At 39.9% G+C, this 144,179-nt stretch overlaps 1 protein-coding gene and 1 long non-coding RNA gene across 9 annotated transcripts; both read left to right on the forward strand.

The window, feature by feature from the left end:
* The first annotated feature begins 4,034 nt into the window (after positions 1 to 4,034).
* LOC146436323 (uncharacterized) lies at positions 4,035 to 6,098 on the forward strand. The gene is made up of 2 exons (XR_014852631.1): positions 4,035 to 4,466; positions 5,891 to 6,098. It is a non-coding gene; the product is annotated as an uncharacterized LOC146436323 (long non-coding RNA).
* Positions 6,099 to 7,337: 1,239 nt separating this feature from the next.
* PCNX1 (pecanex 1) lies at positions 7,338 to 97,059 on the forward strand. 8 transcript variants are annotated; one of them, XM_085062206.1, is made up of 36 exons: positions 7,338 to 7,670; positions 15,462 to 15,670; positions 21,586 to 21,691; positions 24,318 to 24,363; positions 25,200 to 25,289; positions 26,942 to 28,642; positions 39,234 to 39,366; positions 43,903 to 44,087; positions 51,168 to 51,258; positions 52,887 to 52,944; positions 55,086 to 55,303; positions 56,378 to 56,531; positions 57,296 to 57,328; positions 58,392 to 58,563; positions 62,102 to 62,212; positions 62,708 to 62,799; positions 64,061 to 64,170; positions 65,766 to 65,871; positions 67,684 to 67,776; positions 69,312 to 69,462; positions 71,306 to 71,447; positions 72,830 to 73,007; positions 73,397 to 73,505; positions 74,124 to 74,253; positions 75,321 to 75,379; positions 76,153 to 76,368; positions 76,759 to 77,012; positions 77,962 to 78,192; positions 79,572 to 79,672; positions 80,908 to 81,058; positions 82,736 to 82,966; positions 83,378 to 83,652; positions 85,260 to 85,501; positions 86,554 to 86,990; positions 88,397 to 88,537; positions 91,439 to 97,059. In XM_085062206.1, exons 1-36 carry the CDS (start codon positions 7,518 to 7,520, stop codon positions 91,577 to 91,579), a joined length of 7,050 nt encoding a protein of 2,349 aa, XP_084918332.1. In that variant the 5' UTR covers positions 7,338 to 7,517; the 3' UTR covers positions 91,580 to 97,059. The 8 variants fall into 8 exon arrangements, with proteins under 8 accessions (XP_084918332.1, XP_084918335.1, XP_084918333.1 ...); XM_085062209.1 differs by having other exon boundaries at positions 55,101 to 55,303; XM_085062207.1 differs by having other exon boundaries at positions 39,237 to 39,366.
* Positions 97,060 to 144,179: the final 47,120 nt, after the last annotated feature.

The following is a 144,179-nucleotide window of genomic DNA, read 5'->3' on the forward strand; positions in this document are numbered from 1 at the left end:
TGGATGGCTGTAACAAATCTATTCAGCCAGCACGGGAAGCAGAAGACCTTTGTTGTTGCTGTTGTTTCCTTGATGAATACTTATGCCACCTCCAGCTGGCTGCCAAAGACCCTTTCTTTAAAAGCCATATGTCTTCTCCAAGAAAGCTCTCATCACACCTCCTCCAGGCCTCCATCATTCTGCTGTACTTATGCTTGATTTCATTTAGTTCATAAAGTGATGCAATTGTAGGATGATGGCTTTCTTCAGCTCATGCTTAGAGAAAACATGGCCTAGAGAACAAGAAATTATTGTTTAGGACAGCAAATATTGCTCATTGGGTAGCTCATATGGGTTTTCTTTCTAAAGAGTTCTTTAAAGGGCTGCTGAAACCCAAATTTACTTTAGATCTGCCATAAAGTGGCAGTGTTTCAGGGCACTCCCCCCAGATTAATAATTTTCACATTCTGAAATCTGTCAACTATACCTCCAGCCACTGCCAATTCAAGCAAACACAAAAAAGGGTATTTGCAACACCTTCAGGGCATGACTTCATCTGATCTTCGACACTAAGCAGGTCTGACCTGCTCAATATTTATCTGGGAGACCTCCAGAGAACAGAAAGAAGAGTACAGGAATGGGCAGATCTTGTGAGGCAGCTGAGATTTCTTGCCAATATAAATCATGCAACATCTCTGGGAATTGAAACCTTGGTTGTTTAAAAAATAGCACTGCTTCTTCTGTGACTGACCTATATTGGCATTGAAGCACTGTATGACTAGAGATGCTACCTTCCAAAAGGGATTTAAAACTGAGATTCTGCAGTTCTTTTCTCAAATTCAGGTTGTTAACTATGGCCACATTCCATCTCAAGGCAATGAATTACATACTGTTTCCAATAGTCTTGAATGTCAAAATTATTCTTCACACCTCCTACTAAAGCACATAGTCACTGCCATGTTCCACTTCAGACAAGGCTGTATTCAGTGAGGAGTCTTACATACACATTTAGCAAAGGAGTTGAAATCAGACAGAAATATAAAGTTGCTTTTCTAATTATTCAGAATGAAGTTAAAATCCAAGAAAGTTTTAGGGAAATTGCTAAGACTCGCAGGACCTCTTAACTAATTTGCTCAAGAAAATCCTTGTAAAAAATGCAATTTCATGAAATTGTGACTCATATTCACTACAACACTCTCATAATTGCAATGCCACTAGTTATTCCACAGATATCCACAGTTCCATGTTGATCAGACAGGTGTCTCAACGCTATTGTCCAAATTCTGCCCACATTTCCTCCTCGGAATTCCTAATTTTTGCCTCTTTTCATTACCCTGAAATTGATAGGCACTTAATATATGTTGTAATTCTGCCTCTGGCAATGTACTTTAAGCCAGAACCATTTCCTAGGCAGGGACTGACCAATTCAAAAGGCTAAGCTTTCTTAGAAAAATGGCTAAAAAGAGCCATAAGAGAGGAAATCCTTCAAGATTGAGAAGATGCTCTTGGGGACTCCTAGGGGAGCCTTGTACTTCAGACAGAGAGTTTTAACTGCAAACAAAGAAATTGCAATGTATCCCAGTGACATCATGAATCATTGTTTGGTAGAAATCTCTTACAGTGAGGCACCACTGTGCTGTGCTTTAAAGAATGTGACATAAATGCTGCTAAAATACTGTCAGCTGAGTGTTTGGATATTCTAATTTTAGCCTTGTTTATTATGTTTCATCTCCATGGCATTTTTAGGCAATTCATATACCAGCAATGCTAGCAAATTCCTCTTTTTCAGAGAGACCTCACGGTCACTGGGACATTGATGATGTTTCTCGTGATTTCTGCATGGACATGTTCACACAATTAGGTCCTGTAATGTGATAGTGCATGATGCTCTTACAATTTTCTTGCAAGAACCACTAACAGAGCTATTTTTAGGAGGAAAATCCATGTTAAAACTCCACTCTTGCTCCAGCAATGGGACTATTAAGCCATTCTGATTGATTTTTCAGCCATGCTGAAGCAGCTGCAAGAGGGTAGGACAGGGAGACTGTGGCCTACATAGCTGCTAAAAGTGTACAGCAGAAAGATGCATAGAGACCAATTCTAACATGAAAAAAAAGGAGTGGAATTGAAGGTACTATTCTTTGAGTGGCATCTTACAGACAGCTGCAATCAACAAATTGGTAAGAATTTGTTTTTATTAGCTGTCATGAGACTTTTTTGTTTGTGTGGATCTATTTTAAACAGCTTTCCCCTTTCAGCACTCTGTGATAATAAGAAACTTATGTAAGTGCTCTTATTCGGAGAGAATCTTGCTTTGGTCTTCTTATTTTGTCTTGAGAAAACCACAGAGCTCAGGCAGTGTATGAATAGAGTTTACATACTCAAAAGGTGCAGCAGGCAGCTGAGACAATCTGCAAGGGCAGGATTAGTGGGACGGTGGACTCCACAGTTCAGCTGTTTGCAGATGAGTAATTAGCATCCTCCACCCAGTGAATTATCTCCTCCTCAGTAGCACTGTGTGGCAATATGGAGACCTATATTAGTCATAGCAAGAACTGAAAAAATTTTAAAAAACCTAAACCTAAACCAAACCCAAACCTTTCTTCCCCTTTCTCATTTTGTGAGAGTAAGAACTATGTTCTCCCACACTGAGAGGGGATAGTTTGGCCTTTCCCACAAGGTGCTGGGCAGGGTGTATCCTGAAAGCACAGGTGGGTCTGGGAATGTGATTGGTGGTGTGGCTCTCTGCAATAAAGGTGAGTGCAGGCAGTAGCCTGGTATGTAGCTGGGGCTGCTTCATGTGATGTGAGTGGCAAGTCTGTCAGCACAGCATGGAGAGGATGTTTCCAGCCATGGTACCTTCTTGCTGGCAAACTCCTTTCTAGTCTGTACTGAAACATGAATGAATAGGCACATTTTTCTTGTTGTTTCTAAAGGCTGTTTTCTAGTTGGGAGTTGGAGTAATATAAAGGGCTAGATTTTGTGGAGCAATTTCATTGCACTCCCTTAATGTGCAAGGCTGAATCTGGTGTGACTTCTAGAAATGAAGTGGTGTCTGTGACAAGATCTGGTTCTCGCTTAGAAGTTTGTTTAAAACCTGTGTGAATAGCAGGTAGACTGCTGTCAGACGCTGACATCATGGTAACATATTAATTAGAGGCCTGTAGTTGCTAAAACCCACTCTACTGTAATTAAAAGTTAACCTAGAAGAACTTCCTGAAAGGCTTTATAAGAAAATTAGTTATCTTCCAGTGAAACTAGGCTAGCAAATATTACCGTAGAATGCCTTTCTGCTTTCTATCACCCTTAAAAATAAGTCTACTTCTTAATTTTCATATAAGATGAAAGAATCAAACACATCATCACTATTTATGACAATGCTCCAAACATTTTTTAACTTGGTTGCAATTACAGGGAATGGGGGGGAAGGTCAAGATATAAAATTATGAGGAGGTTCAATGCTTTAGTAGCAAGTATATATTTTACTATTGTCTCTTCAGAAAAGTGAGAAGTAAGTGTACTTTTCTCCTAGGCTGATCAATAACATACACAATTGACTTTTGTCTTTTTCTTGGTTTTTTTTGTTTTTCTTTTTTTTAACCAAAATTGTTGCTTTGGATACTGTATGAAAAGCAGTATGTACCAACAGGATGCCAAAATTGGTGTTGAAATGGTGTAGTCTAACTATAGATCCCAAGTGAAGGGATCAATAAGAACATGTATATAAAAGTTGGTAGTGAGCCACCAAGGCCTAGTTTTTCAGTCCTCATGTGAGAAGAAATACTTTATCTAGTACAGAGAAAGAAGTGCTAATCCTCCTAACTCCAAAGTGAGTAAACTGGTGCTTTTCTTGTTTTCTGCTGCCTGTTTTATTAGCCATTCCCAGGTTGGTATCATAGTGTGGTGATTTACTGTAACAAAAATTTCCAAGTGATAAGTTTTTTTCCTGGATATAAGTTTTGTACAATTTAGGCAAAATATCCCTTTTTACTTTGTTTCACCTCTTGTCCCAATTGTAAATTGTGTTCTCATAAAACTTAAAATTATCTTGATAATTAATTTAAAAATTATAATTTTTTGTATCCCATGAAAGATGTCTGGAGGGATAGTGTAGAACCTCATCCCTCTGAATGAGAAGATGAGAGACTAATGTACTTCTAATGTTGCAAAGCATGCTGCTGTATTATTCTTTGAAAGAGCAATGTGTTGAAGCATTTTTGTGACACGTTTCACTGTTTTATCACTGTTTTGTTTAACTTTCTTTTCTTGTAATAGCATGCATTGGTTTGTCTCCAATCACTTGATTTAATGCCCACTCTCATAAATATTTTATCTAATAAATTGTCAGTCTCTGTTTTTTCTAGAGTAAACTATTTTCCTGTACCCGTCTTAAAGAAATACTGTAAGGCTACAGTACAGTGCAGACAGTAAGCTCCTTATTCACTGGCATGCACAGATTTAATCCACTGCTGTTACTTGCTATCCAGGTATCAATTGTTTGTTTCCCCTTGAAAGCTAATAATGATTTCTTTTTTCTTGCTTTGTCTACAACTAACTTATCAATTTTACCTTTGGGCATGGATAGAGTCCAATAATATTGTTTCTGCACCTTGTGTCCTAATGTTTTCAATCTGTCTGCATTTAAATATCTAAACAATGAAATTTAATTGTCCTCCCAAGAACATGATATTCTCTTTGTTTTTTTACTGGATGCAGACTACATCCTCCCATTCTGAAATGCACTTGAACAGGGTATCTGTGTGGAACTAGGTTATGTTGTTTTGTATTAGGGTTGAGTCTGTAATTTTACTTGCGTTTTACGTAAAAAATATTTGTATATATACATGTATAATTGTGTTCTGTTTCCACTGGTTTTTTTATTCAAACTCCCCACCCCCTCCCATGCTCCCAAACCTTTATGACAAGGCTCATCCAATGGTCCAAGAACTTCTAGGAGTGTGGCTGGAGAAATAGCCAGACTCTGCCACGGCATCCAGGCTCTCACACAGGGGCACTGTTTAATATTAATCATTACTAGGATGCTGAGCCTAATCTGTCCAGATTTAATCAAAGGCTCCTAAACAGGAGCATAAAGGTTTCTAAAGCATTTACTGCAGCATTCAGACATGTTATTAATGAATGTTATCCCTCTTGCCTCCCTTTGTGGAGAAGGTGAACAGCTCTTATGTAACATTGATAAAACAGCTGCTGAAAGAACTAACACCTCATAATCCTGATCATTACAGTATCTAAGTATATTAATGGAAAACACAACCCAACAAGTTCATCTTTTAACAGCTGTATTCATCATTTTAGTTTTTAATGGTATTTTGGCAAATGGAGTTAAAACAGTGGGTTGTTTTTTTTCCTGAGCATACTATAACTGGTGAGGCTTGTCATGCTTGGCTTTAATGCAAAAGGATAAAGGGAATTGCCCCTCCTCATCCATGATAATCCTCTGTAGTTTTTCACTGTTGGTTTTTTCCCTTCCCCCTATCTTCATTCCCTTTAATATCTCAATCCTGTTTCACAGAGTGAAAAAATGCTCTTTTGTAAAATACTGCTCCCAGTTTTTCATTTGAAAATGCACTCTCTGAAAAAGGGTTTGTTTTTTTTTTTTTTGTAATACTGGGGAGAGGGACATTGTAGTTGATGTTTTGTGTCCATCCCTTCTCCCTCCTTTCTCACTGGGAAACAAAAAATATATGAAATAAATTTGCTTTGAGTCAGTAACTTCTGTCTTCTGATTTTCCAAGAATAGCCAAATGCTGCCATTGGCTCACTAACTGTCAGGGAGACAGTGGAGACTGAGGAATTAATGCAGCCTCTTGAAAATACCAGCCCAAATGCATGCTCATCATGAGTCATGGCTGAGTGCTCGGGTTATTTCATTCCTGCCATTTTTCTGCAGCAGAGACACAGAGTGACAGAATGGGCCAGGTTGGAAGAGACCCCACAGAGTCCACCTTCCCGCTCAAGCAGAGACCTCCTAGAGCACATGGCACAGGATTGCACCCAGACAGTTCTTGGATATCTCCAGTGAGGGAGATTCCACAACTTCTGTGGACAATGTGTTCCAGTGTGTGGTGACCTGCACAATAAAGAAGTTCTTCCTCATATTCCACTGGAATTTCCTGTGCATTTCTTTCTGCCTGCTGCCTCTTGTCATATTGCTTGGCATCCCAGAGAAGAGCCTGGCACCATTCTCTGGCACCTTCCCTTCAGGATGATGATGAGTCCTCTCTGTCATCTCTTCTTGAGGCTGAACAGGCCCAGCTCCCTCAGCCTCTCCTTGTAAGAGAGATGCTCCAGTCTCCTCATCATTTTTGGAGCCCATAGTGTTTGTAGGAAAAGGACCCCTCTTGCCCCTTCTTGAGAGCAATGTCTGAACTACTACCCTAGTCTGTCCCTTTCTTAATGACATCTGACTTTTGGGGTGTGCATGTCTAAGTGGAAAGCTTGAAAAGCCAGCTTTTGATAAGAACAGGTGGTCTATGATGACAGATGAATGTGGAAGCTGAAACTTGAATCTGTGAGAGACTTGTATTGCACCCATGGCCTGCTGTGTTGTGTTCTCTCTGTAAACCCTAAAGATTCTGCCTTTTTAGCTGTGGCAACCTACAACAAACCCTATGGTGGGGACAGGCATGCCAAGGTTTTGGCAACACTATGTATTGAGAGTAAACGGGGGAGCTCCAAAAATGATGAAGCTAGTATCCTGCTGTAAGTTTAGAGACTTAAAAGTGTGTGCTGGACAAATGTCTTTCTGCCCTGCTACAAGGAGAGGATGCAGCACTTTGCTAGGAGCCAGGCCCTGGGCGAGGTAAAGAGTTGAAGGGAAAGGTGTTAGATCAGGCTCCTTAGAGGTGAGCCTGGAGGTGGCAGACCTCAGCTAGGGGCAATGGCTGTAGCCCAGCTGAAGTGCATCTACACCAATGCCTACAGTATTTAGGTTGGACAGTAGGAAGAATTTCTTCACAGAACACGCGATTCGACATTGGAATGGGGAGCCCAGAGAGGTGGTGGAGTCACCATGCTTGGAGGCCTCCAAGGAAAGGCTGGAGGTGCCATGGTCTGGCTGATATGATGGTCTTTAGTCATAACTTGGACTCGATTATCTCAGATGCGTTTTCTAACCTAACTGATTTTGCAATTCTTGGATTGAAACAGCCCTTTCCGAGGGGTGCTTCTCCTCCCACGCTCCCCTCAGCGCGCGCCGCTGGGGCGGGAGGCAGGCGGAACCGGGGCCGCCAGGGGGCGCTGTGCCGGGCAGGCGGGGGCGGCGCTGCGGGCAGGCCGCGCGCAGGCGCAGCGCTGCCCCCCGGCGGCGACGGCGCGCGTCCCCTGCCGCAAGGGCCGCCGGTCCGTCGGCGGCGCGGGGGCGGGCGGGCGGCCCGGGCCCGGACATAAGATGGCGGCGGCGTTGCTGGGGCGGCGGCGGCGGCGGTTGCGGCTGTCGCGGAGCGCGGGCGGTGCGCGGCTCTGCCCGGGCTCGCAGGGCGGATAGAGCGGGGCCGGCGCGGCGGAGCGGGGCCGCCATGGGCTCCCAGGTGCTGCAGATCCTGCGCCAGGGCGTGTGGGCGGCGCTGAGCGGCGGCTGGTACCAGGACCCGCACCAGGGCGCGGGGGTCAACGCGCTGCACCTTTACCTGTGGCTCTTCCTGCTCGGCTTCCCCTTCACCCTGTACATGGTGAGCGCAGCGCCGGCCTGTGCCGGGGGTCGGCCGGGCCTCGCGGGGCCCGAAGGTGGGGGGCGGGGGGAGGCCGGGAGGGGCCGCGGGGCCGCCGCTCGTGCGCCCCCTGCCCGCGGCACGGCCCCGAACGGCCCCGAACGGCCCCGAACGGCCGGGCAGCCCAGCGCTGCCAGTGGGCCCGGCAGCCGTGCTCGGGGCTGCGGCCTTTCGGGAGCACCGACCCGTTACTGGGAATCTCTGGGTGGGCGCTATCGGGGCGCGGCGGGGCTATAGGCGCTGGCACTTTGCCTTCGTCTTTCTGTTTACTTGCCTTCAAAATTGGAAATACCTCCGGCAGCTTCCGCTGCCGATCTCCTGCTATGTCAGTAAAAAGCAGTTTCTACAGAAGCTGTCAGGGTTTCTGGCAGCAGTATCACTTTCTGACTTTTGAGTCTGGTGGAGGATGTGGGTCCATAACCAAGAAGTTTTATTTTAACGTAGTGTGGTGTGCTGGCAGGCGCTATATCGAGATTGTGTGTTATCGACAAGTTAATCCGGCTTTTATGTTTGCGTCCAGATTTTAGTGTACTCGGTTGTGAGAATTTCTGTCTTATATATTTTTGTAACTGGCACTTCAATCAAAGTTGTTAAGATACTAACCTTTAAACCTAGAAACTTTCTTGACATTTGGACTTGGGAACGAATAGAGGAGAGATGTGATCAGTTACAAGAAAAGGGGGTGGTTTCCTGTTGGCCAGGAGGTTTTTTCCCTGTGTAAGTTGTGTTTAACTTATGAAATGCTACTAGTTTACTTTGGATTTTCCAATGGAAAAGTCTGATCGTAATAGGTGTGTTTTGACCAGTTTTGGGCATATGGGGTAGAACATCATTTGCAAGACTGCCAGATTCCGATGCTGTGACAACCTAAAGTTGCCTTGTGAAAATTTAATTAGTGAATAAAACATTGGAGATAAAAATCATACGCAAGTCCAGAAATTGAGAGCTCTGAGGTCAGGCATTTGCTTTTTTCAAAAGAAATTGGTAAGGTTGCAGTATGAGGCACTTAATACTAAGAAATAGCTAATGTGGAAAAGGAGGTTACAGCTCTGTATGGTTAGTTTTTAAATTCGTATTACATTGTCTTGGAAAAGGCAGCTCTGAGGCTTTTTATTTGAAGACTTCTAGGCTGCTGGCAGGGAAACTACAGGCTGAGACAAATTGCTTTTAAAACTGAAGTTACGTGAGAACAGCTAGGTAGAACTTTAACTAAGCAGATACTTTGTATAAGAACTATGAATCTGTCTATTCAAAGTTCTGCAGAATATGAGGAGACACCTTTTTGGTTTCAAATATAGTTTTACAATTTTTTTTTCAATAAAAGTACTGCTGTTCTGTTTTGACAGCACAGTCTATTTAATTAGTAGTGCCTTGCTGAGAGAGCTCACCACACCTTTATGAACAACTATATCCTGCATGCAGAGGAGACTTTTGAAAGTGGACCGATCTATATTGCACATAGGTCTTTTGACAAATGGTAAATCTGGGCCAGCATTTGAATCTCCTGCTGCTCTTAAAGCAGTAGATAAGCTTCAGTTACCTGTACAATGGGGTAAACTTCAGTGTTGCTTAAGCACTTTTTCCTGCACAAAGGGAAAAGACAGGCAACATCAAGCTGCCTTGGGTGTTGTTGAGGTCAGAGAAATTCTCTTGCTTCATAGCTCTGGACAAGCTAAGGATGCAACAAGTGCCAACTTCCCTGAGAATAAGTAGGGAGATTAGTCACAAGTTAAAGGAGATTGAATCATGTTTGGCCGTTTTCCCTGTTTCCACCCTCTGCAGTTTAAGTGTTGTCTAGACATAAACTAAACAGGCAGAACTGTGTTGGTCATCTTAGCTCTTTAGCATCTCTTAAGCTCTTTTTCAGAATAAAAAGCAGTAAGTGTTGCATTGCTGTAGGACATAAATAAGCAGAACTTGCTTGAAAAGTCTTAGGTAATCATAATCTGAATTCTGAGCATGGCTCACTGGTGTGTAGGAGGGAGTTTCTAAGCTAGCTTCGAGTGACTTGTTGCTGGCAGACAACCCTGTGTGTTTAAAAAATCAAGGTATATAGGAAGACTGCTGACAGGTTTTATATTGCTTATAAAACTTCCTCATGTAAAGAATTACACGATCATAGCATTGCTTTTATGCATTGGATCAGCAATAACTGCAGTTATTTCCAAGTTGTTTTGTAGCAATACGACAAAAGTATCCCCTAAGAACTTGGCTTGTAGCTGTCTCTCAAGGCTGAATGCGTTTAACAGGAAGCTAATCACTTTTTTTCCCCGAATGTTATTTAACCCCCAACAGGAATAGCACTCTTTGGGCTATGGAAATTTAGATGCACTTACTGTTTAAATACTTGGTTTAGTGCATCCAACACTGGTAATCATTTTTCTGTGCACTTGGTCTGTTGATCTGATATTTTCAGAATGAAATCTGGTAATGGTTGTGGTCAGCAAGTAATGCCATAAATCTGAGTGTTTCTTTGTATGTGTATGCCAGTGCTGTTAGTGTTGATGGATTTAATGTGTGGTGCAAACCTATGAAAAAATTATCAGTAGAATTCAATAACCAACATTTCTTCCTTGGTCCCTCATCCGCCTTCTGAGCTTAAGCACGTGCAAGTGAGGGTTGTATCCTGTATGAAGATGACAGATGTATGCATAAATGTACCTATTTTACCCATCTGGACACTTTTTCTTATGTATTTATGCACTTTACCTGTGTTTGTTGGAAGTGTGGCAAAAATAAAAGTGTAGATAATCAAGGAATTGGGGTCTAGAGTGAGAAATGCCTGCTTTAAGGAACGTACTTGAGTCTGTTTTCTTGGATTTGTGGCTTGGCAGTATGCATACAAAAATTCTGCTTTCTAGACTAGTTATATCTATCCTGTTTGCATATTTGTATTCAGTAGCAGACTCAACTGTGCTTGTTGATGTGCCTATCTGTTGTAAGAGCTGATCCCTGTTTGTACTCTAATGCAAAATTGAAATTGAGAGAAGAAAATGTGCTTTCTATATGGGGAAGCTGTCCAATCACTTTGTAAAATCTAGTGGTAGACTTGAAAAAATACCCTGAATGCAGAGGCCAATGTTATGCATCAGTGTTGCAGGGGGGAGGGGAAAGAGAGGAGGCTGCCAAAGCACTTCCCCTAGTCGGAATGCTGTTTCAGCCCCACCACGTGCGCATGAGGGGGTGAAATCTTGGCTCTGGCACTTGTGGAATTTTGCCAGTGACTGAAGAGGAGCCAGGACTGTACCTTGCTTGGGGTGATGGGCTCATATGTACCTACAGAACTTGTCTGTCAAAGTCAAGCACGTTTAGACAACAGTTCACTTAATTTCCTGACTTGTGTACATAGTTATAGAAGTAGGTCATATAAATGTAGCTTCGTGTGGAAGTTTTTTCCACTGAAGTTTCTGAAATATGTCCTGTTTCTTAAACTAAGATTTTAAATAACTGGAATTCAGTCTGTGATAACAGTCCCTCGTATGCCATATTGTTCTAAGACACTTCTAGTTTCTTGGCTGCTTGAGCTTCGGTTGTATGGTTTGAGGTTTCGGTCAAAAACTAGATAACTTGCAACTGAACTCTCTTCCACATAGCAGCAGTTCTTAAGGGCTCTGATTGTCCATAAACAGTAATTTGGGATAAAACTGTATCTCTTTCCTGATATTTCCTCTTTTCCACGAAGAATAGCTCTATAAAATACCGCACTGAAAATGCTTGTGTTTTTGATTCTTCTTACAAGATGACTGTAACTTCTTAATGAATATTTAGTTGGTATCACCTTTATGTATGGTTTGCAAACGGATTTGGTTTTAAAAACTTTGCTGTGAGTGTTTTTAACAGGTAACAGCTATGCATTTCTTTTTTGAAAATGGTCTGGAACTTTCATTGCATCTGTGGTGTCTAGCTAAAGGTAGGTAATTAGGTAATCAGATTAGGTATGATCCATATAGTGTTTGTTTCTTCATAAGGATATTATATAGCCTGTGATCAATGAAATTTCCTTTGATTCCTGGCACACGTGTGTTCAAAACGTTCAACTGAGATACAGTGACCTTTTGCAGTTTGAATAGGAGTTTTTTAGTGCTGTAACTAGTGGTGGGAGCTTTCTTTTCTATTTTGACCACTGGCATCTGGGAGTGCTTAAAGTTTTTTCTACCTGCTCTTTTAGAAAAGGCGTGTTGTGATACAAGTGAGCTAACTTAACAGCCAGGAGGTTTCAGAAGAGATAGTCCTCCTTAACTATGCGTTCCTGCATCTTATGTTTGTCCATATGCATAGTTTGGATTTGATAAGTTGACTTGAAAGATTTAAATTTGGAAAGTTACTCTTGTGGGAAAGGTGGTAGAAAATCAGTGTCCTTCCTGCAGCCCCCCCATATTTGAGAGTACTACTTAACTTCCCTTTAGGATTCAGGGTAATAATTTCAGGTAGGAGTTTATCTAATAGTTGGGTTTGTTCAGTCATTAGATGACTGAAGTTTTCAACAGAGCATAATTAAAAGCACACAGTTTTTATATGATTCTGTGTACCTCCTTATATTGTACAAGAGCTTCATTTGTGATGACTGCTTTGGAATGTATGTTTTCTTTTGGTGCTAATGCAAGTGACCAGGAATGTGCAGTAAAAAGGGGTGTTCTCTGAAGTGCTGTTACAGCTGTAGACATGTAGCCAAAAGGTGTCTACTAAGAAGCTCTAACCTGAGGGTTTTAGTGTGCTGTGCTCAATAAAAATGCTTTAGTATTTGAAACTATTTTGATATTATTGAGACATAATCTAGTGGGAAATTTGTATGACTTAGATTTGTATTCCAGTCTTGAAGGTGGTATCACATAGGATGCTGGTGAGAAACCTGTCTCTCCTCAAATGTGGTAAAATGCTAAGCATGGTTTAAAATGGTAATCTCACTTTAACTTGCTTTGGTTTGTGGAGAGAAGAGTCTCAATGGATGCTGAGTGCTTCTAAGTTTGGCTAAGAAAAATAGAGAAGGGGCAAGTAGTTTAGATTAGGCTGCAGTAAGTCTCTTGAGGTTGTAGTGCAGACAAATTGTTGGTACCATGGGTGGCAGTGCTGTACCACAGCACGGTACTTGATGTCAAGTATGTTCATATGGCAGACTAAGCTAGCTAAAATGCCTTCTATTCCCAGAGTATATTCCCTATTGTGAGATGAGCAGCTACTAATGAATATGAAGAAGGAAAAGTAGTTAGTTACCTTAGCTTTTTAAAAAATTTTTCTGCAATCCTGTGAAAACAGGATGTGAGGAAAAATTTTGAATTCTTGAATAGGTTTGCCACAAGTTACATGTGGTGTTTTGCTTTTTTTCTCGCATTTGTTCTTAAAGCTTTCCTTTGAAAAACCGGATGTGTAGATTTTGCAAGATAAACTGGATTTACTGTGACCTCACTGCTTACAGAGTCAAGGGGAGAAATTAAAGATCTATCTAGACAGAAAAGTGTAGGCATGTCTCTTGTGGAGTAACTCTAGCTTTTGTTACCTAGTGTTAGTCTGACTCTTCTGGTAATGACTTCTTAACACCAGGTATCATAAAGGAGGGGAAAGTTGAAGCTGTATGTGTGATGGAGTAACAGACTGCTTAGCAGGAACAGGAAGCTCATGCTCTTTGCCACAGTTAATGGGCTGGCCCTTGCCAGTAGGGAACCGATTCTGAAGTTTGTCGAAGTTAGAAACACCACATTTCTTGAGGAGACCATTTGAGCATGGCTTCTAGGGATGCTGTGTCATTGTGGATCCTGTTAGCTTATTGATGCTGTTTTTAAGTAGCTTGGTTTCCTCTTTTTCTTCCTTAGCTGGTGCTTGGTAAGTGAATCCCTCTATTCATGGTGATGTTGTCCAGCTCAGCATGCAAAATGAAACTCAGCAAACTTCAGCTTAGTTTGCCTGTCTGACTTCAAATGTTATATTCAGTGTTAACTTGTTTTGGAGGAAAAGGTGGGTGTTGATTATGGTTGTCAGACTTGACTTGTTCCGGAGGAATACCATGCTAGGTTATGAAGACTTATTGTGGTGATCAGTGTTCCAGGGACATCTTGAAGAGTCAGAAGGGGAAAATGAGTAAAGAAAAAGAAAAGGAGGCCTCTCTATTCAGCACATATGACCAGGTTGAGTCATTTAAAATTGATTGGCTGACAGTGGTGGTTAGGTTATGGCGCTTAATATCCTTTTAAGATTCAGGGCAATAATTTCAGGTAGGAGGTTGCGCTACATTGTGTAATGTTACGTTACATTGTCAGCCAATCAATTTTAAATTACTTGAAGTGTTTATATGTACTGATTACAGAGGCATCGCTGTCTTCTACTCTGATTGTTTTGTGGTTTTGACTCTGCAAGATGTTCCTGGGACTTTTTTATCAACGATGACTCTTCTCTTCCCCTGGTCTCTTAGGGAGGTACAGGAACGAGCTGGAATTTTCCTTCAGCCGTGAGCTCTAAAAAGACAGTTCATTTGTTCTACTCATGTACTACTTTAATGTTCAAGATGGATATCAGATGTTTCATTCTGATTGTTGGACGTCTGTCTGTGTGTATTTTTATATTTTGGAGGTATATCTCAAACTACACTGTGAGCGGGGTAAAGGGTAGTGGTGCAGTGTAATAAACTTTTGTCACTTTTGTAAGGGAAGTGGTCTATTAGTGGATGAGTACTGAGACTTAATATCTCATTTTGTTTAGTTACTGCCTAGGGAAATGACGGATTTTAAAAATATGAATAAAAGTGTGTTTTGAAGGCATTGAAGCGAAATCTCAAGTTTAACCAATCCTTTGAACACTTCTCCTAAATGGCTGTCAGGCTGTACTTCATCAATACCTATTGTTGATGTGATTGGCCTGTAAAAGCCTTATTTACCTCTGCAAAAGTTGCATGATGACTCTTAACTGAGTGGAATTTCAAACGTTGAATTCAAGACTGAGGGTTTTTTTAAATACGGCTTTTGGCTACCTTTCATATAGATGAAAAATTTTCTTCAGAACATGTGTTGGCTACCTTTCTGTGGGCATACAACGATCTGGCGCAAATCTTTGCTGCCCATGGTCTTGCAGGTTATTGTGTTCTGCTGTGCAGTGTATGAGTCACACATGAAACAGCTTCTTTATGTATGCAAGTAGGAAACATTTGGCTTTTGTGACTGATCAGTATCTTGTCATGAAGCTGTAGCTGTTGGGAGCTGACAAGCAAAGTCAAAACATCAATGTTTGGTATCTAAGTGGGTTTTCTCCCATCCAGCCATGCTGTCAAACTTGGATGACAAACTTGGCTGGAGTTTTTCCGAAATGGACTTGGTGCTGTGCACTAGCCCTGAAATAAGATCTCATCCCATGCTTGGCTGATTTTTTGTGTTGCTTAAAATCTTCCCATCTTTTTTTTAACTCATAACAGTTAATCAAAAATATTGGGTGCCACACATGCTAGCTCTAAGTTTCCTAGTCTAGGTCTTGCATTTCAAAAGCATGGAAAAAGAGAATCAGAGTTGAACTTGGTTCTCTGGCTTCAGTGAGACAAGTCTGTTTAGCATGCTGCTGTGGTGATTTGGTGTCTTGTAGTCCAACTGTTTCTTCTTTCTGTGTTGCTAGACTTTTAACCTTTTTCACACAAAGGTTGACTGTAGGTGGTGTAACTTTCAATATATTCAATATTTTCTCCATGAAACAAACTGTTAAAATCTAGATAGAGTGCTTTTATGGATATTTGCCCTTGTGTTCATTCACTTTTTCTTACTTTTTTTTTTTTTAAAGGCTCTTCCTTCTTCCATGATGATAGTAGCTGTCTACTGCCCGGTGATAGCAGCTCTCTTTATCGTTTTGAAGATGGTGAATTACCGTTTGCACAGGGCACTGGATGAGGGAGAAATTGTGGAGAGGAATGCCAGTGAGCATATGGACAGAGGTGCAAAAACAGAACAAAGCAATGTTTCAGCCAAGAGGAAAGACAGCAATGGGCCCAGGTAAGTTGTCTGCTGATGTTTGAATACTGCTGTAAATGATGAACAGTCTTGTCTTCATCAGCTGTGTAACCAGAATGGTGATTGAGATAAAACACTGAGGAGTATAGCTACAGACCACTGTAGTTCTGAAAGACTGTTTTAAGTCTGGTCTTGAAAAGCGACTTATTTATGTATTAGGTTTGAAATGATGGATTCGCATTAAATTCCTAGTTTTCTCCCCCAGAGAAGTTCAAGAACAATATTGAACATACTGGAAGCACTGAAACAATAGTGTGGAAAATGTGAGCCGATTAGGTCACTAAATACTTAATGAACATAATTAGTACAAGTAATCTTATTTCAGAGGAAGATGTAGTATTAAAAATCTGGCTGTCAACGACCACATACTACATGCTAATTCTTTTATCGGGAGAAGTGTCTGATTTGGTTTCAATTTTAGTGTTGCAAAAACAGGAGTCAGATACAATGCTTTACTCCATATACAGTCTTTCTTCAGGAGAATGCTGTCCTGTGAATTTGGAAATTCTGGAATTGCTCTGCTCAGTAATGAAGATAATGATTCTGAAGTACTGTCAGTAAGAGGTGATGCTTTTCCAGAGATCTCAGCTGTAGCCAGCATAAAAGAACACCAGAGGTTTTCCTCCTCTGACCAGACAATTTGGAGGAAGAAGAGCAAAAGATGACTCATTAGCAAGGCCAGCTTAACCAGTCTGATCAGACTGTGGATGTGTTATGAGCTCTGTTATCAAAGCCTCTGCCTGCCTTTAGGTAATTGAGGCCATCTTAAAAGTTAAACTGTATGAAATATATCAACCTTGAATAGTTAGCTTTTAAAGATGACCCTTGTCTTGTCTCTGAGTTTCCGGTACTAGTGGCCATGAGTAGTTTCCACAGTGAGGTGATTTTTATGCTATCCTGACTCTTAAAATGTTGTGTGTATCTTACTGAGGAAATATAGTTGAAAGAAGCCTCTTGAGACTGTTTATTGGGATGCTTTTAAAGAAAGGAAGTGTTAAACTGCCGCTATTTAAAATGCTAAGCCTAGAAGTAAAAGGACTTTCCTGTGTATGTGTGGGGTAGCTTCTTATGAGATGAGTCTTAGGTTCTTCTGTGTCTTCTCTCAGCTCAGGTATTGTTGGCAGAAACTGTGTCTTGGATTCCTCTAAAGTTGGTATACAGTAACTTCTTGTATCAATCTTTTATAAACCTGACCCTTTTACCATGATGTGTTTGGCAACTGAAGCTGCTGATTTTAATTGCGGCTCTGTTTAGATTACCCTATACCTTACTAAAACTGTACTGAGGTATTTTGGCGGACTGTTTCCCTAATTGTATCTTAATGCTTACTCTGCTTAATAAAATTCGTGGAAGTAAACTAGTGGTCTGTTCTTTTTCAATACAACCTTGGTAATGCGTGTTTTAGGTGTGACCTTTAGGTGTTTTGTCTCTGAGTGGTTTTTGGTGGGGCTTTTCTTTGTTTGGTGTTTTTGCCATGTAGCTTTTGCTTCCAAAACAGTGGCCCAGACTTGGCAAGGGAATTTCTACTAGTGTTGTGAATGACTTGTGGATGTTTCAGTTCTGTTTTGCTTAGGGAGCAGTTGACATGGGACAAGATACTACATTATAAGCAGTGTGAGCTCAGAAGTAGAGGTTAGTTTGATGCTGTGTGTCCTGCTTGCCAACTGAAGTTTCATTAACTTTTGTATGATCCTTGTTCCCACTTTCAGGTCTCTTAACTAGAACTGGGAACAAGGTCAATGCAGAAATTACGGAGTTACTTTTTGGTAAGTGGGATGTACAGTGTATACTAATCTTTGCCTGGAAGCTTACAAGAACTTTGGGGTAACATTCAAACCAGTAGAAGGGATGGAGAATGAGTGTTTAATATTGAGCTGTAACCTTCTTAATAAGTTAAATTGGAACACTAATAAAAACCCAAATGTGTCTGGGAAGAGAATGTGTATGTAGGGTTTTCTTCTCTTTAAACTCTGTTCCCCTAATATAAGGTGGATATAGGGGAGATGTGAGCAAAGATACTATCTTAAATATTTACACAATCAGAATATTAGTTTTGATGGCTCAGGCTACAGCATATGATACCAAATAAATATACATATAGTGTAGTTAGCAAAGCATCCTACAGTTTTCACACTGCCATACATACCCTCACGGAGACCACTTTGGATACAAATCTTAGTGTATTTGCAGGATTAAGCAGTAGTCACATTCGGGGTTCTGTTTAGCTTCTGAAAACTGTTGTTACTGTTTTCTGAAGAAGTTTATCCTCAAAATGGTGCTAACAGGTATCTTAATGAATTATGTACTGTCATTTGTAGGCATGTTCGAACTGCTCATTTATCTTCAGTCAACACTGGCTTGTGGATGGGGGTTTTTAATCTTCATGACATTTTGGCACGTTTAAGCAAAGAACAGCTTACTGTTCATTTAGAAATGCCTTGTTTATTTTTTTGCTGTCCTCTTTCTGAAGCTGAAATTCTCTAGTTAATGTTTTTGAAAGAAGCTAGTCTTAATTTAGAGATAGGAATGTGAGTTGCTGATTTCATACTTCAGGGGTTAGTATAGTAATATTTCTGTGAAGTTTCATGAAAGCAAGTAGAGGGCATACAGGCTCCTGGTCTTGGAGAAATGTAGAAGTAGCAGTGCAAGCATAATCTTTGTTGGGTATCAGTGGACCCACATAAATAATTAAAAGACTTAAATCAGTCTTTTTTTGAATATATGAATATGGCTTCTTGTTAGTGACTATTATGGTTCAAAGTATTATAGAGCGTTCATCTCATGACACTGCTGTTCCTGATCTCCATCAGCATGGGGGAGCTGTAATAATGATGCTACATAAATTTTACATGTACTTCTACAAGTAAAGCTAGTAGCTGGAGAATGTTGCACCGTGATAGATTTACAGTCTACTTAAACAAATATGAGCAAGAGAAATAAGACATAAAAAAGGTGATCTCTAAAACTCTTGCCCTGCCTTTGCTATTTATTCTCCTTGCAGTTTTCTGTGGCTGGCAGACCTGTTCTTGAGTTTGGGGCTGGTTTGTATTTTTGACTATCACTAGTGACTCAAGCTTGAAAGAAAATTTCTCTTAATACTTGAAGCTATTGTGATCTAGCATTTGCAGAACATGCGGTGGTTCTTCTGCATTTTGAGAGCAGCCTCCTGACTAGTTACCTATTTTAGTTGGAAATTAGGGACAGCAGATGATGTTTAAAGGAAAATAATAAAACTCTTCCTCTGCTTTGTCCAGAAGTCAAAGTAACTTAATCAAAATTACCTGTTGAAGTTCTGGTCTGAATGTCAGATTTCTTTAGTCAATCAGCCGAAGTCAGAGTTTTAACTTTTGAATTCATGTAGGCTTATGGCCTCTTCAGACTTATGGTTGGTCTCTGACATGGTAATGTAATATACCTGCAGATGGTAATTTTAGTTAAGAGTTACTAATAATTAGAAATAGTGTTCTAACTTGCTTTGTCATCTTTGGATGCCTTTTTCACAGCAGTCTCCATTGCTGGACATAATTTTTTCAGTCTTCTCAATTTGTGTAGTAACTTCACTGCAGTTATTTTGTTTGCAAACTGAAAAGTGTAACACTTGCTTTAAGGAATGAAGACAGCAAACTCTAAGAAACAGATTGTAGAATTCTATATCAGAAAGGCCTGGCCACAGCACTAGCATCAAGTGGCTCCTAAAGAACTCTGTTGCTAAAGTCAGTGGTTAATCCTAGAAATTTGTATTTCCTGCTCGTTCCTGTACACTGTATTTATTGGTGTTTGTTACTAGCTTTTGTTCATCCATTGGTTTGTGTGCACTATTACAGGATATAGGAGCTGTGAGTAGAGGGGCAGTGATGGATTGTGTTACTGCTTATGCTGGTATCTGATGGTTCAGTTTTAGGCAAAAATGGTTCCTTCTTCTACCCTGGCTAGCTACCCAGTTCTGTGCATGAAAGCTTATTTTTCTACTTCATAGGATGCACTTTAATCACATGCAGTGTTTCTCAATGAATTATTCAAACAGGAAAGGAATTTCGTCTTTTTCTGAAAGGCATTCTTTGTTATATCTTCAGTTGTCATTGTAATGTGTGCTGAACTTAAACATTGTGAGAATTTTTCGGTTTAGTCTTTAATTTCATGTTATGTCCTTATGCATTCTTAAAATGCTTACAGAAAGAATACTTTGGCTGAAGCTGGTGTTGTATCTTTTTAAATTAATTTTTCTTACCTGCCTTAGCATAGTTGTTAATACCAGGTCAGTGCAGGCTCTATAAACAGCTGTCACCAAGAGGATGCCTGTCTTACTGCTGAGCTGTACCAAAATGGTGGCTTTTCACTTCTTTTTGTGATTTGCTGGAGTTGGACCATAGTTGTTCTGCTAACTAATGGCTGCTTGTCTTTTAAGTTAAACTTATTTTTACTGAAGGAATATATTCCCAACTTCAAACCATCCTTTTTTTGGTCACCTCTTTGATTTAGGTAGAATTCTGTGCTTCTTATATTATATAGAGTGATTCCCAAGGTTATGCCTTTACACCTCTCCAAGGTGACAACAGCTTGAAATGTTATGCTGCAGAATGAATCACATCTCAGGTCCTTTAGTGTACAGTTTGTTTACAATATTCTCAATTGATGACCATATGTTACAAAAATTATTAGAATCATAGAATTTGCTGAGATGGAAGAGACCCATCAGAATCATTGATTCCAACTCCTAGCCCTGCGCAGGGCACCCTGTTAAGTGCTGGTCTTACTGCAGACTTTCCTGTAAGACTAGCTGTCTGTTAAGTAAGCCCTGCAGTGCTTCTGTCCATTTCTGTCCGCCTCTTCAGAGGGTTTCATCTTCAGTGCCTTTGGTCTGGATGGAGGAGTGTTTTGTGTGTGTACTTTCTTTAGCAAAACGCTGGACTTTGATTGTTGGGAAACAGTTGTTTATGTTTGGGAACAAGCAGAGAGGGTTAGTGTCAAATTACTCTGCAGTTAACTTCTGTTTAGAAGTCTCCTGGATCAAGGTGCTTGCTATGAAGAGAACTATAATGAGAGAGGAAAAAGAGTGCCTCAACTGCTTCTTTGCAATTAACAGTCAGTGCAAAGTTGGATCCTTGTGTTCTAGTCCTCAACTTACTTCACAACCCATTGTCCTAATGGACAGATCTAACTTTCTTTCATTTTGTAAAATACCTGCCTTTGACAAGCTGAGTTCTGTTGAATTACAATTTGATGATGTCATTGTAGAAAGTACTCTCAAACCAATAGTTATTAATCCTGAAAGGCTGAAATTGCTATGACACGATGATACATGTGTTGTACCTGAAAATATTTCTTGGTAGGGACTGTAAAGTATCTGAAGGGAAGCTATATTGGGTAGAAGGATGGGGTTTGCATCCCTCGGAGAGATACCCTGGCCCCATATGTCCCCTTGCCTGTCCAAAAACTTTTACATGTGGCTTTCTTTATTAGTCATCCTTGCTTTTGCTCCTAGATTCAGTCTAAGGAAAAGACCAAGAATCCTTTCTATGCTCTGAGTTCTGTGTAGTAAATTTTCTGTTGATGGATTTTGGGGTATTATAGTTGAACAGATGATCCGAGAGCTACATGTGTGCATGTATAGACAGCATTTCAGAATGTTTTATAGTGCCTAAGTCTTTGTGGTTTGTGTTGGCTGGTGACAGTGGACTTGGGCAGCAGCTTTTATGACAGTATATAGAGTGCTCTGGCTCACACTGAACTTCCTGTATCAAACAGGCAGTGTTCTTCCAAGATATTGGGATATACTTGAGCTTGTGATTTTTGAAAAGGGAAAATTTGTTTTGAATCTGCACTCAGCATAGATAAACTTCCGTTTAACTGGTGGGCTAATGTGGGTTGTGGGTTTTTGTTTTTTGTTTTTCTCTCAGTGACCCTGGTGGAGGGATTGAGATGTCAGAGTTCATACGAGAAGCAACTCCCCCTGTTGGCTGTAGTTCACGCAATTCTTATGCTGGGATAGATCCGAACAACCAGGTAAGAATTAAAGCTACTGCAGCTGTTGCTTTAGTATTGCTGGCTTTGGAATCTGTAGATAACCTTTTCCTATTATTTAGTGGGGCTCTTTTGTAATTTGTATTAGATTAAATAATTTACGTTTCTGTATGTAACTCTTTTATTATGAAGACTTTGCATTCTCCCAGCAGCACAGCTCTCTCTTGTCCATTCTTGTACTTAAATTAGAAGTGGCTAGATTTTGTAAGAGAACCCTACTGTCCCATCAGAAAGGGATGCTCAGTTAGCTTTCTTCTGATTTAATGAATCAAAATGGCTCAGAGTATGGTGAACTAAGGACTAAGAACCCACTATGGTAGGATTCCCTTGTCCCTTGAGGTATCAGTGAGCCATTAGATAGCTCAAGCTTCTAACTTTGTCATCCTCCCTTACTTTGGATGTTCTGCCATTTAAAGCTTAATTGGCAAATTTAAATGCTGTATTTGAGGAGCCTTCTGTTGTCTTAGAATGTGTCCACTGCTAATTATCTCTTGCAATTGTAAATGGCTTTGTGAAAGTTACTATTCCTGATTGTTCAAATTTGCAGTCAAAAAAGTTAGTGTGCTAAAGCATAAAGAAAGACAAACTGCTAGAAGTGGAAAGACTAAAACTGTTTATTTTTTTTATATCTGCAAAATCTTCACTTTCTTGATTCTTTAGCAGGGTTGGGAAGAAAGCAATAAATAGGGACTCCTGCCAGATGGAAGTGCTGAAGAACACAGCTTTATTACATTTTAATGTAACTCCATTATGCTCTAGTTGCCTTTAATTTCACTGGGGAAGTTGTTCTGTTCCATATTATGTCTACTAGGTTTATGTGTTCAGATTCCATAGTGTTGGATGCGCTGTTCCTTTTTTTTGGCTTATGATGTTTAGCTACTTGTGGTTGGCTTTTTATCAACCCTTCATGGGGACAAGTACATTGACTGGCCAGGCTGCACAGTTATGTTGACAATGAGCAATGCATCATCATAGTAAAGACAAAGAACGTGCTTTTAAATGACATGGAAATCCTTGGTGTGGTATTACAGTATCATGTTCTTCTAATTAGCTATCTGAGCAAGCAGTAGATAACGAAGTGCAGTGGTATGCTAATGTTGGTGTTTTATCTGAATAATGCTCAGTTATGCAGCATAGATATTCTTAAGAGATTTTCCTTCCTTTAAGAAAGAGGACATTTGCTGGTGCTCAAGGGAACAGGAAGCGATGGTCCATGTAGAAAGATGGAAATATGATTCCAAAACTAGTTCTTTGACTGGTCTTTGGAAAAAATATGTTCCAAACATGTTTATAACAGTTTTAATGTTAAAGCATGTGAAGAAGTTTAAGCTACTGTGTCAGAAAGTATAGTGTTTAAATGTGTTTGTCCTAATAAAATTAGTATTCCCTTGTGATTCAATGTGTAGCATCAAAGGCAATGTGAGCAGTAAGCATCTGAGTTCTGTACAGTTTTTTGTGTGAAATAGTTTTCCCATGATGATGGATTTGTATTCAGTGACAGCATTCAGCAAAGCATATTACTGAAGGGAAAAATGTTGAAACATGACAAAACCAGTAACTAAAAATATGTGTGACAATGAAATGAAGAAAATGAATTAAACAAACTCTTAGCTGCTGTTTCACATTACACATAACAAAGCCATTGTTCTTCTATGGTATGGCTGAATCAAATCTGCACATTTCTTCAGGTTACCTAAAATTGCTGCACTTACAGAAAAGAATTAGTAGAATTATGTTCTTTTCCCCAGAGTAACTTGAACTAGGAATTTTTGGAAAACAGCATCCCAATAAGTATATATCTGTCAGTCAAATGGCCTTCATTTTTATGTATTATAGATTCAGATTTTGCCTTTGAATGCTCTTCTTCTGTCTTACTTCTGAGTGATTGAATTATCTGGCACATGCACTTTTGTATGCTATTTATAGTTGAGAGGTTGTATTTAAAGTATCATTGAGGGAAAGTCTAAATTCTCTTTAGCATCTCTGCCAAGTAATCTCCTATGGATTATAGGATATATGTAGAAAGGTAGATTGCAAACCTAAATGGTGAAAGTTTTTGTATGAGCAGGTATGATGCCTGCTGGTTTGCCACTGAATGTGAAACTAACTGGAAAAGTATGTATCTTTTCACATGGGAGCAGTTTTTGGATTTAGTAATCCAGTTTATCTGTGTTGAACATATAAGTTTTATACTCAGATTGTTTTCTTTAAGCATTTTAGACAACCAGTATCACTGCATTGAATATTCAGCTTTATAGCAGCAGTCATTAGGATAGCACTGCACTAGTACTTTGTTGCCTCATTGAAGGAGAATTCCTAGATTAGAAACTGTTTTTAAAATCAGCATAGTAAAGTTTCCAAGAACATTGGCTTTTGAACGGAATAGTGCTGTGATGTAGTTGGGTGCTTAATTACATGCTTTGTCATCTTTGTTAGCATGGGAAACATATTGAGTCAGACTTTTACAGCACTGTGCTACTGGATGCTTTTCTGCCGTTAAAAAACCTCTTACAGGTGTACAGGCAAATGCACGCATTGCAGTAATAGGAAATAACAGTTGTTTATTTCCTGAAAGTGTACAGCTTTTTACATAATTCCCTGTTTCTAGGTTGGATCTGGGTTATCTCGTCTGGGAACAGCAGCAACCATCAAAGGTGAGATTTCTAGCTACTTAAATTACCTAGCAGAAGCACTTCAAATCGCTATTGTTTACCGTGTTGTTTCCAAATACTATCTACCTTAGTTGTCTTGAATTTTTTTTTTTTTTTTTTTTTTGAGCGAAATACAGCATTTACTAGTTGGGGGAAATCTTCCTTGGGCATGCAAATTATGTGACTAAGTCACAAGCAGAGAATATTCTGGGGCCCCTGTTCTGTCTCCCATGTAATGACAGGTTTTCCCTGTGCCTATAAAATGCAGAGCCAAAGGGTTGGCTGAAGTAGACTTTTCCCTATTATTTTGAGTTCAGTGCAATCATTACCCTTCTGATACACAATATCAATGACTTGATTATTTCTGGTTACTTGATATATAGCCAAAGTAATTTCCATGTGAACTCCTCTAAGATGAAAAGATAACCATTTTGTATATTATTAATAATTTATTTTAAATTTATGCACCCAACGATAAGGCAAAAGAAAATTTGATGTGAGTTTTTGTCACCTTGATTCCAGCCCCCGTTGCCTTGCTGACCATTACAAGTATTCTCTTAGTCTCTTTTTTTTTTTATGGGCAACCATGCAAAAAGAAATATTCCAATAGATACACCTTTAAGGGGAAAAGAAATTGTTTTGATTGAGTTCTGTGGAAGATAAAAGAAATAGAGTAGACAATACTTGTATCAAATAGAAATCTTGTGTTAGTCAATATTACTTAATATTACTTACCTATAAATGAAGAAATAAAAGCAACAGTCTTTCATGACAGTGATAATGTAGATGTATGTGTTAATGCTTTGAGCACTAGTACTCTTATTTCTTAAAATTCACAGGTGATACTGACACTGCCAAGACCTCTGATGATATCAGTTTGAGTCTCGGCCAGAGTTCTAGCCTATGTAAAGAAGGGAGTGAAGAACAAGGTACAATTTCTTCTTCTCCATATTTAAACATGGTATTTTGTTACCAAAGACCCTTTGCTTAATATGCTAAATAAATTCATGCAGTTTCTTGATATCCTTTCTTAGAGTCGATCTTGAGGTTCTCTGTTTCCTTTCTTAATTACTTAAGCTTCTGGAAAGCATAATTTGAATGCTTATAACTTTATTCTTTGACTGTGTGTTTCATGTTCTGACATCTTCCAGCAGGTAATAAATATTTACTGTCACCTTACTGCTGAAAGGTAGCTAACTTACATGTCTTTAGACAGTATCTCTTAGACTACAGGTGGCCTGGGATTAATGAACTTCATTGTAGACTAATTTGCTTTGGTTATGAGTACAGACAAATATAAATGTGGCAGGCTTTTCTACAAAGTAAATAACTGCATACAGAGCTCTATGTTCCTAGAGCTATAAGCTGCTTCCAATATGCAAGTTATCAGAGCTTGGTGATTTTTTTTTTTTTTTTTTTAAATTTTCCTAGTATGTAAGGAAACTGCTATGTTGTGTTCTAAAACAAAAGTGGACAATTTTTCATTCAGCTTCATTGCCAGGAAAAGATCTGCTCAGACTAAAACAGAGCATAAAACTGAAGGGAAATCTATTGTTTGCTGATTTTTCAAGTACCTGTTGATTAGGTGGAAGTTGACTCTGGGAATATTACCTTTCATTTTTGCCTGTCTAATTTCTAATGGGTGATTAGAGCCATTAGATGGATGATTCAGTCATTACTGTGTGATTCAGTGCAGAAAGTATGTTTAAACTAGAGCATCATAGGTGGCCAGGCTATTGTAATAGGCAGCAGGGTTCTGCTGCTTTCAGCTGAGTAATGTAACTGAAGTCTCTTAAGTTGCATGTGTTCAAATACACTCTACAGAAATTTAGCAACTGTAGAAACTTAATTTGGCCCTCCAGATCTTCTGGTTTTGTGACATTGCCAAAAGGGAAAGTAGCCTGACTTTTAGTACTGCTTGCGGGTGGCTACTTTTCACAGGGGACTGCTTGCAATGAGTAACAGGAACGATTGTTCTAATCAAGAGCTAACAGTAAATCCTCATTATTTGCTTTAACAGCAAAATCCACCTTTTTTTTAGAGGTAGTAAAACTTCATAGGGGGTTTCATTATAGTACAAACAGACCTGTGACAGTGACTGCATCCTTGCTAACTGTAATCTTACTTGGTATCTGGTAGGAAAGGTGATTTTTGTTGGGTTTTTGGTGACTTCAGAATTGAGGAGGTTTATTCTGTTTTCATTAATATTTTTAGAGTTTGTTTACTGCATGTAGGAACCAAAACAAAAGGCAGGGTACTCTTTTATAATTAAGAAACTTCAGGATATGTAAAAACGTTTTCTGAGACACATAAGCAATAGAGGAGGTTGGGGGCTTGTCAGAATTGTGTTGGCTTAATATCTGCTAAGGGTAAGGTAAGGGTTTCTTTTTTTATTAAAAAATATCAGGTTTGCCCAGATGTTATAAAATATTTTTAAATGATAATGTGATGCAGTCATAGTACTTGCAATTGGATCTGTCAGTTCATTTACTTTGTCTGATATAAGCAAGCAGTTTTAAAGCAGGTTGTATAACTTACATGACCATCCTACATGAATATTTTTAAATATGTGCTTAAACAGATTTGGCAACTGATCGGAAGCTTTTTCGTCTGGTGTCGAACGACTCGTTTGTCTCCATCCAACCGTCATTGTCCTCTGGACAGGATTTGCTGAGGGACAACAGTGACAAAGTGTGCCTCTCGAACAACCAACTTGTGGACCAGTCTAAAAACAGTGCATGTGACACAGAAGTAGCTTCACTTGTAACTCTGCATTCTCACTCCTATAGGAAGGATCATAGACCACGAGGTGTACCAAGGACTTCTAGCTCTGCTGTTGCTTTTCCAGATGCTTCACTAAATGACTTCCCCCTCTATCAGCAAAAACGGGGGCTAGATCCTGTCAGTGAGTTAGAAGCTTCCAAGCCCCCTTCTGGATCCCGAGAGTCTTTGGGTGAGAACTCTTGCATTTCAGGAGTTTTTCAATTAGACGACATTCTGAAAAGTAGCAGCCCTCAACCATTGACTAAGAGTGGGAAGAGCAAATCGTTGAAAGCAGACAAAAGTATGGACAGTCTGAGAAGCCTGAGTACTAGAAGCAGTGGTTCAACAGAAAGCTACTGCAGTGGGACTGATCGTGACACCAACAGCACCATCAGTAGCTACAAAAGTGAACACACTAGCTCAACGCATATAGAAAGTGTTTTGTCAGAGCATGAGGAGGAGTCTCCTAGAGAAGAGAAAAAGGATGGTAAGACAAAAGACTGTGGTGTCGACTCAGAGGATGACAGTAGTTCTACTACTGACAAAAGGACTAGTAGCGAAAGGACTGCTGTGGAAGTGAGCACTCTGGGTGGTGGTCAAGAGGTGAAGGGTTCTAATGCATCCGATGAGATGCACAGCCAGAAAGGTCTTGGTGCCTCTGCTTCAGAAGAGGCCAATAAGAACCCACATGCCAATGAATTGACTACACAAACTGACAGGCCTCATGGGAAGGCTGCTGAACAAAGAGATGAGCAGAGTGAGAAACTAGCTGTGTTAGTAGATTCAAGAGCTTCTAAAGAAACTAGTGGAAAACAAAAAGAAGGAGATGTTCGACCAAAATCTTCTAGTTTAATACATCGAACAGCCTCTACCCACAAGTCCAGCCGGAGAAGGACAGGAAAAAAGCGGGCTAGTAGTTTTGATTCAAGTCGGCACAGGGAATATGTTTCCTTCCGAGGTGTATCTGGTACTAAACCTCACAGTGCTGTGTTTTGTCACGATGAGGACTCCAGTGATCAAAGTGACTTGAGCAGGACATCAAGCATGCAGTCAGCTCACCAGTTCAGCAGTGATAGCTCTTCCAGCACCACCTCCCATTCATGCCAGTCTCCTGAGGGAAAATACAGTGCTTTAAAGACCAAATATGTTTCTAAAGAACGTGGGGGCACAGACTCTGAAAATGCTCACAAAACCCACGTAAGCTCTGAAGGAATTAGCAAAAAAAGATCTACACGACGGACTTCTAGCACAAACAGTGCCAAGAATCGTGCCAGAGTGTTAAGCCTGGACAGTGGTACTGTAGCTTGTTTAAATGACCCAAATAGTTTAATGGCACCAGGTAACATAAAACAGTTAACCACTTCAAAATCTGATTTGGAAGCCAAAGAAGGAGAGGTGCTAGATGAGCTATCTCTGTTGGGAAGGGCTTCACACTTAGAGTCAGTCACTCGTTCTAGGAATAGCTTACCAAGCCAGGCTACATTTCCTGAAGGGGAAGAGCAAGAATCAGCAAGTGGAGGTAAGTAAATGACCTACCAGAAGCACCTTGTCATATTTTGTTAATGAGTCTGGTATCTATGACTTAAGTTAAAACTAAACTACTCCTGTTTCTTCACTCTTGCCCAGTAAAACTGAAAAAGCATTTCCTTCATAATCTCGTGTAATATCTACAGAAATGGGTGTTGAATCCAAACAGCTTTTACAAAATGTATAAGTGGAGGTGTTAGGGGATTGTTATCTGCAGTCTTCATTAATTAGAGCTGTATCTTAAAACTATTACCTGTGATCAAATCAAACCTGCTCCATTGTATTGAGTAACACATACCATTGCAGCCTCTCTGGCATGGCTTGAGGTGGCATCAAAAATAAAACCAATCCCAAACCCTTACCATGCTGCCTTTCATTGTGGATTCTTACAATGGTCTAGTTACCAAACTGAATTCTCTGAGAGATCTGATTTTTGCTTTGCCTTGCCATTGCTGGCTAGACAGTGTTGTTTATTTTGGGTTTTAGGGGGTTTTTTTTTGTCTTGATTATGTGACCACAATAACCTTCCAGTGTTGGAGAGGAATGCAGTTTCCTCTTACTTTCCCTAACTATTGTTTTGCTTGGTGTATTGTGAATAATAAACTTACCTGCAATAGCTGTTAATATTAATACAGATTAGTAGTGACATTTAAAGCAAAATTTGGAGCTCTTAATAGTTTTTTTGGTTTTTTGCTTGTTATGATGTTTCATTTCTTTTCTTGATTAACTGTATGGACTGCCTTGTGTATCATGACACAAAGTCTTCCAGTTAAGCATATTTAAAATACATTTTCAGAGTACTATTAGGTTGCTTATTACCTCAGTCTGACTTTTGCAATTGTCAGAGCCCAATACCTACCAAGTAACTTCGATCTTTACAGCTAGATGCACAAACCCTTCATAAAATTGTATTTTAGATCAAGACAGGTATTTTTAACAAACTGCAGCAAATTTGACTTATTATATGGCCTGCTTAGATAGTGCAGTCTGCAAAATATAGTGACTCTTTCATCTTTAAGATGTTTTCTTTTTATCTCACTGAGGTAAGATATATGACCAATAGTGGGGTTTTCTTTTGGTTTTGTTTGGGTTTTTTTGTGGAGTTTTTTTGTGGCGTGTCCCCCATTTTTAACACAAGCACTGTAAAGATCAGTACAATTAATTTCTGGGGAGGAAAAAAGTATGCCACACTGAAGTTCACCTGTGTATTGATTATTGATCAAATTTGACTGTTTTACCATTAGTTCAGACCTATTTATATGCCTTTACCAATATATTCAGATTTGTTTTTTTTTTTTTTTTTACTTTCTTTCTGTTACTCCTAGTAACAGATTCCTGCAGTAGCTTTACTAAGACAGTCAAGCTCTTCTAGTACAAAGTCTACAAGCTAAACATTTAAAACACTTTCTTCCTAAGGCCTTGGTAAAGTGATGCCTCTTCGTTATGTCTGCTGAGAGTAATTTGACTAATAAAAGGTCTTCTTTATGTATTTACCATTTTGACCTAATGCTTTCATTAGCGCAAAATTTGATTTCATTTTGTTTTGTTATTACTGCTTAAAGTTGTTAATATTCTCCCTTTATGTGCAAAGGAGGATTAACAAACCTTTCAGAACATGTCAGACTTTGTATGTGCTTACTACTTGTCAGTAGTTTGAAAGAATTAATGGATGACAGATGCTGTATATTGTGAAATATTTTGATTGCTCTTTTGAAGAGTGAAATGGTGGGGAAGACAAACCTTAACACATTTCAAAGCAATCTTAAAGATACAAATCTGTAGCAGCTTAAGCAGGAAAAGCTTGCTGTCATTCTTGGTGACCTAATCAATTTCCAGTTTAAAATTTTACATGATGGTCATTTTGAAGTTAGTATTTTTAATAAGTGGCAAGTACCCAAGAAGTACTTTTCCATGGGTTGCAGGCTGTCTTTAAGAAGCAATCTGGAATCAAGTTCAGATTTGGTGACATGATATGGTTAATAGCACTTGCTATATATTGTGTTTCTTCCTACCAAGTGAAAAGGAAGTATTTCTTTTATGATTGTAAGAACTGAGTGTCATCCTGCCTTTTTTTTTTTTTTGAAAGCAGAACAAAATTATGACTTACTTTTCTTTAGCACTACTTAAATATTTATGCAGTCTTGTCTAGCACCAAGGCAGTAATTACATTGCATTTGTCTGTTCATGATCAATCCGACTAGTTCTTTCAGACTGGTCCTTTACTGGTTTTTCTTTTGTGTGTGCCTTTTGGGTTTTTTCCCCCAAAATTTATAGCTTATATTACAAGTTTTGTAACATCTGTATCTTTAATTGTGGCTTTCTTCTTTAGGCTTACCCATGACTAATAGTAATGGGAGAAAATGTTTTAACTCTTCAGAATCTAAGTTGCTTTATACCCAGTATTTCTTGCTACTGCATGTCTTCACCTTTTTGAAGACACTTTTCACTTTTTAAAAACATAGATGTGTAATACAAATGTTGTGTGTGTGTATGTATAGCATTTTTTTTAGAAAATTAAGGAATAATTTTATTGTTGCAGGGGAATTACAGAATGAACTTGGTGTGGATTTTCATATGATCAGGGGATATTGGTTGGATGTGATTTTCAGAAGTAGTCTTGTCCAGCCTCCTGCTGAAAGGATTATTTTGTAATTTTATATAAATATTTTTATATGGCTAATTACTTCTTATAAACTTCTGAAACAAATAATTACCAGATGCACACTGGATAACTAAAAGACTGATAATAATTTCACCTCTTTTCCAGTCAGCAGCTTTCAGTTCCTGTTTTTTAAATATGACTTAAATCACTAATTATAACTTCATTTTATCTTTCAGTATTTAGGGACTAAACTAAAAAGTACATTCTTGTTTGTGTAACTACTAAAATGTATTTTGTAATGGATATGGCCTTTACTAATCTTCCATTAAGCAGGATTCTAAACAAACTTGTATCTGAGGAAGTGAAATATGTACAACTTAGTTTCATTTCAATATTATTATGCCAGGAAGTGGTGAATGACTCACTTGCTGAGAGACAGTACGTGCATTTTAATAGAAATTGCAATTCGTTAAAATGCAGAGAAACAGCATCTGAAAATTCTGAAATGAAATGTATGTGGTGGATATATAACAAAAACAGTGGAAGATGTCTTACAGTAGTTATCCTTGTTTAACTATTAAGACTCCAAAAGTAGCTAGTGAATTGATGAGTCAGTGGTTAGTTGAAGTTGCTCAGATGTCTAGTGATATTTTGGAAATACCCTCTTTGCGCTGTCCTGTGCCTGGTTTCTGTCAGATATGTGCTTTTTTCTGGATTGCTGTTTGTAAAGATTTAAAGAGCCACCATAATGCTTCATTTGACACAGTGACGTTTTGTAAAACTTGAGCTGGCCTGAAAAGTCAAATGTTCTCTCCAGTTCTATATTAACTGTAAAAGATGCACCCTTTAAGTTGCTACTCTGTTTTACAGCTTGCTGTAATTTAAGGTTTATTTACTTTAAGTTCTTGAGCTAACGTACCCTTTTGTAAATAAAACTGCGTATAGTGTGATGTGTTTTTCCTTCTGTACATTGCATAGCAGTATTGAAGTAACAGCTCATGCTATTTTCTGTGTTTTGAGGGCTGCAGTATATCTCTACAGGCAGGCACAACAGGGCTTTGTGAATTTGGATGAGTCTTGTGTTTTGTATGATACATGGAAACCTGTTCATCTCTTCAGTCTGTGTGTATTTTTACACATGTGCTTAGTGTGTCTGCCTGCAATTATTACAATTAAGTTCTCTGTTCTTCAGCCAATGGTCATGTCAGCTGTTGGCAATATATTACTTTTTTCCTACTATGCCAATGTTGCACACGGTCTGTGTCATGACTCAATTTGCCTGTGTTGTAGAGCTGTTCCATGCTTCTGATGGCTTTAGTTTTTGCTATGTTTACCTGCAGAGAGAATTAATATAGTTACAGAAGATGGGGCTTCTGATCTTGTTTTCTGTGCATCTACCAATTCATGCTCAAACTACTAAACCAAACAGTTTTGTGTGAGAAATTGGAGTTTAGAAATGGTAGAAACTGAAAAATGTGTAAAGTTCTGTGATTGGGTTGCATGTATGTTCGCTATAGCTGTTCATGTGTTCAGCAGGACCCCTGCTGTAACTGGACCCAGGTAAGCAGATCAGCAGTAGAAAGGACTCTCTTCCATAGGAGGTTCTTCTTGGAACCAAAAGTTTTATTCCATTACTTGATTTTTTAAGATATTAACTAGCAGTGTTGTAATTTGGTTCAAGCATGACAGCGATTTTAATGTTAGTCCTTTCCAATATCTGACTTTGAAAGCATTATACTGTACTGTTGCAGCTTTTGTGTGTGAAGGTTGTCTTGATTTTGTCATTTTAGTAGAGGTCAGATTGTTACCTTTAAACACTTAAAGATATAGAGAGTGTTAGGAATGATGTATGAGGCTGCTGTGAATTTTCTGCAGTTTTGGAACTTACCAATGCAATAACACTTGAATGAGTCTTGCATCTATTTATTGTTAATCACTGTCTAGTAAAGCAAAACTTCAGTACACTTTATATGGGGACTTGATCCTGTGTTTTGTCCCTTTTCTGGTATTTATGGATAATACAGAGGCTTTCATTAGATGACTTTTGCTTGATTTGGGAAGAGTGGTTTGTTTTTATTGACATGCATTGTTCATGTATTTGCTAAATATTCATCTCAAACAGGAGTTGAATAGGAATTTTTGATACTAGATAAAAATGAAGCTGCATCTTTATGCTGCTTTGTAGATGCACCTGGGTTTATTCGTCTGCCTAGAGACAAGAAAGTTGTAAAAGCTCTGTAAACTGTGATGAGATTGCTCACATTGCTGCAAAATGTAGCTGTCAGATGAAATTCCAGGATGTATCAGAGTTGACCACTAATTAATGTTTGGTGTTTTTGTTAAGGCCATGTAATGCAAACATGACTTTCTGTGTATGATACACTAACATAGTATGCCACATAGGCTGGAAACGCTGTGTTCTAAAGATTTACAGCATCTTTCCTTAAGGTGAATAAATCTAAATGCAAAGTCAGAATTAAATTTATTAAAGTTTAATGTCAATTATGAACATAATACTAGCTGTTGATACCCGAATCCTGGGATATAGGGTCTGTATGGGTAGGGGATCAGATGAGGTTTAGCTTTTGTTCTTTGACCTGAAGTCCATCGATGTTATATTCAAAAGGTCTATGTGAGTAGCCTAATGTTTTTAAAAGTGGAATAATTGAAGTGGGAAATACAGCGAAGTAAAATAACTAAGACTCCTAATTTTATCTTTGGCATTAGTATAAAAATTTTACTGTCAAGCTGGTCTGTAAAAATGTTTGGTTTAGAATTCAAACCAGATGGTTTTATTGTCCTGTTTGTTCCCTCCTTGATAGTGTTTTGCATTTCCGATTGTTGTAGTGACTGTTTTGACGTAATTGTAAATATTTCTCAAAGTCTCAGACCTGTTATTTTTTTTTTCTTTTTTATAAATGCAACCACAGTGCTGAAGTCTCAGGCTTTACTTTCCTTCCTAAACTGTGTGTTGTTTTCTTCTGCTTCATTTTGTAGCAAAAATGTGTAACTTGGACATACCCCTCTGTTCTTCATCATTTCTCTTTTGCTGCCCACATATTCATTCTTCAGAAACAGTCATTAGTGATATTTTTCATTAAATATCCACAGTAAGTTATAGTACTCTAAGCTAATATTTTGATTTTTCATCAGAGAATTATAAGAAATCCCTTCAACTGGAGGTTTTATTAAGGTGCGTAATAATATGCTGATTAGTCTGCTGAGTGAAGATATGGACTGGATGGACTCCTGCTTGGGTATCTTACATGTATGGTTTTTAATACAGTGTTAGGGCATGTGAAAATAAACTATAAATGCCTCAGCCGTGAGGGGAGTGGTAGTGTTAACCCATAAATGCACGTGAAGTACATATTTTCTCAGGTTTTGAGCACAAACAAGGTATAGATGTTCAATACTGAAAAACAACATTTCAGCTGTTTGGTTTGGCAAACTATCTTCTGTTTTAGAAGACAGATTTCATTGCTTTTGTGAGTGCATGAGCCATAAATGATTCATTCCAGCTCTTTCTAAGAAAATGTAGGCTTAGTAATTAGTAATAGTTGAAACTATTGAAAATAGTTAGATCACGATTTCCCATTTGATAGGGTAAGCATGATAGGGTGGCATGTCCAAGCATTGCTCAGGTTCCGTGCACACCTTTAACCATGCTTAACCTGAGTAATGTTCAAAACTATCTAGGCTTTATGTGATGGCGGGAGGGGGGTTGGTGTGTTTTTGTGGGGGTTTTTTTGTTTGTTGTTTTTTGTGTTGTTTGGCTTGGGTTTTTGGTTTTTGCGTTTTTTTTCCTGAGAAGAGTAAGGGGCATTTTCTGCTATGGTGGGTTTTTCTGTTGCTTGCATTCTAGTTAGACTGATGTTTGCAGTTTTTATCCTGAAAACTTTACGGTTTCCCACATGGATACTTCGCCTTTGTATTACTTTCATACTATATCTTTCCAGGAATCTTCTTATGAAGAATTTATCTGTATTTCAGAATTTATCTAAGGCAGTGGATTTAGCATTTGTTTGTAGCAAAATGAAGTGGTCTTGTTGATGCAATAAAATTTGGTAGTTCTGCTTTTTCATGTTGTGCTTCTTAAGCTTCTGTCATGTAAGTTTTGGTTACAAACAGTGGTAATTAGGTTCAGGGAGATGTTGCAATTGCTTTGGCTTATTTTTGTATGAATGTTCCCATTTGAAAGAAAATATTAGTGTCTTGTTTCTTAAAGCTAGGTGTCATACAACAGTTGAATAGTTGTAGTGTAAAACTATAGATTTTCAGTTCTGTTAAAAACTTTGAGAAACTATAGAGGTTAATGTAAAAAGATGCAATGTAAAGTATCATTCCAAGTGTCTGATGACAAAATGATATCCTTATGACTTTTTAAATGTGTAGCTGCTAATTTGGCTCCCCAGTGTTAAACAAACACATATTCATTAATAGATACAGGTGTCATTATTTCTTCTTTGAAATCAGATGTATTATAGTTGGGAATAGGCATGTGAGGGGTTAAGTTTGCTACAAGGGTGTCACTAGGTCTCCACCTCTTATGTTATTGATCTCTGGGAAGTAGGTTTGTATTTGTACTTTGTGCACCTTGAACTTCTAACGTGATTTTTGCATTTGTGAGAATAGATAATGTTGGTGACTTGCATTCATATGAAAACATGCAGAGAAATTTTAAAAATTTCTTGAATTTAGGTGTAGTGTTTCAGCATAGACGTGTAGCATTAAAAAAGCTGTAGAGCACCTTTTAACAAACATTCTGTAAGCCTGAAAAGCTCGTCTTCCTCTACGGATTTAACTAAGCAGGAGCTTTAAAAGTATGTTTTCTGTTATCTCCTCCTCTTATATCTCGATTTTGTATGTGACTGTAGATGCTGGATCTTACATTTCTGCAGACTATGATAAGTTGTTGTAAGTAGCAGTATTGGAGAAGTGTGTGTGTGACATCATAAATATTCAAGAAAGCCTATTGATATTAAAACATGATAAAACTGCTCTCAGATTATGGTAGAGGGTAAGTTAGGAACTTTGTTGTTCTTCCTATTGGTGAACTCATAAATCAGTTGCACTTCTCCTTAAAGGCAAATAGAAAGACAAATATGAATCAACGTAAGCAGCTTTCCTTACTGGTGTATGTATTTTTTAAATTGTATGTATTCTATGAAATGACATTAAAACCAAAAACCCACCAAAAAGCTCTCCCCAAACCCAAGCAAACTAAAAAGGCTGATACAACAAAGAAAACTAGACCACAGCCCCTTTGGTTTTCCTTTTGGTTGTAAAGGATTGGCTTTTGGTTGTAAAGGAAAAGTTTGGCTTTCCACACTTCATGCTAATCTTCTCTGCTCAGCTAGCCTGTTTGTTTTTTTTTTTTTAAACCTTAGTCATGTTTTCAACATGTAGCTTCTTGCAGTGTTGCATAATGTTAGCAGATTTGGAGCTCGTTGGTCTGAAAAGCCCTGCAGTCTTTTCACAAGAGCTTGTAGACTAGTACAGTGACCCTGGATGTCAGCACCTACATTCAGGAAGACTGTTTATATAAGATGGGCATTGAACAAAAATTTCAAGATGATAATTTAAAAGACGTGTGGTAGAATAGGTAGAAAGCTAAACCAAAATCTACTTTGAATTTTAAAGTTAAAAAGAAGTAATAAAAGGTTAGAAAATGCAAAGCTGTTTGCCTGTACAGCTTTGAATTTAATCCCCAAATACATACGAGGTTTTTTAATTTTTTTTTCTTCAATCATGTTTATATCTCTGGTTTCCTCACAGAACACTAACTCTGTCAGTCCTTGAGATAGACTTGCTTTAGTAATAAATTGGAGCTATGTAGGAGGAACCTATCGTGTTTCCATAGTCTCTGCTTCAGTTATTGTGGAAGGTGATGTTTGCTAAAGCAAAACAGATGTCAGTGTTTAGTATGCTGCCTTAAAGAATTGCACTTGAATGCTTCTTTTGCTAAGTAGTTACAAATGGTAATTAAGATGCAATGCTGATGTTTACCATCTTAATGGTAATTCAGATATTTACATTTCAGTTAAGACTAGTCACTGTTCTTAATTTCGTGGTGCTTAACTATGGCCTGGTTATCAGAATTGTTTTTGCATCTGAACTTGGTGGAAGCTGTGTTGTGAATGAGTTTTTATATGCTGATGTGTATAGTAGAAAAAATGAGCTTTACAAATTGTCACCCAAAATTAATGGCCAGTTTTGACCTCGTCTGTCAGGATTCAATCTGTCTTGTTTAGTGTGTTTCACTTGATTTGTACTTCAAGTATGAGCTACAAAGAAATGTTTAAAGAAATTAGGCAATGTATATTAAAATAAAGCTGTATATTAAACCACAGGAGAAACTTACTGAATTCTTGCTGAAATACCCTGAAAAGGTAGTATAATCTACTCAATCTTAGAATTATTAAAACAGTGGTGGAGGAATGAGGAGAGAATGAGCAATCCCTCAGTTTTCCTGAAAGTGCAAAAAAGGACAGAATTGAGGATGCCCTTAACCTCTATTGTTTTGGTAATGAAATGCTTGTAACTTGAATGTTGGTATTAAAGTGTATCTCTTCATGTAGCTCTTCTATTAAAGCAAGCTGTAGATTTAAGCTTCATAGGTAGAATTCATTTGATAACCTGTGGTTTATGGGTGAATTAAACTCTTGTTTCAGCCTTTATTGCTTGAGCTATGGCAGTAGTACACAACAGTAATAGGTTGCTGTAGGTTGCTGTTCCCTGCAGACCAGCATTAGAATCTTTGCTGGTAAGTGTTGATAGCATAATGACAGTAGTGTTGTAACTTGAAATGCGCTGAAGTGCTTAGGGCTACTCTGCCTGTAGTATTTCTGCCATTGCTCACTGTGGTGGGTTTTTTGGGGGGGTGGAGGGGGAAAGTGGCTGGGTTTTTTTGTTAGTCTGACACAATTCTTGGTTTTCTTCCTCTAGTAACTCTAGGCTTCTTGGCTACCAAGTTGTGACTTCCCTGTCAAGATTGTGATTCTCCTCTTAAACTGACTTCATGTTAATTTTTTTTTTCTCCTCCTTCACTTGCCTGCCAAACCTTATTTTCTCTGTGGCCCATTCAGTTGAGATCTTTAGTGCTCTGCATTCAAATTGGCAAGGAGCTTCCTTGGCTCAGGAGGAAGATTTCTCGGATTGTAGACACACCATGAAGCAGTCCAAATCTGAAACTGTTCAGACTGTAGAGTTTAAGAAGCACAGGTGGATTTTGAGGATAAATATGTGGATAAATATTTTAATCACTCGGGTACATACAAACTATTTTTTACAACGTTGTTTAATAAATGAACCAAACCTTTTGTTTGGCAAGTTAAAACAACGAAACCATCGGTCCTTACAAAGAAGTTGTAAGGACTCACTTATTCTCAACCTCCTGGCTCTGTAAATTATATTGTAACTAGTCTAGAAGGAGCAACATGTATCCCTTGTTGCTTATGGGAGAAAAAAGCAACTCTTGTTTTGTCCCCTGAGAGAGTTGTGGTGAAGTTAACTTCCACCTTACCTATTTGGAAGAAGTTATAAAATTGAGAAGATTATGGTGACAAGTGGCAGACAGCTTTGCTAGGTTGTCGTTTAGGCTTCTTCTTAATTGTGTGTTCAGTGAGATCAGTTGTAGATCAAAGGGTGAGATCAGTTGTCTCTTCCTTCCATGTGTGAATGGAAGAGATTTGGGATACCCAACATTTTTTGCAAGCTGGCTATTTGGATCTGGGGGTGAAAAGAAAAAGTAAGCTGTATATTCAAGAACACTCCCCCAGCCACACAGATTCTTGCTAATAACTGTGTTGTGATCCTGTCTTGAGGCTGCTTATTCAAGCAGTTAGGGCATGAGCTACTTTTGTTGTTGCAAGTCAAGTTCATTAACTTGGGGAGGGTCAGAGGGAAGAAAGGAGTCTTAAGTTACTGTGTACGTAACTAGGATGGGTTCTTATTTGACCTAAAGTCTGTCTTGATGCAGCAGCACAAGCCAGCGAGGAGACTGTCACATTTCGCCGTGAACGCAGCACATTTAGGCGTCAGGCAGTACGACGCCGGCACAATGCAGGGAGTAACCCTACCCCTCCTACATTGCTCATCGGATCACCCCTCAGGTAGGGTATCTAAATGTTCCACCATATTTAGCATGCATGCAGCAGACCACTTCCCCACACCCACCAGTGTTGCCAGAAAAGCACTTTTTACTTCCTTCCCCACCATAACCTCCTTGAGCTGTCACTGCATGTCACTGTGGGCTTGTTGAATTGTGCATGTATATGTGGCACTATTTTAAAAATGGTCAGGATAGTCAGTCTCTAACATGTTATAGCTGTTTTCACATTGACATAAAAATTAACTAATGCTAACAAACTTTGCCTCAGTGGTTTTCATCAAAAATTTTAGGAACTTCTATTTTCAATCAAGGAGAAAAACCCAAGAAAATAGTATCACCACTTCCCATTTTGGTTTTCTTTTCTTAAAGAAAGTAAGCATTAGGGACTAGTACTATGATAACTTTACACAGCTGCAGATTGAGAGAGATAAGCATGATAGCAAAATGACAGAACACTATAAAGAGCTAAGTAGTACATACAGAGGCTCCAAAACTGAAATACGGTTAAACCTTTATGAATATCCTGCAGCTCTTTACACCAGAAGAGAAATAATGAAATGAATAGAATGCCCAGTATTGCTTAGTATTAAATCTAATTGTGTGGCACTTTGCATGCCTTAGCGATGTTCAAAATGTACTCTGTACATGTTTCTGAGGAGTCCCCCAACCTTTACTGGCCCTTTTGTTTACAACACTGAGCCAATTTGTTACATGCAGCAGCTCTGTTTGGTCTGTCAGCCTGAACTGCAGAAACAGCAACTATAATAAGTTTTTAAACTTGTGATTTAAGTCTTTGAATTTCTTGGTTGCTTACGGTATTGGAGAATCTGGTGAGGAGAACATGGCCTGTAGAAGATGGAACACTCCCCTATAAATATTGAATTAACTCTTCCTTCGCTTACATGATAAATATGTAGGAGTAATTGCATATGTTGTATATTCTTAATGATTTTCCTTTGTATGCCAAATTGTCTTTTGACAATAGAAGCAGTCTGCTTTTGTGTTTTGGGAATATTTATGTGGGTTTTTTTCACTAGGAAAAGCTGTAGAAACTGAGCAAATAAAACAAAAATCATTTGCAATGGAAGATGGCAGAGGAACTGTGCCATCTTTGTAACACCACTAAAATATTTGAGGACTATGTTTGCAAATTTTCTTCAGGCAGGGGGATTGCAAGAATGGTACTTAGAAATCTAACAGATGAAAGATTGACTTCTGTCATATCAAGGACTGAAACTAGTTAGGTGTGTTTTTAGTGGCTAGTCCAGCATGAAGCAATAATCATGTAATTTCAGATATTTCTTCTGGTAAAGTTTTTGGTCTTGTTGAGTGTAGTGTGTTCAAGCTGCTGAAGGATGATAAAGCATTGTATTCTTTCAGATCACTTTTGGCATACGTAGTTGCCTTAACTTGCCTCTAATTTTTTTTGTTTTGTTTTGTTTTCCTTTTTTTTTATAAAGGAGGGTAGTATAGTTTTGTGTATGGCTGCATAACAGGCTGTGCAGACTGATCAAAGCTTCTTAACTCTGTATTAGTCAGGAAACAGTGTTTTCTTTCTTGTAGGTATAAAGTAGGGAAAATAAAGGATGTTGTTTTAAACTGTGGTTTTGTTTAGCCTCATTTTCACATGCTAGTGCAGTCACTAAAGTTCCCATGGCTTAAGCTTGACTTCGGTGAGAGACTATCAAGTAACTTTGTGAACTTTGAATCATGAATTTCACTTCTTGAAGTGGGAGTAACATTTTAATCAGACAAGCTATTCAAGGGTAGAAAAGCAGGTTAAATATTCTAGCCTTGTATTTCCTTTAAGCATCTTTCAGTTCCATTTTAAATTTAAAAAAGGCAGCCAGTACTGCTTACTGTACTTTCTCTAACATAATGACATACGTTATCAAAAATACTTGTATTGTAAACATTCAGAATTGAATACTAGTGAGGTTTGTTTGCTCAAAGCACTGTATATGATGCTAAATGACTGTTCCTTGGAAAGGAGTTAAAATGCCTTAGTCCAACCAAATACCAAAGTGCTTTTGGATTTGTTTGACACAAATCCCATTTGAGCTATCAAGTGTGGAATGTATCTGAAAAAATATGTTTATTACTGTTCTGATTTCTGGATGAACAGTGTGAAAAAAACTTTTCCTTTATATGGGTAGCTTAATTTTAGTGTAAATTTTGTGTTACTGGAAGAAGGAAACCCTTAAGAAAGATTCTAAAGAAATCATGCCTAAGGAACAGATTTGAAGAAATACAGAGAAACTTTTGGCCAGTTACTACTAAAATTTTTTCAAAATATCCCTGCAATTGTACTGACATCGCTCCTATATGCTGTTGGTGAGCTGCCTCAGTCTAGTTGCTGATATTGCTAATCCAGACTTCAGAACTTCTAAAAGTACTAGATTTACTAATCTTTAGTTGCCATGATGTTATGTCTTTCTTATTCTTGCCAGTAAAGCTTTAATCTTCTAAGTCTCTCATAAAATTGGATGTTGGGGAAATTTTCCCTAGAACCTGTCTATGATTACAATTAGTTTTCACTTCCTCTGTGAAATATTTAGTAAAAGAGACAGTGGCATTATATATGTGTGTCTTTGGCAATGGTAGATGGGTAAAACCTGGTCTAATAAATTCTGCTGGTTTGATGCTAAATTAGACACAAGATTACTTTGCCTGGTAACCTAAAAAAAGCCAAAGCAAATCTAAAATCCACCAAAAAACGCCATGCACCCCTGCTTTTGTCCTAAGTGTCAACAGTGGTTTGGGCACTTAAAAAATATATATGCAGTGGCATCCCATGTAGTCAATGGTGTATGCATGCGTGTGACTGTATGAAGCAGAATTTTATTCTTGTAATTATTCATTAGGCAGAGAACAAACAAATTTTTTGCATATCTGTGCAATTGGTTGACGTTGATATTATGGCAGGTTTTTTAATTGTGACAGATGTGGATAACTATTCTAAGGGCAGCTGTGTATATACACCTTTGGATATGTACCTGCTGTTTGTGGGAAGGCAGTATTTTTGAGCATTGTTGTGGTGTTGCTGATAATACTTAAGGGAGACAACGAAGGTTGGAACATCTGTGAACTTCCCTAGGGCATTTTTTGCTGGATAGCTCACTGAAAGCCTTGTGTACAGCAGCAAAACACTGAATTTAAATTTGAGATTAAAGTATGTTAGAATACGATAAATAATAAGTTGCAGTTCTTTTCCTCCTGAGCTTTGTGCATGTCTGCATTATTCTGCATGAGCTTTTTTTATTATCTATTCTTATATCTATATTTTGTTTTCCAGTGATGATCTAACAAAAGAACTGAAAAGTAGATGATGTAGAAAATACTGTTAAAAGCAAGTACATCAGATATAATCCTTCAACTCTTAGTAAGAGCTTTTTTTAGTTGCCTCATTTACCAACTCTAACATCACACTGTAAACAGTGAAGTGCTAAAAGCAACAGGTGATACTGTTTTTCAAGAGTGTTTAAGCTATTTTCCAGTCTTTAAAATATACAATCTTTTATCTAATATAATGTCACAGCTAATGACTGTATTATGTAACTGCTTTGAATCCACAGAATGAAGGATAATAAAACCACTGCTCTTGCAAAGATGGTATTATAACAACTGCAAGCATCATGTAGTCTGACACTGTCATGTCTAATATTAAAAGTTTAGTATTAAACAAGCTATTAAAAAATCTAACTGGTAAATAGCTTTATAAAGTAGTTTTGCAATGGAAGGCTGTGAAGAGAAGAATTAACATTTTTAGACATTGTCTTCTCATGGCTATAAATGTACAAATTTCTCTGAAGCCCAAGTTGACTTTTAAAACTTGTGTTTTGGTGAGTAATAAAGCTTTTGCTGTACTTTCAAAATAACTTCTAAATAGACTTAAAACTTTTGCCAAATAGTAACTTCCTGTAGACCATCTTAATATGTTCAAAATAATTCTGAATCCAAACATATCACTTCAATTAACTACAAGATTGGTGGTGTGGCCATTAACAAAGCTTAAAGACATTTTCTGGTTGGAGCGTGGATTAATAATAAGAACGGTGATGTCTCTGGGATTAATAAAAACTCTAAACAGCCAACTAAACAGCTGATCAGGTCATACCTAAATAAGCAAAAAGGACCCCAGCTATAGTGTGGAGGCTGGAATAGTCAGTACTAAATATAGGTGGTACCTCAGGTTAGTCTATAGTTAAACTAACCACCAGTAATTTGCTTTTGCACTCACAAATTAAGATTTAGAAGAATATACTTTTTGGGTGATTTGGGGAGATCTTAAAAAGCAATAGTACTTCTAAGAAGTTTGCAGGAACAGTATCTCTAGATTACTGATGTAACTAGTCCCTAAATATTCTGTCACACAGTTCTTAGGGGTTACTTTAACCCTAATCATTTGATGCTTAATGCTACTATACTCTCTTAAAAACAGTTTTCCTCTTTAAACTGAAAAATCTTGTTTTGCTTCACTTCTAGCTCTTTCTCACTTCTTCCTGGTAATGTGTCCCCAATGCGTGTTTTCTCGTAGCCTTCAAGATGGTCAGCAAGGCCAGCAGTGCTCCTCCCAGGTCAGAGTGCAGTCCCGCCCCCCTTCCCAGGCAGCTGTGCCCGGCGCTAGCCCCTCCTTGCTGGTGAGAAATGGGAGTGTCCACTTAGAAGCATCACTTGCCACTGCATCTGCTGTAGGCGGTAGCAGTTTGCACGATGAACTTGGTATGCAGGCCTTATGTAACCTTGGTGACATGGAAGTTTTAATACGGCAGATTTATTGGTAATAATGCAGTGAAAATCAGCTAACTTGAGCTTTGTTTCTGAGTCTTGTAGGTGTGTTTCTAGGAAGGCCATATTGCTCATCAATTCATTGCCTTTGTCAATTGCCTTTCCAGGCACTTTCTCTAACAAATGCATGATGGGAAATAAGGATGCATAGAAACAAGTAAAGATGGTGTGAGAGCTTTCTTGATTTGAACAATGTAATAAATTTTTCTTGTGGTCTTGCAGGCAGTTGAGCAGAGATTGAGGCTTTGGGGATCTTCTGGTTCCTGAAAAGAAATACTTGTTAAGACTCCTAGGAATTCTTGATCTTACATTCTTTAGATGAGTTGCTTAGCAGCTGTTCAGAAAATAAATACTTACATAAATGAATGCTTTGCTTTTAATGTACACCTTAATTTAGGAGCTTGCTATTGGAAGGAAATCTGGACTCTTTCTTGTATCAGATGTCGTCATTTTACGGAGGTTTGTAGAGCCCCCTTAGTTCTTCATGGTCCATTTTATGTGGTATTCTTAATTGTTAACTTCTGTGGAGGAAATAAAATTGCTAGGGAGAAGATAAGATAGTCATAATAAATGACTGATCTGCTTCACAGAGTGCAGGGGTAGGCTTGGAAAAATTCCTGTCAGGGATCTTTGCAGCTGTCTGTACATGGCCTGAAATACTTATGATTTCATCATTAATATCTAACTCTTTCTTGAATTATTAAAATGGGCATATTTAGCACTGGCAATTACTATAATGGAATTTTGAGCACCTGTCAGCTGTAATAACCTAGAAGTACAGGTTTGCTCAGAACACTGACAAAACAGTTGTTTTAGACCTTTCTGTAACCCAGTACTACAAGATAAATGCGTTGTCATCTTACCTCACTAGTGGGGAAGACTCCATGAGTTGCCAGTTTGTGGTACCCCTTTAAAAGTGAGTTTGTTGGAGTCTTCATTCTTCTGCATCATCTAGCTGCAATATAAGGAAAAATATAAGAAAAACTGAAAACCGTCTTGGTCTACTCTAAGATGTTTTATAAAATTTAACTACAGATGTAATAAATACACCTGATCTAGTTATCTGATCAGTTTTGTTGTAGATTCTATTGCTTTACTGTTTTGTAGATAGAAGTGTCATTGTTTCAATCTCAGTACTTGTATGTATGTCTCAACTATGAAAGCTTGTATTACGAAACTAATTTTCTTTAATTTGGACTAATTTTTTGTTTGAAAAAAATGTACTCGTAATGTAACTGTGAAATTGTTACACTGGTTCTATCTGTCCAAGGTTAATGTTGAGATTTTTCTTGAGGCCACCATTATTTATTTGAAGGATTTGGTCCATCTTACCTAAAATAATACAGTTGAGTTCTGTAGAATTTGCCATTTAATATGCAGTCTAGGTCTACATTACTTAAGAGCTATGTTACTGTGTCCTAGCAGAAATCAAAGTGGATAATTTATGAAATTCAGCATGGCATTCAGGCTCTCTAAAAAGGCATATGCATTATATTTGTTTATACTGGAGTCTTCAGAAGTTTATGTGGCTTAATTCTTCTGAACCTTTGCCTGTACTGTGCCTACAATTGTATGGGACATCACATTGTCTTCAGGAGATGCAAAACTTCCAGGATCTGCTAGATAGAAATCTGATGTATAATAGGCATTTGTTTCCTGTTTTGAAACTGACCACCTGTTTAGAATCCTTTGAGAGAAAGCAGCTCTTATAGGCAGGATCCTTTTTTATTATTTTAGGAAAATCAAATTTTCCAGTTTGTGTAGCAGGTTTTATGTTTGGTTAAGAGTAAAATAGTTGGCAAAATGGTAGAAGCTTTCATGTGTGTGATTCCTTTATCAGGCCTGACAAAGTATCTTTCCTTATAAGTGGTATGTTGTTGCTTTGTTTGTTTGGGGCTTTTTTGTTTTTGTTGTTTATTTAAAACCCTCAGTCAGGGATGAAGTAACACTATTTTTCTATTTCCACTGAGTCTAAGGCTTTTGGTTTTTCTCTTGTTATCCAAAGATACCTTACAGCAAAAGCAGACCATGTTACTTTAGATCTTGTGTGGTTTAGGTTGGGAGAAGGTTGTAGTTTGCTTTTTCCTTGATCAGCATCAGAATAAAAATTAAAGCAATGAAGGCCATAAGACCAGTTCTTTGTCACTGTAGAAATCATTGTGACTGCCCAGGGCAAAAACATAATCCTGAAGATAGTGGCAGGGGAAATATATGGAACCAAAACCCAATTTACACCAACTGGAAATATGGTGACAAACACAGCAGATGGCGTTATGTATCTCTGTACAGTGCATACAAGAGTTTATTTTCTTAATTCAGATACTCTTGGAAAGGTGACCGGGGCATGTATTCATTTACTTTTAAAGCCCTCACATATAGGGCTTATGTTTTCCTTTAGCAATGCTGTATCTGCTTCTACATTTTTTCTGTTTATGTGTTGATGTCAAGCTGCAGCACTTAACAAGGCACACAATTTTTGGTTTTGTTTGCTTTAAAGTTTCTTGTCTGTTAATTTGATTCTGGTGGCATATTTTACCTCAGATGAGCCTCATGGTATTATGCCTATCCCACATCCAGTGTGGTGATGATACAGTTGTCTTCAACTGGTCATTGCCCTGGGAATAAGGCAAGAGATGCTTTGAGGCACTGTCTTTGGTCTTCCAGGTTCAAAGTAGGAAGATTTTTATCTCTTATGTTACCTGGAGGGTTGAGGGGGGAGGAACTTAAAAGGATGGAAAAGGAGCTTGATGTAGAGCAGTAAACACAAACTAAATCATAGAAGGAGAGCAGGACAGAAAGGAAAGGTGGCAAACCAAATGCTATGATTATAGGCAGGATTAATATAACACAAATCACAAAGCCAACAAAGCATGTGCTATGACTTAAGTGAATAACATTTAAGTTTTCAGAGCACAGTGTGGCAGTACTGATGCTTTTTGCTCTCCCTTATATCTAATTCTATGGACAGGTAAGTGTGATTTTTTTTAGTTCTTGCAGTGAAGCCTGATTCAATTCAAATTAGAATTTGTGAAGTGGTTAGGAGTCCAAGTACTAGTTAGTAGAACAGATACCCAGTGTCTGAAGCTTGGGTGAAATAATAAATAACAGACTTTTGTCCTTGGCCAGATGATTTTTTTTTTTAAAGGAAAATTGCTTTTGTCTTAAGAGAGAACTGCTCATCTAGATCTTTACAAGAGAATTGCAGCGGTGGGTTGGACTTCTGGTTGTATTGTTTATGTAACAAGCAATAATCTTTTTCAGATTTAAGTATTTTAGTTTATGAAGGGAGTTGAGTGGTCTTGAATATCTAAACTTGTCTCTAAAGATAAATGTATACACTGGTTAGTTATTTGATTAAAATCAATTTAAAAGCAGTTAGTACATTTTTATGATTAAATAGATGTAATTTATTTGGGATGGATGTGGGAGCATGTTCAAAGGTGCACGTAAAAAATAAACATTCACTTCCCATTATTCTTACGGAAAATATCCATGTTGTAGTCTGGAATTCCGTATAATAGGTAAGTTACTCTTTTGACAAATTTCATATAGGAACAAAAATTGAACTGCTTTGAAATGTCCTAACTGAAAACATGGAAGTCTTCACAGCTAACAGTAAAATTTTGGTTTTTGGAAATAAAGATTCTAGCAGTCTACCAAGTAGTCAAATTCTGATGACTTTGGCTTTGCTGACTAGGATTTAAAAAATGCTGACTGAAGCAGTAGACAACTATATCTTGATCTAATGATGATGTAGATTTCAGTATGTCAGTAAGTCTTTGCATTTGAACAAGTCTGAGAGGTTTGAGAAAAAAGAATATTTATTAGATATAAAATTGGGAAGCAAACTGAAAATAACTTAGCTAAGGAAACTGTCAGAGCACCATTTTATTTAGATCCTGAGCCACTTAAGTCTTCTAGGCTTTGTCTGTAAGCTCATCAGCCTGTTGCTTTTGTTGATGCCTTTAACTGTGGGAACATGAGTTTGGACAATGTGAACTGTTACGTGGTTGTCTCTGGATGTGGTGATGAGATATTTTGGTCTTTTGGAACAAGGAAACTTGCTTCGAAGGAAATACATTTGTCTTTTCCTCTCCATGTCAGAATGAAAGTGTTATGTTGGATTTGTGTGCTTGAGTAATATCAGTGTCTTGGGTTTTTTATTGTAACCGGATCCAAATAGAATATTTTTTGGGTGACTTTAATTTGCTAAGAACTTACAGCCCTCTGTTCTTTTTTTTTGGTGTCTGTGTGTGGAGAAGTTAGACATTTATGTTGAGTAGGCAAACATGCTGTTGATTGTATTTCTTGATTTGCAAAGTAATCTTTGGAGTCTCCCATTTGTTCACAACTCGATAAAACGACAGGCTTTAGAGAGACGATATTTTCTTAAGCTTATTCAATGTGATGCTATTAAAAGTATTTCCGAGAATACTCCTGGAGATAAAAGAATGGGAGGGGGAGAGCCACTAGAGTAAATAAAAATGCTAGATGTATCCATATGTATTGAATCTTGAGCATTGAAATTCTTTGTTAGAATTTGTGTGCTGTGAGGAAGCTGTTCCCGTCTCACACAGTTTAAAAAGCATTTATTGATAGGACTTTGGAGCTCAGACATACTATCTCCAGTCACATTTGGACATTTGTGTCATCAACAGCAATGAAAAGTCCTATCAAGTTTCCTACTGAGATGAGTTGAAGATTTTCTGAAAAATCTTTTTATTTAAGCCAACCAAACAAAAAACCTGAACAAAACAACAACAAAACCAAACCAAATCAAAAACAGCAAAACCCAAAAGAAGGAGGCAGAAAACTTTTGTTTTAATGAGAAGCTGTGCTCTGCTTGCCAGGGAGCTAACTTTCAATAGGAAGCCTATATAAATAGGTGGGTAAATTGCAAGCATGACATATCCAAGTCCATTTTGTAGTTTGTGTATAAACAATTGGAAGCAAGTCTTCTGTTTGTTTGCTATTAATCAGGTTTGTTATATCCCATGGCAACAATGCAGCACTTAGAGCAGCAATATAAATGCAGTAAATTTTGACAGATTCAAAGATAAGTTGGGTGAGAGGGAGCTGTAGATATGAGTGTGTAGTATATTCTAACTTCTGTTACTAGAATTTCATTAATTTAAAATTCAGTTTACTTTCCAGGATTTCTGTTCAGTAATGCAAAACCATGAGGAATTTAACCCAACTTCCTTGTCTCTTTTAAGGGCTGGTTGCTCAAAAGATTTTTCTGTAATAATTCATGCACATTTTTGTCCTGAGTAGAGCTTGAAGTGTATTATCCAATAGCTCCATGTTTGCTGTTGACATTTTTTTACTGATGCAGTTAAGAAGGAAATCTTTGTAACCAAGGGTTTTTATTAGTTGTGGGAAGATTCCTCATGTTTTCCACTAGTTTAAATTTTAAGCTTCAGTATCAACTGTTTACTATGCTCTGCATTGAAAACCAAAACATAATTAGCTAAAGCACTCAGTTAAAATCTTAGCTATTGAGGAAAAAGCCCTGACAAGTGAACTTTGTACTTAGGCCTGTGGCAGATGTAATTGAATATTGAGAGAGAGCTGTTGTGTGACTGAGCTCTGGCTCATGCTGTACATGACTTCTGAGCTATGTGGGGGACTGTCTTGTCAGAATGGTGGCTCTGAGCGTGGCTGTGGCATATGCCTGGTTTTGTCTGAAGTGCTTCCCCTGAGGGTAGAAAACTTTATGAAGATATTTTCAATATACCATTATTTTTTTCCTAGTTTCACTGGTTTTAATCATCTAGTTTGAGGGATTTAATCTGCTAAGATTCAAATGCTTCTAAATTGAATTTAAGTGTCTGTGGGTCTGAAGTGAAGCTGGAGCACCATCGTATTGTGTTAATAAAATATTCAAAACCCACTGTATTAGAAGCAGGTTATGTTCTCATGGAAATGGGAAAGATTGGAATCTCTGATCTTGTTAGGCATTTCTTCAGGGACTGCTTGTTATCGTGTATCAGCGGAAGGAAGAGCTGAAAGACATAGAGCTGAGAGGTGTATACAGTTTTTCTTCACATGCTCCGAAGTGGGCTTTTCCTTTTGTTTATGTCAGCTGTTCTTGGAAAATTGCATGCTTTGCATCATGGCATAAGGAGGGTTTTAAGCTAGAAGAAATGGGGTATTTGGCAGGTCATTTCATATGAGATCAGTCTCAAAATCAGGTTCTCTGCATTTGGAACTGGAATATATTGAACCTGGCCTTCAGAGGAAATTACAGTGCTTATCTCTCTGATCAGACTATTGTGAGAGGAGGGCACTGTATAAGCATCACATTGTGAATCAAGTAATTTATCATTTGAGTTATAATCTTTGGCTGCTTTTTTAATTATGTATTTTGTAAGTAAGTCCAAATGGTTTATCTGAGAAGTTAGTTTGCAGTCCTTTGTTTGTACACTGACGCATTTGTTTCTGGCTTGTAGAATAAATCTCTGCCTCACATTCCTTTTATTATTTTCCTAAGTTATAACTTTAGAAGCGTCTCTGGCCACTTCTTTCAGTCTTTGTTTTTCTTTTCAAATAGACATGGGCTTCTCAAAAGAATTTTTTTCAGGATGCTTGGATTATCTCTGTTGTAGCTAAATGTTCTTAAATGCTGATAGGGAATGATTTACTGATGGTTCTGTTTGGGATGGGGAAGAACTGAAGAAGCTGGTTGTTGCAGATTTTGCATGGTTATTCTCTAAGGCAAAAAGAAAGCTTACAGTGTGCTTCTGTTGTGTTAATGGTGGCATCTTGTAAATACAAACTCTTTAATTCAGTACTTCAGTTACAGTACTGTTATGAAAAATGGTATGAGAGACAACTGCATATCTAATATCTGCACTGGTGATACATTAATGTGTAATCACATTTTATATTTTGACACGGATGTAAATTTAGGTGTCTAAATTGATCTATGTAGTAAGTTAATGAATAGAAGCTGTTGCCAATGGGATGAAACAGGAGGAAATTTTGACCTGCTTTTGACGTTTTCTTTAATAGGTAAGTTCAGTTCTACGCTCTACGAGACAGGGGGCTGCGACATGTCACTTGTGAACTTTGAGCCAGCTGCAAGAAGAGCATCCAACATCTGGTGTGTGTGAAGGCCAGTCAAGAGTGATGATTCTTGTCTTACTGCAACCAAATATTTGATGTTAATTTTAAAAGGTTATTTAGTATGGACTTCCAAAAAAATCAGTACAATATATTAACTTTTACTTTTGCAACCTAAGTGGTTTTTACTAGAAGATTGCATTAAATTAAATATTTATCTCAGAAAATGAAGCCTACTATTAGCTTAAGCAGTACACTTCCAAACTGAGAACCTGACAAATGAATTTTTTATTGGCTTATAGAAAGTCTTTGCTAAAGAATTTAACCCAAGTAGGTGGCTGTTGCCCATAATGTCTATTGAGCTTCCAATTGTGAAGCCATTGTAAACTGATAAATTCATTCTCAAGTTCATAGATGGCATCAAACAGTATGTGGAAGTGTTAACATGCTTGAGATTAAAATTTGACTTGCAGTTGAAATAGCCAGCTACGTACTGGAAAGTTCATCTGCTGTTGGAAAGATGCCCTTTCTTCCTCTGAAGGGATAAGAGGCAGAAGAAAGAAAAACAACCCAAAACCTCCTGTGTTTTCCCATATGCCCCCAATCCACATCGATATGTAGAACTGCTCTGAAGCTATTGCGTCATGCTGAATACTATCATTCCTACCATGTGTAGGTGGAATAGCTCTTGGAATTACGGAGTAATGAATATAAAACCTCCCATCTTCAAGTCTTTCTTGTGAGAGTACGCAAGTGCCTGTTGTAGAGTTGAACTTTGACAAAAAGTTCTGCATTCCTTGCACAAAGCTGCCAATTCCTGCCTCTACTGCTTGCATGTTCCAGATGCAATGGCTTTGCTGTTGGCTGCTGTTATGAAGTTGTATGTGCTAATGGAAGGAACAAACTGGCCACTTCAGATAATCAGATCTTGGCTGTAGAGAATACTTGAGTTTCAGTGAAGTAAAATGGATAACAAAGAATGTTTTTATCTTAAGGCAAGGAACTGAAGGAAAGTTGCATAAATTTGATACAAGTCTTACAACCATGTGATTTACATGGAAAACAAACATCCAAAGCTATCCAAAATTGGGGAAAAAAGCAGTGGTTGGATATGGACTCTCATACAGTAAGAGAAATTTCTCTTCATCTCTAGTGAATGGAAAATGCAAAGTCATTTTGCTCTTCTTACCAGAGGTTTAAGTTTATTTAAAGTTAAGTTTTTCAAAAGCAATTTTAGTATCTTGATAAAAACAGTATAGAATTAAGAGATACTGCATGTGAACGCCTAGCAGCCTCTGCATTTCTTTAGAGATGTGGTGTTTGCTTACAAATCAGTAACTAACAGCTTATTTAATATTTTTGTTTCTTCAAGTGGAAGAATTGCTATCATTGTAGTTCTTTTTAGACAATTTAGGGACTGGGTGTTGAGAAAATGATATTAAGGGTAAGATTAAAGAGTCTCCTGGCTTACTTATAGCTACAGAATGTACCACAATACATGAGACTATGTGGCTACTTGTATTTTTAAGTGACTGAAGGAAAAACTTCCAGATATTTAGGTAAAATTTACAAGGAATCAAAATTAATTTGGGATGCTAGAAAATTAGACTGACCTCTGTTGAAATAAAATGTAGTTTATAATCTGAAGTATTTTCCCTATTCTTATAGTGACACGGACTCTCACGTATCGAGTTCTACCTCAGTTCGCTTTTATCCACATGATCTAGTAAGTTTTTCTTACTTATTTTTAAAGCATGCAAAGAATCAGAAGACTATCCAACTCTATAGCACTCATTAATCATTCTGTGTCGTAGTTCTCTATTCTTATGAAGGAATTTTGTCTGGATTAACGAAGAGAAAGTATTTATTATTGTAGTGTCTTCATATATACATAAAATCAATCTTTTAAAACTTAGTTGTTTTCCTCTGTTCTAAAACCTAGCAATTAAAAAAAAACCTCATAGAATTGGATGTTCTAAGATACCTTGTAAAGGTTTCCAGAGATACTGTGTACGATTTGGACAGACTTTTCCTTCTGTAGGTTACTAAGGTTAGCACTCAGCAGAAAGACTAAAGATAGTGTTCTGACCAACAGAAACTTCACTTGAGTAATTTTCCTGAAAGGATTTAGAAATGTGTCATTGGAGTCTGCTGTACAAAATTTAAATTTATATGGAAGGAGTGATTGGGAAAACAAGGCAGAAGCTTACAATGTTTCATACTGCAAATAGGTTTATAATTCCTTAGTTTTGTGATCTCAAAAATTCCGTATTATTATCAAGTCCAGACATACCTTTACTCTTAATTCTGAAGTCATATATTGCTGTGTCATGAAGACAGTGCAAATGGTTGTGATTCTTAAGCTGGGGAACCAAAGAAAAGTATGTTGACGTAGCTAGTGATGTAATCAAGAGGGAAAATTAAATATAGCTTTAGGATTTGGCAGAGGAGCAAGAGACCTCCATTTGCCTGACCATGCTTTTGATCAAGAATGTGCTTTTTAAACTTGGTGTCTGCTAGAGAAACTTTCTGGGCTTTACACAGTCCCCCTTGAAAATGCAGCAGGCTGCATTTAGAAAGCAGGCTGCATTATCTCTTCTGCGCTTTTGGTTTTCCAGTATGGTCCCATTGGAGGGAATGATTCTGTGTAAGGCAAATTTGTGTCTGTAAAAGCTTAGCCCATGTGCCTAAATGGAAGTTTCCACTGGAATTTATTATTAGTGCCATGAATCTTATGCTGATTCTACCTTTTAAGGAATTAAGTTTTTTAAAATTTGTCCAGAAAGGACCTGTTTTCTGACACAGCTTACCTTAAACAGTATGGTTTGTATTTTTGAAATGGCTTTAGAAAGGGAGTGTTCCTGCTTGTTGTTTTCATTAGTGTTTTTCTATAAAGGACAAGCTTGCTAAGCATCATTAAACACTGATGATTTAAGGAGTGATGCAAAAAAATTTTATGCATTAAGAAACTGAATGTTAAACTTAGATAATTGTAGGAAAAAAGCCCCTTCAAACACTAAACCTGTAGTTTTGACGCTTGAAGATGACATGAGTTTTGAAATTTTACTCTTTGCCTTAAACATTTGTGAAGCTTTTTCATTGAATTACATTTGAACAAATATATTGTCTAAGAGTAAAGGGCAGTACATTAAGATGCTTCTTGGCCTGTTAATGAAATTTATAAAGTAGATTAGATGATACATAGATACTGTAGTAGTTTATTGGTGTTGAGTACTCTCCTTAAGTATCTTTTATGGTTGTTAGTATTACTGTGTTTTTCAGGAGAGCTCTCGGCAAACTACAAAATAATTAAGAGACATAGTTGTAAATAGTACTTGACTGGTTAGGACAGAGTTTCTTTTTGGTTCACTTCTGAGTGTATTCTGGATTCAGTGAGTTTGAATTTGACTGCTGGTGCACGCATATGTTGCTTTGTCATGCAAAAAGAACCATTCAGCATGGGTTTGCATGTAGGTTAGCTGACTATAAGAAATGTGTTGTAAATTATTTAAATTAATAATTGGGTTCTTCTTGTAGTGTATGTTGTCTATGTATCAGTTTACTTGTCTTCAAATTTGAAGTTTTCAGGGTAAATGGGATAATGTGCTTGGAAGACACATTCATTTGAAATAAGGCTTATGCTGAAATGCCAGAGAGTTGAGTTGTATGCAAACTGTTATTGCTGTTAGTCCTGTTCATGTGCCATGATAAGGACAGAAAAAGTAAGTAGAAGCCTGTGACAGTGCTTAACATATGATTCCTCAGAAATGAAACTAAAGAGTTGTAGCGATTTTCTTCAAAGCAGTTTTCAGCATAATGCAGTGATTCAATACAAACAAGCTTTTGTTAATACTAACTTTCTTTTAGCTTTCTCTTCCTCAGATCAGGTTGAACAGGCTGCTAACAATGGATACAGATCTGCTGGAGCAGCAAGATATTGACCTGAGCCCTGACCTTCAGGACCACATGCAACCTCAAGAGGAAGCAGCTCAAAAAGTCAAGCAGTACTATCGTTTTTGGATCCTGCCTAAGCTTTGGATTAGCATCAATTTTGATAGATTAACTCTTCTGGCTTTATTTGATAGGTGAGATCCTTATATGTTACCAGACCTCAGAAAGCAAAGATGAAAACAGTTACTAAATTGTGATATAGATAAAACTGTCCTTAGAGAATTGTACTTAGTATACTGTACTCTGAAAAAATGAAAGAATAATACAGAATGTAGTTCTTTCTAAGATAATGAAGGCCGCTCTGCTTTTTTTCTCCAGCAATCAAAAACGGAAAATGGAAACCAAACCTCAATTTGCCTGAGTGGAACAATAACCTATTTGAACCATCAAAAAGAAAGATTTGTTGCCTGTCTTTAAAGCTAGAGCATAGCCTTCTCCAAAAGCTAATAGAAAGGATCTACAATCTGGCATGCACTTAGTGTTTCAGCAAATAGAGAGAATTTGCCTGCTGTTTCAAAGCATTTTTTCAAAGAATCATTTTTACTGTGACTTGTCCCTGCTGCATTTACCTAGAGGAATAAAATTAAGGTGACCCTCCAGTTACCAGCTTTTGGAATACGTAGGGTATTTATATTTTGGTAATGAGCTTCCTTGAGATAAGCAATATAGTAGCGATTCTGTCCAGGGAGGAATACTTACAATCCTGTTCTGAAGCACTAGCAATATCATATGGAATTACCTGTATTCCACTTGGCCTATTTTACCCAAGTGTGAGAGTATTTTCACTTTCTTCATTATAAAATTATGAATGACAGGTTATATACACAGCTAAGTTATCATGCTTGTGTTCTTCATAGGCTTATAATCATCCTGGATAGGCTTTGAATAGGAAGTTATGTTAGGGACCATGCTTCTGGTTGAACATTTGAATTATTTCTAAAATTATCTGCTGAAGTTATCTTCTGTTTAAAATAAAATCCCGTAAGATGCTAACTGGTTTCAGCTGTCATTGATATCCTGGTAGCTCCTAGCTTTGCTAAAGGACAGTATTCTAGTGTAGACTATGGAAGTTCAAATCTCTTCTTAACTACTTTGCTACCAGCAGCATAACCCTTGTTAATTTTTGACCCTGATGGTACTTTTGCAGCATTTTTTTAAACATAGCTTTAAATTCTGTCTTTTTTTTTTTTCCTCTCCCTTTAATACAGGAATCGTGAGATCCTCGAAAACGTATTAGCTGTCATCCTAGCCATTCTAGTTGCATTTCTGGGCTCTGTACTTCTTATAGAGGGCTTTTTCAAGGATATTTGGGTCTTCCAGTTCTGCCTGGTAATAGCCAGTTGTCAGTACTCACTGTTGAAGGTATTTTAATTTCTCTCTTTACTTTCTATGACCAATAGATAAAACTCTGGTTGGGTGTTGCAGGTTAGTTAGAGCTTTAAGGAAAAACATGCATGCTTATCATTTATAAAGAAAGAGTAAACTTGGCCTCATGGAAAGTTTGGTAGATGGTAGTGCAAGGTCACTTCACTAGAATGGTTCTGCATGTGTTTGTTAAACAATCCTTCATTTATTGTTCTCATGCATTTTTTTGTTTTCATAAAGAGGAACACATTCTTACTGGTTGAAAACCAACTACAAACTGAACTTGAAGTTTTATTGGTTTGGGTTTTAATTTTTTTTTGTGTCTACACCTCAGTGCGTTCATGAGAGACAATTATACCTAAGCATATTTTAAATCAGATTATTAGCTTTTGTTAGACCATTGTTAATGGTACATTGGTAATCCAAGAACGACTGGGGTTTTTTTTATGATTTGACTATTGGGATGGAAGTTAGATTTAAAAGTAAAGTTCATACCATTGTTTAAAAAAAACAGTAGAAGTCCTAATAATGAGGGGGTTGGGGATTTTTTTTTAATATAGTTTTGGTTACAGACATATGCTCTTTAAATAGATTTTATGGTTTGCGATATTATGGTATTTAAAGGCTGTAATGTGGCTTAACAATTGTAAAATTAGTTGTAGATATTGTGAGAAGAGTTTTAACTCAAGAAAGTGTGTGTGGGAAGGTAAATGCACTTATCTGTAGATTGGGTAATTTTCTTTTTTTCATTTTGGTTTCAGAGCGTTCAGCCAGATTCTTCTTCCCCTCGACATGTAAGTCATGGGCATGTACCACTGTACTAACCCTGCAGATGCAGAGCTCCCACAGAGAATTTATCATTTTGGTTTCATCTTTTTGGCATTTCTCTTATGTTCCTTCTTATAAGGTACAAAAGGCTAATAGTTGTCTTAGTGTGTGAGAAGGGAACTGATATTTTTTACCCCTGCCATACTCTTTGTATTTAGTAAATCATGTCCTCCTGTTTTGAGCCTAGCTTTTGCTAGGGAGCCATGACATGGTAAGCTTTTTGATGAATCTTTAGTATTCAAGCAATTACATTGAGAAGTATTCTTAATGTTGTAATTTGCTCTGCTGGTATGAACTGACACAGCTTTGATCTTCTGTTCAAGTCTTGTAGATCATTCAGTTGTTCTAATGTGCACACTGCTTTATTTTTTTCACTCTAATAAGCTGCATTTGAAATGCTCTAGTGAGCATTAATATTTGAGCATGGAAATGTTAATGTGCTAGTATTGCACAATATGTTTGTATTCTGTTGTGCATCTACTAGGTTCCCAAGACAAAATATTACCTTTATGCCCTAGATAAGATGAGTAAAGCATTATTCCTCTGTCGCAAGTCATTAATTTTATTTTGCGTAAGAAGTTTGTGTTTTGATAAACACAAATAGCGATTCTGTCCCCCCTCCAGCAGAAGCAGTATCTGAGTCCTAAACTTTAATCCCTTTTTCCTTAAAATTGATTTATTCTCAATTGCTTACAAAGCCTAGTCAGCTTCTCTAGCATTTAGTACTGCAACCAACATAGCATAAAATATAGCTGAGACTCAGGGTATATATAGCTTAGTCTAACTTAATCTAACTGTTGTGTCTGTGTTATATCAAAGCTACAAAAATGACAGACTGGTATCACTGCAGGTCAATGCACTAAGGATTTTATGAAGAAAACTTTAGGATATGGTGAAGTGACAGTACATTAGATGATGACCAGTGATTCATTTTGGTTCGGAAACTATCTTTAGCAGAAGCATAAAAATGACATTTTCCATTAATAATAAACAAATGCTGGTGTTTGTGTTTTTCTTCTTTTTAAACAGGGTCACAATCGTATCATAGCCTATAGTAGGCCTGTATATTTCTGTTTGTGTTGTGGTCTTATTTGGCTCTTGGATTATGGCAGCAGAAACATATCTACAACAAGATTCAGGTTGTATGGAATGGCTTTCACCAACCCATTGCTGCTGCTGTCAGCCAGGGACTTAGTTATAGGTGAGTGGCTTTTTCATGGATTTGAATTGTTTGCTTTACAACAGTAGAATTTTATGGGAACATTTCCCCTTTCTATAGTTTTGCTGTAACAAATGGCAGAGATGCCCTCTACTATGGTTGTTCATAGTATTTTTCATTATCCAATACCTTAGCCCTCTTTTCTTGAACTTTCTTACTTAACTTGGATCTGGCTACACTACCCCATGCTTGGATCTAGCTGCTTAGTACATAAAGAAGCATTTTGGTTTGGACCCTTTTGCACTCTCTGGAGGGGCTTGTGGCAAACAAGTAGGAGTTCTCTTAAGTCAGGTTATTTGTATTTAGCAATTTGGCAGAACAGTACAGACACACTTTTAAAAAAATGTTGTAGACAGATTAAATCTTATTTAATGTGCCTCTTCTCAGAACAGGCTTATCAGCAATACCGAAAATACAATTTTGAGGTACTTCCATTGTTTTCTGAGCAGCATAGTGCATTCAGAATAATGCTGACATTTAACACCATCACCCCCCTAAAACCCAATGCAAAAAACAAGCAACATAAAGCCCAAAACAACAAGTCTTTCCCATGTGTACTTATAAAATTATGAAAACAACAGGTCTGTAAACTCGCCTATAGAAAGGGGAGAGAGAGAAGGACATAAACACTTGAAGACCATCTTATCATGGGAACTTTGTGCATTATTTTAATGGAGCAAAGTTATTTGGGTGATATGTGGATCACTCTCTGGATGGGGTGAGAAAACTTGTAAGAATTCATCTAAACTGAATGCAGTTTGTTCTTCAGCTGTGTCGAAAGACCTCTGCATGAAAGACTACAGCAGTTAAATGTTATGACTGCGTGCCTCCAGACTCTGTTCTGTCCAAGAAGAATGAAAACTTGGTCTCAGTGTGGATTTTTAAAAATATTAATTGGTTAATAAGAATTACTGACTCAGGCATTTTGGGTATTAGTTTTTATTACTTGATTTTAGGAACATCCTGAATTTTATTCCTCATACTGCTTCCCCCTTCAACTTTCTGCCAGTGAATCTGTATTTAAATTTAAATGCCCAGAGGGAAAATGTCGAAGCTGCATATTTATGAACAGAAATTGTCCAGACGTTTTCAAAGGTGCCTTTTGAATAAATTCTTTAGATCTATTCATGTGCTGGCATACTTAGTTCTGTATCAGTAATAGAAAAAGAAATTAAGAGAGAAGATACTTTTGACTCATTCACAATATAAAACTAACTTCATTTTTTGTGATTATGCTCTGTCAATTTTGGAAGTATTTTCTTCCCTTTTCTATCATCTGGAGTCATTGCCATAATGTGTACCCTTATCCCCATAAGATAATGCATAAATGTAAATGTAGGTGGTGTGTCCTACTGTCAAAATGAGCTACTTCTTTTAAAAGTACTTAAGAGTCTTTACCAGTTTTAAAAGATGTGGTAGCATTTTTGCCAGGCTACGTCCATCTTGGGATTAGCTTTTAAAAGTACTGAGTTCAAGAGTTTTAAGTGGGTTTTGATCTTTAGGTTATAGTTTTCTTCTGCGGTACAGCTTCGGCATCATATGTCGTTTATATTTCTTAGCAGTTCTGCCAATAAAAGATCAGACCAGCTCACTCATCTTACAAAAACAAAGCAGAACAAAAAACCCCCAAAAATTAAAAAAAAAAGAACCCAAACCGAACCAAAAACCAAAATGAAAAAACACCAAACAAAACAAACATCAAAAAAAATTCCCCACTAACCTGCACTGCACATCCCATCCTCACCCCATGCAATACCCTTGCCTTTGGAGCAGCTCTTAATGTTGCTGAAGCAGCATTTCAAAAAGCTTTGTGTGTATTGCAGACCAGGCTGGCTGCTGACAAACATACTTTGCTAGGTAAAAATCTCAGCTGCCCTTTTTCCCCTTCCCGGGCAAAGCTACTGGAACAGCACAGGTGCAGGGCAAGGCAAACTTTGTGTTTAGATAATGTAAATATTGTCTCCTTGCCAACAGACAAGTGAGGACTGGCATAAATGCTTTATTTTGTGTCCCACATATTGGACTTGATAAATTGCTCTACATCTACTCCACATTTATAATAATTATTTCATCTTTTCACCTAATTGGTCCCTATTAGAGGACAATGATGTTATGGACTGTAGAAGTGTCATAAATACTAGCTTTCTGCTGGACTGCCCTTTAAGAATTGTGTATTCCCAGATCTGTCTAGTAATTTTGTTTTCAATGGGCCCAAGATAGTTTGACTTACGGACTTGCAAGAAACAACTTTTTAACCTGTTAGTGACAGAACAATGTATTTGCCTCCTCTGTAGACTTCCTTGAGTAATGATTTGAGATAGAGGTTTGACTTGAAAGTTTTGAAAAAGTGTTTTCTTCAGGTATTGAGGAACTGGTCTGTGGCCCTATATTTCCTAATTTGTGTCAGGAAAAAATGCAGAATTCAGTGGTTTTTCCCAAGCTTGCAACCTGCATGCTTTTAAATTATGTTGTTGTTCAGCATTACCATGGAGTAGAGAAAAAAAATCAGATTCTCAATATCTCACTGTAGACATTTCTAATGTGTTGTCCTGCAGTGTGCAACCATTCTGAACATATAAAATTAGAAAACTAAATTTGAAACTTGTGCTCCTGTGCAAGATACTTCAAAATCTGTTTCTTCTTTTGGTCATTGAAGCTACAAGTCAATAAGATGATAGAAAATCCTCCCTAAACTGCTGGATTTTGTCTGCTAAGGTTATTTTCATTATTTGATCCTTTTGTCCCTCAGAACTTACAATTTGTAATATGCTGTTGCATATTAATTATATCTGAACTACTAAATCTGAACTTGTGTAGAAGGTTATTTCTGCATCTTTTATTCTTTAAGATTGAAAGTAAATATGTACAGGTTGAGACATACCATTTTCTGTATTAAAATTAGGTGGCATTCCTTTACCTTTGCATTCTGAAATCCTGCAATTTGCAGACGTTTTCATGATTTATACAGTTTTCTGTTTTTGTTAAAAACAAAAACAAAGCCCAAAACCACAGTCATTTAGGGTTAGAACTTTCAGAAGTGGTGTGGGAAAATGAGTAAAATTATCAGATGTTATTAGTAGTAGAAAACCCAGAGGTGGAGTGCTTGGCCTCCCTTATGTCAGAGTGGCTGCTGTTAGGTTGCTCCTGTAACTCCAGACAGGCAGTTAGGCTCGGATAAGCCTCACTTACAATGAGTGAAAACTTACCAGTCTAATCTCTAAACACTCCTGGCTGACGTTTGCTAAATAAAAATGGAAAGCCTGAATTGGCCTGTGTCCCTGTCTACAGCAATTAAAAAGAAAGTACTGTTGATTTGTATAACCTCTGTATTCAGTCAGTTCTGAGTCACTGATGTAGAACTTTACGTAATGTGTATTTTCCTTAGAAGTTACAGGAGAAATACTTCAGTGATGTTGAGTTAAATGGGGTGTGTGATACCCTAGAACGTAAACTGAAAACTATCTTACCATGCTGTTTTTTTCATATTCACCACTTGTGCAACTATTTTCTTCTTTTGTAGTGTTTACACTATGTTTCCCTATAGTATTCTTCATTGGTCTCCTGCCTCAGGTGAATACATTTGTGATGTATCTCTGTGAACAGCTGGACATTCATGTCTTTGGTGGCAATGGTGAGTGTTGTGTTCTGTGTCAGTGGTAAATGTATGAGATGTGGAGCAGCTAAAATTAGTATGTTAGTTAAAAAATTCAGTGGTTACATTATTTGTATTCCTACCCTCTAAACATAGAATAATTAATTGTGTTTTTTAAAAGTTTAAAGGTCTTCCGATTGATTGTTGAGAAATAGAATTACTGTTTTAATGTCTGTCAAAAAGTATATTTTCTTCCTCAGATGGTTTCTATTGTAGTTAACTATTCCCATGGTAAAGCTGTTGAATAAATAGGGAGGTAAAAAAAGCCACATAAAATGCTTTTTATAAAAATTACTTTTAGGGGAAAATACAAGTAGCTGCTCTATGTTGAATTATTTTGTTTGGCTATTTTTCATCAGAGAGGTGTGGCAACTAGGGGGCTGATATCTTGTTAAACAAACAGAAGTATTTTGTATTCTAACTTAAGAATATAACAATGTTTTTTTCTGTTCTTTTCATTTCTATGATATTCAGCTACCACAAGCCTGCTTGCAGCACTTTACAGTTTTATCTGTAGTATTGTGGCAGTAGCATTGTTGTATGGACTGTGCTATGGTGCCCTGAAGGTGAGAAAATTTTTGTCTACAGCATACATTAATGTTTTGGGGTTTGTTCTCTGCTTCCATCTGTTTTAAGTAACTTAAATATGCAGCTACTGAATCAGAAGTACTAGTCTGATTTAGTAGTGTTTCATACTTGCTCAGCTGTGATGTCAATAGGGGGCAAGCAATGCAGGAACAAAGCAGTTTTTTTTTCTTTTAAATGGTGTGTGATTTGGGCCTGCTCTAACAGGCTGGGGTTTTTTCGGTTGAAAATATATGATATTTTCTACCAGTTCCATTCTACATCAATTCTTGAATGAAATCATGCAAGTGGCTTGTTTCTAGCAGAGTCTGCATGTACTGGTTTGTTAATCTCTCAAAATGGCTCATGTAAGTATTTTTTTCGGGTGCTGCAAAAGTGAAATAGTGTTTTCAAATTAATATTTACTTGAAACCAAGAAGTAGTTTGTAGTGTCAAAGTGATGATGTGTGTCTATCTGAAAGGTAGAGTTAAAGAGCTGGCTGGCAAAGGGATACCCCCTGCCCCCACCCCCCACTTTCCTTGCTTGAAATGCCATTTTGTTTGAAAACAGTGTGGAGTGATGCGGTTCTGTTTGTTCATTTCAAGTGTGTGTCAATAATCAAACATGCTCAGTTTACAATTAATTGTAGCATGTCAGAGTTGACTGGCTTTTTTCTGCTTTGTCACAGAGAGTAGAAAGTTCCTAGAGGAAATACTCCCATGATGCCATCACTTGCACAACATCAGCTTTCTGTGAATTTGTACACTTGTCTCATTAGCCTTTTGTAAACAAACAAACAAGCTTTAACAAAGAATAGCTGTTTCATCTTTGCAGATCCAGTACAGATTATGAAAACAAAAATAAAGCCACTGTTTAATTTGCATTCAGCATGTTACAAAAACTAAATCTTGAATCAAAATATATATAGCTTTCAAAATTAAGAAGCGACTAAATACAAGTTTCAAGAACCTATGGTCTTAAGGAATGCAGGAAATGCTTCATAAGGGTTATAAAAAATGACCGTCTCATGATTAAGATGGTGTACAGGGAAGTGTACACTGTGTTAGAGTTCCTGATCTGTAGTTAGACATAGGTAAAAATGGAACAATATTTTTGTACAAGAAGTCCTAGTTTGTTTTTATGGAATTGTCATTAATTTTCCATGATTTTCCATTGTACTATGATTGTACGTAATTCTTGTATGCCAGGTAAGTGGTATGTACTTTGTGTCCTTTTTATTAACATTTCATTTCCATCTCCAGGATTCCTGGGATGGGCAGCATATTCCAGTTCTCTTCTCCATATTTTGTGGTTTGTTAGTGGCAATATCGTATCATCTCAGCAGACAAAGCAGTGACCCTTCTGTACTTTTGTAAGTGACTCAGTTTATATTTCTTCTCCAAGGAAGAAGCAAGTTGCAAGGAAAAACTGCTAATAATGTTACTACCTAGTACTGTATGAACTTGTAGTCATGTACATTAATCAAAAATACTATGTTTTTTGCTCAGCAGTTAGGGAGAAATTCTCACATTTTGTGTCTAGTTCTTTCTCTAACAATGACATTTTTTCTGGCTTCTGGTAAATCACTTACATGCCAAATCTGATTTAATTGCCTGCTAGTTGTCCAAAATGTCAGTCAGGTGACATCTTTCTGCTGGTTGGTCAGCTAGGAGCAGCATGTACTCTTTCTGTTTTTAAAGAGGTGCTCAAGGCACTGGTTTAAGCTGAAGTCCACAGGGGGACGTCTTGAACAGGGATCTGTTTTGGCGATGAGCATTCCCATCTAGCATGGGGAAACAGGTATTCGTGCTGTTGTTCTGAGTTGGAGCAGTGATCTGATGCTGCAAGAATTTGTTTCAGTTAATAATGATACTTGTAAAACAAAATAGTTCAGTTGGAGAAACACCTCTCCCAGAATAGCCAATGAAAGCTTAGCCACATAACTAGGTTAGGCAGAGTTTGAACTTCTGTTTAAATGTAGCCATAATGTTGGATGAACTTGATAAACAGTGGCCTGGAGTAGATAGTGAGGGACCTCCTCTGTCAATAAGAAATGTAACAATTCATGAGTGTTTACGCAGGAGGAATTTCATATCTTTGGATTGACCCCTTAACCATGTCCAGTCATTCTTAGTTCAGTTGCTATGAGGTCCATTTCCCTAGATACTTGTTCTTTAGTTCTTTCCTGAATCTAAACCCTGGGTGTTCGTTTGACCTGCAGTGTTACCTGTTTAGCCATATTGTGGCGCAGTTAAGCATTATAACACATTGCAATATGTAATTTCTTTTGAAGATCTAGGACTTGTTCTGTAGTGATCTTTCTGTCCATAAAATGAAATAGTACTCCTGTCCTATATAGGGTATTGTAAGAAAAATCACACTGAGGGGTTGTGAGACAACTGGTTATGGCTAGTAACACTGCATGTGGGCTTCTAAGAGCTTAAGTGTAAGGTTTTGAGGCTTTGTTCAGCAAGGCCTGCTAAGAATTCAGATGTTTGGTCAGCATGGCTAATTCATTAATTAATCAGGGTAGAATAGGTTTCTTCTATTGTTGCTGTTGAAGTTTGAATTAAAACAAAGAATTCATGCTTTTTTAACTGTCATTGCCAAACAGACCACTCCTAAATTTTGCGCATTTCTGTTCAGTTATTTGTGAGTTCAGTTTTTGTTTTCATGATTGCTAAATTTCGCTTAAAATTCCATTTTATTTCAATTACTCCCGTGGCTACTAGAGAAACTGCTGTTTGAACATCTGGCTGCTGCTCTTTAATAGTGGCCATTCTGTACAATAGAGACATAATTCTGTCATAAAGTTCAGATCTCTGTAAATCTGCTTAGGTGTTTAAAAGCATTAATGTGCAAAAAATCATTTTTGCAATCACTATGTAATAGAACTTCTGAATTTTTTATTATTATAAAAACACATAGAACAATCTTTTCAGTGGGGTTTTTTTTGTCTCTTTTAAGCTCTTTAGTGCAATCAAAGTTTTTTCCTAATTCTGAAGACAAAAACCCTGAGGATCCTCTGTCTGAAGTAAAAGATCCTTTACCTGAGAAGCTTAGAAATTCTGTAGTAAGTAGGCTTTTTAATTCTTACATTTAAATTTGATTTAAGCATTTGCTTTGTGTTGGTTTGTATAGCATCTCTCTGAATCTTGCTTAGCCCACATTTGTCACTTAGCATGGTACTAGTTAGAATGGATATCACAGCATTGCCTTTAAATCAGCAGGTGAACTGATGGGCTAGACTAAGAGTATAATGCTCATACTGCAATTCTAAGTTATTTAAAAGCAGAGAGATTTAGAATTCCCTGGTGTGGATTCCGTAAGTATCATTGAGGATTTTCTTTTAGCTCAATAATAATAATAAAGAATACTTGCTTTTGTGAAGAAGTTAGTGGGAAATGGTTAATCATGGCAAAACTATATTACTCAGTATTTCTTATAATTGTGAGGAAGGTCTTTGTGCTTGCTGTTCCAGAAGTGGAAAATAAAAATGGTGGAAAGTGTGGTGGGGCTTTTTCTGGTTTGTTTAGGGTGGTTTGAGTTGTTTTGTTTGCTTTCTCTGGGAGCAGATGAAACCTGTTCCATTTGCTTAAGCATATACTTTGAATTTTTGCTCTAAATATTTGAATTGACTCTAAATACTTACGGAAGTAGTAATATTTAAACAGTATTCATTTTCACACAGTGTAGCAATAAGTAAAAGACTTTAGAAGTTTAGTATGTTTAACTTTTACAAAAGAAGGTTGAATATTCATTTAATTTTGTGTACGGCTCAGCTGTAGGGGAGGAATGTATAGCTGGATGTTTCATAATACAGCAGTTACAATAAGCATGATGAGGTGCCGTGTGTGGAAACTGCAAACCAATATTTAAAGCAGAGAAACTGCAATTCTTCTAGCATTTAAAAGGAGAGAGTGACCACAGGAGCTGTAAGCTCCTCTTTAGCTCTCAAACTGTGGTGTTAGTCTCCAAGCAGGCAGAGGAACTGAGGATTTTGATAGTCTTTGTTTCAGAGGTTTTCAAGATCAAGACTAACTGATTTTTTTAAAAAGTAAGTTATAGTCCAAGAAGTTAAGGCTTTGACCAATAATTGCTGTGTGTAATTCTATGGCCAATTTTGGAGTGGATAATCCTTTAATGATTTTCTGAACTCTAAATATCCATGCTGTTTTTACAGAGCGGGAACAAATGTAAACTTGAGGCTTTGAGTTGCAACGGCCCTCAATGTGCATTGCCCCCATGTGGCTGAGTCTGGCATTACTAGTTTTGGGGGGTTTTTCCCCATTATCAGCAGCTTGTTTTCGTTTTTTAGGGGTAATGGAAAATTCATACTCATCCCTCAGGGCCATTCCAAAGCTATCCTTTACTGTTGTGCAAAGGAGGCAGAGAAGAGTTAAAGAGCCTGGTTGTTTCACCTGGTTGATAGCTGCCTAGGCAGCACTCTTCCAGAGCTCTTAATTGCCCCATAGTTTAAGCAATTCTTAGATCATAAGGGAATAATTGATTGTCCCTTCCAGCTTTTTCATCAGTGCTTTAAGGGGGTCCTTACACCCTCTGAGTCCAGCATTAGAGAGAGAATATATTGGGTATATCCTGCCCAGCTGTAGATATGTATCTTTCCACTTCACTTAGTTGAACTGATGCTCTCAGCTGTATGATTAGTCTTGTGAAGTTTCTGGTAACTTCTGGTAACTTCAATGAAAATAGTTAACACTGACATAATTTGAAAATCTTCTATCAGTTTAAAGGTCATTGCATTTGTGTATTAAGAAGGGGTTGGTAGGTTGGGCTGTATCTTGGAGATATTTTCCAACTTGATGATTCTAAGAGGTCAGTCAAAGCTGGTATTTTCTAAAATTATTTTATTTTGACTCCACAGAGTGAACGATTACAGTCTGACCTGATTGTGTGTATAGTCATTGGTGTCCTCTATTTTGCAATTCACGTCAGCACAGTATTTACAGTTTTACAGGTAAGATGTTACTTCATGTCTTCAATTAGCCTTCTATATGCAAATACTTTGATATGGTATAAAGCTTATTGTGATAGTGAACCAAGTATTCTGGCTGATTTTACAACATATAGTGTGACAGTGTACATGACTGAAGTTCTTCACTTTTATGTGCTCAAAGGGTCATCTTCCCAAGCTCTTTCCTAGTTTCTTCTTACATTCTGGGCTTTTAGTTTAGCCTCTGACAGAACATACTCTTTTGTTTCATCTATCTCAATTAAATAGGGTCAGGATCATTTTGAAATAAGGGAAAATGAAACTCAAAAAAACACGCAACATTTAAAAGGTTTAATGCTTGAAGTTTGAGGTGCTGAACCTTGACACTGCAGTTCCATGGTGGCATGGCTATTTGTAGACTATAGTATAGGGCAGTACTCCTCTATTGGAATGATTATTTACGGGATTTCAAAGATCGTTGGAGTTTCAAGTTCACTTGTCAGTCTAGTGAGTGTTACTGCTTTGGATACTTTTAATGTCTATATGTGACTCTTGATGATGGCATGGGACTGGATCCTGTGCTTGAATTTAAGGAAGCATTTACCTCAAGAGCCGCAGTTACTGAGTTTATTATTTTGGTATTCCTGTAATGGAATGATTGAGTAGCTTATGAACAGCCTTATATCAAGCAAGTGAAAACTTCTTGCATGTACTTTAGAAGGATTTTACGTTCCCACTGCTGCCTAAAGTTAAAGTAGGAAAATAATTTAAAAAAGCATATGCATGTAGGTAACTTCATGTTTTCAGGTGAAGTGCCTTACTTAAACACATGTGCTTGTGTTTTCTGAGGAAAATATCCCTTCTGTTGTATGGTTGGACTTGAGCACTCCACCTGAATGTTGCTTTCACCCATATTTGAGAAACTTGGCTGTACACTCTTCTCCAGTTGTGTAGTTCAATAGTCTTAGGCTTCACTGAATTCACAAAAAGCTTACAAAATAATGCAATCTCAGTTTTGCAATGACTTATTTAGAAATTTAGAGTAAATTTTAATGTGTAGAAAGCATTACTGTGAAATCCAACCATCACACCACGTTAATTCTGCAGTATTTTGTGACTTCAGTGAAAGGGTTTGGTCTTGTGAGGAGGCTTCTTACCCTCTCAAGAGAATGTGAAATTATTTGTTTTTGCTTATGCTTATACCTCCTTTTATCTAGCAGATGGAAATGTAAATTGGGTTCAGCCTTTAGAGAATAATACCTTTATAAAATGAAATGCATATGGGTCAGAAGCAATGGACTGTGAAAGAAGATTGGTGTACTAGTTTTACTTGAAAGTACATTTTAACTTAGTGAAAATTTGTTAGAAACAGAGGGTTTTTTCCTCATAGGGTTTCTTGTTTTATCTTAAAGTTGGCAGTACAGTTTTTCATTAAGAAATCCATTCCCAACTTAGTATTACAGGAGCACCTGTCTGGATGCTGGAAAATACACTAGCAAAATAATATTTTGTTTTGTTTATAAAACACAAACCTTAATCTCTTCAATTCTTCTTTTTAGCCTATTTTAAGTTATGTTCTCTATGCATTGGTGGGTACGGTAGGCTTTGTGACCCATTATGTTCTGCCACAACTCCGAAAGCAACTTCCTTGGCATTGCTTTTCTCACCCGCTGCTGAAAACCAAGGAATACCATCAGTTTGAAGTCCGAAGTAAGTATTGTTTGTAACACTTCCTGAAACTTGCTGTAGTTACTGACCAACTTGTGTTACCCATTGATATACTTATTCTGTTATTTTCACCCCTGGAAATTTTAATTATATGTAATCTATAAATGTATTCGTTTCTCAGTTCCTCTTGCTTTGATTCCATGACATTTTATGTATCTCTTAACTGATGATGATAATACAAACATTTGTATTATCTCAGAGCAGCTCTATTAAAACATTGTTTTGAAAATCTTAAGTGGCAAAGTTCGTGCTAAGGATTGCCTCAAGAATTTTTCTTAAAAATTGAGTATGTTTCACTATATTTCTTTAATGTAGCAAGCTTTCAAATGCTTTAGAGGAGTAGGTATGGTGAATGCTGATGGATACTTCATCCTGGCACAGATTTGGTTTTTAACAGTATTGTTGACATGTTTATTAATAGAAAATAGTGTGAGTGGCCAACAAATGGATAAAGACACCAAGGAATCAGTGTAACATGTTGATCTGCATAGGCATGTACTTGTAGCTTGTGCTAAAGCCTATGTTGTCATGAAATCTTTCCCCAGAGGCTGCAGAAAAGATGGAGTTATACTACTCCTCTGTTTTCCAGAATGGATGAATGTTGTGGTAGATAGTGGGGACTTCACTGTTGGAATGTTTTTATTGTTAACAGCAGACTGAAGTATTTCCTGTCTAAAATGCCTTGGAAACAACTGAAACTCTTTTGGTTTTTCTTTTTAAATAGTTGTCATGACAAGACAGCAATGAAAATAAACCATTCTGCTGCTTTCAGGAGCAGAGAACTATCAATTGATTTGCAAATTTCCAACCTTTGTAGCAGCCATTCAGTTTGGTCTTTTCATTGATGTCTGACTTGTGGGAAGTTTTCCCAGTGATTACATGTAAAGATGGATAGATATGAATAGCAGTTGTAGTATGATGTCAAACTTTATCAGAAACAAGTAAAGAGTGCAACTCTATGCCTTAAATCTTTTAATCTCTAAAACTAAAGAAGCTACAGTTGGTGCCCTTTTGCTGATACCCAGCTTCAGTATTTTTCTATGTAGTAGTGTTTTTGGGAAAGATGTTAGACATAGCCAATAACGTTAAATACAAGTTTGTAACATCTTCCAGTTTGATCCCTGTAACTTAGAGTTTGTGCCATGTCAACAACTAATAGTCCTTATGGCTTTTGTTGTAGACAAGGAACATCAGTTCTTGCTGGGGCTCATGTTAGACATGCAGTCACTCATAGCACCTTTTCTAGCCTCTTTCAAGTATACCTTAACACTTAATATATGCTTCAGTGTTTACCATAACTTTGGACATAAGCTCTTCTGACATAGCCTGTATTGTAGAATAAATTTTCTTAGTTTGCATTAGTTTGAAACATACCTTAAAATTCTTGTAGAAGTTTAGAAGTACTTGTTCAGGTGACAGACATTTGTGTTTACAGGTTACATAGGCTCTTCTGTATTGTAGAGTTGTAAACTAGGAGTCTTTCAGATTGAATATGGTTGGAGAACATCCTTTTGCATGAGACAAAATGCATAATTTCAAGCAGCTTTATCAATAGCAATGTTGAAATTATTGATGTGGAACCTGGTTTGTTTCCTTCTGTGTACAGTAAGCAAGTAGCTTGCCAACTGTGCTGTTGCTGTGTGAACAGTGCAAAAGCTCTACTGGGGCTACTGACAGGAGCGTCTCTTGATTTTGGTTAAATTAAACTACAGAAGTTTGTTGTGAGAAAACAGTTAATCCAAGTTATTTGGATCAAGAATCTTACTTTGTAAGCAGAGTTTGATTTGATAGTATCGCCTGATTTCTTTTCAATATATCTTGACAGATGCAGCGCACGTTATGTGGTTTGAGAAACTTCACATTTGGCTTCTTTTTGTAGAGAAGAATGTTATCTATCCACTGATAGTCCTCAATGAGCTTAGTAGCAGCGCTAAGAATATTGCTAGTCCAAAGAAACTGGATACTGAGTAAGTAGAGAAGGCTGTCAAGTAATCAAGTGTGTCTGCTGTGGTGGAAAAGTAAATAGTGACTTCTGGCCTTAATGGGAAGACAGTTAATGGTATTGTCTTAAGAGTAAGGCAAGGAATAAACAAAGCTTTTCTTTATTTGAAAGCCCTTATAAAGCTGACTTAAACCAATTGAAGTATTAATCTGTTAATATAGAAACTCACGCAAAGATAAATCATTCAACTCCTAGCACATACTGCAAAGACTGCAAGATTGCATGCTGCAGAATTATCTAGTAGTGTGATAACAGAGCTTGTTTGTTCAGCTTCAGAGTCTATAATATGATCATCCAGATGGCAAGTTCAAGGTAGTTTTGATATGTCCTGATATTTTATCAGGTGTAAGTTTATCAGACTTGTTCCCTGAGTTGGTGTGCCTGCTTGCAGCCCTTCTACAACTTTATTCTCACATCAAGGAATTCCTCAGGCCTTCTAGCCCCTAAGTATAATCGGTATCCAGATGGAATTGTACACTGCTTCTTAAATTGAGTCTCAGTTACAATCCCTTGAGCAGTGTATCTGACTGTCACAACAAATGATAACTGAATAATAGGCCCTGCATTTTTTGCCTCCAAGAAACAGTACCTAGGTTGCTTTTTTGGATTTGAAGTTCTATGCATTTAGAACAAAAGATTATAAATATTGAAACAAAATTGAAAATATATTGGGGGGACAGGATCTGTAGATTAATTTGGGGGGGTGGTATGGCTTTTTTGGCTTTCTTAATTCTAATCCTTGCATCTAGAAAATTCTTGCTTTGCGTTCATTATTACTGTCACTGAGACCTCTGGGAGGAATATTGCCATTATGTTACTTTAACTTTTTTTAATAACCCTTTGATATGTCAGTTGCTAAGTCTGAAAAAAATTGCAGTTCCCTCAGTAGAAATTAGAGCAGTGTAGTCATGCAGGAAATGATAATTCAGTGTTCATTAACATCACCTTGATTATTAATCTAGCATTTTTGCATTTCAGTATTCATAACCTAAAGACCGTGTTTCTCTTCAGAGTAGAAGGATATTTAATCTCCTAATTTTTTAAAAAAATGTTTAGTTGCACACTTAGAAATAATGCTACATTGTACAATGTTCTTGAACATTGATTGGCTTGAGAATATGGGTGAAAGACTTAGATAGTAACCTTTAAAAAAAAAAAATCTGAAGTTGTCTTTAAAAAAATCTACAAACCAATCACACACACATGCGCGCGCCCCCCCCTCCAATCCAAAAGCAAACCCAAATTGAAGTTTGAAGATCGGTATTGAATGACAGAAACAACTTGGGTGGTCTTTAAACTCCTTTCAGATGACAGGTAATAACTCTTTTGTGTGACTTCCTTACACAGGTTGGGTGCTTTAATGATCACAATAGCTGGCTTGAAGTTACTGCGTTCATCATTCAGTAGCCCAACGTGCCAGTATGTCACTGTTATTTTCACAGTGCTCTTCTTTACTTTTGATTACAAAAGTTTTACTGAGACCATGCTGCTAGATCTCTTCTTCATGTCCATACTCTTCAGCAAGGTAAGTTTTAATTCTATTTTTAGGTGTTTCAGTTCATCCAAAAGGGAAAACAGATGGATAGTCCTATCTGATAGGCAATCTTGCAGATTGTCAGTCTTTTGTACTGTAATACATAGGCTGTAAGACAGCTAAGACTTTTCCTTCCCAAACCATTTATGTTGGCTTGAGAAACCATATGTAACTTTCTAAACATCTCCTGAGACTGTGTGTAGAAAAATCAAGTGTGTATTATGTTACCTGCTTTTGTAATTATATCCTTTTTCTAAGTCTCAAAGCTTCTGGTAGACCAGTTAGAACTTTAGGATGACCAGTAAATTCTTCAGGATGTAAAACATGTTGATTCTTAGCCAAAACACTGAATTGTTTTTCTTTTTTTTTTTTCCCTGTAGCTTTGGGAACTCTTTTATAAACTGAGATTCGTATATACCTACATTGCTCCCTGGCAGATCACATGGGGATCTGCCTTCCATGCTTTTGCCCAGCCCTTTGCTGTGCCACGTATCCTTTGAAAATGCAAGCTTTCTCCTGAAGTCATGTGTTTATAACTTCTGAGTATTGCATTACAATGGGTTCTGTGTTACAGGGTAAAACTACTGAAGGAACAGGTTTGTCTAGTGAGTATTTACAAAGAAACTGTGCACGCTTTCTGCCTTTTTACAATGCTATGAATTATACAGTAGGAATACAGTAGGAATTATACAGTAGGAATAGAATCCTGACATAAAAGAAACATGGACCAGAATTAATTCTGAAAATGCCACAGATTTTCTTTTGACAGTTATCCCCTTTTACAGCAGTTACTAATTATGGTTTTAGTCCTTGAGTTTTGCATTTTAAACTTCTGTAGGCTGGTCTGAATGGAGTCTTGAGTTAGTATTCTCAATGGAATTTTTGGGAATGACTGTCATGTCTAGTGCTGGTTTTTCATCCATTTCAGTTTTTAAGAACAAGAGTTATCCACTTATTGCTGGAAATACTACAAACATACTTTGCTGCATAGAAATTCATAGATATCTTGTTTTGTTCTTCATTGGTGTTGCTGTCTGTATTGAACACTACTACAGAAGCTTAAAAAGTAGTTGTTGCTTTGCTTTCCTTAATTCTTTTATCCCACAGATTCTGCCATGTTGTTTGTCCAAGCAGCTGTGTCAGCTTTCTTCTCTACTCCACTTAATCCTTTCCTGGGAAGTGCAATATTCATCACTTCATATGCCAGGCCTGTCAAATTCTGGGAAAGAGACTACAAGTAGGTGAAATAGTAAAGTTTTGAAAACTTTGGTTTTAATAGTGTAAATACGTCTAAAATGTTGGTTTGGGGGGTTTTTTGTTTTGTTTCGTTTGTTTGGTTTTTTTTAACTTCACAATTTCTGCTATTCTTTTTCCCTCAGAGAAAACTAGTTATAGCACTGAAAGTTTTCACTGAACTTGTTTCTGAAATACTGTAGTAGCTGTTTTTTTACAGTAGGAACATTTGCTTCAGCTGCTTAAGTAATCTCTCCTTAGAGCTATGCCATCCTGGTGATTTTACACATAAAATTTATGGTATTGTCAAGTGCAATTGTAATCAAAAAATGAGTGTGTGTATAAAAAGGTTTTGGGAAACAGTTCATAGGTGTATTTTACCTGTGTTCATTTTTGCTTTGCTCACAGCAAAACTGGCTAAACTTAATATAAAAATCTTTTAATGTAAGTTGGTTTTAGTTCAAGGTGGGATCAGTAGCAAAAGAATCTTCAGGTCCGATTATGCTTCCTTTTATTTTCTCTTAAGTTCCCTATTGCTGATAGAGTATCAGACCAATAAAATACTGTATAAACAGCGTAGGGCAAGTTGAGTGGATATTTCTGGTATTTATTGTTTCCCTTCTAACATTAGAACAGTCTAAATGCAATGTTCCAAATCTTAAACTAAAGTGTTACAATTTTAATTTCAGACAATGAAATAACTGTCTAAAAATTGGGCTTTCATTAAAGTCTGCTGAAATATTAGCTGTGCTAATTTAATTGTCCTTTATTTCTTACATCTAAACCTTTATGATATCTATCTAAGAAAATATATGCACTTTAGATAAAAGTTAAAGATTATTCTATGGTGTTGTACTGTGGACAAACTTTATTAGGCATTATAATGCTATTGTAAGCAGAAAATACTTTTACATATGAGAAGAACAGCAAATACGTGCCTAAAATTATTTAAAAGTAACTTTTTGAAAGTATTTTAGTGGGAATATTTCAAACTATATTAGTAGTTTCTTTCCTTAGACGCTCTTACAGTAATACATTTGTCTGAGGTATGCTTTATTTTATTCTTTCCAGCACAAAGCGTGTGGATCATTCAAATACTAGACTGGCTTCGCAGCTTGATCGGAATCCAGGTAGCTTTCCTAGTCAAATTCTGGTGGTTGATTTGGAGTTTTTTGGGGATTGGTTTTTTTGTGGGTGAAGGGGATGTGTTTGGGAAGTGGGGTGGGAAGTTTTAGGTTTTTGTTTTTAAGGGGTGAGTTTTCTTGTGGCATTTTTTCAAATGTAAATGGCTTTTATTGAATTTTTATAGGATTCATGATCAGTTTGCCCTCTGATCTTGTCCAGCCTTGCCCAACCTTTCTGTTGCTGTGTCTACTGTTGTCTTCCATCACCTCTCTTTATTCTTTAGAGTATCCCATAAGTTTTTTGCTTTCACTCGTATGTTTGTGTTCCTGCTTTACTTTTTTATTTATAGCTGTAGTATACATTAAACTGTTTTGCTCTGTATTCTTGAGTAATTAAAAAAGTGACAAGTATTATTTGAGGGTTTCTCAGTGTCATGGTGACAAGACCAGTACAACAGACATTACTGAGATATGTCTGTGCTCATTTGCTTTTGCGCTTTATTATCATGAATAGGTTGATGGGAGATGCAAGAGTGGAACTGATGGAATAATTTGGAAAACGGAGGAGTGACTAAAAAAATTTGGTTTGAAATAGCAGTGTCACTTGGCATTCATTTGGAATAGTTATCCCTTAAGAAAGGGGTGGTGGGGAGAAGAGTGTGGCATTGAAACAGCATTGCTGTTGAGAAAAATGTAAGATTCAATATGAAGTAATAATTGACATTGAAGATTGATGTTTTTCTGCATTTTCAGATAACCTAAATCCAATCTTCCTGCAGGTTCAGATGATAACAACCTGAATTCTATCTTCTATGAACATTTAACCCGTTCCCTTCAGCACAGCTTATGTGGAGACTTGTTGTTGGGTCGCTGGGGAAACTACAGTACTGGGGACTGCTTCATCCTAGCCTCTGACTACCTCAATGCACTAGTACACCTTATAGAGATAGGAAATGGCTTGGTCACCTTCCAGCTGAGGGGGCTTGAATTCAGAGGTGAGTGTCTTAGACTTCCTTAACTGTCTGTACTAAAAAGTAGGCTTCTGCATTGGAAACTGAAGTTATTTTCGGCTCTATCCTGTTAATAAATTGCTTTGAAAATGGGCTGCAGGGCCTCTTGATGCTCCTGTCACTTGATGCTAAGTCCCTCTTTCCATTTTAGTGCAACATGGCTACCATAATTACTTGTTAGAGAAACCTAACTAAAATGTGATCCTAAAGCAATAAATTAAGGTATCCAGAACTTCTGTGATTGTTGGCAGATAGTTTACTTTGTGTTAAGTTTTAATTGGACATAGGTTACGTTTTAAACTCTTCTAAACACAGGTTCACATAAAAGCAATCATATAAAGCATCCGACTCTCTTTTCTCTTGTTTTGTCCTAAGGAACTTACTGTCAGCAACGAGAAGTAGAGGCCATCACTGAAGGCGTAGAGGAAGATGAAGGCTTCTGTTGCTGTGAACCAGGCCACCTTCCTCACATGCTTTCCTTTAATGCTGCCTTCGGGCAGCGTTGGCTGGCTTGGGAAGTTCTTGTAACCAAGTATGTTCTGGAGGGTTATAGCATCACTGACAACAGTGCAGCTTCCATGCTTCAAGTCTTTGATCTCCGGAAAATTCTCACCACTTACTATGTGAAGGTATGGTTTGGATCACTGCAATCCTTGGGGGGAGGTAGGCTGGATTACACCTGGAAACTGTTTAATGTTTTGAACTCATGATGTCTGTCATACGTGGATCATAGAGTGTGATGATAATTACAGATGTATGAACACCTTCTTCAAAAGAGGACAGAGTTGTACTGATGGTGACTCAGTACTCTGGTGCATGAGGAGGACAATGACCCTGTACTCTGAATCAGAGAGAGGACAGTTCCTAGCTGAAGCTGGACTAGAAACTTTAAAATTGCTACCCAAATAAAATAGCTGTCTTGTAAATTAAAAGTGTGTCTCTTTTAGAGAAAGCCAAACTGCTTTGATCTTTATAAGCTGTCCAAACCCATCTTTGATTCTTAAAAAAAGAACAAGCCCTCTCTTGCAGTTTTAAGAGGACTCTAGGCCTCAGATCCTTTCAGATAATCAGTCTACTAATTGAGATCTTTCATAAGCTACACTCTTTCTGAGAGCTGAAAGTTTTCAAGTTAAAATATTTCCAAGATACTTATTCACACATGCACAGAAGTTGTTGTTCCCTCGCAGAAGAGTCTTACGCTGTTGTGTATTTTAACTTTTTTAAATTCAGAATTCTTTAGAAATTCAGTATCTAAGCCTTCATGTTAAGTAGATAAAAATTTCTATATACTTGTTTTCTGCAAATATTGCAGTGAGTATCCTGTCCCATCCTTTTTCTCCTTTTTCCTTCAATGTAAGCTTCAGAAATCCTGACAGTCTTTGAAAAATACTCCTATATACCACCTGTATTGTGTTTCCTGTGCAAATCTGTTGTACATGTGAGCTATATAATTGCTACTGTGTATCAGTTTTTTTCATTGTCAGGAAAGTAATGCAAATATGTTGAAACAATTGAGATTGCGGACTGGTTTTTTTAAATTGCAATACTGACTCCTATTTTTGACTGCTATCGTTTCAGGGAATCATCTATTATGTCACAACATCCCCCAAGCTGGAGGAATGGTTAGCTAATGAGACAATGCAGGAAGGGCTGCGGTTGTGCACAGACCGCAATTATGTGGATGTAGACCCAACATTTAACCCCAATATTGATGAGGATTATGACCACCGTCTGGCAGGGATCTCAAGAGAGAGCTTCTGTATGATATATTTGAACTGGATAGAATATTGCTGCTCTCGAAGAGAAAAGGTGAGTGTGAATATGTGAGGAAAGCTATTCACTGTTCTAGGATGGTGTCACTTTTTTCCTGCTGGTTTAACTTATGGATGGGTTTAATACATAGAAGGATTTTTAAAATAAGTATGTCTAATTAAGGTATTTTGATTGAAATAGTTTTGATCTTCCTCTGTTGAGAAGCGAATTTAATACATTCTGTAAGTAGTTAGTTTCATTGTAGTTTATAGTTTAACCAGTTCATTACTGAATTTTATTTGCCAGCTCAAATCAAACAGTTGAGTCTTAGACATTTATCTACATGGAAAAGGGTATGTCTGCAGAATTGATGTTCTGTTCTTACATATCAGTGTTCACAAATCAACCCTAACTTAAAAAAGCACCAAAACAAAAACCCCTAAAACCCAAGATACCTGGTGCCAGCTTGTAAGACTTACTTCTTCTTTCTCTGTGATCACACTACACCATTCCTTTGGACCACTGGAATTGTTGGCTTGTGGAAACAATCATCCTACATTCAACCTTTTCTTTCCAAAATCCTTCCACCTTTTAAACAGGAGCATTAATATGTTTGTAGAGGAATGCCTTGACTTCTTGTTTACAAAATAACTGTGGGGTCTAGTCACATTAGTGTTGCCCTTGAGAATAAGCAGAAATTGATCACAATTAAAGGGACGGGAATATAATTGGAATTTATGTGTTTAATGAAGGATCCAAGACTTAAGAGTTCAGTTTTGCTTCAGAGATAAAGATCAGTTAGACTTAGTGTCCTGTGGTCAAATGACAAACAACAGCCAAAGAAAATTATTTCCCTCCAAGAAATGAACATGAAATATTTTGTATATGTGCTGAAAATCAGATTTAATCACTTAATTGAATGGTGCCCTTTGCTAGGGTATTATATACCTGGCTATACTACTGGCTTTGAACTGAGACCAAGTTTGCCCTAACTTAACCCATTGACTAAAGCTGTAGTCCAGGGAAGTTCTCAGGTAAATCAGGCTTAAATACTCCTACCCAGTGATAATCCACTGTATTCACTGAAAATATTTTTGTCTAAACCCCATAAACCCCAAACGTCTAATCAGCAATTTGCCTGTAAGATAAATGTATCCACAGGGGATGTTGCATGCATCTGTTCAACTTACAATTTGTCTTATTTCAGATAAGAATATATGTATGTTTACCTTTACAAGTATTCTTGGGTACTTGTAAAACTCAGACTTTCAATCAGAATTGTTTTTTTAAGAGTAACTGCTGTGATAGGTACCTACACCCCCATGAGAACTGCTACCTTTGGGTCTTTGTACTCCTTCTGGCAGAAGCTTCTTTTTCAGTGGCCATTTCTTTATTCTATTCGCCTAACTTACTATTTTTTCTTCTGTTATTACAAGCCACTGGATTCAAGTAAAGACTCACCCCTAGTGACATTGTGTTATGGACTGTGTGTTCTGGGGCGGAGAGCATTGGGAACAGCTTCACATCATATGTCTAGGTAATAAAATGTTGTTGCTGTAACCTTCCTGTCCTCAAAATCCTTCTGAGTTCCTAGATCAGGTTTTAGATAAGTACCTTTTCATAGAAGAAATAGATAATTGTCATTTTCCCTTAAACTGGACAGATCTGCAATGTAACTCGTTGTCATTACAACAGCCAATGAAATGTAACTAAAGAAAAACAAATGAGAGAGAACTTGAATTTAAGCATATTGTTTTAATGAACTAATGCAAGATGGGGATTCTGGTATGGGTAAGGACCGGTTATAACCAACGGAAAAGTAAAACAAGAACTGATTGAATTTTAAAAGTAAGCTTCATTTCCTGCACCAAGTAGATGTGTTATATGGCAATAAGGGGAAGAGGAAAGTTTGCTAAAGTGAGAAACTGACATGTCTTGGCAGACGTTAAATGAGACTGTTGTGATAAGTGTCACAGTTTAGCTGGCTCTGTGGCAAGCAGTTGTGTTTTGTGTAGATATTCAGCTCAATTCTGTGGTCATATGGCAACTTCTTTCTTGCAGACTGACAGCCTCAATTTTAGAAAGCAAATATAAAATAATAGCTATAATGTTCAGTAAACCACAAAGTGATGGCTTAAAAAGAAACATAACTGGATGTGGAAGCTACTGGTCACCTGAGTACTGAGTATAAAACTTGTTCTATATCGCTTTCAGGACAACTATTGATTAATTCTTCCAAGTACCAGCCAATTGCCTCTGAAGTGTGTGCAGATATGCAGTTGCAAGATTTGTCAGAGCATATTTGATTTTTCACTCTTAAGTTAGCTTAGTAATTGAAAACAGTGCCTTTTGAGCATGGAAAGTTGACAAGAGTTTTATTTTGTACTAAAGCATGGACAACTGAAGTTGCATACCCTCTTTAACTGGTCCGTTGTGTCACATATCCTGAAAAGTCTTCTCTTTACAAATCTTCAGAGTGAAATCAGGCACTCTTCATGGTATTTCTGTTTGCTTTAGTCCAAGTTAATAGTCTGTTGCATGTATAGTTTGGTCATTACCTGTTCAGTGCAGGTAGCAATCTAATGTACCAAATTTTGCTTACACACATGTATTTACCCTGTCTTATCCTGTAGCTTACTTTTGTAGAGAAGAATTGTGTGCCTTTCTGTGCAGCTCAGCATTTTCTGTTCTTTTCAGTGATGGTAGCTATGGATATGTTTGTATTTCAGTTAATATTTGGGCTGTTTTCTTAATTTTTTTCCCCCTCAACAGTAATCTGGAATCCTTCTTGTACGGCCTGCATGCCCTGTTTAAGGGTGATTTCCGTATATCTTCAATTAGAGATGAATGGATCTTTGCTGATATGGAATTGCTGAGGAAAGTAGTGGTTCCTGGAATACGAATGTCACTGAAGCTACATCAGGTGAGAGATTACACAGAAAGATGTGTCCAGTTTTTTATTTCTGTGCATTTGTTCTTTTAAAAATAAGTGGCTGGGAGAGACAAAAAGCAGGATGAGAATAAAAGGAGTGTGATAGAAATTGATAACTGGAAACAAGGGAGTATCATGTCTTGTCCTTTGATTTATTATAGCTTTTGTGGAAGGTGATACAGAGGAAAAGGGAATGCCATTTATGCTCAGAGCTTGAGAATTACATTAACTGTAGATCAGAGAACATGTCAAGTCCTGTTTCATACCTATCTAGAGATTTCCCATATGAACAGCTTCTCTGATATTTTCTCTCTCTCTTCCCTCCCCACACATATATAATGGCTTAAAAGGTTATGCATTCAAAGCTGCACAATCCTCTCCTCCAGTTGGAGTTGTTTTTCTAGTTCTTTTTACTTTGAAGTGTTGTAATGACAGGTTTCAGGTGAAAAATGAGAAGGTGGCTTTTCAGTAAGCAGAAATTAGAGTTTGTCTTTGTTCATCTTCACCTGCACTTCACTACAATCTCAAATTCTGTCTAGTGCATGTATTAACTCTGCAAGTAGAAGAAAACATGTATTTAGCGATAAGCACTCTGTAAAGGGGAAAAGTGTTGGTACTCTAAAAGAATAAGTTGCTTGAGAGTCATAGTAAGAAAACAAATCTTAGTTGCACTTTTAAAATAATTATTCAAGTTTCTTATTTTGCCTTCATTGCAGAGTCTGGAGTCCCCTAAAACTAGCAGTGATTGAATTAACTTCTTCATGTAGTACCAACTGTGAATTTAGCAGAATGTGTGTGTTAGGAGTACATGTAACAAAGCAGAATAATTACAAAATCATTGAACTCAGTAGAAGGACCACTTTAACAACTTGAGTGTTCTCAGAGGTTTATTGTGCAGAGTGGGCTTGATTGCAGTCAGAGAATGAAAAGTGAGAAAAGCACAGCTCACACAAACAATAAAAAACCCAGAAGTTCTGAACATTATTGTATTCATCTATGAAAGGTGATTTTATTCACTTGTGGTGCATGAACATACCCAAGCTTCAGTCAGTGTTGGAAATTTAGCTATTAACTACAATCCTTTTTTAATCACGAAATAATGTCACCCAATATTGAATTGAGCTTGCAGATTTTGTGTTTCTATTTGACTGGCAGTAATGTAAGCTGTCTTGGTAGTATCTGATGCTGAAAGACTTTGTCATCAAGTATTAATGTGAACTTTTTAATAGTAAATATTGTTTTTATTCTTCTTGTTATTTTCATATAGTGCAGTCTCAGTGAATAATCAGTGCTTTACTTAAGTGTGTTTACAGTTGGAGGCTTGTGAATAAGAAGAGAAGCTAAAACTAAAAGGCTTCTGTAAATAGTATAGATAGATATAAATCTGCACTAAAATTGACATAGAAATTTATTTGAATCAGTGATAAGCAGGTCCTTCCAATCATTTTGGTTTTACGTTAAAAGAGGCAAATACAAACCGAACTAATCTGTTATAAAAGAGTTTATCTTTAACAATGTTCTAAAGCAAGTATTTGATAATTTTGATGTCTGGCTTTGTGTAACGCACTGATCATTTTAAGAGTTTGAGGTGTGAAATGTTTGGTTTTTATATGTAGTTACACCTGAAATTTTACTCATACCCTGTTGAACATGTATTACTGGAAACAGGATCACTTCACTTCTCCAGATGAATATGATGATCCTTCTGTCCTTTATGAAGCTATAACAACCCATGAAGAAAATCTAGTTATAGCACATGAAGGGGACCCTGCTTGGCGGAGTGCAGTCCTTTCCAATTCTCCGTCCCTTCTTGCTCTGCGTCACGTGATGGATGATGGCACCAATGAATATAAAATCATTATGCTCAATAAGCGCTATCTCAGTTTCAGGGTTATTAAGGTAAGTGCGAACATTTCATGATGTGACAGCAAGTTGTGGTGTGTTTTAATAACTGTATCAAACTGATATATCAGTATATCAATAACTGTATCAAACTGTTGCTGCAACTCAAATCTTTACTGTTTTGTTATTAGTAGACCTGGTTCTTCTCATACAGTGCAAGTATTGTATCAGAAAATTAGTTCCTTTTCTCTTAAAATGTTACTTCTCATCGAATTCTTAGACTTGCTTAATCTTCACTGTTGCACCCTGCGTCCCTAAATTCAGCCTGTTGAAGAACTGCATATGAATGCTTGCAGTTCTGCAGTGCAATACTGCATATGCTCACAAAGGCTTTGGTGTAACACGGCAGTCACCACATGTTCTCATTACTTCACTTTCTCACACAGCCTCTCTGTTTGGCTTTTGCAGGTGAATAAGGAGTGTGTGCGTGGCCTGTGGGCAGGACAACAGCAGGAGCTTGTGTTCCTGCGTAATCGTAATCCAGAAAGAGGAAGTATTCAAAATGCTAAACAAGCTCTGAGGAACATGATCAACTCCTCTTGTGACCAGCCAATTGGATACCCAATCTATGTCTCACCTTTGACTACTTCCTATTCAGATAGTCATGAACAGCTAAAGGACATTCTTGGGGGAGCCATCAGCTTAGGAAACATCAGAAACTTCATAGTGTCTACATGGCACAGGTGAGCTGAGGAAAGGAGTTCTCAGTATGTGTTCATGCCTTCATATTGCATTAACTAGTCTTGTACAGGTCCAATACAGCAGAATTTATAATATTCAGTCACATAAAAGAAAATAAATCTTGACTTTTATTTTGGGCACGTCAGTAACGTATGGCAGCTGCTTTGGTACAGGATTAATCTCCAAGGCTGAGTAATACACCACAGACCATGTAAATGAGAGCTCAGAGGAAAGAGGACAAAGTCTAGATGCAGAAACTGCAACTTCAGATCTAATGTTAGGTCTGATAATAAGAGACAATGCAACTTCTGTACTGTTTTTTCAGTACCATTGCTTTTGCAACCTATAATACCATTTTTACAGATTCAGGACTATTTGGTGGGGTTCCTGTCTGGCAAATACTTAGCATCAAAGTACCTATATTAATGTTGTTAGGGCATGTTCATGTGTAGTTATGCAAGCTTTAACTACTGCTGAAAATCTCACAAGTGCTTATATGTTATATAATTCTATGTTAGCACCAGAACAATTAACTGGAATGACCATAATGTAATCTTTTCTCTATGTGACCCCTGGGTAATCCAGTACAAACTCGTGCTGTACTGTGTTTTATAGGCCATGAGAACTTTTTCTGCAGTTCTGGCCCTTTATGACTGTGGCTCCAAAGGCAACAGTAGCAGCTGTGTGTGGCATTCAGAAATGTGTGTCCCAGTTCTTACTAGCTGCAGGAGCTGATGCCATAGTCTGATCAGTTCTGAGCTGTTCCGATAGTCATATTTATCTTAGACATCCGGAGCACATCAGAACAGAACGTGCTGCTTCACCCCAGAGTGCCAAAAATGCCACATTTACCTCAGTCTGTGGTGTTTGTCTCCTGTTGCTCTCTGCTTGTCCAACTTGATAGAGTAACAGAGGAAAGTATGACACAAAATCGTGTTTGAATCCAAGTTGAATATGCTTCAGGATTCTGGATCGTGGGACAAAAAAATTGGAAAGGAGTGCTCAGTGCATTTGAGTGTGACGAAGAGCAAAAAGTGGGAATTGAAGGGAGGAGGAAATGTGCTGTGGTTTTTGCCCTGTCTGAATGTTCAGTATGTGCTTCAAACAGTTGTGAGTGCGTTACTGAAGGTAACAGAAACCAAAAACATTAAAAATCCAGTAAACATTCTTTCCTTGCTAGTCTGTATAGACAAAGATTTTGCAGTATAACAGTAATACATTACTAGTGTATTGAGTAGCATAAGTTTTACTACAAAAACTTACTGTTCCAAAATAACCAGAATGTTCTATAAGCGTTTTAGAACTGGAATTATATCACTTTATTGTATTTCAGAGGTGGCATAATTTTAAAAAAGCTACCTTATATGAGCATTTCACTTGTCACAAATAACTGTTATTGAATAGCTGTCATGAAGAAAATTGCAGTCTCTTAGAAAGCAGTGTTTATATTTGCAAAGCTTATTCTGAGAAAATGAAGTCATGTTTTAACTGATTATAGGAAATGCTGTGGAACATGCTGAGTAAAGCCTTTTGCTTGTCATGAAGCATTTCTTAGAATCCTAATGATTAGAAGTCCTGACTTAATGTATCAATTGCATTATGTTTTCAGACTAAGGAAAGGCTGTGGAGCTGGCTGCAATAGTGGTGGAAATATTGAAGATTCAGATGCTGGAGGCGGAGCTTCTTGCACAAGTAACAATGCAACTATCAATGAGTCGCAGAGCAGCATGTCCCAAGGAGGAGGGAATGCAACTACAGGGCAGGGACCTGGAGCAGTACAGCACCCTCCTGTTGCAGCTCATCCCACAACTTTTCCTGCAGCTCATCCACCAACTCATCCTTCCACTCTGGGTAAAGTTAAAGCAAAGAAACAGCTTCATACGAGTTCAATCCTATAGCCAGAACTGGCCTTTCAGCTCTTTGGCCTAAGTTAAAAGAAAAAGCAAACAAAAGTGATGTGATTTTGTGGCGTGTTAAAAGCTGCTGGATTCATCTCAAGCTACAGTACTGGTTTTTGCAATGCTAGATTGCCAAACAGATCTAATAAGTAGGGGTATAGTTGTGCTGACAAAATGGGTCAAATAACTTTTTGTAACTGGTCTGTAGACTGGGTCCTTTCGCTTCTCTTGTATTATGTGCAAATGCTGAACTCATCATTTTTTGGGAACGTTCATAGTTCTTATTTATATAGTGAAACAAATTCTCTTATTTGCATAGTATTCTAGCTGAATCTATCCAAGGGTCCATAGTAATCTGTAGTTGAGGAGGTGAAAAACACTACAGCTGAAAAAAAGTCTTTCAAACGCTGCCTTTACTCACAAAGAAAATATACATGTATGTTGTTGAATGAACATAATTAGATCTATCAGCTGAAGAGAGGTATCTGCAAATATTGAGCATAGGAAAAGCAATTATATAAATGCTCATGAACTGCAACTTCTGTTTTTAACTTTATTAAATTCTGAACTTGTTTTAAAACAGCTTTTGTTCTAACAAATTGTCTGACCCAAACTTTGAATGTGTAGTCAAACATATTAAGAAAGAATAGTCAGTGTTTTGAAATACGGGCATCTGTACCTGCCTTATTGCCTTGAGTATGGTAAACTGAAGGGTTAGTTGTTAAGGAAGAAATTATTAATGCAGAAAGTACATTAAAACAAGCATTTTTCAAGGTACTTGTTTGACAGGGTCTGCGAATTGAACAGAATATGATAAGATAAATGGAATGTATTGAAATGTTCTGCTATGCGGCAGAGATCTTGTACAGTACATCTGTTTTGGGTGATGTTGATTAGACCAATCAGTTCTGTATATTTATGCACTTAAAGCATTTGTGTTTTGGCAATCTGTTGTGTGTGGGAGGCTTTATCAAACTTTCCTGATTCTGTATCTTTTACTTTTAGGCACCAGTCACAGCTCTCACTCTGTGCAGTCCAGCCTTGTCAGACATTCCCCTGCCCGTGCCTCAGTCGCTAGCCATTCATCCTATTGCTATGGCAGTCGTCATTCATCTCTTCGCACATCCACGACAGGCTTTGTGCCTTGCCGGCGCTCTTCCACTAGTCAGATATCCCTTCGTAACCTCCCATCATCCATCCAGTCCCGCCTCTCTATGGTCAACCAAATGGAACCTACTGGCCAGACTGGGGTCAGCGTGCAGCATGGACTGCCCTCTTCTAGCAGCTCCAGCCAAAGCATCCCAGCCTGTAAACAGCATGCCCTTGTGGGCTTTCTAGGGACTGAAGGAGGGAGTAATGCTGCTGAAACTCAGTCAGGTGGCAATGCAAGCCCTGCAAATCAAATGCAAGCCAAAAAGGATGACGTTATTTACAGAATCCAGGTGAATAGCCTAGAAGAACAAGTTAACCTATGTTTCCATGTGCTTTTATTAGTTGTTCCTTTGTATGTTGTTGAAATCACTACTTATAAATACATATTCTGGAATATCTGGTATACACTTTCTGTGCAGTTATGTTTGGACAACTAATGTAAAGACAAGGTTTTTTGGAAAGCAGCCTTCCTGCATGCCCCTTGTTTACATTATTTTTATGTTTTGCTGTAGTGCCGCTCTGAGAGCGTCATTGGAACTCAGTTCCACTTCATACTTAGTTTACCTTTTATACATTACAGCAGGTAAAGCTAAACAGCTTCATTTGCAGGGTAGAAAACTTTTTTCTTTGAAGCCTGGTAGACTTTCTACAAAAGTGGGTGTGAAAATACTTGCTTTCACTTCCACATGTATTTCTTCTTTGGTTATATCCACTTCAGGGTTTACTGAACAGCAAGCAGTACATTATTGACTACGTTAATCATGGCAACCTTACTTGTTTTGTGAAAATCCAGGAATCTGTATTCTTGCTTTCTTAGTTTTTATTAGCTCTACATAAATGTCTTTGGCATTATACTAGTGGGAAACTTCAAGAATTGTATTTAAGAGGTTATATCATAATGAACATGATTTCATTGCTGATACCACGTCATTTTAGAGTAATCCTTAGTAAATTGCATCATAGTGAGCTAAGTTATTTTTTCAGGTCCGTGCTAAGTAGCTTTCGTTTGCAGGCAAGGGCCCTTTTATGAAGCTGCTTACTAATCCTCTGTGTGAGGAGGATAAAATGGACATATGCCCTTGGATAGTGAACATTATGGAGTTTTCTCTGTCCTTAAATAGGAAGAAGTTTTCAGGAGTTTTCTCCTGCTTGCCCTGTGGAAAGGCCAGTTTACTTCAAAACACGGGGTGGGTCTCAACTAACCACGCTAGTAGATAAATACTACTTCTGCCTAACAATGAATTCTCCAAGACCATGTTTCTTAAGATACTCTGTAAGAAGTAATGAGCCGATTTTAACAGCTCGTCATCACTTAACTTTTCCCTGCTACTAGACTGTGTTCTGCCAATGCTTATGTTGTGCCAGCTCCCCAGCCCTGCTATGAGCCAGTATAACTGAAAGAAGTGGAGAAGGATACCAGAGCTGTTGCTTCAGTGAGCTGACATATTGTCAGCTGTTTCTGAAACCACAGCATCATTTCCAAATTCAGTGCTGTTTGGGCTTGGAGAGCCTGGAGCTTGAGTTTCCAACCTTGAAATTGGTCAGAAATCAATTTCAGTGGGTTGTTTTTTTTAATTTTTGAAACTGAAATTTTCGGTTTCAGTCAATTATCTGGAATTATGCGAAAAGTTACAGTTTATCTGTTTCTTTTAAATTTTGGCTGAACTAACAGTCAAAACTCAATTCCTACTTTTAGTTAATGGATCCCAGTCAAGTACTGGAAGGGATCAACGTGTCAAAAAGGAAAGAGCTGCAGTGGCCAGATGAGGTGATACGGCTAAAAGCTGGAAGAAACAGCTGGAAAGACTGGAGTCCTCAGGAAGGCATGGAAGGCCATGTAAGTTTTGCGTAGAAGTTGACAAGCTAACCTTAAAAAAAGGCAGTGTCTTGATTCTGTGGCAGTCTGCCTATATGTTAATGCCAAAGATTGATGTAGTAGTTAAGTTAGATCAGCAGCTGTCCCCAAAGTCACCGTTGCTGGAAGAGCAGGTCTAGAATCCTAGTTTGAAGCAGAGGGATATTTCTGCAACTCTCCATAAAAGATGTGGGATGATGTTTCAAATGTTGTCAGCCACCTCTCCTTTCTTGCCTTCTTTCAGCTCTTGTCATTCTCTCAGCCATTGCACTCATTCATCCAGCCTTCATTTTCCTTTCTTTAAACTGTCAATCCCTGAACAAATAAGGAAGATCAATTTACTAACAAGTCCTTAATTGAAAGATTAACAGTATTTGGTTTTAAATTATTGTAATCAAAATTGAACCAAATAAGATTGTCTATAGATGTCTCTATTATATAATAGATACATGATAGGTGTTTCCTTTCTTTTAATAAGGAAGTCTGTTCTAACTAAAACTTGTGAAAGCCTGTGACTTGAAATTCGTCTTTTTTCCCTGGGGATGTTACATCTGTGTTTTACAAAAATTTGCTGTATTGGATAGAAAACTTATCTCCCAATTTAAGCTCTTTTTATGACCAAAAAAATCCAGTGTGCCCTTTGAAGTTTTTTGGTTTTTACTGAAGTGTACAGTTTTTTTTAAGATCTTGATGTCTATAGTAATGCTCCAGTATTCTTTCAGTGATAGAGGAGAGAGTCACTGACACTGTCTGCATTGGTTCATCAATACAACTGTATTTTCATTTTGAATAGATCAGTTTTTGAGAAGTTTCTTTGACTACTTACCTCAGTTGGAGTGATTACACATTGCGTTTAGGGATAGGTTTTGCCATTTGAAAGCCCACGTTACTGAGGATTTATGTGCAAACTTCAGGTAAGAAATGGAGATGCACCAGTATCCCAGTATATGCTGAATCTACGTTGCTGTTACATGTACACGAAGAAAGGGCCCTGGAAACACAATTATTAATGAAAGGAATCTGTCAGAATTGACAGTCCACTCTTAAGATAGTAGGGTTACACTGTAGGTAACACCTGTGAGTAGAATGCTGTTGTAAGCATTCAGTTATGTTGGGTTTAGATATACTGTTGCAGACCAGAAATGTTGTAAAGATGGTGAATGTAAAGGGTTATATTGAAACATGTCCTCTTGCCTGGTATCACTGGACAGTTTTTTTCAGGACTTCGTGAGTTTTTCAGTTGTAGCACACTGACATGTACAGTGATTGATGCTATAGAAAGATTAAAACAAGAGGATTTAAAGGTCAGGGTAAGCTGCTGTTCCGAATGCTTCTCATCTCTTTTTGGTACAGCATACTTTTTTTTTTTAGAAGAGCATCTTCTAACCTAACACGAAAGGGGGAAAGCACCAGATTATCCTGTGTGTGGTTAGGAGGAATGGATTTGACTTGATTACATAGTTTGTACTGCCTGCTTCTGCTGCTTGTGGTTAAACATATTAGTACCAGTAAAGCTCTTAGGACAGTCTTCCCTTTCTGATCCCATGGCTGCGGTCCTTTCTGCAAATAGGCAGAAATGATTCTTACCTGCTGACTTGATGCTCATCAAGCAGTTTACTTTATGTCTGCTCTCAGTATGAAGTTCAGCACTCAATGGTTTAAAACTTTGCTACTTTGCTACTTTGCCATGCTTCCCTGGCTAAAATGCTCTCCCTGTATCTATGCAGCATAGATCTCATGCAGTGAGCAAAGCTAAATGTCCTTCACCCAGTGTTAGAGAAGTTGTCAGCTGGGTATAGTGAAGATTAAGTGAGTCTCTTGGATTTGATATTGAAAGATACAGGTCACTTGGGGTTATGTCATTTTTTTCCCTTTATGTCTTTATGACTTTTGAAAACTTTACTATCGTGGACTTAAAATTAGTTTTATTTGCTTTTTGACTTACTTTGTCTTGAATTAAGCATTCTTTTCTCACAATTGGAAAATTTGATATAATTCTATTTCTATGAAGCTGATGATACTTAGACCCATGTTAGTGGAGCATCCTTATGGTTCCTTTGGGGCGCCCAGAAGTTAAGGGTGTATCTTTATGGAGGCAGCTGAGCAGAGATATGCAAGGTCATACAAGGGCCTGTATGGAAAGGGGACCTTCTGGCAGTTGATATCAGACTTGGAAGCAGCAGATCAAAGTATCTGATTTCTGTAGATCCAAGGGAGTGTGGTGCAGTTATTTGTAGCACTGTTTCTCAACCCCTTCTTCTTTGTAATATTTTTAATTTTAAATTATCTTTGAAGAATTTAATTTAGAAGATCAATCTTGAATTCACAGTGCATTGGGAACAAAATTAGGGCAAGGGCTTTAGCTTAGAAAATACAGTAGTTTACACCTGACTCCTGATAAACTGCAGTTCTGTGCTGCACAACACTGAGGTATTTTAAGACTATTACAATTTGAACATCAAAATATCCTGCATCTCTATGTGTGCACTTTTTTCAGCTGTTACTTGCTTTGGATGAACTGTTTGGTTCTGGTTTGGGTTGAGTTGTTTGTTCCTACTGAAATCTAAATCAGACTGGTTGCTCTCAGGTAAGGTGGCTGTTCTCTTAGTTGGACTCCATGATCTTAGAGGTCTTTTATGACCTAAATGGTTGTGAAAGATCTGAATATGATTTTAAGCTGCAGATCTTCAGCAAGAGGTCAATCTGCAGCTTATCTGTGGGTATGTTGTCACTGAAAAATGAGCAACTAAGTCAGTATAGCACCTATATTTTTGCTCCTTTGGCCCTCTAAGGGTCTTGAATTATCAGCCACAACTGTGATATGACAGCTCTCCCTATGGAGGTTACATTTTATTATACTTTGTTGTTTTTTTTTTCCCCCAGGTGATTCACCGCTGGGTGCCTTGCAGCAGAGATCCAAGTAGTCGGTCACATATAGATAAAACCATCCTCCTGGTTCAAATTGAAGATAAATATGTTGCTGTCGTTGAAACTGGAGTCCTTGAACTTGGGGCTGAAGTGTAAATCTCTTTGAGACTGAAACTTCCCCTTCTCCAATGGTTCAGAAGAGAGAAGGGTCCAGGAGAAGCAGCTCCCAGGACATGAAACTTTGGTCCGGTTGTAGGAAAGGACTTGAAACACAGATTTGTCTAAGTCCCTTCCCCCAAATAAACAAGTGTAAGAAAATTTTTTAAGTTGTTAGCTGCTGAAGAAACACTTGCATGAAGGATAGATTTGTTGAGACATATCTTTTTGTTTATAAATTTTGTTATGCATTGCATAATGCTTTAAATCAACAAACTTTTCAGTTCTAAGATCAGAGCACCTCATATTTTTCTAATTGTTTTGCCAAAAATTGCCATGTCTTGTCACAGAGTGCGTGGAATTCATCCACCTTATTTTAAGAAATTGACTACAAACCTTCAGTTTGGTGAAACAGTGTAAGGGTTTCAGGTGTGGCAAGAAGAGACTGAACAGATGTATAGATTCTTATTCCTTATGAGCTAAACATTAATGAGAACTGCACTAATTTTTTTACAGCAATGCACTAAAAACAACCCTGAGATTGCTGAGAACATTTATTTATATATAAAAATATAAGTATATAAAATACCATTATTTAAATTGCCTTTGGGATTAATCCCCTCCCTCTCCATATACATGTTGATGGTAAGGGCTGTGCCATGGGTTTGGTTCTATGTTCTGTATTTCGTACAAGTGCATTTGCTGCATCCTCTTCACAATAAATGGTAAAATAACAAATGTGTAGAAAAGCACCTGAGTATCCCTGTACTACATCAGACTTTATTGTGGTGGCAGTGGTACCTCAAGCCTGTACAACACATCTAGCTTTAAAGCGGGCCCCAGTATGACTTTCCATCTGTCCTCCCTTCACTAATCATAGCTACTTTGCTTCTTTACACCCAGAGCTGGCTGTGTTGTTTCATTGGCTCTTCTCTGGCAGACACAGTGGTTTTAGTTTTGTAGTGGGAGGTGCAGGTCCATGATTATTTCACAGATGCTTGAAGGTATTTTTTTATTCTATCCAATTTAAAAAGAAAAAACAGCAACAACAAAACTCCCCAAACAAAAGAAAGAACCCAACAAAACTTGACTTCTACTTTTAAAGATCTTTTATAGAAGGCACAGCCCAAAACTTGTATCACTTTTACCACCTTGCCTTTTCTTTCCCTTTAGTCTTCATTCTTTTCTATGACTTGAATTTTATTTTCTGTGATTATATATTCTATGTAAGTGTAATTTGAGTATTTATAACTGTGAAGTTGAATTATTCATGTGTTACATATCCTAGGTTTTATTGTATTTTTTTAAAAGTGTGTATTCAGGGAAACAAGTAACTCAGAACTATCATGGGAGTGTGAGAGGGAAACTGGTTTGTTCTTGACTTGCAGTTCCTATGACTCACTTTTCTTAATCCGTAAGAAAAAAACTGTACCTGTTGTGATTGTTTCCTGTTTCTGACCTGTAATTATATAGGACTCTGTGGGGAAATTGCATACAGTTCTAGCTTTTGGGAGCAGCCATCTTATTTCCAGTCACCTCCACTTCTTTATATGTATTATAACCAGAAGAAACTTCTGATATACCACAGAGGTTATTGTAATTAATTCTCTGACATCAGAGAAACATTGTCCATTACATACCTAATGTAAGAGTGAAATTATTATATGGGATAAGGAAAAAAAAAGGAAGAAAAAGGAAGAAACAGCTACCTAAGAAACACTGGTATTGCCGCTCAAGTCACAGTATACCATCTAGCCATGAATGGGTAAGTCTGTGTGCTTGGTAGCTACTCAATTCCAGTTACTGTTCCCAGTGAATGATACTGAGATCTTGCTTGCATCACATACTATGCAAACTTGTCCTCAAAATGCTGTGCATCTTACAGTTGCATATTACTATTCGGTTTATTTCTATGCAGGCCTATTTAACCGTTGTATAAATGCACAGTTCTGGATCTGTCACCCTTAAAGCTATGTAGAACAGCAAAATTGTTTATCATATGTACCCATTATAGAGTAGTTGAATTCATTTCCTACATATGTGAAAATATAGTACAGTACATGAAAATTCTGTAACAGTCTGGTAATGCTGCTAGGAGGAATGAAGAAAATGTGTATGTTTTGAATTGAAGGTATTTTAGTTAAGGTTTTATTCTATGTCTTTCAGGTAAATACTCCTTTAATTAATTAACCCTCTGGGTTTTCTGTATCACTAGGAACATTGCTTCATTTTGAAGGGAGAGGTTTGTTTGAAAATAAGTCCCCATTTGACAATAGCTGCACAGGGATTTGTTGGGGTTTTTTTTCCCTCGGACTGAAACCTTGAGGTAAACAAATGACTGAATACCAAAATACATAGTTAAGGGGTTTTTTTTGCTTTTGTTTTGGTTTCTTTTAAACTTGACTGAAACAACTTTCAGTATGTTAACCCTGACTCAACAATCTCTCACTCTTTTTGGGGCAATGTAAGGACAATGTCCATTGCTGGTAATAGGCATGATAGGAATTATTGGCTTGTTGACATGGAAATTATAGAGCCTATGTGTATCTGCCTGGAAGTAGATAGGCGAACAGCAGACACGGCAAAGAGAGAGACACTTTTTTTTAGGGGACAAAGAGAATTTGTGAATATTTCTATTTTTCATAAATTATAAGGCTTTTGGTGTGCTGTCTTCAGGAGATGGAGTTTAATGTGGCCAGCTAACAGGTTACCACTTCCTTTCAGATACTCAGCTAACATCTGTTGTGAAGCTATTCACACAGTGCTCATACCTATTCCAGATCTGCTCAACAGAAGTCACCTAGTTGAAATTTCACTCTTCCATGAGGCTTTAGAAAATTAACTCTAAATTTTTTCCTGAACTTATTAAGATTCATATATGATTGTATGTCGGTTTGTACTGAGTTTGTCTTTAGTTTTCAGTGTGCAGTGTGACAAAAATGTTAGTTTTCTTCTAACTCAGAATCACACAGAACTAACTAGGTTGGAAAAGACCTTTGAGATCAGAGTCTAACCTATGACCTAACACCCCCTTCTCAACTAGACCATGGTACTAAGTGCATCGTTCAGTCTTTCCTTGAGCACCCCCAGGGTTGGTGACTGCACTACTTCCCTGGGCAACCCATTCCAATGCCCAGTCACTCTATGTGAAGAACATTTTCCTAATGTCCAGCCTAAACTTCTCCTGGCACAGCTTGATGCTGTGTCTTCTCGTCCTGTCACTGGTTGCCTGGGAGAAGAGGCTGACCCCCACCTGACTACATCCTCCTTCCAGGGAATTGTGGAGAATGGTAAGGTCACCCCCGAGTATCCTTTTCTCCAGGCTAAACACCCCCAGCTCCCTCAGCCTCCTCATAGGATTTGTGCCTCAGACTCTTCACCAGCCTTGTTCCCCTTCTCTGCACATGTTCAAGCATCTCAACATCCTTCCTAAGCTAAGGGGCCCAGAACAGGACACAGCACTCAAGGTGCAGCCTCACCAGTGCTGAGTACAGGGTAAGAATCACTGCCCTGGTCCTGCTGGCTACACTGTTCTGATACAGGCCAGGATGCCATTGGCCTTCTTGGCCAAGTGTGCACACTCGCCCCAGGATAAATCTGTCTGTGGAAACCTCTGTTCTGGATGGAGATAATTTCATCTTTTATTTTCTTGGCCTATGTCTTGATGTGTAATATTTTTCTCCTGTTTTAATTATAGAAATTATGGGTATTTTCAAATTAGTCCTGTCAGTACAAATTGACCTTACCATAGAGCAGATTTTGTAGATCTTCCTAGACTTTCATGAAAACCCTTATAGATGATTGCTTGTGCTCTGTCCACTTGCTTTGTGATACTCTCTTGCGATAAGAACATTCCAGTTAAGTCCCACTGTTGCAGCTTCCAGGTGGATCCCAATCTATTTTCTTTCTCTCAGATTTCTTTGGAGGTGGTATCTATGTGCACATATGTAAGGACTTCTCCCTAAAACATTCAGTTGCAGAAAACATCTTGAAAACCCCACTAATCAGATTGTTTGTTAGTAAAAACAGCTACTACCTGATTTTTTGAAACCTCTTCCCATTTCACTTCTCTATGAAATATTTTAAAATATTTTGATTAAAACAAACAAAAGCCTAGAGCTGTGTATGTGACACCACTGATGACACCTGGACTCTGTGCTGCTTGCAGTGTATAGTACTAGTGATGGATTCTGGGGATCTCTCTCATGGTCCAGCAGATGTGAAATGGTTTCAGAGTTTAGGGAAGATGATAGTGATGATTATTTTTTGAGGTAATTCCATGTAGGCTGCATGGTCCTACAGCCGCTTTGTCTGGGACATCTGGCATATTTCTGAGTGGTGATGTCAGTTTTCTGGTCAGGAGTGCAGTTATCATTAGTCATTTATCATCCCACGTTCACCATGCCTTTGGGAATTGAAGAACTCTTTGAGAAGCCTGGATGACTGGTGAGGTGACAGATGAAGACTTGTGGCATAGGTTCATGCCTTTAGTAAGAGGCCATAAAGCTTTGTCTGGATTTGGACAAGGAGCAGGGAAGAGAGGCCTTATGATTGATTCAGCTTTCACTGATAATACACACACCACCATGCAACCTAGGAGTGTAGATAACAGACACTGCTTTAAAGATCTTTCTCAATTACAGAACTTTCCGTTCACAAAATGGAGCTGGATAAATTGCATTTCTTACCATTAACAATATTATTCAACTTGGATTTGGGGTTGTACCACCACAGGTTTTATGTACTTAATTTTATTAAGGAATTTTATACCTATTATATAGGCATCTATTCTTTTCTTGTCTGGCTTGCTATTTGATAATCTAATGCAGTACATTCAGTGGCGCTGGACTCTTTCAGAAATTATACTGGTAATTCCTGGTGCCTTAGTAAAAAAGTGGGTACATAAAACCTTGGTGGAAGGTAAAGCATGTGACTTGTTTCACCCCAGCATGATATGCATATTTCTAAAAAGGTGATTAAGATGGCTGCCCCAAAAGATTTTGGAAGTATACCTACATTGCTTGGTCACGAACATTTGAATATGAGCAATTTTTATGACTTCCGGTATGTACAGTTTGAATAGATAATCCCAGTACACTTAGGCAGCAACTTTGAAAAATGGCAATCAATAGCTGGATATGTAACTATTTACACAAAGGGCCCTCAAAGCTTGGCAATAGCTGCTGGTTAGGAAATGGAGAGAGAAGTAGAGCATAAACAAGAGAGGATGGCTTTGTTTTTTAATGGACAATGAAAATATATATTGCCTCTACCAGCAAACGGTTACCTTGCCAGGGATAGGGATATATGTACCTGCGTGTCTGTGAGTGTGTATGTGTCTGCGTGTGTTATTGGAAACAGCCTGTAAATATTGTAGCTGTTTAAAATGGAAAAGGCAGAGAGTTTTTTTGCAACATGTTGCAGCAAAAGGACAGTATTGACAGTGGAGAAACACTGAGAAATAAAAAAACCTTTTTTCACTTGTTGTCATTTATTGCACGATTACATTCTCATAAGATGTCCTCCTCACAAATTCCATGTAAGGACTTTTAAATTTACGCAAATCATCCTTTAATGAAAGATACGGTTGTTTAAAAATTCTCTTTTATAGGTATGCTAAGAATAACCTCAGCTATTCCTGTTTTCCTGCTAGCATCATCCCTGTTTTCATGCTTTTACGTAAGTGCCACATGCCCTCTCTTCTACAGTTAAAATATTTTGTCTCTGTTGAAGCATTTTCTCTATCAGTAATTTCCCTTCTCTTGAATGCTTTTCAAAGCCCAGAACACTCTTGTACTGTCTTTGTGCTCAGTAGTTTTTCATTTGTCATACTTTGCAGGGAAATACGTTACCTATTGTGGTTTAATCAGGTATTTCTGGTCATCTGCCATCTTTGATCTGATAGCCAAATGCAGCATTGGGTGAAGTCCTGATTACCACTGTGCTTACATGAAGCAGTTTTTGATACAGTGATACTAGTTTAAAAATACTCTGATGCTGTCTGTCCATTCTCTCAAATTTCTTCACACTCATACAGAGACAACATCTTGCTCCTTAGAGTTTGAAAAAATCACTTCAAACACAAACAGTGGTGATTGGACAGCTCTGGGTCTTTAAAGATTGGATGTTTGCTTTACCTAAACAAACTTCTCTTCTGTTTGCCAGTACGACTTCACCCATAGCTGCTTCAGGCCATGATTTAAGAATGAGAGGAGAACACAAATAGAGCAAGTGTTCTTAAGGAGAAACAGCTATTTTTTTTTTCCTTTCCTATTTGTTTGGTTTGGGTTTTTTTTTTTTGTTTGTTTTTTTAATGTGAGCAAGTCAGTCCCAGTGAAAAGATTAAAAGTTCTGTAACTGTAGTGCTTATACCAAGCCGCTATGCTTTGAGCTGAGAATATCAAAAAAGGATGGGCAGCGCTGCTAGACTGATTTAGCTGTGGTAAGGGATAAGATTTTTGCTGTAGTCCATTGTTTCTTGGTGTCAGCCACAGGCCTGCAATGCTTAAAAGTTGGGGGACTGGAGCACTGGTTAGTGGTTGGAGGCTATTTCTGGGTGTAGTTTGGCCTGAGAGAAATCCAGTTCACATACTCCAAGACTATCCCTGTGAGCCTGTGTAGGCGCTGGTAGCAGGGTCTTTGCTTCTGCAACACACAGCTGATGTGTCTAACACTTATGTGCAGGACTTCCTTGAGGTGCCCAAGATCCTCTGTCGTGTTTGTAACTGGCCTTCCTCTGACACCTAATTCTCGTACAGAAAGATGATGCTTGGGTTCCGGCACTTTTTAGACCTTGCTTACATCAGCTGTTAGATTTTCCTCTGTTCATCAGGAGGCGATGTGTGTTCCTTTCCGAGCTCCCGCGGCACAGCACCGTGTCCTCCTAGGCAGTGCTGCCGCGGCTCGCCGAGTTGCCGGCGCGAACCCGCAGGGCCCGAGCGCTGCTCTCCCGGCCTGGAGCTGCTCCTGCGAGCGGCGGCCGTCCCGCGTCCCGGGGCCTGTCCCGCGTCCCGGGGCCTGTCCCGCGTCCCGGGGCCTGTCCCGCGTCCCGGGGCCTGTCCCGCGTCCCGGGGCCTGTCCCGCGTCCCGGGGCCTGTCCCGCGTCCCGGGGCCTGTCCCGCGGTAAGCGGCCCGGACGGCGGCACGGCGGAGCAGACGCGGCCGGCAGAGGGCGGCACAGGCCGGCGGGGCTCGGTGTGAGGGAGCGCAGTGCGCTGCCGGGCGCTGGGGCTGTGCGTGAGGCGAGCGCCCGTGTGAGCCTCGGCTGCCTTTCCTCCCGCTCCTCTGCTCCGGCCTGGCCTTGGGGTTGTGCTTCCAATTCTGCTTCTTTAACCCCCAGCCTCTCCGCAGCATCCAGCTGTTCCCGGTAAAGCGAGCGGTGAGTCCGCGCTGCTGGGCCCCGCGGAGCTGCGCGGCCCCGCGTCCTTCTCTCTGCATAGCAGGACACGGATGGATGAATTTGACTGTTTGATTTTTTTTTAATTATATCATAATGTCTATTAAGATATCACAAAGAAAGGAAGACTCCCACCCATCTACCTAATTATTTCCTTTCACTGTCGGTCCCGTGGCCAGGGGAGTAAGAAGGAGAGGGGAACAAATAGTGAGAAAAAGGAAGACAAATATATTGGACAAAAGACACATGAAGAAGAGACCATTTTTGTCTTTCTAGAAGCTGAAAGAGATGGAGTAGGCAGCTCCAATATAATTTTTCAGCCTCTTTCTAGTAACCCCCCTATGTCAAGGTGAACCAGAAGTGAATTCCTCAAAAGTGCAAATTAATTTTGAATGCAATTCTGATTTAGCAGACATCAGTCTTGGAAACTACTAAAAAAAGTTGTAATGGACCCCTTTCTTTACTCAGTGGATTGTATATATTGTGGTGCGTTGTCACACTCAGGCAAAATTGCAAATTAAACCTTTGTTAAAGAGCACGGTGTTCTTGCACCTTTGTGACGCTGGGAATGAAATGGCTGCTGTTTCCACATGCGGTTCTTGGGAATGCATGTCTAACTCCTGTAACCCAGACACATCCATGCAGCTGCAGCAGAAATGTAGGCTGATGAGGATCTGACACCTCCTCTGCTTGTTTGGACCCCACATCCGTTCTGCTGGTGTGGCAGGCATCTCAGAGCCTGCACAGAGTTCAGTAATGTTTTTTACTTCAGCTGTGGAAAGGAATACTTGGGTCCTGTGCCCTTGTGAAATGCTCCTGCGAGCCTACCTGCGCCATCTGATGCATGTGCTAGAAAACGCAGGCAGGAGATTGTTGCCGGGAAGTCAACAGTGTCTTTGTAGAAAACAATTTTTACCTTGCTGGTGGAACACATTTTACATGTCCCAGCAGTGGCTGACAGGGACTAAGAGACCTTAGTGATGTTCCCCAGCAACAGGAACTGTTCCAGACCTCCTCCTTTTTTACCGTGGCAATATCAGATGTTTGGAACAGACCAGCCCGCCCTCCTTTGCACTGTCACTGCTATGGTACATAAACTTCTTTCTTGCACCATTTGTATTTACCAGTACCCGGAGCAGTCAGTCTTCTGTGCTCCCTGACATCATCTGAGGGAGAAAGCCAATGCCCTTTGCATCATCTGTCCTTGCTGGCACATTTGCAAGCTCTGTCCATCACTCAGAGATGCAGAAAGCAAAACCGGTGGCAGCTCGTCCCTCTGCAGGTTACAAGACGGCAGCTGTCTTGAAGAGGCGGTGCTCGGATGTATTAAGAGCAATTATATGCCACAGCTTCACATTTCTTGTCCTTCTTGTTGTTTGCTACTAACGGCAAGTTTTGGTCCATCTGTGCTGTGTACATCTACAGTGAGACTGGGCTTGTTTGCTCCCGTAGAGCTGCAAAGGCATCCCTCTCAAACTCTCTTTCCCAGCCATGGCAGTGCACAGAGCTCGTATTTCTTGCCTTCTCCGGATCTTTCCTATGAATAACAAAGTAACCTCCTTGCTGCACCCTGGTTTTAGTGCTCTTCACCTACCTTTGCCTTAGGCTTGGAAACCTCTGGGCTGTAGCTTCCTGCAGCGCTCTTGTCTTCTGTCGCAATCTATGAAAGTGATCCCTGAAAATGATTCTTGCCTCTGGCCTGGGTGATCTCCTTTCCTGGTACCTTACTTGATTAAAAAAAAAAAAAAGTTTTATTTGGAATATGCCTTCTATTTCAAAATAGATTAGTTGCTGTCAGGAAGGTACCCTGACAGCAACTGGGTAAGGTATGGCTCACTGCCAACCAGGGAGCCTGCTGCTGTCCCACCCCAGAGCTGCGCATACTGTGTCCACCTCTCCCCCCCACCCCTCTGCTTGTCCTGCCCACAGGCAGCCTCAATTACAGTGCTTGCCACCCTGTTTGCCTGCTGCCAGCTCTCAGGGAGCCATGTCTGAGGTCTGAGACATCTTTTTTTTTCAGTTTGGCGTGATGCAGAGTGCCTTAGGACTAAGGAAGCCAGCACCCGTGAGAAGAGACAGCCCTAACAACACGTGAAAGTGCCTCCATTGGTGATATTGGAGTCAAGGGGACACCCTGTGCATGGACAGGTCTTCCATCTGTGGTGTAAACCCTCCAGCCCAGGTAAGGATTAGATGCCACCTGGCAGCTTGTGACTGGATTAACTTGTGCTGGTTGGGTACCTGTGTGGGGTAGCACCACAAGATGGCTTGGATTGGAAGGGACCTTCAAAGATTATCTAGTCCAACACCCCTTCCACAAGACCAGGTTGCTCAGAGCTCCATCCAGCCTGGCACTGAACACTGCTAGGGATGGGGATTTGAATTTCTCTGGGCAACCTGTTCCAGTGCCTCACCATCCTCATAGAAAAGAATTTCTTCCTAATATATAATCTAAACCTATCCTCCTTTAACTTAAAATTGCTAGTCTTCCTCCTTTCACTAAAAGCCTTGGTAAAATGTCTCTGTCTTTCTCATATGCCCCCTTAATATACTGAAAGGTGAGGTGCCTGCTGGGTGTGAGAAATTGAGAGCTCTAGACTTCGGAAACAGCATTACCCACTGCAAAGCTGATTAACAACTAAGGCTTAAGTCAAACAACCAAGTGGGACCCACCTGAGGGACGGTTTAGTGAAAGCCCTGTACATCTCTGCCACCACTTCAACCCTGCTATTGCAGCAGGTGTTGGAGCACTTTGGAGCCCTGTGTGTGTGCTGGGAGATCCCTGTGGGCACCCAGCCGCTCCACGGCCTCACCTTGCGCTGTGCAGCCCCTCGTGCATAATGAGAGCTGGAAGTGACCCGTGTAATGAGTGATTGGCTCAGAGCGCGGTGCTGGCCGGGATTACAAGTTCATCTGTATGTGATGTTACACTGCATGGATCCCTAACTATTTTCAACACAATTGATTTTCATTATGGAAAATGCACTCTCTGAAGGAGACGGCAGCGGTGACGCGCAGTGGCATGGCAGAGCTGGGCTGCGTCTTGGGTACAAAACATATCACATAAATACATATCAGTGTCAAGTCTGGGGGAAGTGGTGCTTTTTCCACTGCTGTTCCAAGCCCAAAACCCCATGTTCACCCTTCCCTGTGGCCAAGGAACTGTCAGCACCAGGGGAGAAAGGGACGGAGGGGAACAGCTCCTTGCCTCTCTCACCCCCGGTTACTGCAGCTCCTCAGGGGTGGGAGCAGATGGACCCCTCTGAGCTCACTGTCACCCTCTTCCACCCCTGATCTCCCCCACTGCAGGAAGGGGGTGAACCCTGTGGTGCTGCCCCTGTGAGCCCTTAGCATGGGCATGTCTGGAAAACAGTACAGGCATCATCCTACTGTTGCCAGCTCAGGTTTTGGAGGCACACCATAACTTACTGCTAAGGTATTCTCTTTTCTATTAAGTAGTTAGCAGTGGCTGTTCTAGAGATTAGATGAGAATGACAGGGGGAAAAAAAACCCAAACCCTACAGATGACTTTTACAGTCAGGTTTGGTGTACCAGTACTCCTACGCCTGCATTTCTCTACCAACAGGAGCCAAATTGCACAGCTTTATGTAACCAGCTATATAAATAGTGCCTTGAAGGAAGGCGAAAACGCTGCCTACCTCCCACCCCCGGCACCCTCACCCCCAGCATCCCCTGCCCTCTTTCAGGTGTGTGGGCTGCCCATGGCCCGGCTGCCCCCCAAAAGGCACCTGTGGCCTGGGTGCTGCTGCTTAAATGCCCAAATGCCCTCTCCATGCCTGATGTGCCCCCAAATGCCCAAGGTGCATCTGTCCTTGTCTGTGCCTCAGGAAACTGCTTCTAGCTCTAATTTGTTGTTGGCTGAGGTGATTCTGTGATTAGGGGTGGGGGATATAGGATGGGGGGAGGGACTTTACACACACCACACAAAGCATAAACTGGGCAGTGTGTTCAAGTCCAGAGCCTTTGCTTGCCCAGCTGCAGAAGGCATTTGGGGCAGGGTGAGCAATCATTCAGCCCTGTGGGTTATCTCTGGGCCTTTCAGAGTAGTACAGGGGCAGTCCCAGGTTTGCTGAAGCACTCCCATGACCTCCTGTTCTGTATAAGTGTGTGCATGTATTTCTGTACAGACACGTCTGAAACGAAGGCTGCCTTACAGAGCTGTGACCTAGGATGTCTGTAGCAAACCAGGCAGCACACAGATTTAGGCACAAAGCACGTGGGTTGCATGAGCAGGAAGCTGGAAGAAAACAGTAGCTGTAGCTCAGTGTTCCTGCCTGAGCCCTGCTTGGGGATTTGCTGCAGGGTGCTCACACCTGTGCTGCAATTGCCTTTTCATTTTCATCCTGAAAATGTTTTACAAACAATGCCTGCGGACAAGCATGACTTTAGCAGGTCTCTTTCTCTCATTCATAAACATGCAGATGCTCAGTTTTCCTAAACTGTTCTCTAAATTTTTTCCTCACAGCTCTCAATAACACTTGGGAGGGTGCAAAGGGCAGCAGTAAAGGGAGCTGTGCCATCGTTGTGTGCATAATTCCAAGATAGTAATGTAAAACAATATAATTGCTTGAGCAAGAACTGCTTAAAATATGAATTCTAACTCAGCTAGCAGCTGCTGTAGCAGGGGCCAAGAATGCTGTGGGGGAAGGTGTCTGCGCAGAGGTTGAAGCTGAGCAGCAAGGCACGGGGTGCAGGATTGCTGTCAAAACTCTGCTGCTAATGTGACTTTTGGTTAATTTTAATTGTTTCCACCTCCCTTTTCATGCCTTCTCATAGATGAAAACAGTTTTATCCACCTCATGAGAGAGAAGTGTTGTGGGAGGCAATTCACATATATATGTCGAGCTATAATGGTTTTTCTAATACTGATGTAGATGGAGGATTCAGAGTTTTCTCATTTTTGGGGGGAGGCAGGATCTATGAAATAACTCAGTCAACACTGAGCTAGAAGCCAGCCAGGAAAGCAGCCCAGCTCCATGAGCGCTGCCATGCCCAAGGAAAATCCAAACTGCAGTTATAGCCCCTTTCCCTACAGTAGCAGAGCCACAGCTCTGAGGTGGAGGGCTCTCTGCAGCCCATGCACTTCACAGGAGAAAAGTCTGGAGTGATATAAATATGCTATGTGCCAGTGTAAGTCTGGTTGCCTGTGACAGGAGAAGGGTTTTCTATGAGAAATACCTGCTCAGGGGAAGGGGAGCTGCTGAGGCTGTTTCCTCCACAGGAGCACTGTGTTTCGTGAACTCTTTGCTGTGGACCTCCTTCCCTGTATCATTGCTTCTCATTTTTTCCTTCACCTTCCTTATTGTACTTTGCCATAAACTACATTCAGTGCACAGATCTGATCTTTCACATTTATACAGCTCCTTAGACAATATGGCCTTTGAACACTTATGGTAACATGATTATTTTAGGGCATTGACAGCTGTTCAGATTTCCTTTATAGTATTGTTTAGATCCTTTTTCTTCAAATGTGAAAGTATTCTATTGTAGGCTGTGCTGGTAATGCAGATTGAAGCCAGTTTATTTCAATATGTATGAGATGTCTTCCTATGCAATACGGGAACCTTTCTGAAGTTAAAATGAGTCATTACTCCCTCATAAACCTGCTGCAGACGGTCCCCTCCGCTGGCAGCAGCTCAGAGCCATCTCCGTGTTATGCCACTTGCAAAGAAATGGCTCTGTGTGTGTCTCTCTCTGTTTTTCTTCCTCTCCCCCCACTGCCCCTGGCTTTTCACAGTAATTGCTATTCTCCTCCATTCCCACAAGTACAGGGAGAGCAACAGGAAATTATATTGCTAATTAAGCTATGGAAGAGAATACAAAAGCCCTAAACTATAAATACTCCATCTGTGTTAAAAACCAGTGACATGTATTATCCTTGCTGGTTGGAAGCCAGCACAGCCAAGGAGGTAGGCAGAGATTTTGGGAGCAGGCAGCGCAAGCAGCAGGCTCTTGGAGAACCTCTGACTGCTGCCCCCAGACTCAAGTCACAGCGTCACTGCAGCAAGAAATCAGGATCACAAGCAAAGCCACGATTCCATGTTATCTAGCTGCTCTAAATACAAGCTGCACCAAAGTACAGGTGATGCCTGTCAGGATTTTTTGTAGCGTCAGGCTTAAAGCAGCAGCTTCGAGCAGCAGCATCGTCCATGGTGATGGGATGAAGGTGGAATGCTGCTCACAACCTCTGCAGCAGCATCTCCAGCAAAGGCGTGCGCTGGTGCATTAATGCACCCCAGCTCCCCCTGCACCCCTGCATGGACACTGCCTGGAGCATTGCCCAGGGAACAGCCTGCAGGTGCCTGTAGCAGCTCTCTGGTGCCCAGCTCATCCACACCCAGTGCCTGCAGGTCCTGCCTGGCTGGTGGGACTGCAGGGCCTTCCAGAAGGACGATTCCTCAGGGCAGGGGTGTGGAACAGGTGCCTTGCTGGGTGCCATTCATTCCCTCTGAACACCTACTTTCTGCCTGGCACTGTCTTGCCACGACATGCCTGTGTGAATAGGTTCTTTGTGTCATTAGCTGAGTTTCTGCCTGTAAAATCCTGGATTTTGTGCAGAGGCATTAAAACCACTTGGTGTTATTTGATACTGAGGCAAGAAGAGGTAGAGCGGGCACTGGGAGTGGTTCCTGCAGCTGAGCTGCCCTGGTGAGGTTTGCTTTCTGCTACTGCACCCACAGACTGCAGCCTGGCTATGAGTTTTTCTTTACAACCAATCCAAGTTAGGTTTGGAATAATCCGCACTTTTTTGGTTTTGATGGAATTTAAGATGTTCCTATTCTTCACAGGCAGGAGATTTAAGAAAAATACCCAATATTCAGAAAAAAAACAATAAACCTTGATACTCAGTGATACTGTGTATGCACAAAACTTATGTTTTCTAGGTCAAAGAAATAGGTTAAATAAGCACTTACAGGAGCTGAGTTTTGATCCACAAAAGTACTTACACAATACTACTGGTCACTACAAGTTCTTCAGTTTAAAATCTCAGTCCTCAAAACGTGTGCCAAGATGCTGAGTTGACACATGTGAAGAAGTTCATACCCATTAACCAGAGCTACAGGAGGTGCTGGCAACACTCCTTGGCCCTGAAATGGTGCAGGCAGCACAAGATCAATTAGCTAAAACACCCGACTGTTTTTCAGACAGGGTGCCTTGGTGATGCATCCTCATGTAAGCTTGTGCACAACTGGGCATTGGTTTGGTAAAACACTCTGTTTGAGGCAGTTTCTCAAAACCAAAATTACACTAAAAGCTACACGCAAAAGGACATATTTCCCAATGAAAATACTTCCCAATTCAAGCACTTGCAGAAATAAAAGTGTGCTTTCTTCTTTAACTTTGACAGTCAATGCCTATTTGTTATAATGGTGGTCCATTACTTAATTATATGTCTCTTTGGCCCATGTTTCTTGCCTAACATGCGTCAATGTTGTGCAGTGAATGAAACAGAGTTTTGGACAGCCCATCCTGTCTAGAGAATGAGGAAGATGCCTTGCAGGACAATAATGCCATAAGCAGCTTTATTGTTGTTTGTGTATGCCAAGAAGCCAGATCAAAATGTTTCAAGCAGGTTTCATCTCACCTCTGTTTAGCACCAAAAGGATATTTGCACCTTGGAGCTGATGTGAACCAACAGCTCTCTGCTCCCTTCCCTCTGCCATGGCTCCCAGTCAAGGGGTCCTCCTGCTCTCAGTTTCTGCTCCCCTGGGACTTAAGGAGGTTGCCTCTGCCAGCTCAGGGAGCAAAGCCAGCTCAGAGGGCTGCCAGGGCTGGTGTCAATGCAGGGAGGGAAAAGTGGGACTTCTCTTCTTGCCAGCAAGCTGTTAGATCAATGCAAGCCATAAATAATATCAACTACCCTTTCTAAGGAACAAGTGCATTGCCCCAGGAAAAGTGCTTTCAGTTCTTAATTAACTGCCCAAGCTACAACACACAAGCTCTCTTCTGCACAAAATAAAGTGCCTGCAGAATGAACTGCCCAGCTTACCATGGCCTGTTCTGGGTGAGAGAACTATTTTTCCAAAGGGCTTCTGTGTGCAGCCCTGGTGCAACACGATAGACACCAGGCACTGATGAAGAGCAGAGAAACCTGCTCACCAGGAGGTTGTTTCTCTCTGAATTCCCCCTCTCTCCTCAAGGAAGAGACAGCTACAGAAGGCTTTCAAAACCCAAACCTTTTTGAGAAAATCCTGTGACTGTGTTGAATAGTGCAGACTGTGCTTCTTCCCCAGTGACATGAGAGGGACACCTTCCCCCACACACTACAGTCACCAACACCTTTTCTCTGGGTAGCATCAGCTAGTTATCTGGATACCCAGTGAAGCTCAAAGCTCGGCATGAGCCACTCGATTGCTGCAGTGAGCAGTGATCTGTAATTCTGCAGGGTCCCTCTGCAGTCAGTGGTGGGAAATAAGCAGAGAAGAGTCTTAGAATCACAGAATAGTTTGGGTTGGAAGAGACCTTTAAAGGTCATCTAGTCCAGTCCCCTTGCAATAAGCAAAGACATCAACTAGATTAGAGTGCTTAGAGACCTGTCCAACCTGACTGAAAGTTTCCAGGGATAGAGCACCTACCATGTCTCTGGGCAGCCTCTTCCAGTGTCTTATCACCCTCATTGTAAAAAACTTCTTTGTTATATCTAGCCTAAGTCTACCCACCTTTAGTTTAAAATCATTAGTCCTTGTCCTGTTGGTACAGGCTCTAGTGTAAAGTGTGTCCCCATCATTTTTGTAAGCACCGTTTAAGTACTCAAAGGCCACAATGAGGCCTCCCTAGAGCCTCCTCCAGTCTTTCCTCAAAGGAGAAGGGCTCCATCCCTTTGATAATTTTTGTGGCCCTCTTCTGAACCTGTTCCAACAGGTCCATGTCCTTCCTGCGCTGGGGGCCCCAGAGCTGGATGCAGCACTGCAGGTGGCGTCTTCACCACTCTGCAGCACCTCAATGTCTTTCTTGTCAGGAGGGGCCTGGAACTGAACACAGGATTTGTGATGCAGCCTCACTTGTGCTGAGTACAGCAGGATGGTCACTGCCTGGTCCTGCTGGACACACTATTGTCCATTGTGTCCAGCTCTTCTTCCACCAGCACCCCAAAATCCTCCTCCACAGCATTGCTCTCAAAACCTTCACCCCCCAGCCTGTATTGATATTGAGGGTCACCCCAGTCCAAGTGCAGAACCTTGCACTTAACCTTATTCAGTCTCATTGAACCTCATGAGGTTGACATAGGCCCACCTCTTGAGCTTATTATCCATGTCCCTCTGGATGGTATCCTGCCCCTCAGGCTTCATCCTCTTTACCTTCCCACAGGTGCAATTTAGTTGGATATGCATTTGCTGAGCCCTGTGTATTTTGTTTCCATGATCCTTTAGCACTTCTGGAATATACCCAGTATTTCCTTAGTGTAGTGCTGTAACATACTTTCCCTTTTTATTTAATGGCTTGTAAATGAGTTTTAACTAAGCTGAATAGAAGGATGGGTGTTCAGTCTCATGGCAGCCTCCATGCTCAGGGTTCCTCCATTTTCAGTACAAGCCTTTCTTGTGATTTCTCTCTTTGAGAAGCTCCCAGCTGTGCCATGGAAGGATGAACAAGCCCTCATCTGCCCCATGCAATTCCACTTTGGTAGACTAAGCTTGTTAACTATTTCCCTCATTTTCTTTGCATATCTTTGAAAAATTCTGATATCCTACGAAACCAAATGTTCTTCATGAGGGTAAACATCCTCTCTAAAGCAAATGCTGTATATGGTGGAGGGAAAACTAGGGGCTTCCTAATGCAACTCTTAAAGCTTTCTCCTCTCTCTGGAGCAGCAAAAGCACCAGTAGCTCAAACCCCAACCCACCATGAGTTCAATGCTGAACAGAAAGCATATCAATGTGAGCAACTTCATCAGTCAGAGCCTTGCCCAGCAGTTCTCTGCAAGCCAGTTTGAGGGACCCACCTGCATCCTGACAGCCATCAGCAGGCAGGAAGTAAGAACTGTTCCCATGAATATCTTCCAACTCTCATTCTCTTAGAGAAGGGGCTTTTGGCTGATGGATAACACAGCTGGTCTTGCAAGGCACATGGTGTTAGTCCAGGCCGAATAGCTGTCAGGACTGGATTCTGCATGTTGTCTGTGCACTGAGACATCACATTTTTAATGATACAGTTAGAGATGTTTTGAGACTTTTTCCCCATTAGATCTCTGCTTCATTAAGAGTCCATGAGACACACACTAGGAGAAAGAATTATGGCAACACAGAAAGTTGTCAGTTCATTCCTGTGCAATTTTCAGATACATGCACCCTCTGTTAACTCACCTGTGTCAGCAACCCTGCATCTACATATACATCTGCATACATGCCTGCATGTGCATGCATATTTCATGAAGTGCTTACATCACAAGGCAAAGGTTGGAAAAATGTGCTTCTTGTGCATGAGGATGCTTATACTGTTCTGCTAATGGAGAAAGTATATTTGCATGGACATGAGCTCGGATGTGTAGTGTATCAGGATTTGTAAATCATTATATGCATTTTGTCAATTTAAACTAAATACGGTATCTAATACCTTACAGGTGAAGTCATTAGGCTTCATAAAGCTAACTCAAACGTCATGTAAGGATAATGGAAGCTATACATCAAAAAGCTATACATCAAAAGAATGACTCTTTTTCCTCAGACTGGGCTGTAAATTGGTCTTACGTGAACATGCATATGTTTCATCTGATGGGAGCATTTAAACCTATTCAAATGTCTGTGTTCCAGACATTTGAATAGGTCTAAATGTTCATTTATCCTTGTTGTCATGTTTTGTACTAAAACAAAATGCCAATGAGTAGGAAAAACAGAGGCCATTTAGACATGTCATGTATGAACACCCCTCATGAGTAAGTCTGTATGTCTGTCAGTTTGGCATGAGAGGTTTTTCTTTCCCTTGCTCCAAGGTGACAGCTTGTTTGGAAAGTTGGGCTAATGTTTTCCATGTGGATGAATGCTGAAGGTGCCGTTTCACAGCTGTGCTCTCCTGAGAGCTGAGGTTGGAAAGGCATGATTTATTTCCACCTTAAAATTCCTGGGTTTGCTAACTGAGATTGTGCTTCTGCTCACTGGTAACTGAAATACTTATGCCACTTGTGGGTGAGATAATGATGTAACCACACATACCTGTGTGATTCATATCTCAAATCATATGAAAATCCTTTCAGAAAATCCACAGAGTAACTTGTCAGACTGATATTCAGTGCAGGTCTCTTAGAGAGACACTGCTGCCAAGGGCTGGATCAAATGCTGGTGACAGTTTCTGATAAATTGATGTTTACAGTGTGTTAATACCTAGAAAAAAGGAAAGCATTTGGCAATAAATCTTTTGGAAAGGACATGGCACAACTAGACAGGAAGGAGTGGTAACATGCTGGCATAATTTATGCCACAAGGTGCAGTGAGAAGTGCAAGACTGGAGCCCATATATTCATTGCTTCACATGGGCAACTCACTGGAGCTGCAGAGGTGAGCTGGAGCTGCACTGGCACAGCCCAGCATGAGGCACCCCAAGGGCTGTGGGGCACCAGGTGAGAGCAGCAGTGTAGGGTTGTCATGTTGCAGGGCCATCTTCAGCCCATGCATTATTTTGCACAGGAATAGCAGGAAATACTCTGTTCTCATTGCAAAGAGCAATGCAGGTTGCATCTAGTGAGGTTTTATCATAAGCTTATCATCAAGCCTCCCATCTAATTTAAGGGTCTCCCACAACACGACAAATTTGTGGATGGGCAGGGATGCTATCCTAAGATTTTACAAAGCCATTAGTGAAATTAGGAAACTGTGCTCTGGATGACATTAAAATTCATTGACCTTCATGACGTCAATGTCATCATCAGTCTTGCTGATGAACTAAAAAGGGCCAGGAAGCAGGCAGAAGTGCAGCATTCCAGTTGCTGGCCAGTTTTTGTGTCAGATGTACTTCCTTTATTGCTCTAAAGTGGTACAAGGAAATGGATTTTTTTTTTTTTACTGCTTTAGATATCCATCCATCACCTGAATTTTTCTTGATATCATTGCGCTGCTCTTGGGGGGCATCTGGCATCTGTTTATTTGTGTGCTGAGAGCTTGCTTCAGTGAACTGCTGATGGAACAGTTCAGCATTTCTCTGCTCATCAGAGCTTGTTTATTTGTTTAATCAGCAACTCTGCTCTTGGTTGTCTGTACCCTGGAAAGCTGGGACTGTGCCTCCACATCAGTATTAGAGGAGGATTACATTGCAATTCAGCTTGATCTTTTCATTCAAAATGCAGCTATGCTTACTTTTTCATTTGTGTTACGCTTGACCATCACATTGCAACAGAGCTACATCAGTTTATGCTGGGTGAGGGGCTCTGCAAATGCTGTGTGCTTCAAAGTGCTGCCAAAATAAGCCCCTGATAGACTAATTTGCCACAGCACTAAGTGATAAAAGCAATCACTCTCAGGTAAGGCTGTGAAGAGAAACAGGGGCAAGCCATCCCGACCACACCATTGCTTGAAGGAATATCATGTGTGCTTCTTCCTTTGCCTCACTGATCTCTTTGGAGTAAGCACTCATTCCTGGAAACTTGTTTTTGTAATGGCAGAAAGTTGGATAGGGAGTGTAAAAAGATTTACTGCCTGCCCCCCATTGTTTGCTTCTTGTATTTTTCAGAAGTCATGGGAAGAGGTGATGGTGAAGAAGAGTGTTAAGACAGGATGAAGAAAGAGATCTGTTGTAAACATTGAGGGTGCATTTTTAATGGGTCTTGTAGCAGAGGTATTAAAATACATACATTAAAAAAGGCAGTACCTGCTGTTTTGTCTTTGTAGGAAGAATAGGAAGGAAATTACCTTCAAGAAGAACTTGAATGCAGAATGTTTAAAGGTCCAGAGAGGTTGTTTCAGACAGGACTGTTAATGCCATGCAACCATAATGAATCCACCCTTCTAGATGAAAATAAATAGGTTAGGCCACTTGGAGTGAATATAGAAATGTTGGCAGAATAAGTAGAAATAAGACAAAGAAGGCTGAGGCCCATCTGGAATTAAATGTGGCCATGGATGTCAAGGACCACAGGAAAGATACATCCATAACAAAAGGAAAACTAAAGATAACATGGGCCTGTTGGTTAATGTAGGCTGGGCCCTGATAACAGAGGCACTGACTGCCTTCTTTGCATCAGTCTTCACTGATAAGACCAGTCATCAGGAATCCTTGACCTGGGAGCCCAGGGTAAAGGAATGTTGGAAGACTTTCCCTTGGCTGAAGGGGATTGGGTTAGACAATATGCACAAGTCCATGGGCCCAGACAGGATGCATCCATGAATGCTAAGAGATACAGCAGATACTGTGCTGGGCCACTCACCATCATCTCTGAAAAGTTGTGGCAATCAGGAGAGGTGCCTGAAGGACTGGAAGAAAGTAAATGTCACATTAGTCTTCAAAAAGGGCAAGGAGAACCCAGGGAACTACTGGCTATTCAGCCTCACCTTAGTGCCTGGAAACAGAAAGAGTACTTCATTCTGGAGGCCCTCTCTATCCACATGGATGACAAGAAGAAGGCCAGAAGGTTAGTGATACTTGACCAACCTGATTGTCTTCCACAATGAAACAACTACCCGGACGGATGAGGGGACAGCAGCGGATATTGTCTACCTCAACCTGAACAAGGTTTTGACACTGTCTCTTACAGCATCTTCATAGGCAAAGTCAGGAAATATGGACTGGACATGTGGACATTGAAGTGCTTTGACACCTGACTGAACGGCAGATCCCAGGTGGTTGTAATAGTGGTACAGGGTCTGGAGGTCTGTCCCTAGTGGTGTCCTCTTGGGTTCTATACTGCACCAAATGTTGCCTAATTTGTTTATCAGTGACTTGGATGAAGGAGTAGATGCCTCCTCAGCAAGTTCACTGATGACACAAAGCTGTGAGGAGTGGCCGATACCCCAGAGGGCTGTGTTGCTCTTCAGAAGGACCTTCACAAGTTGGAAAGATGGGCAGGGAGGAACCTTCCAAAATTCAACAAAGGCAAATGCAGCGTCCTGCACGTGGAGAAGAATAACCTCAGGCACCAGTACAGGCTGGGGGCTGACCTGCTGGGAAGCAGCTCTGTGGAGAAGGACCTGGGGGTCCTGCTGGACAGCAGTCTGTCCATGAGCTAGCAGTGTCCTTGTGGCCAAGGCCAGTGCTATCCTGGGGTGCATCAGGAAGAGTATTGTCAGCAGGTCAGGGGAGGTGATCGTGCCCCTCCTCTCAGCCTGGTGAGGCCACATCTGGAGCACTCTGTCCAGTTCTGGGCTCCTCAGTACCAGAGAGACATGGAAATTCTGGAGTAGGTCCAGCAGAGGGTGACAGAGATGAAGACAGGACTGAAGCATCTCTCTTGTGAGGAAAGACTGAGGGAGCTGGGCCTGTTCAGCCTCAAGAAGAGACAACTGAGAGGATACTTCGTCAATGTCTGTAAGTATCTGAAGGTACCAAGAGGGTGGATCTGAGTATCTGAGGGTACCAAGAGGGTGAATCCAAGCTCTGTTCTGGGGTGCCAAAGCAACACGACAAGAGGCAATGGGCAGAAACTGCTGCACAGGAAGTTCCAGTGGAATAAAAGGAAAAATTTCTTCACTGTGCAGGTGAATGCACACTGGAATTCTTGCCCAGAGAGGTTGTGGAATCTCTCTCGCTGGAGATATTCAAGAACCATCTGGATGCAATCCTGTGCCATGTGCTCTAGGATGACCCTGCTGGAACCATAAGGTTGGACCAAATGATCCGCTGTAGTCCCTTCCAACCTGACCTATTCTGTCAGTCTGAAATTCTTTGTGCTTCATTAGCAATTCTCACATAGATATTTTATGTCTGATCATTTGTGCTGATACTTTACTAATTCATTTTGCTCCTAATTGAGGCTTTCTATTGTCCTAGAGGAAGGCTTGGGGACATAGTGTGAGTAACAGACTGATCCACCGGGTTTTCTGTATTCATGAGGCGCCACTTTCATGAAGAGGAACTGGAAATCCTTTTCACCAGGGGTTAATGTATGAGGCTCAGAGTGGATGAAGTTTGTATGCTCTTTTTAATAAGCATTGCTTTTCTTTGCATAGACACTCAAACTCCCTGAATTAGAGTGCTGCCTGAAGGGACAGGTATTATGAAAAGAGCTGCCAAAGCCTTTGTGTGCCAGTGGGAAGCCCCTGATTATCACAAGAGGATCTAAATGGAAAGGTGACATTCAAAAGACCATTAAGATAAAAGCCAGGATGAATTTCATTCCAACCGCATTTAATATAAACTTGTGCTTAAAATCCCCTTTCCTGAGAGAATGTGTGATTTCAAATACACAACTTTTTCCTTAATTGGGTACAGTCAGCTGCTTCAGAAAGCAATCGCTTAGCCAGGAGAGGTAATGACATTAATTGCAGAGGTAATAAGAATGCCAATATATATGACAAATATGTATTTCTAATCTTTCAACCATGAAAGCCAAGCGGAAAACACAGTACCAGCTACTTCCAGATGGTTTTCCAGAAGAGCAAGCACAGATCTGGTACGGACAAAATTACCTCTACGGCGTAAACCAGGTTTCCTTATGCATGGTTTTGTGGAACTTTAGGAAATTGAAATGGAGGGTGTTTATGGTGAATTTTTTTGTTCTGTTTGCTTGTCCTCTGAACTCCCTTCCAGACCGTTGCCTACAGTGTACTCTGCAAGGCTCTTTTTAACCTAGTTTTGAATGAAGCATGAAACTGGGATCTCTCCTTTCTGCCTGAAAACTGTCCCATAATTTCACAGTTCTTCCTGCTTGGCCAAGGCTTGTAGCTGAGAAATGTTTTGGTTTTGTCCCATTTTCCTTGTTATAACTGTGCGACTTTTTCCAGAAGAATACATAGGAGTGTGTGTGTGTGTGTGTGTGTGTGTGTGTGTGTGTGTGTGTGACTGGTTCTCCCTTCTGAGCATTAACCAGATTGCAATGGGAGCCTGAGACTTGGAAGTGTGGATTGAGGAAAAAGTGACGACAGTCACTGTTAATAGTTGCCATTGGTCAAACATAAAATATACTTCCATTTTGCCAGTCCTTTCCCTGTAAAGCCAGTGATGCTGTCAGCTTGGCTGGTCCCTGGGAGCTGCTGCTGCTGATCAAAGTTATCCTGCAGCTTTGGGATGACTCTGGCCAAGATCTCAAGACCCAGTCTAGTGTCTAAGCAATGCTCCTCCTGTGATAACAGACATTGGCAGAGGCACAAATCTAACTTGCTGTGTCTTTTCCCTCCCATCATGTACTGCCCATGTGCAAGTCTCAGTATTAGCAGAAATAGGCAGTAAATGGTTTGCCTAATTTGCTGAAGTCAGATCTCTAAGTATCACTTGGCTGTATGATGGTGTGTTGGTGCAGGACAGCTGGGCCTTGTAGTTCCCAGCTGTTGGTGAAGGAAATGCATGACATGAGTAGGTCACTTCTGTTATGTGCCAGTTCAAAGCTGCCTACTGTCTTCAGGAGTTATAGCAGGCTTTTGCAACAACAATTTCCTTTTCCCCTGAGGGTTGTCTCTCCGTCTTGCAATGCTGGATCAGGGATCCACCAAACCTGCAACAGGTACAGAGCCAGACCCACAGTGTATCACATCATGCCTTCAATCACATGCTGCAGTGCGTAAATTGCAGCGAGGTGCCCTTGACCCTGCCTCCCATCCAACTCCTCCACTCACCACCATGTTAAGGCTGCCTAAAACTCAGCACCTGGCTGAGAAGCTTTGTAAAGGAGCTGTTTTAGCCTTTGGGAGTTTAAATTCTTACATTAAATTCTCACTATAGTAGGCTTTGGTTTTGCTGACCACACTGCAGTGAAGTCCCTGTTTCTGTGCATGACTAATATTTAGCCCAGATGGATGAGGTTTGTCTTCAGAGGGATTTGAGCAAGAGGCATAAGATGAAGCAAACATGACAAACAGTCCCATCCACTGTCATGTTATCGGGGTTACTCTGGGGAAGGTAGAGGAGGTGACTTTGGGTTTGGAGGAAATCAGTGGTAGCACCCATCACAGCCCAGCTGTGATTCTCCTATTGCCACAAGAGTGCAGCTTTTTTTCATCTTCTTCTGTAATAAATTGCCTAATTTAGTCTGGCTCCAGAAAATATTGATGACACATCTCTTTTACAAGGCAAAGTAAAAAAGTATTTTTAAATTTCTCTCACACACTCTTTATTTCAGAATTTTGTTTGGTGTTTGGTTTTTCTGGATTTAGCATAGAGTTGAAAAGCAGTTTCAATTCTCATGGTTTTTCCTGTTCTTCACAGATCTGTCTGGCAAACTATCTTAAAATTGCCAGAACTGGTAGAGCAGAGGCATAGCTCTCTGCTACCTGCTATTCTGCGAAGACTTTTGGTTTCCTGCATGGAAACAATCATGATAACAGCCAGCTCCAAGGAGCTGAAGATGAAAATAGCCTGAGTCTGCCTTCCTGCTGGACCAGAACTGTTATCTCTCATTCACTCACTATTGCTTTGTCCAACTTAATTTTAAATGTACCAAGCAGTAGAGCTTTTGTCACATTGCTTTTGAGAGATAACTTTGCATGTCTCTCTGGCAAGAAGTCCATCCTTAAACTCCACATTTTCCCTTCCTATCTTTACCCTTGAATGCTAATTCTATCCTGGTGTATTTTGCTAATTGTGTCCTTGCTCTTCATAATATTTAAACGCTCTCAGGTCTTTCCTGTCATCACTTGACTGTGCTACAACCATTAACCCCTTGAACCTTAGTCTTATTCTGTTTGTAAGTTATCAGATTTTGCCAACAGCTTAGGAGACAGCACCACAAATCTTCAAACCTGCCTCATAGGCAGAGTGGTGGAAATTATTCTTTGAACCACCAATTTTAAAAAAAAGGAAAAAATTGTCAGTACATACAGAGAAATTTGCTTCCTTTTGAGACATAACATATGTAAATCAATGTTAGTTTTGGTGAGAAATTGCAAAATAAAGCTACTTTGGTTTTAGCCATCCACCTAGACCTTCTTTGCAGTCATTCATTGCATTCTGTTTAGTTTGTTCACCTACCTCCACTTACTTCCAGCTACATTAGCTAATGAAAGGGTGCTTAGCCAGGCAGATCTTTAAATGCTTGCAGCATCCAAAAATAAGAAGGCTAATAGTCCAAATGCTCTAGCATTTGAAGATGCTTACAGCATGAAAGTTTTCTTTTGCATTTTTATTGTTTTAGAAGCCACAGTTGATGATTGTAAATACTTTGAGGACATGCTTTTGGCATGTGTTGAAAGACATCTTTGCAGTGGTGCATCTGTCTTGTTTCTTGGGGCAGGGGTGAAGAGCACCACGGGTCTCAGGACCTGGGAGTTCCTATTGACCACTCCCTGCAGTAGCTGTTTGAGAGAGTTGGCCTTTACCTACGAAGCTGCTTATTCAAACAGAAGCCTCTGAATTGCTATAGGAGAAGAACAGAGGACTTGGGAGTATTTAAAATGTCATCTTCCATGACTGACTGTGGTACATCACCAGTCATTGTCTGCATGGTGACAGATTCCTTTTGTCACTGATTGTTTACCCTTACTGTGTTCAGAATCTGCGTATTTTGTGATCTGCTCTTCTCTATCAATAAAACACTTTCCGTTCTGCAACTCTCTCAGTCTATCGCTTCCCAAATAAGATACCCACATTCCTGACAAGCCATGACCTTGCACAGAGATACGTGCTTCAGGAAAATCTGCAAATGTGGATGCAAGCATGGAATAGATTACAAGGCTCAGGGATCAAACAGAATGGTGTTGATAGGGAACCTGCAAGGTGGGGGAAGTGCAAGGTAAGCAAATACCTCTCACTTTGTGGGGTGTGCAGCTGCCACTTCAACATGCATGTGGTAACAGCCAGCAGACCCTGGGCTAGGACCTGCCATGTGTTTTGGTAATGCAGCTGTTTATATAGCCAAAGTCATCCATTATTCCTGTATATTCTGGTATTTCTTTACATCTGGAGAGGTTTTTGAATTGGGCTACTCTCTGAATAACAGAGAAAAAAACAGAGGAATAAAACCAAAACAAAATCTTCAGCTAGGCTGAATAATTCTTATTTTGCACATATTTGCTGACAGTCCAAAGCTTTTTTCTAATATTTCAAGTGCTTAAAGAAAACGATACGTGACTTCTTTGGCATCAGATGAGTATGTTATGAAACCATCCATGTAAATCTGTAGCCTGGTCTTTATCCCCCAAGGCAGGTCCTCTGAATGCTGCTCATCTTCCTGACTTGAGCTCCACAGCAGTTGCCAGGGCTAGGAAGAAATCAGATATTCCTGCAGGACTCTAGTAAGGGGGATATTTGGGCTGGGAGCTTACAGTCACAATTGACTGATCACAGAAAAGGAACCGAAGACAGGAGTCTCTAACATGCCTGTGACCATCAGAAGGCAACATGAAGTCAGGGACAGAGATGAAATCACTTCTTATGAGTGAACCACTGCAATGGCTGGAGGTAAACTAAGCACTTTTGGACTTTTGTCTTAAGGCTTCCCAACAACAGAAGCTTGCCTAAAAGGCAGTTTCCTCAGAATATAGGATAAGCAGTCTAACAACTGTACATGTGCCTCAGCAAAATGAATTTTAAATGAATCTACCATGCAGAATTGCAAGCTTAGTAGATTCAAGGAGCATGTGATAAGGTGGAATATAATTTGTGTCTCAGTAAAACATTTAAAAAGAGTTCATCAAAGATGATTCAAATTGCCTTGGCTCTGACATAGGCTTTGCCATTTTTAAAACTGCCCAAGGTGCTGCTAATAAAGGATAGCTGGCAGCAAGGTATCAGTGGAGAGCACAAGGGAATCGGGAAACGATGATAAGATATGCAATGTTAAATAGTCTGCAATCTATATTCAGAAAAATCCCCATGAAGGAACCAAATGAGGGAATAGGCATTACCTGGATGCTGTTCCTGAAGAGTACTGGACAGGGAGGAGCTGTAGGCTTAGGGAAAGATGGTTAGAAACAATATGGTGAAATTTGTGAAAAATGCAAAATGATCCCAAAATATGGTGGCTTACTGGGGAAAGCCTGGGGGCAGAAACCCCAAAAGCATTTTAATCTTGGCAACAGTAAATGATACATAAAGCTGCAGTGCAGCAGGCTCACTATGATATTATTCTTCACTAATTTCCATGGTATCTAAGCACTGCAGAGATTATATAAATAGACACTTTCTGAAGAAACTCTTCTCTCTACTAGGATACATTAGGAATTTTATTTATCCCCTTTTGTATTCTACAGTGATGGGGTGGGGTATATTGAAAAGATGGGCTTGAATTCAGGCTTGGTTACAGCAAGATCATCCCATTCGTGTGAGAGAAGAAAGAAGCTGTACTTGTAATATTGCTGGCGACACTCCTCTGTCCTGAACTCCTGCAGGGTTTGCACTGATGCAGAAAGGATCACTACCCCTGATAAATGTTGCTGATGTGAGTGCCTGTCTCTGAAGCACACTCTTGCTCAGGAGTTGGAGCTTGAATCTAATCTGCTACTGAAGGAGCAGCCCAAGCACTGCCCAAAGCACTGGTATGTTACCTTCATAGCAGTGTGTGTGGGAGAACATGTGGGCTGCTGAATCTTCAGGCAGATGACATGATATTTTATTTCACTCTATTTCTAGAAACCCCAAACCTTCGTTTCTAAGTGGTGTATGGTGCATTAGTGATGGTGGGAGGTGGCAAATGCATGATTCAGCGGTGCCTGGGTCTTTATCTTTCAGTACAGGCCCATCATAAACAGTGGGAAGAGCTTCTAAGTGAGGGCTGGAATAGGCCATTTGGCTGTGAGGGCAGTCCTAAAGGATGCACCTGGGAGAGGGGCATGTGCTGCTGCACATGCTCTGTTTCTGTCTTGTAAACCTGCCCTGCTTCATAATACATCACACTCCACCAAATTTTAGGTATGTTTTAGACCTGTTTCTTACAGAACTTTCATCGGATCTTGAGGACAACCCTCTTTGTCACTTTTATGATCAAACCTCTTAGCGAAGTTCAACCAAAAAGGTTCTTAACAAATAGCGCTGGTAATCTAAGTTTCACAAAAAGAAGTTGCGTGCAGGAGAAAAGAGAAATCATTCCCAGGATTTCCTCTGAGAGTCACCAGTGCTGCAGCACATGCCAGCTTGCATGTTGTCACCAAAGTATGCTTCTGGGGAGCTCTGTAAGGCAGAAAAAGCTGAAGGGCTAGAGGGAGAAAAGAGTGAATTGTACTGTGATTCACTTAGAAAGCCAGTTGACCCCAAGGCAAAAACCCAGAGAGCATGGCTGGTCACTTCTGTTATTCACTGGGCTGCTCCATCCTTGCTCTGGACTTGGCCCAGTCCCAGGCAGCTGGACAGTGCTGGCCATGTAGGGTCAGGGACGGAGGTTAGGGACAGCTGAACAAACCCTGTGTTTCGGCACACAGAGATCTTAATGTGAGGAGCAGAAGGCATCAGCAGTGTCAAGGATGTCCCCAGACAGTACACTAATATCCATGAATCATAAATTGCTCTGCAATCAAAAGGCTGAGTCCTGTCCTTTTCCCCCCGTATAATCCTATTAAAGATCACAGGGTTACAGCTCATCGTCCAAAAAGAATTTGACCTGTGCTTCCCCCCAAGCTGCCAAATGAGGGCTAGTCCATGATGGGGGTTGTTGCTATGCTGAGGGGAAGGCAAATTAGGCAGGTGTTTGGGGAAGACATTGTGGTTTTTTAGTTTTTAACTGCTAATAAGGCGGCAGAGGAAAACAGCACATTGATTGATTCAGTGTGTCTTGGGACTGGAAACACCCTCACTTGCAGCTGCAGAAGCTGCTCAGCTCTGTTAGCTGGAAAAAACAGGACATCAGCTGGAGAAATACAGCCTCTGCATGATTCCTTTCACATAAAATTACAGTGGTGGGCTTCCTCTATGCTGCCTTAGTCTAGCTACAGCTTAAGTACTTTAGACCCCCACCCTAGAAAAGGTTGAACTGGAGCTGTGCCACAAACATTGAGTGGCACAGCACTAAAATTGCACGCTAAGGTGTGATGGCCCTTCACAGGCACAGGCTCCTCTCAGAAGCAGCACAGTCTGCAAGCCAAGATCCCAGCAGAGGGAACTGGTGCCAGAGAGGACTGAGGACTGTGCAAATCACAGCATATCAGTCCATGAACTTTAGAGGTCAGATAACACCGAGGGGCATTTTATCCCCAAAGGTCCTCAAGCTTCCAGCCTCACAGTCAGATGCCTGCAAGGGTGTCATGCTTCATGGACACTGCCATCTGTGGAACAGGGAAAAAAAAGAAATCAGCCAAATGATTTGCAACCACAATAATCTGGAGATGATAAATGATGAGCAACAGCAGTTTCATCAGCACTATCCAAACTGAGCATTAACTGTTCCTGTGAGTGTCAATAAAGGAAAAAAGATAATATTTTATACTGCCCAGGGACATTCTGCTTGCTCTTTATAAACATTGAATTTCACCTGACTTCCCTGTATAAGGCAGCTTGTGCTATTGCTAATTCACTGCCTCAGAGCCTGGCAGGCAGCGTTGTAGTGCTTTGACTAAGGCTGTGCAACAAATATCCAAAAGGAGGGTCTTCTGCACAGGGGCTGTGCCCTGGCCCAGTAATAGCCACTGGTCCCCTCCCCAACACTTGGGAAGGCCACCAGTGCATGGCATTCTAAGGGAATTTTGAACAAGTATGAAGCCCTTTGAAGCACGCCTCAATCCCTTAGAGCAGCACGACTCACTGCTGCTGGGGAAACAATACTCTGCTCATAGAAAGAGGTAGCTGAGTTAGTCCTGGCAATTTGTTTCTGGTGCATTATAAAAGTAATAAAAGATATTTTGCTTTTAGCCTTTCTGTATAGCTCCCGCACCCCTGGACAAGTGCTAGTATTTAAGATGGATTGAGAAGGTTCCCCTCCAGAAAGGCTACGCAGGGGGCATCACGCATGGCAGGGAACATGTCTATGCATGTGCAAAGGGCTGCTTGAAACTTGGGGATTACTGTTTGCATTAAGCCCTTGTACTTGGTTTTGTTCCAAGGCATAAATGAAGACACTCTTTCCAGAATTGCCTGGGAAACAGAAATCACAGGAAATGCGATGGCAGACATAGCTACTTTTTTGCATTCCCTTTGGTGAGACACAGTTCACAGACCTGGGGTAGCTGCTGCTTTGAAGTCATGTGGTCTCTGCTGTTACAGTGGAGAGGTGTGAGTGCACATATTCAGCTGCAGAGAGTGGAAGGGATGACAAGGACCATGCCAGTTTTAGTCAGCAGTTGTCAAGGGCTTCCTGAGTCTGTATCTCCCAGGAAACACTTTATCAGGGAGTGTAAAAGCCCTGCATTCCCAGCTATCACATCTCTTTCAGTGAAGGGCTGGGAAAGTGTGGTAAATTCTTGTGGGTTCCTGAGGTGCCAGGAAACTTGTGGGGAAAATCCATGTGTGGTACTGATGCAATACTGCTTGGCCAAGCACCTTTGGAAATCTTCCTTCATGTTTGAAAATCTGTGGAAAATAAGGTCTGAGAGTTATTAGCAACTTAGTATTTTTCCACTGGAAAACATTTTCTTGCAAAATTTACTGCTGTTTCTCCTCATGTCTATAGGGCCTTTATTTGGTGGAAAATGCATCTTGCCCACTGTTATTTTCAAGTGGAGACAAACAGCACACAGGTGTCTTCTTAAGATGAGCTAAGGTTGAAACCCTAGGTCCCTGTGGGTGCAGAAGATTCCTATTTAGGACAGACCCTTGCAGTATTTGCAGACATGGCAGCATTTGCAGATGAAGCAATTGCAGGCTCTTAAACCAGTCACCAGCATAGAGGTGAGGGTTGTTCTTCTGCTTTTGTACTCAACTTGCTGGCTTACTGAATAACTTGGCTGCAGTTAAACTTGGCTCTGCTATCCAGACTTCTTTTAATAAACTTAAATCTCTGTCAGAGTGCTCAGGAAAGTTTGATACGACATCACTGCTGAATCAACAGAAACCAGTGTGGAGTGGATTTGTTTGCGAATGCATTCAAGACCTCAGCTCTAATGCCACAGTTTGGAGTAATTCAAAACACCACAGATCCCTTGTGATTTATAACCATCTAATTAGTGTTTTAAAGCAGTTATGGGCAGAGAAAGCGAGGGTGACATCTACAAGTGATACTTGCCCATGAGAATAGAAAGAAAATAAAACAAGACCAATTCTGGAAGCAAATTAAAACCCTGATATGCCTCTAGATACATTCTGAAGAGATGCCCCACAGCCTCAGACTTATGGGAATATTTTTATTCATTTTGATGGAGTGGGCTGCAAAGCAATCACTCTCCTGTGTAGCCCTTACTGCAGCACTAAACCTCTGCCAGAACCAAGGCAAGTCATCTGTAATTAACTGCATCACTCCTTCTCCCTTTCACCCCTTCACTGCCACTACGTGCCCGTGAACTCTTGCCAGTCCCTACTCTTCCTCCAGCTCAGATGATGTGGGCAACACAAGGCCAGTTGTTGTTTAAATGTTTCTAGTCTTTCCACAGGCACGGGGGAAAAGGTAATTGTCATCTGAAAGAGGAAGCTGTATTTTGTGGTTGAAACAGTATTTCCCAACCTTGTGGCTACTAGAGTAGTCCCAGAGGGCCCACAGACCAGAGGAAAAATGCATGGCAAGTGAAAATGGGTAGGGGAAGCTGTGTCTGATGAATGTATGCTTCTGCTGCTAGGATGATAAAAGGATCTTTGTTCTCTCTCTGCCTCTAACACATGTAGATAGAGGGTTATCACAGCAGGCTGCTGCCAAGCACCTGCCTGGGACAGCACTGTGGGTGACTGCCTTCCAAGCTGCCTTCAAATGGGGAGTGTAGGAGAAGGTACCACTGGAGGAAATGCCAGCAATGGGGAAAGAAAAAGGAACAAGCTGAGGTAAAGAGGACCAAAATTAAGGGGGAAAATGCTGGAAGGTAAAAAAAAAAAATAGAGGGGAGGTTAGCAGGAAACTGAACAACTGAGGAAGGAGATGCCAATGAGCACAAGAGGCAGTGCAAGCAGCCAGTGGTGAGGTGCTCCAGCAGGGAGTGAAAAGGGAATGGCACTGAGGTTGATGCCTGGGAGGTGTTCCCAGCTTACATGTGGTCTCTACAGTCAGGGTGTGCTGAAGCAGCTCACAGAGAGGAGCTCTAACATGATCAGCATCACCTGGCCATATGGTCGCTGTCTGGGAAGCTCCCCCAGCAATCTGTAAAAGCAGCAGAGAGACAGGTCAGCAGATGGATGTCCAGTCCTGCTATGTCCTGCACGGACACAGCTGCCACACATGCCAGGTCAGCTGCCACACATGCCAGGTCTGCTGGCAGCTCTGACAACAGCAGGGACCTTCTTTAGCTCAGGCTCCAACCAGGTGTCCTCATCATGTTGCCTCTCCCAGTACCAGTAGCTGGTTCCAGCCCCAGAGCACCTGAACACTGTACGACTTCTTGCTCCAGTGAAGCAGAAAAGAGTTAACTCCCCCTCAGTTCTCCAGAAGAGAGGAGATGGAAATGTTTCATACTGTGCTATTTTTAAATTGTTCAAGAAACATATTACTAACAGAAGAACAGCATAACTGACATTTCCCAGAATCAGCCGATTAAAGTGCACAACACAGCTCCTCTTGGGCAGTCCAGGGAAGGTAGAGCAACTTAAAATAGCTTCCAAATAGAAGAAAAATGCAGGAAACCATTATAGAGCTCTGCAGGCAACACCCCAAAGTCCACTTTAGCTATTAGCCATTGTACTTAAGGCAATAGACAGAAATTATGCAATGAGACCACTGGAAGGTTTGTTTCCCCGTTGAATCCTAAAATAGCTTCAACTCATTGCTGTGAAAGGCATCATAGTGACAGGACCAAAGACCAGAGGCATCTACCCAGATGTTACATAAAGGTCTCCTTTAAAGGAGGGGTTCCCAGCCCTTTAGACTTTGGGATGAACTCTTGGGAGTGACCTGTGACATTGACATCTCTCCACTGTGGCCTGACCTGAGACCCGCAATTGGCCTCACATGATCTGCCAAATGACTCACATTTTCCTTATCGAAGCTCACTCAGAAACAGGGACAGGTAGGACAACTCATGACAGCTACATATGCAAGGATCTGAAATGTCCCGTGTAATCAAATAATTACTGCAATGCCTAAACAGTAGAACAGTGTCTTTCTGAAGGCTTTTTATTTCTGAGGGCAGTTAAAGTTTGCAGTGGTTAGTCCTGACTAATTTTCATGTATAATAAATCTAGATATGAAAGAACTCGAGCTCTTCTGTGGTCTGCAGGAGGCAGGAGGTCAGGCAAAGAGATTACTCTGGCCTCTTCGGAGTTTATAGTGTCAGAAGGAACACAGTTCCTTGTCAAAACACACCAGTGAGCAATAGTGGCAGCACTGCTGGGAGGTGTGCTGCAGTGAAAAGCAGGTATCCTAAAGAGCCTGTGAGGAAATGCTCTTCTTGTTGGAGTGAATAGTAAAGTGTCTACCCAGTGGCTTCCCCACTTCCTTTTTGTTTTCATTACAAGTAAAGAAAAAAAAAAAAAACATAAAAACCTCAACAAAAAACAACAACAACAAAAAAAAAACCAAACCAAGCCTTTCTTCCATTTTTAAGGAAGCAAAAATGAAATGCAGTTTCTGTGCTGCAGCTGGCTGTGCTCTCATCATGAGGAGTGAACAGACTCCAAGGTGAGTGCCTCCTGCCAGTGGAGGAGCACAATCCTTTGACAGTGCAGGATGCCCCAAAGTGCTTTTGGTGCTACCTTCAAACCTGGCAAATGCAGCAGCCTCCAGAGCAGCACTGTACTTGTAATGTCCCGAGCCCAAGCTGGTCTCACATCATCTCTGTGCTGCACTGCTGCGACAGTGGATGTTGGAGACAGCATCTCCCAGCCTTTGAACAGTTTGCAGAGGAGAGCAAGCTGACAAGCCTGGGAGCAGTACAAGCATGTCTAATGTGACTAGCTGTGCCTTCCTCACTTACATGTGTTACCATTTGTAAATATTTGTGAAGGTACCTAGCAGGAGGCAGGCAAAATTCACATGGGGAATTTTTTCCAGTCATAAAGAAGATATATTAGCAGATACCAGTGATAGCATAGACATACCCTTGGACAAAATGCTGGCACTAGGAACTGCCTGGAGACCTGGTACGGGTTATACTCTGAACAGCTACTGTGCACAAAGTCACAGTCATGTTTGATTCAATCTCTTTACTGCAGGGCACCTTTTAAATACAAGGAGCTTATCTTACTGCAGGGCAAGTGCTGCAAGTTAGTTAGAGATGGTTGTTAAAAGATCACTATCATGCTTTGTTCTACAGTAGAAAGGTTGCATTCATCTCATGAAAGAGATCCAGAAGCACAGTGGTGACATTTTCAGTCCGGCTGTGATGGTACTGCATGTGGAGCAAAAAGGTACTCCTGCAACAGGCTTTAAGATTTGATGCTCTCCTTTCAGGAGGCTTGTCTCTGTGCAAACCGCAAGTTTTCTTTCATTGTGAGATTCTCTACAGTGTCAGACAGATTTGTACAAGAGGACTGGGTCTGTTTTGCTTTGGTCTTCTGTCCTTCTAGACAGACTCTGCCGATGCAGGTCACCAGTGGCTCCCTGGTATGGTCCTGCACCTTCAGTAAGGTGGTGGGGTCATGCTGTTTCCAGTTTCCCTAAGGCAGGCATTTCAGAGCTCTTCTATCCAGGGAATAGACCAGCAGGGCTCTGGCCTGAACAAACTCTTAGTCCTTTTCTGTCTAACATCTCCTACTTAGAGTTGAGGAGGTCTAAACTGCTCTGTGAACCCTTAACCAGTGGAGAAGAGTGATGGGGTGGAAAGATACTGCTTGTGTCCTGGCCATATAGATACAGAAGTTGTTTCAAAGAGGGGTTAAGATATTTATCTGGAGCTGAAAAATAAGTAGGCAGCAGAGCTAGGAGCTGACTCTCACACATCTCTGATCCAGTCACTAGACTAATCTCCTATCCTGGTGAAGAACCCCTAGGAAGGACAGCTCAGGAGTGAGTGAGAGATTGAGCAAGTGAAACTCTTGTGTGCAGGGTAAAAATGAGCATATCCATTGTTATTCTATGTTTTGTGTGTGCAAAGGGGGAAGAGGTGATACAATTTGCCTAGAGGGTGGTTTCCACAACTGGAAATATTTAATTAAGTGAATTACTTTCCTAGTAGTACTTTAAAAGGCATTAGACCTAGCCTGAGCCCCATTTTGATATGCTCAGTGGACTGTGAGGAATTTACTGTCAGATTGAGACAAAAAAGGTAGAAGTCAAACTGGTGGCAAAAGGCAGTTTCTGGCTCCTTGTCAAAGCACCCACATGCCTCATTACCTTGGTTTAAAGCCAGCAGACTAGCTTAACAGGGCTGTTTATGACTCCCTCCCCTTCTATCTATACCAAAAATGGGGTTCCAGTTACAAATCCTCCCTTTGCTAAGTTGCACTTTGCTTTTATTTTTTTGGGTATATACCCTTTCTTAGAGCTCCTCACGGAAGCGCAGCGTTTGCATACAGCTGATAAATGCCACCTGCTGAGGACACCTCTTGGGCCATTTCAAACAATATCCCGTCTCCATACCAGCTGTTTCTGCTGGGAGCATTATTGTACCCTGCTGCCAGTCTTGGAGCCAAATGATCCCAGGGAGGAAGGGAGAGAGTGTTAATGAGATAATAAAAGTATACACTCACTGTTTTCTGCTGCAGTCAATGTGGCTTTTTCTTGACTTTAAAGCCTGTTTAGCCATTGGAACGTGGCTCTGTCAAAAAGAAATGTTGATTCCTCTTTTTATTGCAGCCCTCGCAGCACTGCACCACATGAATTGTCAGCCTTTTCTTTCCCTCTTTACCAGAAAGCATCTGTCCTGTATTCCTTCATGTCCTGTGTAGCACAGACACCCAAGTGTGGTGCTCAATTCTTTTGCACCAACCAACCTGCTATAAAGACACCCTCAGGAGATGGATATAAATGAGCGACATAAATGCCTCTGTTACAGCAGTATCCCTTTCTGCTGATGGGATGAGACCAGATGAGTGTCTCCAGAGAAAAACATAGCTTCAGGAAAGGAATTAGTAACCTGTCCTAAAATTGTCTGCCCATATTAGGTACAGTAAATGTTCAACAGGGAAAACACAATACCAAAGCACAAGTGCCACAGCTGATGCTGAAGCTGCTCAATCACAGCCCCACTCCCTTCGTTTTCTGCACTGCAAGGGCAGTTCCACAAGTGGGAAGGGGTCAGAAAATGGGTGCAAACACACAAGTGGCTTTTTTTTCCTGCTCATAACTCACTGACTGAGAGCTGGACTTGCACTTCCAAACTGCCCAGAGAGCCATTGGCCATTGACCTCTGGGTTTATATTCAGTTTCTGTGTGGTTAAGGTCCCTATGGCCAAAGCTTCTCCCTTCTCTTTCAGTAGGCTCTGCTAAGGATGATGTTACTTTGCCTTTATCTATACCCTACACAGTGTTTCATAGTGATTCAGCTCCTGTTGTGCTGAGACCACTGCCTGCTGTACTGACAGTACAGCCTCAGCAGTTCATTGTAGCCTCATTCATATCTCTGTCTTTCTCTTCTTCCTATCTTATCCCCACTGTGTCAGCTGTTTGCAGCAGGAGCCTTCCATGTAGGTGTCAGCCACCTCAATCATCAATAGCTCCTTAATCACAACATACTGAAAGTTAGCAATAACAGGCATAGTCATCTTAGGGCAGCAATGTTTAAAAAGTCAGAAGTAGAGGTGAATAAGCACATGATTTTGTATTCATTTATTCTGAACTTTAACAAAGCTTTGGTCTGAACAGTCCTACTGTTGCTACAGTCTTTCCTGTCCTGAATGATCTTCCTTCATACAAATGCAAGCAGAGCTCCCAGAGAACCAGCCTGTGAACGTAGCTAATTAGTTAGCCTGCTTGGGGGAAACACAGATTAACACCTGGCTTCATCTCTGCTGATGAGCTGTCTTCAAAAACCTGTTTAGGAGGCAGGGGAGCCCTTCAGCTGAAAGGAGGTTTTAATAAGGTCTTTCCGTGCTCACCCAGAACAGAGGTGAGGATTTTGCTCAGCGCCTGTACTGCCACTAATGTGTAAGTGGTGATGTGCAGAAGGGGATGAGGCTGCTCCAGTGTTGCCTGGTAGAGCAAGCAGCACACAGAGGTAGCTTTTCCATCTTCACCCACTTCCCTTTGGACTTAATGGGGATTTGTTGCAGCTGTAAGTACTACTCCTCTTCTTCTGAAGCATTGTGAAAGAATGTGATGATGTAGCTTTATTATTTTTAGCCTATGTTCCAAAGTGGATTGTGCTTACACAATTACGTCTCTGCAGCCCTACCCTCCCTGCCCCTCACACGCAAGCATTCGTAGCTTTTACATTCATATGCTAATTTTAAACAAATTGAGAGGGAGCAGAGGTCTCAAAGCTGTGAAGGATAGCTCCCAGCACTGGCGTGTGGGCAGGAGAGAGACACACGCATATACACACACACACGGCTCAGGAGCTTGCTGCCGGCAGATAGGCAGGCATAGCTTGGCCCCGGACTGTGTCACCCGCAGCTCCCAGCCAGCCTGACTTCACAGGCGTTAACGGGAGGGTGTAGAAAAGACCGGGAGGGGTCAGGCAGAGGACACAGGGGAAATTGCGGGCAAGGCTAAAGGATATAGGATGTAAATCTGTGGCAGGTCGGACCTCAGCGGTGCTGGCACTGAGGAGCTTCCTGCTTTGTCTGAGAGCGATTGGTGCCCTCGACAAAGGTCTAAAGAAGTTTGTCTACAGTACTCTTCAGTAGGACTAAAATCTGCTCGAATGCATTAAGGAGACGGTGGTGGAACCTGCCTCGACATGTTTGCTGATTCTGGTTCTAGTTTAGACAGGACAAAAACCAGCCTGAGCTGAGGGGAAAATGACGGGGAGGGGGAGGTGTCATTCACTCTTCCCATGAAGAGTAAGCCTGGAAATGTAAAAAGAAATCCAAAGTTTAGAGTCTCAGGTTTTATCTTCTCAGGTGAAGATCGTTCTCCCTTAATGTGCAAAGGCTGCCAAAGCTCTGAGACGTTTGTTAAAACCCATTCAAAGCCCCTTCGAGATGAGAAATAATTTGCACAGCAATTGTAAAAGGGATTGTGGGAGTGTGCATGGGAGCTGCTGATCTGCTGGGTGGGGACTCCTAAGCCCTCCACGATACTGGGTCAGCCTGGCAAAGCAGAGATGCTGCTGTATGTGAAGTACCTCCCACAGATGTCAACAACCTGGTCTCTGGTTTCTGAGGCTTCATAAGCTGGGGTGAATGGGTGATGGGACTTTCTGGGTGTAAATGCAGGGTATGTGGGTGCCTACATCACCATTCAGCACATCCTAGGCATTTGATACTCAACATCCACCTGAAAAGTGATAGTCATTAGACATAAGATTTATTGTGTACAAAGGATGAGGAGCTACCTAAATTCAAAAGGCTTATGATGAGTACAGGAGGCAGTTTGGCCCTTTATTCCTGTCTAAGCATTGTTCTCCAGCATTTCCCCAGCAGAATAGTCCTGCTGGAGAACTGGGCTCTGTCAGAGGGATATTTCTTTGATGCTGCTGGGTATAAGCTGATATTTAAAGGCAGAGCCACAGCTAACACTAAGTCTGTTTGGTGGCACTAAAGTCAGCCTGAGTATGAGCTTTTTTTTTTTCTATTTTATAATTCAGAGTCTCTAATTTTTTTTATAGTTGATATGGCCAGTAGCCAATCTTTCAACAATTAGGTCATTCCTTCGCTCTATCAAGCATAAAGCTTAGAGGAAACTCAATTCCATTTGAAGTACCACAGTGTAAGGGAAAGGACCTCTTACCTTGAAACTGGGGCGCCGCTGACTGTCAGGAGACCTGAGCTGCCTGTGGGGTCAGCCTGAGTATGCCCTGGAGAAAAGTACTGGGATCAGGCTCTTTTCTGAGGAACCTCTCATTTTGAATGTCTCACTGTTTGCCTGCCTCTCCTGCAGACTCTGATTTCTGTTGTAGCAGTTGCTGACAGTTTCAGTTTCTATTATTCGTGGTTGCTTCCAGAAATAGAACATGTGTATAATCCTTTTATTTTTTAAATTTTATTTATACTTTTGACTTCACCAGCTTTGTATGCTTCCATGACTATATTACTGTTGACTTTTATAATCACAAGAAGCTTGTAATCAAAGAGAAATGTAAAATTACTAAAATACCAGATCAGCTCTTATTTTTAAACTAAGGTAAGCACTTACATGAGACACATACGTGAAAACTTACTCTGACATTGTGATTTCACAATAGGTCAGATCCAAACCTTATTACAAATCTATAGAAGATGATGCCTTGGCCACATAAATCAGAAGTGCCATTTCACAGGAGCTAAGTGGAGTTCAAAGGCAGCTGTTTCTGAATTTGAAATGCAGAAATCTGATATGATAATATTTGGACCACTCATCAAAACAAATCCTGTTTCTCCACCATGACTGCAGGATATAAAAACTCTCTTGTATTGAGCCCATTTAGAAGGTAAACTGCCTACCACTGGACAATGCCATTCCAAGGAAGACAAAATAAAAGCTACTAAAATCAAAACAGCCAGGTCATCAGTGATTCAGGCAGCTAAAATCAAGGAATTAACTGAAAGCACAATAACTTTTAAAGCCATAAAGTACAAGGATCAGTTTTTACCTGTTGTAGAGTATGGTGAAGGTCAAGAGGGTCTTCTGCTATCATTCCTTTGTGAGAGGAGACATTCACAAAGCAGCCTAGGGAATGCTGACCCAGGTAAGTGGGACATTCAGGGATCTCTTCAGGCAGTAAGGGAAACAGTGAAAGGTGAGGGGAGCTAGTATTAGTTTGAAAACAAACCAGTGTGAGATCACAGGTCAGAATTGAAATTTAATAGGGAAAATTAAAAATAAGTGAAATGATACAAGCAAAAAACACCAACAAAGTCAGATACAACCTGACAACCTGTTATGGTGGTGGTAGCAGTCCAAATGAAGTAGTTCAGTTGAAGCAGTGATCCTGAGGAAGGTCTGGTCTCCAGCTGAAGGTCCAGTGGTAGCTTTTGTCCTCTGGTAACCCAGTAGACAGGGGCTAACTTAGGCAGTTCCAAGGCCAGGTTATATCCAGGTGGGAATGTTTGGCTCCTCCCCCCTGGGTGGAGCATCTCACAATAGGATGAGGTAAATCAATGAGTCATGTGGTTGGTTCTTGATGGCCCATCGTCTGTTATCCGGATTGGGTCATTAGCAAGTGATAACAGCTTCAGCCCACAGCTGGTGGTAATAGAATACTTAAATACATCTATATTGTAACCTAGGACAGAGCTGCAGTGGAGCAGGTGCTTGGCCAAAGCTTGATCGTGCTATGTCCTGTCCATGGTTGGACCATAAGAAGCCAGCTGTGCCAGCTGGGTATTTCCAGGCATGAATGAAAGGCAAGCTATTATTGCTGGAGTTGGAGCATTTCTGAGCTCTGTATCTAAAATCTTTGCCTTTTAATATTCATGGAAAACATAACAGAAAAAAGTGTGTTTCTCTAACCCTGATCAGTCTGCTTCTCCCATGTTTTGTTGAGGCAGCATGGCCAGATCCAGAGACATCACTTCATGTCAGTGAAACATCACCTCTGATAGTCCCTGTGGCAAGTCCTTTGAACCAGAGTTTAGCTTCCCTGTGGTGAGGAAAAGGGACATATTTCTTACTAATGGGGATAACTTTACTGTAATGATATGTACTCTGACTGTCTTTGAATGAAAATAGAGAAAACCCCCCTATGGACCTTCCTCCCTGCGACCCACATAACAAGTTTGTCTCACTGTCCCCTTGGAATTATAATCCCACCAGTAAAGGATCTCTAGGCTCATTACCTAGCTGCATAATGAAGCACATTAGCAGGACAGATGGATAGTTGGCAGTAGAGGCTGAATCAGGCTAAAATCCAAAGTGCTCTGAAATATGCCCTTGGGCTTTCTCCGAAGCCTATTTGCTTTTATAAGAGGATTTTAACATTCAGGAGTTCATAGGAAGATTGCTTGCTTCCAGAAGTCATCATTGTCCATGGCATAGAAGCCCCAACTGGTGCTCGGCTTCTGTGTTTGTGAGCTAACACTGGCAGTTATTACACTGCCCTTAAGATTTTAAAATTGAATCACCAGGGAGCAGCACTGTTAGTGCCATGGGCTGCACCTTCTGTGCCAGGAATGGTCCTGGAGAATTCCATCACAGAAACCCCACTGAAACCATCCACCGTTTGGATAGAATCTTCTGAAGATTATCCTGTGGTCCTCAGAACTCAAAGTAATATTAAAAAAAAAAATTGTCTATTCCCCACAACTATTTTGGTGGCCATACCTGTCTCTTTGTCAGGAGCAGAGGAATGTCTGCACTGACATCCCTGACAAATACTGACATACACTAACAGGTGGCACAGGACTATGTACAGACTAGCCAGGAGAGTTGAATCTTGTCATCCTATACATCCAACAGTCTCTTTGTGTAATATCTTCCTATAACCCATGCTGATATTCTTGTATATTTTTAAGGCACAGAAATTGCTCTTAGCAATTTTTCTGCTTGCTATATAGTGATATTTCATGTTGCTGGCAAAAAACCACACTGCTGTTGGACTCTGCAGCAGGTGCCTTGTTCAGAGATGTATGAGGCATCCTTCCACTGCCTACAGGGGCACGATGTGCTCCCTTGGCAGAACCAGTTTTCTGCACTGTGCGTGGCAGGCTGGTGGCTTCTGCCAGGAAGGGGTCTGGCTTGCTGCACCAGTGACCATTTCTGATGTGCATTAACTAGGAGCACAAAACTGCTCTGCTGAATCACATGAAGCTCAAGGACTACAGTTTGGCTCCCCAAGATGTGATTACAAACCCTCATGAAAATAAAAAGGCAAGTAGGAAAGACAAGATGGTAGAAAAACAAGTCTTATATAAGTGCATAAGAGAGTAAGGTAGGGATAAGCACTACCCCAGCCCCTGAGGTTGTTTGTAAAGCCAGGAAAGACCTCAGCTTCTCCTTCAAATCTCATGTGCTATTGAAAAAAGTGGTGTCCTTGGGTGTGGTTCCATCACTCAGACTCCGACTGGTTAGGCTATCAACTCCATGGCTGTGCTGGTGTGAGGGATCAGAGGCAAAGGATTGTTCATTCTCCCATGTTGGAGCCTGCCTGCTATGCTGGGATGAGTGGGCTAGGAAGAGCATTTGTGGTAGAGGTGAAGCCAGCATCCTGTACTGATGAAGTGGAACTGACATTTGTCACTGAAGAGAAACAACACTTGAGGCTACCCATGCATATGATCTGGCAATATTGAGAACAGGAAACAAACGTTATGTGTGTCAGAGTGCACCTGCCACTCAAAGGTTTCAAAAAGATTTACAAATCCTGCATTGCTGTACTAGCCTTCCGTAATCACTCTGCAAGACAAGCAAACATTACAGCACATTCTGCAGAACACTCAAGTAAGCCATGTGGATGCTCTCCTGTAACTCACCAAGCCATGCCCCACTTGGGGCTGATGATGGATAATCTAAATGCTACTACCCAGTTCCTTTGTCATCATTTAACCATATGGCTTCTCAAACTTCCTTTATTACTTTAAAAGTGTTTCTCTTTGCAATGTGAACTTGAGCTAGAGCACAGGTGTTGCCCTACTTTAGTTGCCATCTGTACACAAAACCCTGCTGTAGCTTGGATTGCTTGGCTGAGGTGGTCAAGTGGGCAGCCACATACACTGCTTTGTAGGGTAGCTGCAGGCTAATGCTTTAGACCACCTGTGGTCCTCCATGGCCTTCCCAGAATTCCCTGCCAAGCATCCAGAAAGAATACCCATGTTTTCCCACAGCTATCAAAAGCTTGCTACATGTCTGTGATTTGTGCTAGCCCTTGTATTGCATGAAAATGAGCTCAGGGCAGGGGTGGATCACACACCATTTCTATTGTCATGGAGCCAGGCCCACTCAAGGTCAGCAATATGACCATGAGTAACTCAAATTGCGGCCGCTGGGAGGATGTTACAAAAATGCAGAAGGCAAGAACAGAAATATCTTCATGAAAGGTTTGTGTTTTGTAACTTGCTTGACAAAACAAAAAAAGGAGGAAATTAAGCAAAATCGTTAACAACCAAAACACAGAGTAGATTCCTTGAAACCACAGTTCTGTAAAGTACTGTAGTTATTTAACCCAAGCCTACAAAAATACTAAATAAACTGAGGAGCTTGGTCTTGGAGTTTTAAGGAGTGTCTAGGGCATTTGTCTCTCTGCCAAGTGTTTGGGTGAAGTACTGAAATAACATATCCAGAAAAGAATGAGAAACTCTGTTTTACTTAGGGAGGAGGAGAGTCAGAATGATTAATCTGCCAGAGGCAATCCTCTTCATTACAATGAGTAAGTGTTTACTGCTCCTGATTGGGGGGTACAGGTGATGTGTACTTTACAGCAGACAAAGATGAATTATCTGGAATAGATAGCAAACATCTGAGCTTATGAAGGAGGTTGGTTGTCTATTCATTTTATCTGCAACTGATTCTCTGCTGGGCTGTGAATACACTGGCCAGCAATTCAATGTCATGCTACCTAATCCAAAAACAGATTAACTACTTTTTAGCCCTTATTAAGGCAGTAGTGTGTAACATTAGATTCAATGTTTTCAGGAAGGCAAGGGTATGACTCATGGGTTGGGTTTTTTCCCCCTGCTTTCTTTGTTTTGATGTGTTTCTGAAGGAGGTGGCCATGTTGTAATCTGCTTGTAATGAACATGGGGACAGCAAGCTAAAAATAGTTCCAGGGGAGTATTTTGCAGTGTCTGTAACAACAAAACATATAGATATGTCACAGTAAAGCTTTACTAAACATGCAGTTGTTTATGATCAAGGGAAGGGACAGGTAGCAATGAACAACTGAATAGAGTCTGTATTTTTGAAAGCAATGCTTGTTTGTAAGATAGAGGATGTACTGATTGATTCTTCTTTCAGATTTGGATCCAAGAGTTTACATTTCCCTCTGTTTCCGTTAAACCTCCCACAGAATATCACTTGGAAACAATACATATAATGTTTGTCCCTTTTTTTTTTCAATTGCTTGTTTCTAAGTTTGTTTGAATGTGGACATGAGTGAAGGCAAAGCACAATGGCTTGGACAGCAAAGAACACCCTGCCTCTTGTTCTAAGACTCTGTTAATTAAGCCATTAAAGATTGCTGGGGTTGGCAATACTATGTCTACAGGGAGCTAATTACTTTTGCAACTGGTAAAATACCATGACAACAACAAAGAATGACATTTTGTAGACAAGTAACAATGACAAGCTCCTGCCCTGCAGCATGATGTTGGTAGGGTCAGCCTGTACCCTCCCAAGTCAAAGGGGTGTCTCAAGTGAATAAGAGCATCTTAGAACCCACATTTTTGCTGAGAATGCAGTAAACTGTAATAAATATACAGACCAGAGATGTGTCAATCAGTGCAGATACACTGCACCTATACAGTGCATATGGATACTGCTTTAACAGCAGAGCAGTGGGCCCAGGGGCCTGCTGATTCACTTTTTCCTGGTTTTCATTTTACACCTTCATAGAGATTGTGGGTTTGGTTTAAAAGTCTCTCCAAGGGCATCTGCTTTGGTGTTCTTTTTTTTTACCTTTTTTCAAAAATACCCCCAAAGGACTTACAGTTATTTCCCTTTCTGTGCAGCAACAGCAGCACAGGGGCTCTAATTTGGTTGCTAGAAGCATGATTTTATGTTGAAAATTATGTGTGTTCCTCTGAGACCTTTCAAAAGAGCCCACCTTGTGTAATTGCAGGATTTCAGCTGAGGTCTGACTGTTGAAGGATCTCCTTTTACTCAGTAATCTATATCATTTACTTCTTTTCCTAACTATAAAAGCCCTGATTTTTAATTGATTTCATTTTCTCATTAAGAACAGAGACTAGTTGCGGCATCTGCTAAAATCTATTCATGTAGTATTTTATTGGAAAAGAATTCAAAGCAAATTTTTATGAGGTGGAAGCTTAAAAGCCTTAAGGTCACTGGCATTAAAACATGTACTAATACAGACTGGGAAGCGAATGGATTGAGAGCAGTCCTGAGGAGAAGGATTTGAGGGTGTTTGTTGACAAGAAGCTCAACATGAGCTGGTAATGTGCTGGCCAAGTGAAAGCCAACCATACCCTGGGCTGCATCAGAAGAAGTGTTATCAGCAGGTCAAGGGAGGTGATTCTCCCCATCTGCTCCACTCTCATGACAACACCCTTGGAGTAATGGATCCAGCTCTAGGGCCCCCAACATGAGAAGGACATGGACCTACTGGAGCAGGCCCAGAGGAGGTCCATGGAGCTGAAGCAGCTCCCCTGTGAAGACAGGCTGAGAGCTGGGGTTTTTCATCCTGGAGAAGAGAAGCCTCTGGGAAGACCTTATAGCACCTTCCACTACCTAAATGGGGCTACAAGAGAGTTGGAGACAGATTTTTTGCATGAGTCTGTTATAGGACAAGGAAATGGCTTTAAACTGAAAAAGGATAGATTTAGATTAGATATTGGTAAGAAATTCTTTACTGTGAGGGTGGTGAGACACTGGAACAGGTCACTAAGTAAAGCTGTCTACAGAGCTTTATAGACCTTGATTACATTCAACCTTGATTTTCTCTCCAGAGAGAGGAACACAAGCCTTTTTATTCTCTTTAAGGTAGCTTCTCCATCCTCTCAGCTGTTCTAGTTGCCCCTCTCTAACTCTGCTACATTATTCTTGACATCTGGGGACCTAAGCTGTACTCAGCTGCTGTGGATGCACCACATTACATGGCAGGATATTACACAGCAACAAAACTGTACCTTTTGGCCTTGATCTCAGTCCTCTTTGTGATGAGACAGAAGAATCTTCATGGTACATGGTGAGTGTCTGTATTGCTATGTATATGTCAGGACTAATAGTGCAAAACTGCAGCTGTTTGCCTGTCCTAACAGCACAAAATTCCCTGAAAAATCTATCAGAGGCTATATGGATGTTTCTAAAGACTGAATTAGCCATTTATTCTGGTGACTGCTGTTTTTCAAATGGGGTAAAGGAAAAAAAATCCCACAAAATTGAAAACCTGCCTGACACTTCTTTAGTCGTCCAGTTTTTTTCAGCATTGTGGAAAAATAACACTCAACAGGAAGGGTCCAGACTCTGAATTGATGCAAAATTGCTAGGCACAATTTGAAATGAGGAATTTTTAAGTCTCTAAGACCTGGACTTCAGCCACATTCCTGCAGCTCTCCTTCCTTTTCCTTCCCCCACTGGGCAGCATAAGACATCCAGTGAAAGAAAGAAGATGTGGTGACTGGGGACCTAACTATAGGCTCCTGTTTGTGGACACCAGCTGGGAATCTGCTTCAAATTAATACCACCTTATTTTTGCTCTTAAAATGATTCTCCAAAAAGGCAGAGGCCAGAAGCAGAACTTGTAGCAATCCCACTCCATGGAAAACCTGGCTTGTGAGCCTCAGGAGAGCAAGAATGGTTCAAAATCCTGAGGCAGAAAGCTATTGCAGAAACCACACAACTTTCCTGGCCTTCTCCAGTGGATTTTTCCACCAAAAAGAAAAAAGGATGCTTTGGCCTAGTAGCAGTAAATTGAGGTTCTGTATGCCTAGCAAAGAGTTTTCCACACCCAGCTTCCTGTAAAATCCACAGGAGAAGCTGATCTGTTCCACACAGGCACACAGAGGGAAGGCTTGCAAGGGCTGCTACAAGAAGCACCCAGGTGGGAATGCACACAGTGCCAATTTGGCACTGGATTTCAACCACATTGCTTACTAAACTTCCTGTCCCTTCACCATGAGGTGCTGTTGGTGCTGTGGAGGTCACGTGAAGAAGGATGTTTGGCTGTGAGAGTGCTGTGGTTTCCCAGCTTGCCTCTCTCTCTCTCAGTGGTGGTCAGTAGGGCTGGGTCAAGGTCAGAGAATTCCTCACTCCTCCACATGATTTGTAAAGCCTTGCTACAGAGCTAATCTGAGCACTCTTCATTTTGCAACCACCTTATATGTTACACTGCTTTTGGCTAGGGTAGAGTTAATTTTCTTCACAGTAGCTAGTATGGGTCCATGTTTTGAATTTGTCCTGGAAACAGTGTTGGTAATACAGGGATGAATTGGTCACTGCTGAGCAGTGCTCACACAAAGCCAAGGCCTTTTCTGCTTCTTGTACCACCCCGCCAGTGAGTGGCTTCAGGAGTACAAGAAGTGGGAAGGGGGCACAGCTGAGAGAGCTGACCCCAACTGACCACAGGCACAGAGGCATATCCCACAGGATATGGCACCATGCACAGCATGGAAAGCTGGAGGAAGAAGGAGGCAGGGGGTATGTTTGGAGTGATGCATTTGTCTTCCCAAGAAACCACTATACATGATGGAGCCCTGCTTTCCTGGGAATGGCTGAACCCCTGCCTGTCCATGGGACGTGGTGAAACAATTCCTTCTTCTGCTTTGCTTACACCCACAGCTTTTTCTTTCCCTATTAAACTGTCTTTATTTCTACCCATCAGTTTTCTCACTTTCACACTTCTGATTCTCTCCCCCATCCCATCAGGGGAGAGTGATAAAGTGGCTGCATGGAGCTTAGTTGCTAGCTGGGGTTAAACAACACATATATATGGACTTGTTATTACAGTCCAGGCTTTACATTCCTGTGTAAGATGTGTATAATATATGTCTTGCTGCTGCAGGTATGGAATTTACAAGTGTTCAAATGGTCTTTCTCTACATGGATGGATGGATGGAGTGAGTTCCTACTGGACTGGGCTCTGCATGGCAATCTGCTAGTGACTGGTGGACTTGATATTGCATACGTTAGTCATTTACAGTGAGAAAGTGCAATAACATCATGAAACTGCTCTGGCTTTGGAAGGTGACTTCCGTGCTACACAAGGAAAACAGGATTTTTTTGGTTGTTTTAATCTGCAGGATTACATGTGTCTCAAAGCTTCTTCTAGTTTCCTTTCCTGATAGATCCCCATTTCTAATAAAGGAATGGATACAGCTAACAGAGCAAGGATTTTTTTGTTGAGCTCTTTGTTTTTCTATTGGTCAAGAAGGATCAGCACTGTCTATTTAACCTTTGTGCTCAAAGACTATTTCCATACACAGAGCTGTCCCTTGGTGCTTTTCCACCCCTTGATGGTTGGCTGGTCAAAGGGATTCCCTTAGACATTTATAAACGTGTGCAAATACATTTTAGACCAATCTGGTCCATCTCAACCTGTCTTCTTTCTATAATTGCCCAAAGTGAATGCTGCAAGTTCCCATATTGCTTTATGAGATGCATATGAGCCTTGCACAATGCATGGGGATAGGAGAACCAGGTTCAGCAGCTTTGAAGCTTGCAGACAGCTGAAGAAAGACAGCCATATGAAAAAGAAATCATATGAAAAAGCATATAGTGCAGGAAAAAGCAACCAGTAATGTTGGAGCTAAAGACTGGAAATTAGGTTTCCAGAAAAAACAGTGAAGAGAATCAAACCGAAATTGAACTCAAACCTCTGGTTTTTTATTTAGAAACACTTTTTCAGTAGTTCCAAGATTGCTAACCCAGCACTTATCAATGGAAGAACTGTTTTGTATCCTCTTTTACTATTCAATTTGAGCACTGTGTCCTGACCACAAACTGCTAGTGTCACAGTGATTTACCCTTCTGCCAGTTGTTATGGCCTTTGCATCCATTTCCAGCTTACTAGGTGGACAGTTTAGCCCTCTGACATTTAGGGGAATAGTCCAGTGAACATAAGTTTCAGCAGAGGCGAATACAAACATTTATAACAAAAAAAGAAAAAAAGGAAGAAATGAGAGACGTTAAAAAGGGAGGAGAATCATCTGCATTTAATTTCTGTGTATGAGTTTTCAGAATTCACATTATGTAGTCTGTCCTCATGACTCTGAGGGCAAAGAATGCAGATTTTAAGTTCAATACAACTAAATCCACATGATTTCAGAATTCACCTTAAAATAACGGTGCAAACCACAACACCACTGGTTGTTCTCTCTCTGGTCCTCAGCTTCATTTCCAAAGTCTGTAACAGCATTAGTGGTTGTTTGTAGATGTCCATAACTGTTTCATCACTTAGTAACTACAACGAGCAGAGCATAGTGTCTCCTGGGAGCACTAGTGAGGCACTGCAAACAGCTCATAATCCTTTTTTTTTTGGACAAACCCTAGCACTGAAATCCTGAAAGAAGATGAACCACTGGTGAGTAATGTTCCCACAGCTAGCAGTTGCAATGAGAAAGTGGTCCAGGCATCTTAATGCCTGATTTTGCAGGGGACTGAGCAAACAGGAGAAGCTAGGTCCTTCCCAAAAGCCTTGGATGGTTGGAGATCTGCGAGAGATGCTGCCCCAGCTGCTTGCTACCAGCTCCCTATAGTGAGGGCAGTGGTAACAGCTGTGGCTAAGGCTGGGAGCTGGGTGAGCTGTGGCTCACCCTGGAGCCCCTGGGAGCCTGGATTCCACAGACACGCAGCTGGTTGGCCCTCAGGTCAACAAAGCTGTGAAAATGTTAGACTCTGGAGCCTATCCTTAGGGAGTGAGTGTATCGATTGCTGTTGCATGCAAATGTGTAATTGCACTCTAGTGGCCTGTGGACAGCAATAAAACCAGGACTGTGCAGATGTGATTACAAATATTGTCTACATGGGCAGTTACATTTACTCACAAACTCTACCATGCTTTTATATTGAATCCCTATTTTAAGGTCACCAGAGCATATTAAACTTGAGCTCTGTCCCGCTTGAGTGTGGGGGCCGTGCCCTGGCTTCCTCATGTATTTTGTAGGTCATGTGTGCCATAAGGACAGAAAAAAAGAGCCAAGTACATAGCTGGTGTATTCCTATTAATGCTGATCCAAGAATTGTAAAACCCCCAAGCTATTCTAATGTCCATTTGCCCGGTCTTATAAATGGTCAGAAACGGCTAGCTTGCTTCCAGGAGTTTTCAGAGCTCTGTTGGACTTTTCTCTAGCTTTTTACTTTTCATCACAGCCTTGTTTTATCCATCTCTAGCTTTACTTTTGTCATCAAGTGTTTTCTCTATGTACATTTTGAAAAAGTGAATCTTAGCTGTTTTCAAAATCTTCTTCACATGGATAAACAAAAAGAAGCCTTTTACTCATGAAATCATGAAAAGCCACAAAGGGAACTATGTAAATCAGGGAATTTGCTTGCTCAGGATGTTGTGTGCTGCAGAATTTGTGCCCTGGCAATGATTTGGAAAGATATATACAATAAGCAAAACACAACCAGTAGGAAGAAATTAAGTAGTTTTTGTAGACATAGTCAGAAGTAGTCTGCAGAATTAATTATTTTAAATGGTTAGGCAAGCTGAAACAATTTAACATCTGTGGATTTTTTTTTTCCTGCATCTTCTGAGAGATAGCGGTGATTGGCCAGGCGTAGCATGGCCATGTGCATGTCAACTAAATGCAGAACAGTTGTTAGCTCCAGATATTTGCTGAGGATAGGCTTTCTGAGCCACAGAAAATGATGCTGACACAAATGTAGTATGCATGAGAGAGAGAAATGTGTTCAAAGGATAGGACATCATGCCCACGTGGGACTTGCCATAGACTTGTTTTTTACTTGGCAACTTGAGGCACTGGTCTTTTGTTCCTTTTGGTAAAGAGCTTTGGGATCTCTGCTATCTACCCATGAAGTGCATTATTATGAAAGAGTTCCCTTGATTGCCCTTTCCACAGGCAGGCTTTGGCCTTTTTCCAAAGGCATATTGTATTTGCATTGATCACACTGCTGACTATATGACCTTGTCATTAGGAATGCATGAGACATAAAATACAAGTTACTTGGATTCCTTCTTCTAGTATTATTCATTGTTTTAATTTTTGATCTCTGAAAGAGATTGCAGAGCCAGCAGGAGGTCTGTTTGAGACCCGCTGACACTGTGGAATTTGTGGTACTTTAATTATCCAAATGATCTAAACAAAAGAAGTTAAACACTGGGTAGTGTATGATGGATTGTTAGCTGTAAACTGCAAAAATTAATTTGGCAGCTGGAATGGTTACATGAAACTCTGGAGGCTGCTCCTCCAACACCCTGACTAGGGCATCAGATTAAATGTGCTGGATGCAAATAAAGCTGGAAGCATTCACAGAAGATTGTTGCTATATTCAAAAGCACTCTTTATTCTCCGCTACATCTCTGTAATGAACTACTCAGTCCCTATGGTGGGCATTCTCATTGTTCTTCAGGTCAGTCCCTCCATCCCTCTTCCCCTTGTGCTCTTGAGTGTTTACAGTTTTGTATTCATTTAACATGCACGCTGATGCATCAAGCCCAGTAAAGTCTGCATGTTCAAAAAGTACAGAGAACAGGGCTTTCTGCCAGAGCACATTAGTCTGTGTCTGTGAGTTCTCTATGTCCTGGATGCTAAAAGACTATCCGTACTTAAAAAAAGAAAAATAGTAAATTAAAAAAAAAAACAAAAACAAAACAACAAACAAACTGACCAAATCCTTTCTTTTTGGCTATATTTGTGGCAGAAAGGTGTGTCAAGGGTGGTTTAGGGGATGCGAGTACAGCAAAGTTGAAGGAGTCCTCAAACTGCAGCTTGCTAGAGAGTATTCTGGGAAGAATAACCCTGTGTTTACCCTTCACTAAGCATCCCCTACTGGCAGTAAGAGAATGGCCTTTTCTGGCACCCTAACCTTCTTATGGTTTTGTCCTGAAGGTGAAAAGGAGGATTGGGTCACAAGGACAATTTTCCCCATTTCACATCACTGCCAGCTTGCTCTTAGGAGACAAGTCAGGGAGTATTAGGAAACACTTCACATCAGTAACCATAAACCTAAATGTAGCAATGGAGTTTGCAGTTTCTAGTAAAGTGCTCTTCTTTTTTTCCTTGAAACTGTCTTTAAGAAAAGGCATGTAGAGCTGATTATCTGAGTGCCTGCAGCAATTGTCCTCACACTCAGAACATGCAAAACATCCTACTAAAAATCACAGAAAACTGCCATAATGGAGCACTTACTCTGCAATGTGTTGAGTTGATCTCAGTATTTATTTGTGTATTTTTAGCATGTAAAAATATGTTTGTCAAAGCTTGCAGTGCTGCCAGTACATGTGACTTCTAATTCATCTCATAGCACCAAGTATTTTTGTTAGCCAGGATTACTGCAATTGACTTCTTAGGAGATCT

This window comes from Lichenostomus cassidix, chromosome 5 (genome assembly GCF_008360975.1).
Source record: "Lichenostomus cassidix isolate B80296 chromosome 5, HeHo_3.0, whole genome shotgun sequence".
NCBI lineage: Eukaryota > Metazoa > Chordata > Aves > Passeriformes > Meliphagidae > Lichenostomus > Lichenostomus cassidix.

Bases quoted from the DNA above. Each gene is read 5' to 3' on its own strand.
- PCNX1 (XM_085062206.1), top strand. From the start codon at position 7,518: ATGGGCTCCCAGGTGCTGCAGATCCTGCGCCAGGGCGTGTGGGCGGCG. The intron at 65,872-67,683 runs GTAAGTAGGCTT...TTGACTCCACAG, and splicing joins AGAAGCTTAGAAATTCTGTA to AGTGAACGATTACAGTCTGA. The intron at 75,380-76,152 runs GTAGCTTTCCTA...ATCTTCCTGCAG, and splicing joins GCAGCTTGATCGGAATCCAG to GTTCAGATGATAACAACCTG.